The 144179-nt window shown below is 39.6% G+C and overlaps 2 protein-coding genes, 1 non-coding gene and 1 pseudogene across 5 annotated transcripts in view; all 4 read left to right on the top strand.

Annotated features, from left to right (window-relative positions):
- The window catches only part of LOC133801889 (L10-interacting MYB domain-containing protein-like), a 5139-nt gene extending 2308 nt beyond the window's left edge, over positions 1 to 2831 (top strand). For 2 of the 3 annotated variants that reach the window (XM_062240101.1, XM_062240102.1), the window contains 2 exons: positions 103 to 438; positions 526 to 1244. In XM_062240101.1, coding sequence (XP_062096085.1) covers positions 112 to 438; positions 526 to 1101 — 903 coding nt within the window. In that variant the 5' untranslated portion in view covers positions 103 to 111 and the 3' untranslated portion in view covers positions 1102 to 1244. Of the gene's footprint in view, positions 1 to 102; positions 439 to 525; positions 1245 to 1293; positions 1802 to 1920; positions 2153 to 2245 lie in introns of those variants that run through there. The other variant, XM_062240100.1, reaches the window with a different exon arrangement.
- An 832-nt stretch (positions 2832 to 3663) lies between these two features.
- LOC133801887 (L-type lectin-domain containing receptor kinase VII.1-like) lies at positions 3664 to 6188 on the top strand. Its single transcript, XM_062240099.1, has one exon. The coding sequence runs from the start codon at positions 3792 to 3794 to the stop codon at positions 5874 to 5876; it is 2085 nt and encodes a 694-aa protein (XP_062096083.1). The 5' UTR covers positions 3664 to 3791; the 3' UTR covers positions 5877 to 6188.
- Positions 6189 to 33820: 27632 nt separating this feature from the next.
- LOC133799952 (putative pentatricopeptide repeat-containing protein At1g56570) lies at positions 33821 to 91375 on the top strand (annotated as a pseudogene).
- Positions 60338 to 60444, top strand: LOC133802930 (small nucleolar RNA R71). The gene has a single exon (XR_009877673.1). It is a non-coding gene; the product is annotated as a small nucleolar RNA R71 (small nucleolar RNA).
- Positions 91376 to 144179: the final 52804 nt, after the last annotated feature.

The following is a 144179-nucleotide window of genomic DNA, read 5'->3' as shown; positions in this document are numbered from 1 at the left end:
AAGCCAATAGGAAATAAATAGGATTTATTGAATATAATATTTGTGTTTAGTGTCTTATATTGGCTATGCTCTAAGATAATTTATGGTATGGAATATTGCTAGATTTGAAATATGGCCATTGAGATCACAGATGTTGATGATGCATGTTTATGGGGACCAACTGTAGAGAAGATTTTCATCGATATCATGGTTGATGAAGTGAATAAAGGAAATATGGCAAGTGGTCAATTTGGCTCAAAAACATGGGCGAAAATTCTTGAGGAGTTGCAAATTAAAAGTAAGCGGAAATACTTAATTAAACAAATTAAGCAAAAGTTCAATAGGTTGCGCACTAAGTATCGCGAGTTTGCTGAGTTGTTGAAACAAACTGGATTTGGATGGGATCGTGAAACCAATACTGTGGTTGCTTCTGAGGAAATATGGCAGAATTATCTAAGGGTAAGAACAAACTAAGTCTATTATTTATATAAAAAATTAGTTTTGAATCAAATTAAGTGATGAAACTAGTTTTCTTTTTTATTTTAGGCACACCCAAAGGCAACACAATATCGCAAGAAAGGATGTGATCATTTTGTATTGTTGGAACTAATTTTTAGTAAGTCAACTGCCACTGGTCAGTTCCATCGTTCTGCTGCTTCAGGTCCGCCCAACACTGATGATGAAAAGGAAATGGAGAATGAATTTGATCGCATAGACGTCCATGATATTGATGAGAATGATTCTACTAGTTGCTCTCGGCTTGTTGATGATGTTTTTAAACGTTCAACAAAAAATTCAACAACTACAAGTACAGAGCGAAGAGCTAAGAGACAAAGATCACAACAAATGAGTGATGCAATTGTTGCATGGACTGAGGTAGCTAAAGTAAGAGCAGAGGCCACTTTAGCTAAAGCTGAAAAATACAAGAGTACAACCGAAGGAGGAGGAAGCCAAAATCATGAGTTTTCTCTCACAAATTGTATGCAAATCCTCGAAGGAATGGAAGAAGTCAGTGATGATGCCTACATGAAAGTTGTTGAGAAATTTAAGGATCCAGATTGGAGAGAGATTTTTATTAATATGTCTACTATTAGAAAGAGAGCTTGGTTAGATAGGCTTTGACTATACTGTGATATGGATAGGCTTTGACTATACTGTGATATGTTTGACTGTGTAGGCTTTGAGTTTTACTTTATGTGTGCTTGACATTATTATAGTATGTTATGCTAAGATAATCTAGTGGAGACTTTGTTATTGGTTTCAAATACGTATTGTTTTTTTCTAAGTTTATTATGCATGTCAAATAATTTGCAGGATTCAGAGTAATCAAATGGATGATTCTAGTTCATCTTCTACAGATAGTGATTTTGATGATTTTTCAGATTTTTTGATGCTAAACTTTTTAAGTGATTACAATGAAAAGTTTATCGAGAAAATCCCTCAAAGAACATCTTCTTTATGTGGAGAAGATTTTGTGAGAGAGTTATTAGGTGGTCATGAGAGAACATGCTATGAATTATTGCGAATGGATAAAAATGTATTCATCGAGCTATGTACCTGTTTAAAACAAAAGGAATACATTAAGGACACACGAGAGATTAAAGTTGAAGAAGCAGTTGCTATTTTCCTTATAATTGTTGGTCAAAATGTGGGAATGAGACTTATAGCTGACCGATTTCAACATTCGCTTGAAACTATTGATAGGCACTTCCATTTAACATTAAAGGCAATATGTAAATTAGGACAGGATATCATTCGACCAACTCAATCTCCGGTACCTTCTCATATTGTCAACTCCTCAAAATACTACCCATGGTTTCAGGTACTTAATATACATCCAATGTATTATAACTTTATATATAAATTATATTTTCACATATTTTTAGTTTATATTTTTCTTCGATAAATGTTTATAATGGTTTTGGATTTTTGTACTATCAGAATTGCATTGGTGCCATTGATGGCACACATGTGAGTGCATTTGTCCCTACAGATAAGCAAGTCAGTTACAGAGGCCGAAAAAACGTGGTAACACAAAATGTCTTGTGTGCTTGCAACTTTGAAATGTTCTTTACTTTTGTATCTGCTGGTTGGGAGGGTACCGCAAATGATTCCAGAGTGTTTATAGATGCAATTACGCAACCTAAATATAAGTTTCCATTGCCTAAAGAAGGTATTGAAAGCCTAGGATTGAATTATTATTTTATAATTTATGTGATGGTGCATATAGAAAACTAATTTTTTTTTGACATGTTTTATTATGTAGGTGAATACTATGTTTTGGATTCTGGATTTCCATGCACAAAAGGTTTTCTCCCACCATATCGTGGTGAAAGATATCATTTGCAAGAATACAATAATGGACGCAATCGACCACGTGGTATGAAAGAACTATTCAATTATAGGCATTCTTCTCTTAGGAATGTCATTGAACGGTGCTTTGGTGTACTAAAAGCACGTTTTCCTATATTGAAGATGATGCCACCTTACAAATTGAGTAGACAACCTTTGATAGTTATTGCTTGCTGCACTCTTCATAATTTTATTCGTCAACGCACACAGTATGATCATATGTTTAGAGAATGGGAAGAGAAAGAACTTGAGGGTGAAGACAACTTAGAGGAAGCTAACACTAGTGTGTCAAGATGTGAAGTCAATTTATCTGATGAATCTGCTGTAGCAATGGCAAGATGTCGAGATCGTATTGCTCAAGCTCTGTGGACAGCTTATAATAATATAAATTAGTCAACTATATTTTATTACTATAAAATAATTTTAGTATTCAAATTGTGTTTATGGGGACATATTGTAGATTAATGGTGATTTTCTATATACTTTAGATTAAATAATTTATTTAAAATTTAAAATTTCTCACATTTTTTTAAGCATTATAATATTTTATTGATATTTTACTTGTAAAAATTATTTAGATATTTTTTAGATTATATATTTTTTCAAACAATATGATATATTGTTAATTTATATGAAAATTAGCAATATTATAACTAAGTTAGATTAAATATGTATGTGACATATTGCATTTTTATTAAAAAAAATCATAATAATAAGTATTAAAACAATTATTGTAAAAAAAATATGTTTTCTAAAAACTGCTTGTTTTTTTATCATCCAAACATGTTTTTGGTTTTTTGGTTTTTGAAAACTGTTTTTAGAAAACAATAGCCAAACACCATTATATTTTGAAAACTACAAAAACTGTTTTCTATTCTCATTTTTGAAAACACAATTTTGAAAACAGAAAACATAAAACAATGCCAAACACCCTCTTTGATTTGGTATTATTTTCTGTTTTTTGTTTTTAAAATTATGTTTTCATATATGAGAATAGAAAATTATTTACGTAGTTTTCAAAAGAAAATATGTTTGGTTTATATTTTCTAAAAACAATTTTTTAATTAAGGTGTGCTACAATTCCTTGTGTCTTAAAATTATCGTGTGACAAAATGATACACGAATAGTTGACATTATCTCAAGCTATTTATGTAGAAAGAATTTTAAAGGCCACTATTATTTGAGGTGTGACCCTACCACATCTTAAATATATTTATATTTTTTAAAAAATAAAGTAATAATGCATTTTGAGTATTTGAGTTTGACCGAACTTAGTTTTCAACATTTATTATCTTCTTCTTCTTCTTCTTCTCACCTTCTCTCTCCCTCTCTCTCTCCTTCATTTTTTTCACACCTAAACTTTCCCCTGTTTGATTCATTGATTTAACATGACATGAAACCATCTTCATCTTCGTCATCATCTTCTTCTTCTTCTTCATCTTAATTTGTCTGTACCAGCCATGGAAACACCATCCTCAAAGCTTATTTCTTTCCTTCTCATACTGCTGACCCTTCTTCTACCTCTTCCCTCAGCTCTGGCTCTGGACTTCGTCTTCAATGGCTTCAACGAATCAAGCAAACTTCTTCTCTTTGGAAACGCCACCGTCGATTCCCGCATTCTAACGCTTACAAACGATACCCACTTCTCCATCGGCAGAGCCCTCTTTCACTTAAAGGTCCCCACCAAACGACCCAACTCCTCTTTCGTCCTCCCTTTCTCCACCTCCTTCATCTTCACCATGGCTCCTTATAAGAACGTTCTTCCCGGGCACGGCTTGGTTTTCATCTTCGTCCCCTCTACTGGCCTCGACGGCGCCGTCGCGGTTCAGCACCTGGGTTTCCTAAACCGCACCAACGAAGGTAGTGTCGATAACCACGTGTTTGGGGTCGAGTTCGACGTGTTTAAGAACGAGGAATTCAATGACATAAACGACAACCACGTTGGGATCGATGTAAACGCGCTTAAATCCAAGAAAGACCACGAAGCTGGGTACTGGCCAGACGACAGTGATGGTAGGAATGAAACGCTTTTCAAGACACTGAATCTCAATAGTGGAGAAAATTACCAAGTTTGGATTGATTATAATGATTCTTTGATTAGTGTTAGTATGGTTCTAGCTGGGATGAAGAGGCCTAGATTTTCTCTGTTAAACTTTACGTACAATCTCTCTGAGGTTTTTGAGGATGAAATGTATATTGGGTTCACAAGCTCAACTGGGCAGTTAGTACAGAGCCATAAGATTCTAGCTTGGAGTTTTAGCAACACCAACTTTTCGTTGGGCGAGAGTTTAATCACCACGAGTTTGCCTTCTTTCGTTCTTCCAAAAGATCCTATTTTTAAGTCAAAAGGTTTCATTTTGGGAATCACTGCGGGGGGTTTCTTGGCAATTGTTGTTTTTGCTGTGTTGGCCATGTGTTTGATAAAAAAACAGAGACGAAGAGCGAGGGAAAGAGCAGAAATGGAGGACTGGGAATTGGAATACTGGCCACACAGAATCACATACCATGAAATAGAGAACGCAACGAAGGGATTCGATGAAGCTAATGTGATTGGAATAGGAGGGAACGGGAAAGTGTACAAGGGTATTCTTTCACCAGGAAAAGTAGAAGTGGCTGTAAAACGCATGTCTCATGAGAACGACGGGCTGAGAGAGTTCTTGGCTGAAGTTTCAAGCCTTGGAAGGTTGAAACACAGAAACTTAGTGGGGTTGAGAGGTTGGTGCAAGAGAGAGAGGGGAGTGTTCATGTTGGTTTATGATTACATGGAGAATGGAAGCTTAGACAAGAGGGTATTCGAGGGTGATGATGAGAGCAAGTTGTTGGGTTGCGAGGACAGAATCAGAATACTTAAAGACGTAGCTTCAGGAGTATTGTACTTGCATGAAGGTTGGGAATCCAAAGTTCTACACAGGGACATAAAGGCCAGCAATGTGTTACTAGACAAGGAAATGAATGGAAGGTTAGGTGACTTTGGTTTAGCCAGGATGCATGGACATGGTCAGGTGCCTAGCACCACCCGTGTGGTTGGGACAGTAGGGTACATGGCTCCGGAAGTGGTCAAGAACGGTCGAGCTTCGACCCAAACAGATGTGTTCTGTTTTGGGGTCTTGATTTTGGAGGTGATGTGTGGGAGGAGACCTATAGAGGATGGGAAAGTAGCCTTAGTGGAGTGGGTTTGGAACATGATGGCCCAAGGGGAACTATGGACTTGTCTTGATGAGAGGTTAAGGGCAAAAGGTGAGTTTGACCAAGAAGAAGTGGAGAGAGTGTTGCAATTGGGATTGCTATGTGCTTATCCGGAACCAACTTCCAGACCTACTATGAGAGATGTTGTGAAATTGTTAGAGGGAAAAAATGAGGTCAACGATGCTGAAACAGAAGATATGGATGCGTATTTGATCAAGAAGATGCAAAAGGGTGAGTTTTGGAATGAGTTTCCACAGAGTTTTGGAATTGGTTCACACCCCACTTTTGAAGATATGAAGGACTCCTTGTCTTATTCAATGTCTCTGTCTTGGTCCAATACCATAGCGGATGGTAGGTGAATCTCCACTATGAATATATGTCCCAAATTTTGATTGTATATTCACTGTCAGGACAGGAATGCTTGCATATGGAAAAAGACTACCATTTATTAGTGTAAAAAAAACATATGATATAGTCCAAAAACAGAGAAGAGATTTTGCCCTCCCTCCCTCCTATTCCTTCACATTAGGTCTCTGAGAAGAGCACTATTTGTTTTTTCTTTCTTAAATCTCGTAGTAGATTTGAAATGTATTGTGTACATATAAATATATTTTATCATACTTTTACTCATATAATATCAATATAGAGAGAATGATATTTAGTTGTGGTTACATCATGTGATTGCTCATATTCAGTAAAGTTTCTTCAATTATAAGAGATATTTTATAGCCATGATTTGCAATGAGCATATATACCATATATTTTGCTTTATTCTTTCTTTCCTTATGTTGAGATGGCTATTTACTCTTCTTGATGCAACTTTATCATCATGGGAATCATCATGTCCTTGTCCAAAACCAGAACAAACCATATTTTCTACTACCTTTGGAACTTAATGATGATGCTTCAAAAAAGGTTGTTTATAGGTCAAGAATAACTGAACCAAAACATGTCTTGTATAGATTCATAATCTAATATAATGAAGAAACTCAAAAGAGAATAGAAACTCAAGAAAGAATTGATATTGAATAAGCTCTCGTAAGAATAACAAGAGTAAACGATTGTATTTATAAGCATAGAAGTAACAAAGGGGTTGTTACAACTGCAATATAACAGACTCAGCAAACTAACTAAAAGCGCTGCTGCTACTACTAGAAGGTTTCTCAACAAATATCATGAAAATACAAGTACATATAAATACGTAAGTGCTAGTGGTCAAGTATGCAATCCAAATCTAGAATGTGGGCACATTATTTTTAAGGTAAAGACGTGAAAGAGCTAACCAGGTTGTTGAATATTGGCGTTGTAATCATGCTTGTGTACCTAAAACACCATCAACAATGTCATGATTCCTTAATTGTAAACAATAATAAACCCACGTTGTTTTGGATTGGATGGTATTGTGTGGGGCCTGAAAGTAAAATGCATAATATAATTAATGGTCTCATGGTTTTGCTTAACTTTAATCTATAGAATTGGTTTAGCTTTAACGTGTTTTAGACAGAAAAAAGTGGTACCCACTAGACTACCTACCCAGTACCCATCTTTGTAAAAAAATGAGAAAGAAATGCTCTAATAGGTTGCATGTGGAACCCCCTACACTCTTTGTTTTCATTCTATAATATATAAATTTGCATAAATTCTCCTCAAATTTTCGATTTCATTTTAAAGGAACCCCCCATGTTGTTATGAGTTATGGATGAAAGCATAAGTCAATGACAAAAGAAAAATTATAAATAATTAACCAAATCGATTCAAAAACAAAAATTGACAGATGACAATCCAGCACCAATGATTTTCTAGTTATATATTATGTTTGAGATTTAAAATTTGCTTGGTTTCATTCCTTTTGTTTTACCCAAAGTCAGTAGTCAATTTAATTGTTTAAAGAACCAATAAATAAATAAAATCTCTCGGAGTTCTTCCACCTCCAAAGTCATATAAAAAAGTTTACTTTACGACCAAACTTTCACTTTGACCTCTCAAGTTCAAAATTTGACATATTTTTGTCCAATAACAAAAAACTACTGTGTGAGCAGAGTTGTTTACAACGGAAGGAAAATTTCATGTTATATGCATGATAACATAGTGAAACTTTTTAATTTTCTAACATAAGTTACTATCCCAAATATATGATAATTTCAATTTTTTGGATAAAAATACCCCTAACATTCAAACACCACTTTTCTCTCTCAGTCCGAACTCTTTATCTCTCTAACTTCTCTCATTCTCTTACTCTCTCGCTCTCTCTCTCTCTCTCTCATTCTAATCTTGTAGATCTTGAAAAAATACCAAAATTAAAAAAAAAAAAAAAAAAAAACGTCATCTGAAACAGACATTTCAGTGAAAAAATATGAACCTCCAAAGTTTTCGTCGAATTTCAGTGTAGAGCATCGGAAAAACATCACTTTGGCCAAAAATCAAGTTTTCATGATTGCATCGCAACAACATCGAAACACCATCGGTTTTGCATCGAAAAACCATCGATTTTGCATCTAAATTGCATCGAAAAATCATCATTTTGGCAAAAAAAATAAGTTTTAATGATTGCATCGCAAGAGCATCGAAACATCATCGATTTTGAATCGAAACATCATTGATTTTGCATCGAAATAGCATCGTTTTGCCCAAAAATTAAGTCTCATGATTGTATCGCAAGAGCATTGAATAGGCATCGTTTTGGCCAAAAATCAAGTTTTCATGATTGCATCGAAACACCATCGATTTTTGCATCATGGTGTTTCTATGCCCTTGCCATGCAATCATGAAAATTTGGTTTTTTTTTTGGCTAAAACGATGCTTTTTCGATGCAAATTAATGGTGTTTCAATGCTCTTGCGATGGAATCATGAAACTTGATTTTTGGTCAAAACGATATTTTTTCGATGCAATTTCGATGCAAAATCGATGGTGTTTCGATGCTTTTGCGATGCAATCATGAAAACTTATTTTTGGCCAAAACGATACTTTTTCGATGCAAAATCGATACAATTTCGATGCAAAAATTGATGGTGTTTCGATGCTCTTGCGATGCAATCATGAAAACTTATTTTTTGGCCAAGCCAAACGATGCTTTTTTGATGCAAAATCGATGCAATTTCGAAATCGATGATGTTTCGATACAAAATCAATGGTGTTTCGATGCTCTTGCGATGCAATTATGAAAACTTATTTTTTTGGCCAAAATGATGCTTTTTCGATGCAATTTCGTTGCAAAATCGATGGTGTTTCGATGTTGTTGCGATGCAATCATGGAAACTTGATTTTTGGCCAAAACGATGCTTTTTCGATGCTCTGCACTGAAATTTGACGAAAACTTTGGAGGTTAATATTTTTTTCACTCAAATGTCTGTTTGAGATGATTTTTTTAAAATTTTGGTATTTTTTCGAGATCTACAAGATTAGAATGAGAGAGAGAGAGTGAGAGAGTGATGCAATGAGAGATGTTAGAGAGAGAGAGAGTTCAGACTAAGAGAGAAATGGTGTTTGAATGTTAGGGGTATTTTTGTCCAAAAAATTGAAATTGTCATATATTTGGGATAGTTACTTATTGTAAATCCGAAATTTGGCATATTTTATAGAAATATCTTTTTATTAAAAGATCAATTGTTTGTTTCCCTTTATTGTGTTTTTCGGAATTAAACTTTCCCTTTCTTGTGATTTGTGGATTATTTACATTTCTTATTTAACTTTATTTGATTATAAAAGGAAATAATATCTTGCAAATATTCAGTACTTACTCAAAATCATTACTGGAATATTTGACATTATATTTTCGTGCAGCTCAAGAATTGAAATTCAGGAAACTGAATCTTTAATGTCATAAATTGTTCTTTCTATTTTGAGCATGTTTTTGATCCGACACATGTCTAAGCTGTTCCCACCAAAATCGTATCTGTCAGATCAGCATCTTCTAAAAAGGAAATTCTTCATCAATCAAGAATATCTTCAATTATTCTTGCCTTTATTAGGAGATTCTTTCTCAGCCTTTATGAGCACGAAAAATGACTCTATAAATAGGTCTCTAAAGGTAGTGAGAAAAGTGAACTCTTAGGTGCATAATTTGTGAGTGTATTGTAATATTTGTAAGAGTTCCTTATTTGTATTCAAGATCATTGTATTCACGTGATCTTGTAGAAATATGAGAGTTTAGTTTATGTGGTGAGTTTAGACCACGTTCATGAGTGAATACACATTGTAATTTGAACACAACTTTTATAAGTCTTCGAGAGAGGATTTTTACAAGCCTTGCGTCGGGAGGATGCAAGCACTCACTGACCATTGAAGGGAGTTCAAGTGGTTGAGCGTTTCAATCAAGATCAGATTAGTGAAGAGAAGTATAACAAAGTTGCGGCAAATCTCAAGAGGGAGTATTGTTTTGTTTAAGTCAATATTGTGTACTTGTGATTCTTTATTAATTGGTTTTATTCTATGGGCGTGGCCCCAAGGAGTAGGTTATCCGAAAGGGTTTCTGAACCTTGTAAAAATTCGTTGTGTTCTTTATTGTTTTGCACTGTCTTTTTATTGTGTTCAGTTTCTGTCGTGACAAGTTCGGATTCGGTCACAACAGAACTGCAATCTGTTTAAACAGTTAATTACCATTCCGCACTTTAATTAATTCACATGGTTTAATTAATTTGGTAATTACTACAAATGTAATTTCAATTGGTATGAAAGCGGGTCACTCATTTATGAGTGTGATCTTGGTTTATTCTGTTTGTTCTTCTTCTTCATGCAATGTCTTTTTTCACAAAAGGAGGCTCCATAACTCGCCCCCCTTTACTCAACGATTCGAACTATCCATATTGGAAAGTTAGAATGAGAGCCTTCATCAAATCTCAAGATGAAAAGGCTTGGAGAGCTGTTTTAAGTGGTTGGAATCCTCCAGCAGAAAGCGATGATGTAACTAAGGTAAAATCTGAACTAGACTGGACTGATGCTGAAGATAAACTGTTCAGTTACAATAATAAAGCATTACATGCTATTTTTAATGGTGTTGGTGAAGGTTGCATTAAATTGATTTCTTCGTGTGTTTCGGCCAAAGATGCTTGGAAAATCCTTCAAACTCAATTTGAAGGAACTGCTGATGTCAAGCGTTCTAGGCTTGTTATGCTCACAACAAAATTTGAAAATTTGAAAATGAATAAAAATGAAACCCTCACTGAATTTTATGAGAAATTATCAGATATTGCTAACGAATATATTTGCTCTTGGTGAAAAACTTAAAGAGAATGTTTTGGTTCAAAAAATTGTTAGAGTTCTCCCTGACAGGTTTCAGACGAAGCTAACTGCAATTGAAGAAGCAAAAGATTTGGACAAAATAAAAGTAGAAGAATTTATGGGTTTACTCCGAACTTTTGAACTAAACCAACAAATTAGACAAAAGGTAAGACAGAAGAAGTCAAGGAGAAATCTATTGCCTTGAAATCTTCTAAAGAAAAGAAGGAAAGTTTGGATGATGAGATGGCTCTATTGACAAAAAATTTCCAAAAATACATAAAGAAATTGGGAAACAAAAAGGCCATATCCAAAAACCCAAAAGGTAATTTTTTAAAACCCCTTGAGACTAATAAAAAGGGTATTCAATGCAGAGAATGTGAAGGATTTGGACACATTCAATCTGAGTGTGCAAATACCTTAAAGAAAAAGAAAGTCATGACAGCCACCTGGAGTGATCAAGACTCTGAACAAAGTGATGTGGAGGAAAATAGTGTTGCCTTAACCTCTGTTCACAAAGGTATGGTTTTTTCTTCAGTTGATTACAAGGATGTGTTATGCCTTAATAATTCTGTTCAGAATAATGAGAATTCTGACATTGATTCTGATGATTCTGATTTAGATGAGGAGTCATTGAAAGAGTCTTATAAAATAATGTATGATCAATGGCTGAAAGTGTGCTCTGAGAATCGTCTAATGGCTAGCAATAATAAAAAATTTGTTGAAAAAATTGAAGAACTTGAGATGATTATTGCTTCCAAAAATGATGAAATTAATTCTTTGAGTAAAGAAATTGATCTTTTGCAAAAAGGTGTTAAAATGCTTAATCCTAGATCTGGAATATTGGATGATATTCTTTCTGCAGGAAAAAAGGTTGGTGACTATAGTGGATTAGGATCTAATGGATTTGAATCCTCAAGAAAAACGGTTTTTGTAAAATCTATGATTTATCCGACTATTGTGCCAACTAACCATTTTGCAGGAACAAGTCACTCTGCCGAGACAAGTTGTCATCTGTTCCAACAGGTCTACAACCAAAGAAAATTTCTTCAGGAAGAAACATTGGACAATTTGTACCATTTTGTCATTTTTGTGGGATGAAAGGACACATAAGACCTAAGTGTTTTTCTCTGTTAAATTTGTTTAAAAAGAATTTTGTTAAACACTTTGGTAGTATGAATCAATTCTTGACCAAAAGAAATTCAAAATAAAAAACAATATGGGTCAAGAAAGTTAACTCCCTTTGCTTGGCTACCTTTACCTGTCATAAAATGCATGCATCTAGTTCATGATACTTTGATAGCGGTTGTTCAAGACATATGACAGGTAATGCCAACATACTTACCAACTTCAAATCCTTGAAGTGTGGAGTAGTATCATTTGGGGATGGAATGACAGGAAATATTTTAGGTAAACGTACTCTAAACATTGAAGGGTTACCGAAACTGAAAAATGTGCTTCTTGTGGATGGGCTGAAGGCCAACTTAATTAGCATAAGTCAAATTTGTGACCAAGGTTTTCTTGTTAATTTTTCGCATGATGAGTGTAATGTTATAAATCAAAGTGGTAATATTGTTCTCAAAGGTTCTCGTTCTTTGGATAATTGTTACACACTCACTCAAAAATTCACATGTCATGCATCTTCATCAAGTTTTAATATTACTGACTTGTGGCATGAAAAACTTGGACATGTAAATTTCAAAAACTTGAAAAAGATTGCTAATGCAGGTCTCATCCGTGGTATACCCAAGTTGGGTAAAGAATCGCTTGGTAAGTGTGACTCATGTCAATTGGGAAAACAGTTGAAAATTTCCCATAAAGCATTGTTTGACATTAATACTTCAAATGTGTTAGAAGTATTTCATATGGATCTCATGGGTCCTATACAAGTTGAAAGTATTAACGGTAAGAGATACATTCTTGTATGTGTGGATGATTTTTCTAGATTTACTTGGGTAGATTTCTTAAAAGAAAAATCAGATACATTTGAAGCTTTTCAAACACTATGTACAAGACTTAGAGTTGAAAAAAATTGTAACATTGGAAAGATTATAAGAATACGAAGTGATCATGGTAAGGAGTTTGAAAATTCTGTTAATGATGAATATTGTAAATCTTTTGGAATTTTACATGAATTTTCTACTCCCAAAACCCTTGAACAAAATGGGGTAGTGGACCGGAAACATCGTACTTTGTAGGAAATGGGCAAAGTTATGATAAATAGCAAAAAACTCACAAAGAAATTGTGGGCTGAAGCAATTAATACAGCTTGTTACACAATTAATCGTGTTTTTCTGCGTCTAGGTACAAATAAAACTCCTTATGAAATCTGGAAAGGTAGAAAACCCAATGTCAATTATTTTCATGTATTTGGGTGTCTGTGTTATATTCTTAGAGATCGTGAGAATTTGGGCAAATTTGATGCGAAAAGCGATGTGAGAGTTTTTCTTGGATATTCCACTAATAGTAGGGCTTATCGTGTTTATAACATGAGAACCCAAACTATTATGGAATCAGCTAATGTGGTTGTAGATGATTTCAAAGATTTTTCTGAGTACTCCCGTGAGGAGGAAATTGACAGGCTCATTGAAGTTCAACATCATAAAGAAATGGCAGATTTGACAGAACAACCTTCAGAGGCGACAATAGCCACTGCTGATGTATAAAATGCTAATTCTGTCGACACAACAACTGAACAAACAGAGAAAAAAATCCAGTTATTTCCTCTGACTCCGTTAAAAAAGAACCATCAACTAGAGTAAAAAAGAATCACCCCTCTGATCTTATTTTGGGAAATCTTGAAGAGAGTATGGTCACTCGAAAGAGGTATGTAAATTTGGTTCAATTTGTTTGTTTTACTTCTACTTTGGGACCAAAAAATGTGAAGGAAGCCTTAAATGATGAATCATGGATCAATGCTATGCAAGAAGAGCTAGATCAATTCACAAGGAATGAGGTATGGATTCTTGTCCCTAAACCGAGTCATACTAATGTTATAGGTACAAAGTGGATATTTAAAAATAAAACTAATGAATTTGGGACCATAATAAGAAATAAAGCTAGAATAGTTGCACAAGGGTACATTCAAGTTTAAGTAATTGATTTTGATGAGACATTTGCCCTTGTTGCAAGACTTGAATCCATAAGATTATTACTAGCTATTTCATATGTTCTTGGTTTTAAATTGTTCCAAATGGATGTAAAATCCGCCTTTTTAAATGGTTTTTTGAATGAAGAAGCTTATGTGGAACAACCCAAAGGGTTTGAGGATCCTTACAATCCTAATCATGTTTTTAAATTGCAAAAAGCTTTGTATGGGCTGAAACAAGCCCCACGGGCTTGGTATGAGAGACTAACTCATTTTTTGGTCTCAAAGGGGTACAAGAGAAGGGGAGTAGACAAAACACTTTTTTATCAAAAATGTTGATGAAAATATTATGATAGCACAAATCTATGTTGATGATATAGTGTTTGGTTCTACTAATGGTTCTCTAATGCAGGAATTTGTGAAACAAATGCAGGGAGAGTTTGAGATGAGCATAGTAGGATAACTCAATTTTTTCTTAGGACTTCAAGTGAAGCAATCAGATGAGGGAATTTTCATTTCATAAAGCAAGTATGCAAGAAGTCTAGTGAAAAGATTTGGACTCGATGCATCTAAACCTGCTAAAACTTCAATGGGTACTACAGTCAAATTATCTAAAGATGAAAATGGGAAGAAAGTTGATCCAACTCCTTATAGAAGTATGATTGGGAGTCTCCTATACTTAACTGCAAGTCGCTCGACATCAGTTACAGTGTTGGAGTGTGCGCTTGTTTCCAAGGGAACCCCATGGAGTCTCATGTGACTGCTGTAAAAAGAATTATTCGTTACATCAACAATACTCTTGATTTAGGCATTTGGTACTCCAAAGAAACAAATTCTAACCTTGTGTGTTATAGTGATGTAGATTGGGCAGGAAACACTGATGATCGCAAAAGCACAAGTGGTGGTTGTTTTTACTTAGGAAACAATTTGGTCTCCTGGCATAGTAAAAAATAAAACTCCATCTCCTTGTCAACAGCCGAGGCTGAGTACATAGCTGCTGGAAGCTGTTGTACTCAACTTTTGTGGATGAAACAAATGTTGGCAGACTATGGGTTTGATTTTAAAACTTTAACCATTTTTTGTGATAATACAAGTGCGATTAATATCTCCAAAAATCCTGTTCAGTACTCTTGCACCAAACATATTGACATTCGTCATCATTTTATTAGAGAACTTGTTGAAAACAAAACATTAATTTTAGAATATGTTGAGACTAACAAACAAATTGCAGATATTTTTACTAAAGCTTTAGACATGGTTAGATTTGATTCCCTCAGGAAGTCCTTGGGGGTTTTTTTTATTTGAAATTGCCAATAAATTGATTATCTTGCCTTGCATATGTGTTTGTGTAAATCTCTTCTCCTGTTTGGAAGAAATTTGATGAGCATAGTTTTTGTATTTTAGAAAATGATCATTATAAGTCCTATACTTTGTTTGGAATAAAAAACCATATTTGAAAAATTATAGACCATCCAATTTATATTTGATCAAATCATTATGTTTGTTTGAGCATTCCTTAATCCAGTTTCTTTTTCAGGCTCCATTTTGGAAAAGAGCTATCTATATTGATGTGTGAAAGCCGACACTGAGTAAGTTGGTACTAGGTAATTAGCAATTATATTGGAGGATACTCTACCAGTGTAAATGGCTACCATCATTATAAGAGTTATAGCCTCCATTATGGTTACAATTAGAAAAAGGCTACAATCGCCAAATATGGGCAATGACCCTAGCTTTAAAAGGCCAAAAAGAAACGAAAAATTGATTACACATGCACACACACATGCCTGTTGACTAGACTGTGTAAGATGGTTGTAAGACTCATACATATAATGAATTGATTCAAATATGTTTTGTGATTGGTATATTTTTCGAATTATGGTCACTTAGTATTTAAATTATAACTCATTTCTCTAATTTGTGAAAAATATGGTTATCTTGTTTCTTTTGAACAGGACTTGGCATTTACATGGACACATATGGTATGACAATTTACACTCTATTTTCAGCAATTTTATAATAAAATAATAGAAAAAATTGGTAAAATAAAATATGTTTTGAACCGTGTACTTAACAAAAAAAAAAGGGTTTGAAAAATTAATTGATGCAATTTATTTGTTTTATGTCAATATATTCTAAAGTATTCAAAAAATTTCCAATTTTGAGGTGTGAATGAATTTGTTTTAAAAAGGAGATATTTTGGCATTTATCACATAAAATCCGGTTACCCATTTTTGAACTTGCCTCATTTGTGCACCGAATACTCTATATATTTGGATTCACTTTGGTTGTTTCATACTCAGTGTTTTCTTGTTTGTCTCTCTCACGTATAACCAAAGTGTTTAGGGTTTTTTCTTTGTGTGTTTCACTTGTTTCATTCTTAGCGGCCATGAAGACTCGAGGCCGTGGTTCATCTTCCAAATCTGTGAAGTCTTAGCAGGAGACAGTTCCTAAGTTAGTTCCCACTGCCACTCCTCCCGTCCCAGCATCAATCCCTGCTGTCTCGCCTTCTACAGGCCGTCGACCTAAAACCACAGCAAGAAAGAAGGTTCTTGCTCTTTCGGGTCCTATAGGATCTACTGTTCTCGGAGGTTCAAGTAAAGGAGTTACATTTCCCAACTTGGATGCTGAGCCAATCCTAGCCTTGGCGGTTCCACTCGCCTCTTCTGAAGGTCAAATAAAAAGCCAAACCGGCCTTGCTACAAGTCATTCCCAATCAATCTCCACTGAAGTTGTGTCTGATCCATCTGATCATGACTCTGAATTGTTGTTATCTCCTGATGTGTTGACCCCCAAGGCAAAGGGCAAACGCAAGACCAAAGCTGCTGGAGCAAAGAAAGGCAAGAAGGCCAAAGTGGCTCCAAAAAAAGGTACCAGCTCCATCTCTGATTCATCTCCTTTATCCCAATTTAAATTGAAGGAAAAAATCAATCCTCCTCCTTGCACCTCATGGGAGGATGTTTCTCTTGAAACAGAAGACTCTCAGCCTGAGTTGGACCCTTCCTTGACCGAGCCAAATCCTGATGTTCCTCTTGATGATTTGGCGAAGGAGACTGAATCTAAAAAAGACCCATCAGAAGCCTCTCCTGTTGCATCTGACCCAAAAGGCACCACACCATTGGAATTTCCCGAATTGTCTCCCAAACTCCCTAAACAAAAAGGTGCTCCTGTCCGTACCTCAGGTTCTTTCAAAGCTCATTCTCTTACTTTCTGCTTTAATGATAATGAGAAGAACATGCAATTTTATGAGCATCTTCACTTTATTAGTGAGCGTAATTTCTTTTTTGCTCCTCATCGTGCTTTTGGGGTCTTACTTACTTTAGAGGAAAAGGGTTGGTTGCGATCTTTGTCTGGGTTTGTGCCTCGAGTTGTTAAAGAATTTTATGGAAATTTAAATGATGAGTTGTTAGACCAGTCTTCTTTTATGTTTCATAAAGTGTATGTTAGGGGACATTGGTATAAGTTTGGTCCTTCTGAAATTGCTAAAGCCCTCAATCTTGTTCCTGTTGAGATTGATGATTCTATTGAGTTTGCAAAGGATCAAGTGTTGTCTGAGTTGGTTGGTCAAGCTATGGTGTTCCTGTTGAGATTGATGATTCTATTGAACCTCTCTATGAGTCTCGGATCTCACTCATTATTATGGTGCTCTTTTCAAATTTGCAATGTTTAATTGGATGCCTACCACTCATTCCTCTACCATCACTCAAGACATGGCTTTTCTATTGTTCAAAATTGGGACTGGAGTCACAATTGATCTTGTTGCTGTTATTTTTGATCAAATCATGTCCTTGAGTGGTGCCAAACGCAAGGGTCAACACTTGATGTTTTCACAAGTCATTTACAAAATTTTGGACTCTCAGCGTCCTTTGAAGAAGTCTCATGAGACCTTGACTTCTCCTTTGGTTGGTCCTACCTACACTGTCAAAGATGACCATGCTCCATCCACAGCTCGAAAGGTCAAAGGTATTAATCTGGCTGGTTCTGGTTCTGGCAATATTGTGACTGACAGTCATGTTGTCTCGACTGATCTCGCTTCTTTCCAGACAGGAATTACAAGTCTTTCTGACCGGTTCACTCTCATGGAGGATACTCAGCGCCAAATTCTTGCTTCGTTGGCCATTATCAATGCATCCTCCACTCCTGCTCCATGACGGTTACCGTTCCTTTCGATTTATTTTTGTTTGCATGTAAAAGAACACTAGCTGTGTCTTTCTTTTGGTTTCGTTTCCTTTGTTCTTTGGCATTTTCTTAGACAATGAGGGGGAGAGAGAGTAACTCTATTTTTGGTACTTTGCTTATGTTGTTTGACATACTGTTTCTCATTGGTTTTTGTTAACTACTTTATCTTGTGCTTTGGTTATTTTTGGCAGGGGGAGTCATTTTGTGACTTACTTTTGTTTTGCAGGGATCTTTTAAAAATAGATATGCTTAGTCTATAAAATTGCCAAAGGGGGAGATTGTAAATCCTAAAATTGGCATATTTTATAGAAATATCTTTTTATTAAAAGATCAATTGTTTGTTTCCCTTTATTGTGTTTTTCGGAATTAAAATTTCCCTTTCTTGTGATTTGTGGATTATTTACATTCCTTATTTAACTTTATTTGATTATAAAGGGAAGTAATATCTTGCTGTTATCCCCATTTCCTGCATGGACTCGGGGCCTTCGTCCAGGCCCATTGTCAGGGGCTGTGTAAGTATGCGGGCCCGGCCCAAGGCCTCTTCGTACGGAAAGGTCGGAGAGAAGGGGTATGGGCCGAGGGTGCATGTCTGGGCCCATTTGAGGGGTCTGGCATGGCCCTCCGGGTTCCGTCCTTCGGGACGGTCATCTGAGAGACAGGCAGATCGTTTGAACCCCCACGACATACGCATCCTGGTCCCGGACCCTGGTACGGTTTGGGCCTGAGGTAAATGAAGAGGGACAAAGGTAAACGGACCCGGATCACCTCATCCCCGGTTGGAGGGGTCAACGTCTAGGACCCTGAAGCCGCCCCACTCCGTGTGGGCATTGTCCCCACTTTTCACCTGCAGAAAAGGCCACCTTGGGATTGCACGCCGTTGTTTCATGTCTGCGTTGGCAAGTACTCTGACTGGTCTTGTCTCCTGAATCTGCCTCGTAACTCGAAGTGTCCAGACCAAAAGCACCATTTTGTCGGGTGAGATATAGCTCTTGAGTCAACTTATTGGGCCTTAGCTGGTCTAGAATTCATGTATGTTGTATCTTTTGTATTGGGCTTCCACTAGAAAGGCCAAGAATATCCGTATCTCTGATGGGCCCAGGTCGTACTCGGCCCATACCCAGTGTTCCCATAAGCCTATAACTATAGGCTACATAACACTCTAAAAGGGGTCTCTCTTCAACTAAGATACAGTAACTCTGTCAAAATACAGAGAGAAACTCCATTGTAAAAGGTTTTTCAAGCTCTAATGCTACAGACTCGTGGACTAAGGCTAGTTAACGCCCCAACCACGTAAAAACCCCGTGTTAATCTTCAGCTTTCATTACAATTATCCTTAAATAATATTTATTAATATAGTTACCGAAAATCTCGGATAACAGTTTGGTGCTTTCATTGAGAGCTGAAGGAAGCTAGTGCTAACATTAGGCCTTTACTACAATGGTGAACACACGACACACCACCTTCGACCCTAGAAATCTAGAGCAGGGCAACAGAGACCCGCTGCCTTCACAGCATATCCCTCAGGATCTACCCGAGAATGCGCCTCCTCAAACATCTCACCACGGTGAGTCACAAGACTACGAGGGTGGGACAAAATACGAAGAGGAGAACGGAGAGGAATATTATGAAGAGGAAAATGAGGGGGAGTACCACGATGAAGCAGCAGATCCCGAGACCCCCTGAAGGAGAGCCCGACCAGCAAGACTTGGAGGTGACCAGACTAAGGTAGCAAGTCCTGGATCAGGAAGCCAGGATCGCTGAGCAAGCGGAGGCACATCGACGGATGCAAGAGTCTCTCCAAGCCCTGCAGGCACTCATAGCCGCGCAAGGTCCGGCAGCCAATCCCGCAACTGGCCCACTTCCAGAAGCGCAGCAGCCTGCTCCACAAGAGCGAGCCGGGGTCCCCGAAGGAGCCAGCCCGGCCCCTCCCCTGGAGCCTTTTCCTGAGCTAGCTCCAGGAAACCCGGGCAGGGAGAGAAAGAAAGCCGGTGGAAAGACCCAAGAAAAGACCACCCCCATCGCAAAAGCTGGGACCCATTCCCAGCCGCTCCCTAGGAAAGAGAAGGTGCGCCCCATCCTAGGACGAGGCCACGCGATCGATCCGCAGGGGACGCAGCCGCGGAACGTACAATCCCGGCACGCCCCAGGGTGAGACGGGCGGGAAAGATCTTTGCACCCAAGTGCCTCGGTTAACAAGAACCATCGGGAACGGCCTCACCGCGAGGAACGTCATGCCCTCAGTTCAGGGGACGACACTTCCCGGATAGACTTACGCGATGGACTGAACGCTCGGAAGGAGCGGGCCTGCAAGGAAAAGATCCTTCCCCGCGATGGCGACCTCAGGAACAACATCAATGACAGGAGGAACGAGAGAATCCCCCTGGAGGATGGCACGGCCAGGCAGCTCACGGAGCAGATGGCCACATTGAAAAAGGTCACGGATCGCCTGGTCCGCAAGCAAGAAGGCGCGGACACCGACTCCGACGAAGAGGATAAAGAGCCCTGCGCAAGGCATAACCTGGATGCCATACTCCCCAAGGGGTTCAAGATGCCAAGCCTCACTGCCTATACTGGAAACACCGACCCCAGGGACCATCTGTCCCGATACAACCGACTCATGACAGTGGCCCATGTCAGCAACGACGACAAGTGCCTCTGCTTCTTGATCACTTTGGGCGGTCCCGCCGAAGAGTGGTCGAAGAGACTTAAGCCGGGGTCCATCCAATCCTGGTCCGGGCTGCAGTCAGCATTTCGAAAGCAGTTCGTGGCCGCCATGAGGATGGATATGCAGATCAGGGCTCTTGCAAATATTAAGCAACTCCCCACGGAGACACTGAGGGCCTACATCCAGCGCTTTACTGAAGAAGCCTCCAAGATGAAAGTCGACGACGGACAGTGCCTGGTGGCACTGCAATCCGGAATCCAGGCCGGGTCCCCCCTTTGGGATGACATGCAGCGTAGCAAGGCCGCTACCCTGGAAGAGTTCATCAGGAGGGCCTAAGGATTCATCAACTGGGAGGAAGCCCAGATCCAGGCCTTCCGGTGGCCCCCAGCTTCGCATCCCGTCCCCCAGAAGTTCCTGGGATATGCGGGACAGTTCCCGGCGCAGTCCTACACCGCACCCACCATTGCCCCAGGACCGGCCGTCGTGCCCGGAGTCAGTTACACCCCTATGGTGTACGGCCCTGCCACTTCGGGATACGCCCCGGCCCAATCCACCCACTTCTCCGGTTATGGTATCGCGCCGGCAGGACACAGCATGGCCCTTGTCGGGGCCCAGCAGTCATAGACAGGAGTGACTGAGGCGAGCGTGAATCCCTCCCGGGGGAAGCGATCGGGCAAAGGCCAGAACCGGCCCGAGCCGGTCAAGAAGGGGAAGAGGGGCTACGAGTCCCAATATTCAGAATACACCAACCTGGTGGAAACCAGGGAGAACATCTATCTGGCAACAGAAAGGACGGTTCACTATCGGAAGCCTAGCCCCATGTTCAAAGGAGGAAGGAATCCAAAAGACACCAGCAAAAGGTGGGCCTATCACAAGGATGTGGGGCACACCACCGATGAATGCGAGCAGCTCAAGGATGAGATTGAAAATCTCATCAAGCTGGGGCACCTCCAGCAGTGGGTAAGGATGCCCGTGGGAGTCCCGGGCCTGTCAGCAAGCCCCGGACAGCCCGCGGTCCCGGGAACGACTCGGGCGTACCCCACCAAGGGAGGGTATGTGCAGGGACCCCCGGCACAGGCCCCTCAGGGGGCCCCCGTCGCGCAGGTTCCCGGCCCCGGAATGCCTTACCCCTCCGGGGCAGCACCCCCTCGAGTTGACGGACATGTGGCCACCATCTCGGGCGGACCTCACTTGGGAGGGCCATCCAGGAATGACCAAAAGCGCTACCTAAGCGAGCTAGACCATGATCAGGAGGTGTGTGCCTTGTCCAGTCTCCGGCTCAGCGCCCTAAGTTGATGGACCTCCCCATCACCTTCACGGAGGACGACACCCGCAATGGCCACTTTTTGCACCACGACCCGCTGGTCATAGATGCTCAAATCGCCAATAAGTTGGTGTCCCGCGTGTTAGTGGACGACGGGAGCTTCGTCAACCTGTTGTTCAAGCCCGCCTTCACCGCCATTGGTTTGACTGAAGCGTATCTAGCATCGTGCCTGACCTAGATTTACAGCTTCAACGGAGATGCACTTCTCCCCATGGGAAAGATCCAGCTGCCGGTTACGCTGGGGAGTGAATTGCAGCACTCGTTCAAGTTCTGCACCTTTGTAGTGGTGGACTGCCCCACCGCTTACAACGTCATCTTTGGCCGGCCCGCATTGGTCGAGTTTGGAGCCATCACCTCCATCCGCCATCTTTGCATGAAGTTCCCATGCGACAACGGAGGGGTAGGGACTGTCCGGGGAGACCAGAAGAGCGCCCGAAAGTGCTACCATGTGTCGGCCTGGCCCATATACATGATCCGGGAAGAGCCCGTTGAGGACTTCGTCGAACCAATTCCCCTCCCGCCTGCTGAGAGGCTGGTCCAGGATGAGGATGACCTGGACCCACGGATAGGGGACAACCGCGTCCTAGAACCAATGGACGAGATAGAAGAGGTGCGCATCAGCGAAACCGATCCGACCCGGATCATCCAAGTCGGGAAAAGTCTGCTGGCAGACGTTCGGGCCGCCATCATCGCCCAAGTTAAGGGAAACCAGGATATCCTGGCCTGGTCCCACTCAGACATGACTGGGATCGACCACAATATCATTTTCCACGCGTTAAGTATTGACCCAAACGCGACCCTGGTTCGCCAGAAACGCAGGCCTTTGGGGACAGAGAGGGCTGAGGCCCTTAAGCTGGAGGTTGGGAAGCTGTCTTCCATCAACTTCATACGCAAGGCTGTGTACCCCGTGTGCCTGGCCAATCCCGTCTTGGTGCCGAAACCGAATGGGACGTGGAGAACGTGCATCGACTTCACGGACCTCAACAAAGTCTGTCTAAAAGACTGTTTCCCGCTCCCCCGGATCGACCAAATGGTGGATGCTACGTCCGGATACGAGATCTTGAGCTTCATGGACGCTTACTCCGACTACAATCAGATCTCTATGCACGTGGCAGATCAGGAGCACACCAGTTTCCAAACCGACAAGGGAATCTACTGCTACATAGTCATGCCTTTCAGACTGAAGAATGCCGGAGCAACTTATCAAAGGCTCGTCAATCGAATGTTTTGGGCCCAGTTAGGGAGAAACATGGAGGTATGCATCGATGATATGCTGGTCAAGTCCAAGACGTCCCGGAACCATTCGGATGACCTGGCGGAGGCTTTCGCAGTCATTCAGAAGTACGGGATGAAGCTGAATCCCAAAAAGTGCACTTTCGGCATGGCCTCCGGGAAGTTCCTGGGCTTCATAGTGAGTTTCCGGGGAATAGAATCCAATCCAGATAAGATCAAGGCACTGATTGACATGGCTTCTCCCCGGAAGCACAAGGATGTGCAAAGCATGACGGGGCGAATAGCCGCCTTGAGCCGCTTCGTCTCCAAAGCCACGGACAAGTGCGTCCCGTTCTTCAACGTCCTTCGGGGAAGCCAGCGTTTCGAATGGTCACCCGAATGCGAAGAGGCCTTTCGTAAGCTGAAAGAGCACTTGGGCCAAGTCCCAATCCTGGAAAAACCGGTAGAGGGGGAGCCCCTGTATCTATACCTGGCCGTGACTGAGCACGCGATCAGCGCCGCGTTGGTACGAGAGGAAGAAAGGGCACAGCTCCCGGTATACTATGTAAGCAAGCGATTCCTGGACGCTGAGTCTCGGTACCCATTGATCGAAAAGCTGACTTTCTACCTGCTGATGGCATCCCGAAAGCTTCAACCTTACTTTCAGGCCCACGCCATAAAGGTCCTAACCAACCATCCCCTGTGGCAGGTGTTACAGAAGCCCGAGTCATCGGGAAGACTCCTGAAGTGGGCCATGGAGTTGAGCCAATTCGATATATCCTACGTCCCTAGGGCGTCCATCAAGGGACAAGCCCTGGCCAATTTCATCATTGAGTGTTCCGGGGTGCCTCCGGAAGATAATATTCCTGAAGCCCCCGCGGCGCCCGTATGGAAAGTCTTCGTAGACGGAGCCTTGAATGAGAACGGGGCCGGGGCCGGGATCATCTTGGTATCACCTCAGGGGCACCAATTACAAAATGCCCTCCGTTTCTAGTTCAAGGCGTCAAATAACGAAGCGGAGCATGAAGCTGTCCTAGCCGGCCTGCGCTTGGCCCAGGAGGTAGGGGCAGCGAACCTGGAAATTTACAGCGATTCCCAGCTAGTTGTTAGACAAATCTCGGGGGAATATCAGGCTAAAGGCGAGAGAATGGCAGCCTACGTGACTCAAACGAGGGAAATGCTACAGGCATTCGCAGCACATTCCATCTGCCAGATCCCATGGGAGCAAAATGTCTTCACGGATACACTAGCAAAGCTGGCCACCGACGCCGAGGTCGAGCTGGCCGGACTAGACCCCCGTCAACCATCTCCCCGCCCTGAGCATCAGGGCCCCCGCCATCCACACCGTCGATCACACCATTTCCTGGATGGGACCACTCATCCGCTACCTGTCTACCGAGGAAGTTCCAAATGACCGGGCCGCAGCCAGGAAACTCTAGTACCAAGTCCACCGATACGTCATGATGGATGGAAAACTATACTACCGGGGTTTATCCATGCCTTACCTCAGTTGTGTGTCCGGGACTGAGCTGAGCGCCATCATGCATGAGGTGCATGAAAGATTTTGTGGAGATCACACTGCCGGGCCCAGCCTGTCCAAGAAGATCCTGCGCCAAGGATACTTCTGGCCAACCATGAAGAAAGACTGTATTGACTATGTCTGCAAGTGCGAACAGTGCCAGAGGTATGCGAAGGTCCCACGGGCCCCCCGGCAGAGATAACCTTGATGAATAACCCCTGGCCCTTCGCAGTGTGGGGGATCGATCTCGTCGGATCTCTCCCGATCGGGAAAGGAGGGGTAAAGTATGACATCGTGGCTGTGGACTATTACACGAAGTGGGTTGAGGCGGAGCCCATGAACACAATCACTTCCAAAAAGGCCTTAGATTTCGTCATCAATAACATAGTGTGTCGGTATGGCCTCCCCTACAAAATCGTGTCCGACAACGGGAAGCAGTTCGACAGCGCCCACTTCATGGATTTTTGCGAAAGGCACGGTATAGTGAAGAGCTTCTCCGCCGTGAACAAAATCCTAAAGGGGACGCTAAAGAAAAAACTCCAGGCCTGTAAGAGCAAATGGCCCGAGGAACTACCCCACGTAATATGGGCTTACCGGACGACCGAGAGGACGTCAACCGGACACACCCCCTACTCTATGGTCTATGGATGCGAAGCCGTCATCCCAATCAAAATGACTGTCCCATCCCACCGACGTGACACGTATGATCCTGCCCAGAACCACGCCTTACTCCAAGAATCACTAGATCTCATCGAAGAGATCTGGGAAGAGTCGCAGGTGCAGCTGAAGATGTACCAAGGCAAGATCACGCGGCACTTCAACTCCAAAGTCAAGAGCTGTAAGTTTGGATACGGCGACTTAGTCTTGCGAAGAGTCTTCCCTGCTACTCAATTTCCGGGAGCGGGGGTTCTGGGCCCAAATTGGGAGGGGCCATATGAGATCCAACACGAGGTGTGCCCCGGAACATACCGCTTAAAGCGACTCGATGGCTCGGAAGTCCCGCGAGCCTGGAATGCGGAGCACCTCCATAAATACTATCAGTAGTCAGAGAGCGTTTCCTAGTTTAATATTTTCGTTGTAAACAATGTACGCCTCAGGGCGAACCTTTTTCAAACAATGAAAATGGCGTGTGCAAAACGTCATAAAGAAATATTGCGAAACTATGCTAATCTTTCTCAAGTGACCCCAGACCTGTCTCCGCTCACTTGCGGGGGGTATCCCGAGTATAAGCAAACACCTGGCGGGGCGCAAGCTTAGGCTAGCCCCGGCTCGCACCACCAAGGTCCGGATGATGCAAACCCCACGGTCCACCTCGGATGAACGATGTCCGGGGGTATAAAATAAAGAGGACCGAGCCGGAGGCCGGTCCCACCCCGGACGAACGACGTCCGGGGGTATAAAACAAAGGACCAAGCCCAAGGCCGGTCCATCCCGGATGAACAATGTCCGGGGGTATAAAATAAAGAGGACCAAGCCGGAGGCCGGTCCCACCCCGGATGAACGACGTCCGGGGGTATAAAACAAAGGACCGAGCCCAAGGCCGGTCCACCCCGGACGAACGATCTCCGGGGGTATAAAATAAAGAGGACCGAGCCGGAGGCTATTCCCACCCCGGACAAACGACGTCCGGGTGTATAAAACAAAGGACCGAGCCCAAGGCCGGTCCACCCCGGACGAACGATGTCCGGGGGTATAAAATAAAGAGGACCGAGCCGGAGGCTGGTCCCACCCCGGACGAACGACGTCCGGGGGTATAAAACAAAGGACCGAGCCCAAGGTCGGTCCACCCCGGACGAACGATGTCCGGGGGTATAAAATAAAGAGGACTGAGCCGGAGGTCGGTCCCACCCCGGACGAACGACGTCCGGGGGTATAAAACAAAGGACCGAGCCCAAGGCCGGTCCACCCCGGACGAACGATGTTCGGGGTTATAAAATAAAGAGGACCGAGCCGGAGGTCGGTCCCACCCCGGACGAACGACGTCTGAGGGTATAAAACAAAGGACCGAGCCCAAGGCCAGTCCACCCCGGACGAACGATGTCCGGGGGTATAAAACAAAGAGGACCGAGCCGGAGGCCGGTCCCACCCCGGATGAACGGCGTCCGGGGATATAAAACAAAGAGGACCGAGCCCAAGGCCAGTCCCACCCCGGATGAACGATGTCCGGGGGTATAAAATAAGGAGGACCGAGCCGGAGGCCGGTCCCACCTCGGACGAACGGCGTTCAGGGGTATAAAACACAAGACCGAGCCCAAGGCTCGTCCATTCCGGACAATTGATGCCCGGGAGATAGAAGCATCCGGTTTGCCCCAGGGCAAAGCCATGGCCTAAAGCTGATAAAAGGAGAACAAAGCTCCAAGTTAAACTAAGCCCCGATGGCCCTGGACTTGGAGCCAGGATTAAAAACTTGGTGAGTTAAGTCTTTGAGTCTAGTCCAGGCCGTTGGAACCGGAACTAAAACCTCACAATCAATTAAACCCAGCAACAAAATGAAATTTCTACTCGGAGCAGCAAAAGGAAGCCTACATAAAATCCAGAGAAGGTAGCAGTGTTTTAAACTTAATTACAAGCCAAAAATAATAATAAAATTACAAGGCCGGGATTGGGGTCTACAACTCGTCCGCCCGGAGGTCCGCATCCTCCTTCTCCTTGGCCTCGAACTCGGCCCGCTTCAACTCCGGATCAGGGAAGACAAGGAGGTTCATACTCTTGTCCTTGTACCAGGCCATGTAGATGGCCTCGTCAAAAGTGGCATCCAGCAGGCCCTTGGCCTCCTCCTTTTCGTGGCGGGTTGTTTTGTGCGCCGCCTTCTCCTGAAGGAGAGAGTCGCCCAGTTCGCAGACCCAGACCTTCAAGGCCTGGATCTCCTCCTTATCCAAGACGGACTGAGCCACGGCCGTCTCCAAAAGTGTCGCCCGTTCATCGGCCTCCCTTGATTTCTGGGACAACTCTTCTTCCAACCCGGTCTTGGCGCGGTCGAACTCGTCGCACTCTGTCTGGGTATGGGCTACCTCCCAGCCAAGGGCCTCCTTGGCGGCCTCCCTCTGATTCACGACCGCCTCCAACTCCAGCTTAGCCGTCCCCATCTTCATGGCCAGCTCGGCCACCAGATCGGCACACCGATGGGACAACAGGTCAACTTGGAGCAAAGAAAAGTTAGAAAATAAAATCCTCATCAACAAGTAAGAGAAGGAATGTAAGAAAAGTAAAAGTTACCGCGGTGGCCTGGTGGCAGAGAGCCTGGGAGATGAACAGTACATCCGGGTTGGCTATCGTGGCGTACCTCTTGAGCTGGAGGTTGGACATGGTGTTCCCAACCTGGTCTAGCAAGTCAGCCGCCAGGGGGGCCATGTCCTGTCCGAGTTTAGGGCGGAAGCCCGCTTCGGCGGCTGGCCGATCCACGATCGACTGAGGAGCACTGAACTCGGCAGGACGCTCCGCAAATTCAACCTGACGACGGATCGTCAGGGCCCTGTAAGTTTCATCCCTCCAGCCGCGACCGTTCTCCCAGGTCCGGTTAATCAGCGGGGACTGCTCGTCTCGCAAGGCGGACTCCCCTTCCTCGAGAAGAGTCAGGCGTATGGGGAGAACGGGCAGGGCAGGGATTTCCTTCGCGGCCAGCCGACCCTCCCCATGTGACTCGTTAGCCGAGCTAGCTCGCCTCGTCCGGGGCCTCTTTCCAGTATTGCCCTCTACGGCGCCAGCGTCCGGGCCCCTCTTCCCCGAGCTCCGGCTGACCGCTGCGCCCGCCTCCAAGTCAATCACGGGGGGCTGGGCGGAGGCGGAGATTGTAGTAGGCTCCACGGCCTGGAGGGGGACCGTGGCCAGGACTCCCTCACCGGGACAGGGCTCCGTCCCGGACAGCTCCTTGGTAAGATTGGGCTCTGGGCTCGTCACCTCGTTTTTCTTCCTGGCCGCCCTGTCCTTGATGAGCCGCCTCATTTCGATAGCAGGGGTTGACATATCGGAATCCCCTGCAAAAGTACAGAAAAGGGAGTTAGGACGATGAACCAATCAGACAAAAACACGCAAATCAAAGTTAGAAATGACCCAGGACGAACCCTCATCTATGCCCCAGGCGTGACTTAATTCCTTTAAAGCAAATGAATGGACCCAATCCTCTATGTCGTCCGGGTTCAGGAAGCCCCCGTACTGGAGGAACCCGGATAAGAACATTAGGACCTCCAAGCCTATGGGGACGGGAATTGAAGGTCTCATCTCCCCATCAGCGCTAAACGCGGGGCCCGGGGGTACTAGCCTATCCCTAGCTAAGTCCCCGACTCGAGGAGCATAAGTTACGATTAAAGGGGAGTTACCTCGCCCCGATACACTAGCCCCGGGAGTCCCAATGTTTGGTAGGGCATCTTCGAAGAGCTCCTCCAGCTCCTCCGAGGTGGCCGCCTCTGTCGGGGCCTGGTCCTTCTTGCGCCGAGCCGCGTCGGCTTGCACCGAGCCGCGTCGGCTTGCACCACTCTTTCCATACTGGCAATGTGATCCAGGGCCAACTGTTCCCGGATGTCGATGTTCTTCTTGCAGGGGATGCCCCGAAGGTTCGGGATAACAATGGTCTGGGTAGCCGCGAGCATCCTGACTAGTCGGAGATTTTCGTTCGTGACGTAGCCACCCACGTCCAGATCCTCCGTGCTCAACTCGGAATAAAACCTCCTCCTTTCCAAGATGAACTCGGTAAGGGGAGTTTGAGCGAAAGGCCCTGCCACTCGGAAGATTTGATAAGGGACGACTAAAAAGGATAAGGAATAAAAGAGAGGACCAGGAAAATACTTACCCACTCACTGGAAGTCCAGCAGCAGTGTGGGGTTCTTGTCCACGAGGAACCCAGACGTCAGGAACCAGTAATGCTTGACGTCCGGGGGATGCCTCCAGGAGCAGGTAGGAGCGGGGTAGCCACTCCGTGGCTTCAGTCTATAATAGCCATCCAGAGTCTTGTCCTTGACGTTGACCTGCGGCTCCAGCTTGTAGAAGTACAGGATCTCCGCAGGGGTGGGCTCTGCGACCTCCTTCGCGATGCAAAACACCTGCCATCCAGCAGTAGCCAATACGCTTGAGGCAGAAGCTGGAACGATGCAATTCCCACGTACGTGAAGAACCGCACGAAATAGTCGTGAAGCAGGAGCGTAGCTCCCGCACTTATGTGACCGGCGCTCCAGGCCCCGAATCCTTCCACGGACGTATGCACCCGCTCCTCGATCCTGGCCATGCGGTTGTGAAAGAGTCCAGGAGTTGATTCGATGCCCAGACACTGCTCTAGGAGCAGCATCATCCAGTAGTTCTGGAACAGGTTAGGCGTCACGTCCATTTCCCACCTGTTGCCCTTGGGCGTCCGGGATCCAGAAAACAACGACAGGGGCCCTATTGACCTCTTCTTCAGAATGGAGCGTAACGCCCGTTACCATAGCTGATGATCTGGGAAGAAAGAAAGAAAGCCAAGCAGTCAGTACCTAAACCCAAGAAAGTCAGTCAAGGTACGGGGGGTCTCCTAAGGACTGCTTGTAGCCCTTTCGGACCAGGTCCAGGACTCCGAAGAGCCATGGGACCCTGATCGAGAAAGAAGGAGACTACTAAGACCCGCCCTCTGTCCGGGAAGCATCTGGATATAGAGCAACCCGAACAAGGCGGCCTTCCTAACAACTCCTAAACATAAAGCCTAAATGCACGCATTAAAAGAACATCATAAGTTCATAAAGTTGTCAAGAGAGTCAGGAGGACTTACTGCGAGTTGTCGGCTGTAGAAGATGGTGGTTGTCCGACTGTAAGGACGGCAGAACCTCGTTCTTGAAGTGGTGTAGCCGGTTTAGCAGTTCATCGACATGATAGACTCGAGATGCGTCTTCAGGTAGAAGGGCAGAAGTTGGGGTTCTGGGGAACAGGCGGCGGCGCAGAGTCAACAGATGGTGATATATGCCGTCGGCGATGTCGGACATGCAAGGCTCGAGTAATGCTTATCGGTTCTTGAACTGGTTCGAAGGTGTAAAAGTGCCAAATTGGATTTCGTGGGGTATTTATAATGGCCCCAAGTCCTGGCCCCCGATCCAACGGACATGTGTCTCTTCATCGGATGGTCAGGAGTCGCGCAGGGACATTTATGAGTCCTTTCAGGTTGGATCCTCGCCATCTCAGATCTAACGGCCCAGAAGGGGCAGATGCCAAAGGTCGCCCCATCCTACGGTCCACCTCATCCCAAGGACATTAATGATGGACCCCCGTGCGGATGGGATGCTTCGTGACGTGCGCTGACACACTAGCCTAGGCCTAGTGACCCTTGGGAGGGCTAGGCGACCTTTCAAGACCTGTGCAGCAATCGCCTGGTGACACGTGTATCCTTGCCACGAAGCGGGACAAAGGTAAACGTCCCCAGATATTGGTAAACGGTCCGGGCCAAACATACGACCAGTACCACGGCCCGCTGACACGGACCCGCGATCCCGGGCAGGAACTGGGGAGGCGACCATGCTAGCGTCCTGGGAACGATGCAACCCTCCTCCTGGCAGGCCTAGGCGAAGGCTTGGGGGGTAAATGTTATCCCCATTTCCTTCATGGACTCGGGGCCTTCGTCCAGGCCCATTGTCAGGGGTTGTGTAAGCATGCGGGCCCGGCCCAAGGCCTCTTGGTACGGAAATGTCCGAGAGGAGGGGTATGGGCCGAGGGTGCATGCCTGGGCCCATTTGAGGGGTCCGGCATGGTCCTCCGGGACGGTCATTTGGGAGACGGGCAGATCGTTAGAACCCCCACGACATACGCGTCCTGGTCCCGGACCCTGGTATGGTCCGGGCCTGAGGTAAATTAAGAGGGACAAAGGTAAACGGACCCGGATCACCTCATCCCCGGTTGGAGGGGTCAAGCGTCCAGGACCCTGAAGCCGCCCCACTCCGCGTGGGCGTTGTCCCCACTTTTCTCCTGCAGAAAAGGCCACCTCAGGATTGCACGCCGTTGTTTCAGGTCTACGCTGCCAAGTACTCTGACTGGTCTTGTCTCCTGAATCTACCTCGTAACTCGAAGAGTCCAGACCAAAAGCACCATTTTTTTGGGCGAGATATAACTCTTGAGTCAACTTATTAGGCCTTAGCTGGTCTGGAATTCATGTATATTGTATCTTTTGTATTGGGCTTCCACTAGAAAGGCCAAGAATATCCGTATCTCTAATGGGCCCGGGTCGTACTCGGCCCAGACCCAGTGTTCCCATAAGCCTATAAGTACAGGCTACAGAACACTGTAAAAGGGGTCTCTCTTCAACTAAGATACAGTAACTCTGTCAAAATACATAGAGAAACTCCATTGTAAAAGGTTTTTCAAGCTCTAATACTACAGACTCGTGGACTAAGGCTAGTTAACGCCCCAACCACGTAAAAACCCTGTGTTAATCTTCAGCTTTCATTACAATTATCCTTAAATAATATTTATTAATATAGTTACCAAAAATCTCGGTTAACACTTGCAAATATTTAGTACTTACTCAAAATCATTACTGGAATATTTGACATTATATTTTCACGCAGCTCAAGAATTGAAATTCAGGAAACTGAATCTTTAATGTCATTAATTGTTCTTTCTATTTTGAGCATGGTTTTGATCCGACACAGGTCTGAGCTGTCCCCACCAAAATTGTATCTGTTGGATCAGCATCTTCTAAAAAAGGCAATTCTTCATCAATCAAGAATATCTTCAATTATTCTTGCCTTTATTAGGAGATTCTTTCTCAGCCTTTATGAGCACGAAAAATGACTCTATAAATAGGGCTCTAAAGGCAGTGAGAAAAGTGAACTCTTAGGTGCATAATTTGTGAGTGTATTGTAATATTTGTGAGAGTTCCTTATTTGTATTCAAGATCATTGTATTCACGTGATCTTGTAGAAATATGAGAGTTTAGTTTATGTGGTGAGTTTATACCACGTTCATGAGTGAATACACATTGTAATTTGAACACAACTTTTGTAAGTCTTCGGTAGAGGATTTTTACAAGCCTTGTGTCGGGAGGATGCAAGCGCTCGCTGACCATTGAAGGGAGTTCAAGTGGTTGAGCATTTCAATCAAGATCAGATTAGTGAAGAGAAGTACAACAAAGTTGTGGCAAATCTCAAGAGGGAGTCTTGTTTTGTTTAAGTCAATATTTTGTACTTGTGATTCTTTATTAATTGGTTTTATTCTCTGGGCGTGGCCCCAAGGAGTAGGTTATCCGAAAGGGTTTCTGAACCTTGTAAAAATTTGTTGTGTTCTTTATTGTTTTGCACTGTCTTTTTATTGTGTTCAGTTTCTGTCGTGAAAAGTTCAGATTCGGTCCCGACAGAACTGCAATCTGTTTAAAAAGTTAATTACCATTCCGCACTTTAATTAATTCACATGGTTTAATTAATTTGGTAATTACTAAAACCGGAATTTCTCTTATGTTGGCATATTAAAATATTTCACTAAGTTATCATGCATATAACATGAAATTCCACTGAGGGGATTGTTGTTTGGTTTTCCATAATTTCAATTTTGATTCTTCTTTTGTGTCGAATCATATTTTGTGTTTGAAGCTATTCCTTTTTAAGCCACCTTCAAAATTATGTTTTTGGAGCTATGCATATCATCTACAATGTTTTTTTTTAAATATCAACTACAATGTGTTGTTGTTATCCTAAATCAATGTCATTTTTCTTACATTTTTAGAATTAATGTCGTTTTAGCAATTGCTGTCGTTTTCAGAATCGTTGTTGTTTTTCTAATATTTGTCATTTCTTGCAATAATTATCGTTTTAAGAAATCAATGTCATCTTTTGCAATCATTATTGTTTTTGAGAATTAATGTCACTATTTTTCAACGTTGTCATTTTAAGGAATTAATTTCGTTATGATTAATTAGTGTTGTTTTTTTGAAATTGTTGTCGTTTTCCATAATTTTTGTCGTATCTGTTTTTTATTTTTTTTCCTGGGTCGTAGAGTCACCTCAACATTGTTTTCGTTGAAAAAGCTTCCAAAGTCAATCTTGATGCAACCATTTTGTCGCTCACCAAGTTCTCTCTCTTGACCTTGAAGCAACCTTAACCTCAAAGCCTCAATTGGTTTTGAGCAAAAAAAAAGAAAAAAGAAAACGATTATGGTTATGGCCTCTCCTCCCAATATCATTCAACTCTATGCAACTCTTGTCGAACTCACCTTCTCCACCAACAACCTCTGAAGCCTCAAAAGAATCCATGCTCAGACCTTGACGCTTGGAATTTCAACTAACGACTTTATTCGAACAAAAATCGTAGCTTCATATGCTTGTTGTGCCCAATTGCTCCAAGCAAACCTTCTTTTCTCTTTTGCCACTCGCCAGCCCATCTTCCTCTTCAATACTCTCATCAGAGCACACTCCTCTGCCAATTTTTTTTCCCAATCACTCCATTTATTTCACCGAATGCTTCTTGCCCACCAACCCATTGACCACCACACTCTGCCTCTAATCCTCAAATCTTGTGCTACTCCATCAACCTTGAGTCTCGGTCAATAAGTTCATGGAGATATTTTGGTCAATGGATTTGCCCCTGTTGAGTGAGTTTGTTAAATCCGTTAGGATTCTTTTTAGAGGTTGTTAGTGTATACCCGAGATTTATGGGGTTTTTTGTTAAAACTTAGTTGTACTCATCTCCTGTATTACATTGTCTATAAATAATACTCAGCTCACCTCTTTGATCTTTAAATAAGTGAGATTTCATTCGATACAAAGTTCAATATTTTTATTTGGTACCAGAGCTACTGACGATCAACAATGGCTTATCCTACTTCATCTTCCACAACTCCGACCACTGATGTCGGTGGTTCTTTTGCTGCTACACGCCTAGTGGCACCAGTAAAAAAAACACATGGGAGATCGATTAAAAACCAACCTATAAACATTCATAGGTCGGTTCAGAACCGACCTCCCATGAAGTGACTTACGATGTCAAAACATGGTAGGTCGATTGGCGGTAACCAACCTATGGTGTAGCACATAGTAGGTCGGTTCGATAACCGACCTATCGTGTCACACACGGTAGGTCAGTTATCGAACCGACATAAGGTGTAACACACGGTAGGTCGGTTATAACCGACCTATGGTTTATTGTATTACAAGTGGGTTGTACAACTGACTTGTGGTGCTATTATTTTTATTTTTATATATATGTATATATATTATATGCATATTTATCCAAAAAAATCATGTTTTTATACAAAACGTCCATAACATTGTTAATTACAAATATGACTAAATTTGAACTAATCGTCCAAAATAATGAGTCATATGGTCACTATTAAAATTGAGCACCAAATAGAATAAAAATAATATCAAAATTACTAAAGTCACAAATAAAAAAATACACTTAATATAACCAATATATATCAATAAATTTACAATCTTTAGATCTGTAAAAAATCAAACTCAGATCTGTATAAATTTACAATATATAAATATGTAATATATACATACAAATATAGAAAACTCAAATCTATATAAATTTTTATATATAATACATTGTACAAATATACAAAACTTATATTAAAAGATCGATGACCATAATAAATACCCAAACTCCAGCCATAAGAAGCAGAGCAACACACTTCATGACCACAACATGCATTCCCATAAACACCACAAATGTCAACACCATTCTTAGTTGTGCCATTGACAACTCCTATACCTAAGAAGTCAGAAGAATTCATGATCAATACACAAAAGAGTAATATTATCACTTAAATTTCATAAAGATCTAAACCCAAGCATTTAGTGGCTATATATGCATCCTCAATGACAAGGACTTAGGCGTATTCTTTCCCAATATATGCTCCTTTGTGATTAATATTTGTGTTGGTAATGGGATAGTTTTGTAATGAAAAATTATGGCTACTAACTAGGATGTTTTAGAATGAAGGACCATTCATGTTAAATTATATATATATATACACACACAATTGTATGGTATGTGCAACTGAATTTATTTCAAAATGCCACAAATGTCCATCATATTCTTACATCCACAATATTTGTTCTTCACATCCAAGTATGACATAGGTATGACCCAACGCACTTTAGGCAATTGTAAAGAAATTTGAACACAAAAAATCATGAGAAATACAAAAAGACAACACTAATAAGATCTAAGATTAAGGGATTAAAAAAATGTCCCTCTTTATGTTTGTAAGAAAGGTCCAAACACAAAATAGTACCAAGTAAAAATTGAGTATATCATCATTTTTGCTTCTTCCTCACCATAATAGAGAAGACTTTTTTTATTAATTTAAGAAACCAAGATCATAGTTTATTTAAGGTAATATGGTTGTCCAATAACATATACAACAAGAGTTCAAATAGAGTAGCCCCATGTCTTTAACAAAGGTCGAATTGTATAGATAATGTAAAGGACATTATCTCGTGTCATGTAAATATCCACAATATACAAAAACAATGATCAAACATGACCAACAAAATAGGTACCAATCCCAAATCTCAATTCTAATAATAACAAGGCTTCAATTTATAATCTTTTCCAAAGTTGCAACTTTATACTATCTAACCACACAAGTAAAGGCAAAAAAGAAACAGTGAAACAAAAATCCTAGTTTGATTTTCATGTATTCTTTTTGTAGCATACATACATATATATATAGTATAGTACTCTTCTATTTGATCCAATTCAAGTGTATTGACGAATCAAACTAAATCAACTACAAATACATGTTTAAACAAAGCAAAAAGCTTGTCAATTACAAGAATAAATAAGAAATAGCACCCATACATACATGTATAAAAGGATAAAGCAAAAAAAAAAAAAATCTAATCCCATAAAGCAAATCTGTTTAAGGAATGATATTGAGAATGAGTGAGACTTACTGACTTAGCTATTTGACAAATCAAATGTAAATAACGAGGTGTTATTCACTCTGCTAACCAAAATCAAGCACCAAATTTTAAATCATATTCCCCATTGCACATAATATTCTCAATCAAACAAAAGCAATCTAAAAACGAATACAAGTCCGAAGCAAGAAACCAACATTCACATTTAGATTATATAAATATAAAAAGAAACAATAGAGAATTAAAAGAAATATACACATAACCACTAATCCAAAAAATAGCAAAGAATGAAATAAATATATATGTGAGGGTTTTTGATGGTGAACTTCAATAACCCACTAACCCGATATGCAGTATGTGGCTTTTTGAAACTCAATAGCCGAATTGAAAGGGTATTCAAATATGCGAAAACATTTCAAAAACAAATATTTGGATATGTGATTTGTTGATTGTTCATAAAATCCCAAAAAGAATGAAAAATAAAAATAAAAATAATTACATATTGTGGAAAAGGTATTCAGAAATACTGAATGGGGCATTCGAGTTGTCTTTAAGTCGCGTCCTCACTGAAGATGAAGAGTCACCACAATTGCTAGCTCCCAAATCCATCACCAGTCACTTCTCCCGTCATCATCACATTTGAGAAAGAGAGAAGTTAGCAGAGTGTGGTAGTTGGGTGTGGGTTTTGGGAGATTGGTGTTAGGGTTCAGAGAGTATTAGGGAAGATGTGAAAGTATATGAGCCCAAAATTTAATTTTGGCGCTTAAAGGTTTGTTGTACAACGTGAAATTTTTGTCGCTTTTTGTTTTTTAAGAAAGCATAACACATTTTCAACATTTTTAATAAGCATAAAAATTTATTTTTATTCATTTATTTATTAAAATAAAAAATATCTAATGTAAAATAATATTTTTTAAAAATACAATTTAATGTAAATATTAATAAATTATAAAAGTACACTTTTATTTTACACACAAATAAATTATATATATTTATTATTAAAATAATTTTATTTGAAACAATTATTAAAATAATTTATATATGTTAAAATATATAATTAAGTAAATAGCATGACAGGTCGGTTGTACAACTGACTTACTAAGTAGCATGGGAGGTCGGTTGTACAACCGACCTACCATGTCATTTAGAAAATTAATATTGAAAATAGAGATATAATTTTCTTAAGCTTTTTTTTATTATTCGAATTGTAAATGTTAAATTTATATACATTTTATTAAATTCTTTTCATTTTTATTAAATTTAAACACAATATATATTTTTTAAACAATTTTTTATTCATATATTTATCAAACTTAAAAAAATTACAATGTAATATTATATTTTAAAAATAATACAATATAAGGTAATTAATAAATAAAAATTAGTATAATTTAAAAAAAAACATATCAAAAAAATAGCATGGTAGGTCGGTTTATAAAACGACCTACTAAGTAGCATGGTAGGTCGGTTCTACAACCGGCCTACTAAGTTGCATAATAGGTCGGTTCTACAACCGACCTACCATGTCATTTAGAAAATTAATGTTGAAATATAGATCTTAAATTGCGAGCTTGACCAGACAAGCTCGGAGAATGCTTGAGAACGAAACGAGCTCGATACTAAAACTCCGATTGAGAGTCCGAATGTGTATTCTACGAGAAAAAGGAGGAGAGTGGATAAATTTTTTGAAAATCCTGAAATATCAGGGAAAAAGGGTGGCGTTTATTCAGAAATGGTAATCTTGGGTATCGTGCATTCTTTAAAACCAAGATTTTGTACCCGATATCTTGGTGTGCAAGATATGTCTTTTAAATTTTGAAACCCAGAAAAAAGAGACCTTGTTCTACATCAAAATCAGATTTGGACCAGTGACTCAAACCTAGCATGGAGACCTAAACGTGAAAGCCCGTCGGTCAAAAGTTTCCTAGCGTGACAAACTAAGAAAATAAACTAGTGCATTCTCAGAAATAAAAGAACAACACAGACAGAAACCGGCATGAAGGAAAATAAAAAGATCATCGGATACTTACACAATGACGGCAATTGCAGAGAAATCGTTGATTGAAGGAGAGGCTGCAGGTATGACCTTACGGTCTCGAACAAACTGGTGGTCCTTTGTTTCTTCGGCAGGGAGAACATGGACAAGCAAAAAAAAAAAAACTCTCTGAGATGACCTCTGGTCTCTTTTTTTTCTTCTTCTGATGAGTGTAAAATAAGAGGAAGACGATGACTGGGGTCTTATATATAGATGGCAAAAAAGGATTAATTTGGGCCATTGGCCAGAATCCTTATAAAATCCAACGGACAGGGATTGATGACATGATGGCACCAAAAAGGTGGCAGGAAAACGATCGTGCGCGGATTTCCAAGGTACTCGAGTACCTTGGATGAGCAATACCCAGCTGACACATGTCCATTCTCAAGTGTGTGACAGTGCGGTTCCCGAAGAAAGTAGTTCAAAAGTTTCCTTCTCATAGGATTCGAACACATACTTTTGAGGGGGCAAAATGTTACACCCAGATTTCGAGCCTTAAGAATTGTGATCTCGAAAGCTGGATTCGTTAGGAATGGGCTCGTAATACCTGGAACACGTGCCCACAACCTAGGCACCTGACCTACAAGCAGCGAGCAGCCTCGAAGATGGTAGCCTCAAAACCATTACAAGCTCGAAAGACAGATATCAAGGCACTTCTGTTCTCAGATGGCCTCGGATTAGGGGCTCCGAGCCTGACATAAGTATGAGCTCGGAGTAGCGTGATCTCCAGGAGATGTCATAAGCTCGAAAGTCAGTAAGAGACCTGGGTGGGAACAACATTGGCGATATAAGATAATAACTTTGAATATCTTAGTGAATCATCAATAAGAGACGCGGTCTACATTGATTGCTATAAATCCCCTATAATCAAGGAATATTAATTGTTCAATTAGACGCCCCCTGATCTTCAGGGGACGTTTCCTTGCATATAGGATTGTGGGCATTTAATGCCATTAAATTTATTTGCATATACAGAATAACTTCCCGAAATATGTGGGATAGTATTATGAAATCTTCTCTATAAATAGAGAGGTCATGCACCATTGTAAATGACTGAAATTTTGTGATCTTGAGAGAAAACTCTGGAGAATTGACTCTTGAAGAATTTTCAGAGATCATCTTAAGTTTAATAACAAAGACTTGTGGACTAGGCAAAGTTAACTGCTGAACCACGTAAAAAATCTCATTTGTGTTATCATATTTTTCTTGGCCATAACCAATTATTGTTTTCGTGCTCTTATTTCATTGTTGACGAAAAACGGCATCAACAATTAGTTTTTCTTAAGTTTTTTTTATCATTCGAATTGTAAATATTATATACATTTTATTAAATTCTTTTTATTTTTATTAACTATAAACATAAAATATATATTTTTTAAACTTAAAAAAATTACAATGTATTTTTTTTAAAGGATTACAATGTAATATTATATTTTTTAAAAAACAACACAAGGTAATTAATAAATAATAATTAATGTACTTAAAAAAAACATATCAAGAAAATAGTATGGTAGGTCGGTTTATAAAAATGACCTGCTAAGTAGCATGGTAGGTCGGTTCTACAACGGACCTACCATGTCATTTAGAAAATTAATATTGAAATATAAATCTAATTAATTTTTCTTAAGTTTTTTTCCAAATTGTAAATAATATGATATACATTTTATTAATTTCTTCTCATTTTTATTAAATATAAACATAATATATATTTTAAGCTTATTTTTATTCATATATTTATTAAACTTTAAAAAATTACAATGTATTATTTTTTTTGAAAGGATTACAATGTAATATTATATTTTAAGAAAATACAATATAAGGTAATTAATAAATAATATAATTAGTATACTTTAAAAAAAACATATCAAGAAAATAACATGATAGATCGGTTTTATAAACTGACCTACTAAGTAGCATGGTAGGTCGGTTTTATAAACTGACCTACTAAGTAGCATGGTAGGTCGGTTCTACAACTTACCTACTAAGTTGCATAATAGGTCTGTTCTACAACCGACCTACCATGTCATTTAGAAAATTAATGTTGAAATATAGATCTTATTAATTTTTCTTAAGTTTTTTTATTATTCGAATTGTAAATATTATATACATTTTATTAAATTCTTTTCATTTTTGTTAAATATAAACATAAAATATATATTTTTTAAACTTATTTTTATTCATATAGTTATTAAACATAAAAAAACTTCAATGTATTATATTTTTTTTGAAAGGATTTCAATATAATATTATATTTTTTAAAATAATACAATACAAGGTAATTAATAAATAATAATTAGTATATTTAAAAAAAAAACATATCAAGAAAATAACATGGTAGGCCTGTTTATAAAACCGACCTACTAAGTTGCACGATAGGTCGGTTAGAACCGACTAACCAACCTACCATGTCATTTATAAAGTTAATATAAAATATAAGTCTAATTAATTTTTCTTAAGTTTTTTTTTTCGAATTGTAAATAATATTATATACATTTTATTTAATTTTTTCTTTTAATTAGATATAAACATAATATATATATTAAACTTATTTTTATTCATATATTTATTAAACTTAAACAAATTACAATGTATTATTTTTTTAAAACTATTGATAAGGTAATAATAAATAATTAATATACTTTAAAAAATACTATAAAGTAAATAGCTTGGTAGGTTGGTTCTATGTATACCGATCTACCATGCTTATCTTTGACTCACATGGAAGGTCGGTTCTATGTACACCAACCTAGCATGTCTTTGACAAGCATGGTAGATCGGTTTGCGGGGAAACGACCTACCTTGTATGCATGGTATGTTAGTTCCTTAAAAACCAACCTGCCGTGCTTCTCTTTGACTAACATGATAGGTCGGTTCCCTGAGTACTGACTTATGAACATATGTTAAGTCAGTTTATGCAGATTCGACCTACCATGATTGATGTTTGATGTCCAGATTGTAGAAGTGTGAATTCGCCCTTTACTTCTTCTCTGAGCTCTGTGATCTCCATCAAACTCGATCGAACCAACTACATTGTGTGGCGCTCTCAAGTTGTTCTGACGATCCATGGATATGATCTAGAAGGATACATCTTCGGAATCAAGCCACCACCAGTCAAGACTGTCAAGATCACAGATGAGAAAGGCCAAATGCAGACGATCGAGAATCCGGAGTATTCATTGTGGATCTGAGAAGACCAATTGCTACTAAGCTGGCTCCGTTCATCTTTGTCTCCTGCGATCCTGTCACAAGTGGCACGATGATAGTCGAGCAATGCGATCTAGTTGGCACTGGAACGATTGTTCTCCTCTCGATCCAAGATGCACATAATGCAGCTGAAAACTCATATTCAAACATTTAAGAAAGGCGCGATGACAATTTCGGAATACGTTACTCAAATGGAAAGTGTCTCTGACACTCTTGCTCTTGCTGGCCACAACGTCTCTGAAGATGATCTCATTATGCATCTTCTCCAAGGATTACCTATAGAGTATTATGCTACTATATCCAGCATACTCACCCAAACTACTGGAGCATTTAACCTCCAAGAGGTTCAGTCTCTTCTGCTAAGTCAGGAAACCCGACTGTAAATTTGGTCTGCTGCTCAAACTTTGCAGATCACCAATCACACTGCCAATCTTGCTCAGATGAATCGACGATCCAGAGGAGGCTTCAACAACAACAAAGATCGTGGTTTTGGATGAGGCTATGGCGATCGCTTTCCCAACCGTGGTCGAGGATCTACTTCAGGAAACTCGAAGTTGATCTATCAAATATGCTCCAAGGCAGGTCACACTGCTGTGGTTTACTGGTATCACAGCGAAGATGACAATCAGGAGGAGGCACCTGTGCAAACTCACGTCTGACAATAATGTTTTTGTGGAATTTCACTCCACAAATTGTTATGTGAAGGATCGAACAACATGAACTCTACTTCTGGAAGGAAAGCTTGAAGATGGATTGTACAAACTCTACCAACGAGTAAAGTCCGAAACCAAGTTTTGTATCACAAACATTTGTATTCAGCTTGTTCACATGTTTCCAACCAAGTCAACCAGTAAAGTCCCAAACCAAGTCTTTGTATCATAGACATTTGTATTCAGCTTGTTCACATGTTTCCAACCAAGTCAAAACCAATTGTAACAAACACAGTTCAATATATTTTACATCTGTCAAAACCAACTCTACTACTTGGCATAGACGCCTAGGCCATCCTAGTGCTAAGGTTTTGAGTCTATTGTCTTCTCAGTTGAGTGGATGTATCACTAATAAAGTCAATAATAGTGAATTATGCTCCTCTTGTCAATTAGGCAAAAGCCATGTATTTCCATTTCCTTTATCCCAAAATAATAGCACCCAACCTTTACAGTTGGTATATTCTGACTTTTAAGGTCCATCCCCCACTCCTTCCAATGAGGGTTTTAAATATTATGTGTAATTTTTAGATGACTGTTCAAGATATACATGTATTTATTCCCTTACAACCAAGCCTGAAGCTTTATCCATGTTTAAAGTCTTTAAGCTGCGTGTGGAAATTTTTTTTGGTGTCCCCATTAGAGCATTCCAAAGTGACTGGGGGGGTGAGTTTTGACCTTTTACATATTTCTTAGCTGACCATGGTATTCAGTTTAGAAAATCGTGCCCTTGTATACACCAATAAAATGGTAGAGTGAAGAGAAAGCATAGACATATTGTGGAGGCAAGCCTAACTTTGTTGGCACAAGATTCTATGCCATTAAACTTTTGGTGGGAAGCTTTCCAAGCAGCAATCTATGTTATCAATAGACTACCTACACCGGTTCTCAAGGGTCACTGTCCCTTTTCTAAACTGTTCAAGAGACAACCTAACTATAGGTTTCTTAAAGTGTTTGCCACAGCTAGTTATCCACACCTTAGACCAAATAATAGATATAAGTTAGATTTTCGGTCTTCCCTTTGCTTGTTTATTGGTTATGTCAATGATCATAAGGGGTATAAGTGCTTGCATCCATTTGGTTGTGTCTATATCACAAAAAATTTTGTTTTTGATGAAAACACCTTTCCTTATAGCTTGTTATTTCCCTCCACTCATTCTTAAGCTAAGCCATATAATACACCTACCAATCCTACCATAAAATTCACCACTCAAAAAAAAATGATCAGCTACCAGACCACCAACTAGTGTACAATCTATCTCAGCTGGACTAGAAGTAACTCCACCACAACCAAGGACAACCTCTACTTCTTCTATCTGTGATGCTACTAAATAATTATTAGCTTCTACAAGCTCTATTCATGTTGACACAACAACTTCTGAACAACATCTAGAGGTCCAACAAGAGACTAACAGTAGTAAAAATGTCGTGATGCCTACTGCCTCTATTTCTACAGCTTTTCCTCTGCATTATCGACCTGCTACAACCTCTACTCACCAAATGCAAACCAAAATCCAAACTGGCATTGCCAAACCAAAGACCTTTATGACTACTAAGCACCCTCTCAGTGTGGAACCTGGTCCAATTGAGCCACACTCAGTCCAAGAAGCTATTCAGGGTCCCATTTGGTTGCAAGCTATGCAAACTGAGTATGATGCTCTCATGACAAATCAAACTTAGTGCCTGTTGGTAATAAATGGGTTTTCAAAACCAAATTCAATTCGGATGGCACTATTCAAAAGCACAAGGTTCATTAAGTTGCCAAAGGGATTCATCAAACTCCAGGGGTGGAATTTTATGAGACGTATAGTCCAGTAATCAAACCAGCCACTATTCGAATTGTTCTTACAGCTGCAGTTCACTTTGGCTGGGATATCAAGCAACTTGATGTCAATAACACATTTCTCGATGGTTTTTTTAAAAGAAACAATCTACATGTATCAATCTCAAGGTTTCATTAGTGCTACACACCCTCACTATGTTTGCAAATTGAACAAAAGCACTATATGGGCTTAAACAAGTGTCGTGTGCTTGGTTTGATAGGCTGCGGTAATCACTGTTAGCATGGGGTTTCATAAATTCAAAGTCTGATGTCTCCCTCTTCATCTATCACCATCAATCTCAGCTCTTGTACTTGTGAATTTATGTTGATGATCTCCTAGTTACAAAAACAAGCTCTGCTTTGATTCAGAAGCTAGTGGATGACTTAAATGGCAGACTTTCATTGAAGCAACTGAAGTACGTTTCTGATCTCCGCAACTGAGTCAAAATGACTGGTGCCAAAGGGTGCTCTACTACAACGACTCCAAGATAGACCCTGTCTCGGAGTGAGGGGAATTATTGAAGGAACTAGCAGTGTATCGGAGTACCATTGAAGCCTTGCAGTACTTGACTATTACTCGTCTGGATATAGCTTACATTGTGTCTAAGCTGAGTCAATTTTTGCAAGCACCTAATGTGACTCATTGGCAGGCGTGTAAAAGGGTCCTAAGGTATCTCAAACATACCATAACATATGGTATTAGCTTCAGACCTAGTTCCACTTAGACACTCATGCTACAGGGCTTTACAGATGCCGATTGGGCAAGCTGTCCAGACGACCGCAAGTCAACAGGAGCTTACTGCATGTTTTTGGGCTCCTTTTTAGTGTCTTGGAGCTAAAAAAAAGCAGCATGTTATTGCACGATCAAGCACCGAGTCTGAGTACCGAGCTTTGGAAAATGCAGCAGTTAAAGTGTCCTGGCTTAGAGCCTTGTTGAGAGAAATGCACATAACATTACAACAGCCTCCTGTGATTTGGTGTGACAACATTGGGACTACCTCGTTAGCTGCCAATCCTATTTATCATGCTTAAACTAAGCACATTGAAATAGATGTGCACTTCGTGAGAGATATGGTGCTCCAAAAAGAAGTGGATATTCGTTATTGTTGACGCTGTTTTTTCGTCAACTTAAATTTGAAGAGCACTACACAAAGATTCAGAAAAGAAGAAAAGAACAGTAGGATTTTTACGTGGTTCAGCAGTTAAAATTTTCCTAGTCCACGAGTCAATATTATTGATTCGTAATACCCTTTCAAAGCTTTCTTAGAGCAATTCAACAGAGTATTCTCAATACAAGATTGTGCATGTCTACAAATGAAAAATACTAGGCTATTTATAGACCTTGTTGACCCAGATTTTGGTCAACTGACATGGAGTCAGAATATGCTTGATATGAATGAATGTGTAGAGAAGAACGCAATGACAAAAAGGAATAACAACACGATGTTTTTATAGTGGTTCGGCCCCAGGATCTGGTAATAACCTACGTCCACTTAGATTGTTATTGATATAAGAATCAAAGGAGTGATCAAAGAATAAGGGTTCAATGAGTTTCACTAACCTCTGAAGAACAATACAATATCACTAGGAGAATTACTCTAGTCTCAAATGATTCAAAAGCCAAAAGTCCCTTCCTTGAGCTATCTTTTGCTATTTATAGGCTCAAGGGGGATTACAAAAGATTGTTACAGATATTCTTTCCTGAATAATCGGATACTCAGGAGATTGTGTGAGTTAAATTCGGGATTTACAAAGATCTTCTCAGTAATGTTGCTTTGTATGCAGAAGCATCGACCAGACTGGTCGTAGGTAAAATTGGGTTGCTTACTGCTTCTAATGCGTCGTCTGGTCGATACCCTAGCAGAGCTCTTCCAGGTGTCAGCCACGTGTCCAGGGATCACTTGCCACGTCATCAATGCTAATTTTTTGGATAACATTTTCCCCCCAAGTTTATTTATCACGAGCAATAAATAAACTTTTGAGCGAACGACTCTTCAGTAACCCCGCCTTTCGTGTCAGAACCCTTCGTGTGTTCTTGGAAAAAGTGACCTACTTCTGTCTAATCATGACCTTTCGGTTCCCCAGTAATAATTCGACGGCCATTCTGCTTCACCATATTTCGAAAAAGGGAAATTGATGATTACACCTTTTTAATGCCACAGACAAACTTATATAATACCTTCGAAATCTTCCTTTTCTTTTTACGCACGCCATTGTCTTCACAAGAAACCCTAAAAACCAGAGTTTTAAACTTCTCCAAAGACCGTTCTTATGCATTTTCAAGACTCAGCTCGAGAGTTCCTTGATCTCCGAAGACCCTTTTTCCATCTCCACGATCATTTTCTTGGTAAGTTTTCGACTTCTCATGCTTCAAATTTTCATGATGCATGCCTCTATATGTTGACTGTTTGAGTTCATCTATTTCTGGTTTGAGACGCTTGTGAGTGGAATGTTTTGTAGGCAAAAAAAAAGGGTCACGAGTTAGTTTAATAATCAGGATCATACTTTTAGGACGTAAAATCGAAGTAAAAATTCGATCTTTAGGCTAGTTGGAAAATAGATTTTTCCCGCCCTAAGGGGAGTTGAAAAAAGCTTTCTTGAAAAACTTTTTACTTTCACCCTTTGATCCGTCTTTCAAACTGTTCGTGCGGAAAACTTAGCTTTTTGTTAGAATGCTGTTGTATAAAAGCTTGGCTTTTATACTCGACCAGCGTTATTCTAAAAAGCCTTTAAAAATTCTTTATCCTCACCTCCCCATTCTTCTGTTTGCAGACATTGATGCCAAATTTGTGGGGAGGTGAACGGCCCATCGACGACGATCTTCTCGCCCAGTTGCTCGAAGGCGAAGAACAACCGGTCGACCGAGTCCACGAGATTCCCTTCTCATGATCCTCTACCAGACCTCGTCCTTCTCCTCCTCAAATGGCCCGTTCCAAATCCGTAGGCAAGAAAAGACCTGAGTCTGAAAACAGTCCAAACCTTCCTACCCAGCCTAATTCGCAGGCTAGGGCTCCCTCGACCAGCGGTCGAGACAATCCTGTTCCTGACCCTAACATCCAAGTTAGAGCCCGCCCTCGGCATCAGAATTTGCCTGATGTCGAGTGGTATATTTCCCCGACCAGCGTGGTGACCCTTTAGATGGTTGCTAATTATTTTAGGAAGTATCCCCTCACAGGGGTCACCATCAAACTTCCTGCCACAGACCAAAGGGCTAACCTTCCCGGAGGTATATACAGCGCCTGGTCTCAGTATCACATAGAGGCGGGGGCTTTCCTCCCTCTACATCCTTTTTATCAGGGGGTGGCTAATTATTTCGATGTCGCCCCCTTTCAAATTACTCCAAACGGATAAAGAATCCTGGCTGCACTCTATATCTTGTACAAACTTAAAAAATGGCCAGAACCTACTCCCCACGAGGTCAATTATCTTTTCGACCTAAAATCCAACCCGCAACAATATGGAACGGGTTTCTTCCACTTCTGTCACCAGGAGACAAACCGGGCATTCCTGAGTGACACTACGCACATATCTAACGTGGGGCAGTATAGTAAGGAGTACTTCCTTACTCAGGACATAACCAGCAATAACCTGGCCTTCGCTCGAGGAGGTAAGTACCGTCTTTGACTGGTCGATACTTTTAATCAAGGAGTTTCCTTTCATTTTTCTCAAACTGCACTTTGTCTTTCAGGCCCATGGTTACGTCCGACCCCAACACCAGACATGGTGTTGAGGTCCAATAGACTGGCCAGGATGACAGACGCAGAAAAAAGCGTCAAGTCCTTGGTTACCGATGAAAACTTGAGGCTGTTTGGCCTCCTGGCTCCTCGCCATGAAACAAGAGGGTCTGTGGTAGACGATGCCACTGCCGAGGGGGTTCCTGAGCAGCAACCTCTCGCGTCCTCTCCTCGAAGGAGGCCAACGGGGGTTACAATCAGGGAGCCCACGGGCAATCCTTCCGCAGAAAGGCCTTCTGCTCCCCAAGGTAAGGGGAAACAAAAGGCCAAAGAGCCAGTTGTGGACCTGGGGAATCCTCTGATGAAAATGGTAAAGTTATTTTGCTTTTAAGTAGCTTGCCAATTCCCTGTCATTTGTTTGATGGGGAGGGAAACTTTACATATACTCCAAATTTAGGGCCAGACTTCTTCATGCCAGATAATGAGTGTGTGACTAATAGAGTCAATAGTATACCGACCAGTAGTTGTAGCTCGGGTACTAACTTTGTGACCTTCTTTTTCGTTTTGATAGAGAGTCTTCATCTGCATTTATCTTTACCCTTTGCATGTTTTTACTTGTGTGCAGATATGGCCACTCCCAATGTCTTCGACTTATACCAGGCTGAGGAGGAAGAGGAAGTTCCTCAGCTTAGGAGGAAGTCGTCACGGAGACAAACTGGCGAGACGAGCCAGGGTCCTGCAAAAAAGAGTCGAACAGAAGACCCTCCTAGAGACGTGTCTGCTGGGCAAACTTCTGCCCATCCTCTGGCCCCTGCTGAGAAGGAGACTCCCCCTGCTCCAATGAACCCTCCTCCGGCTGCGCCCAGAAGGGAACAAGACAAACGGGAGGAAACTCTTGGGGCCAAACTCTCGAGCCGTGCCATACGAGCAGCCAAATACCGCATTGCGTACATCGGGAAAAACGACCGTGTCAAGGATGCAATGGTTGAGGCAGAAAATATGACGGTCGACCTAATCCTGAACAGGACCTTGAATGAAATAGCTAGCGTAAGTACTTCTTTAATCTTTTTGGCTTCAGTCTTTTAGTCCTTGCCACAGGTTCTAACTTTTATCCTCTGTCCTCAGGCTTTGCTGTTTGCCACCACTGCTCGCACCCGTACCCAAGCCACCATCGAGCAGGCTAGGGTAAAGGCAATTGAGAGGTATCAGGTGAAAGCAGCTGAGGATCTTTCGGCTGCAGAGGCCAGGCATACTAAGGAGTTGGAGGCGATAGTTCAACAAAGGGATGCTGCGGTGACCAAGTCGTCGGAGGCTGAAGCTACAAAGGCGGCTGCGGTACAGTCGAGGCAGGAGTATCAAGATGCCAGCCGAACCCATCTTCGCGAAGTCAGGAGATTGGAAGAGGTGCTTAAGCCCAAAGACGAGGCCATCGCCACTCTTGAGGGCAAAGTAAAGCAGCTGGAGCTCGACAATTCCAAAAATCTAGAAAGGTATAAGAGGACGACGCTCCGATGTTTCTACAACTTCTGGAAACACAATCAGGGAGCCGACTTCAGCTATCTTTCAGAGGATGTCAGGGCTGCCGAGCTGGCTCGCTGCACTACCCAACTGGCTGAAGAGGAGGCAAGAGCGAGGATCCCTGCTTCCCCAAGCATCGCTAGCGTAGAGGAAGAAGGGGCTGCTAAGGATGCTGTCACCCAGAATGCTGCTAAGGACCCTCCTACTCCCAATGCCTCTTAAGCTTTTTCATTTATTTTTTCTTTTGACTACATGACCCACGGGTCGTGATGTAAGGACAATATTTTCATTTTAAACTTTGCTGCACGGTCAGTAAATCTTTTTCTTTTACTTGAATAATTACATCCAAGCAGTGATGCTTGCGGTGTAAAAGATTGCATGATGCTATAACATTTTCATTTATTATAACATTTGTCCGTATGACCGAACTTAGCATAGTACTTTTGCATGATTTAACAAAATATAAATTTTGAAAAATACTCTAAGTACCTCAGCATGCTTTCACTCATTTTTTTCATGTGTTTACATACCTCACGGTATGCTTTGCTATCGATGTGCCTTATATGCCCCCCAAGTGATCGAGGAGCTTTAGGCCCTTGGTTACTTGCCTTGACCACGACCTGTTCGAACATTTCTGCTCGGGTAAAAAATAATACTTGTAATACAGCAAAACAACACATGTAATGAACAAATACTTGTAAATATAAATTCACAAAGGTTGGCAAGAATGACTGGCTGCGCACAGTCCCTTATAATCTCGTATTAAAAATGGACTAAACATGTCTTTACGAGTGATTCTGAAATACAATCTTACATATACGAGTGATTAGCCATATAGCGTGGCTAACCCTCTTTGCTAAACTTGTAAAAAGAAAAATTAATACAAGCCAGTCCTTTAAGAAGAACTGTTTACTAATAATACTTGCGCAGGTGTTCTCCATTCCAATAACGCAGAACGAGATCTCCGTTTAAGCGTGCAAGTTTGTAGGTGCCCGGATGAAGGACTTCTTCAATTTGGTAAGGTCCTTCCCAATTACGTCCGAGCACTCTAGCAGTAGGGTCGCGGGTATTTAAGAAAAATCGTCGTAGCACCAAGTCGCCGACGTTAAATTTTCTTTCTTTAACTTTGGAGTTAAAGTACCGGGCGACTTTTTGTTGGTATGCAGCAACTCGGAGTTGGGCCTTCTCCCGTATTTCGTCAATCGAGTCTAGGGATTCCATCATCAGTTGGCTGTTCTGGTCCTGGTCGTATGTTAGACGTTAATGTGAGGGGGGATCTAATTCGACAGGTGTAGCGATATTTTTGCTATGCAAGTGCACACAGTCGCAAACTCGTAATAAAATGGTAAAACCAAGTATCGTCCTCAAGGACTGAGTTATCAATTACCAGTCAATTAATTTCTTGTTCTATTTGATAAATTGAAATTCTTGATTTTTATAAATTGCAGAAACAATAATTGAAAATTGAATAGAATAACAACTAATGGAAAAACTTTTAATTTAATCACTGAGAAACAATTAGGATATTCAATCTCATCAACTATCCTCCCTATTATTCCCTAATGCAAAGTGTGAATTCTTCTTCTTTTGACCTAATTCAATTAACAAGTCGATAAAGCAGCCTATAATCATACTATGAATTATAAACTCAACCTAGATGACAATTTCCTATATTTCTATGGTAAATTGAACCACGCAGGTAGCATTAATCTCAATCAACTTAATAACAGTTACACAATTAATTCAGATACTTTCGTTCTAAATTAGAATTATGTCCAATATAACCACAGCAGAATTAAATCTCACTTCTCAGATTTTGACTTAAAAACATATGTAAATGACTAAAGATGGCCAATCAATAATCAATTTAAAAGAACAGATTATATGGAATTGAAGAAGATTAAAGAAGAAGAACATTAAAATTGCATTAGTTCATAACAGGGATTCAAGTGATTCAATTAAACATCCTAAACAGAAAATTAGTTCATAATCATAATGCTAATCACAACAAAAATTAAAGATAACATCAGGAAGAAGAAGAAAAACATGTAAAAATACTCTAGGTCTTCAGCCTTCAAAACCAGCATTATCCACAATCCGTACGTGTCTTCTTTCTTCTTTTTCGCCAAGTTAAAACCTAAGGTTTCAAATTTTAAAGAGGCGGGCCGCGGCTTTACATACACTATGCCGCGGCCCGTGTCCAAATTCCTGGGCAAAAAGCCCTTTCCATGCCACGGCCCTCTGAAGCCATGCCGCGGCCCGCATCAACGAGTTCTGGGCAAAATGCCCATCTATGCCGCGGCTCTCTATAGCTATGCCGCGGCCCGAGGATGTCCTAAAAAACAATGCTTCTGTTTCTCCCCCTAGCCGTGGCTCCACTTTGCTCATGCCGTGGCTCTTAAGGAATTTCTCAATTCTTCAAGTTTTCATCCCAAAATTTCACCAACACTTCCAAATTGTGTTGAGAACCATTCTTTATCAAAATATGATGAAAAACTTGATTATTTCTTCCCTTTCTTTGGCATTTTCTTCCACATGCTCAATTCTTCCTGATATTCACAAAGACAAACAAACAAAGCATAAACCCGCACTAAATGAAAGAAAAACGAAATAAAAGACTACTAAAAACATCACCAAAACATAACAAAAACTAGACTCAACAAACTCCCCCAAACTTAACCTTTACTCGCCCTCGAGTAAAGACCAAGTTAAACTAACAAAAAGAAACAAACATAAACGAACAAGCTAAACCATCATTACCATCTACACTGCTTTGCCAAAACTCATGAAATCTCAATTGCAATATTTATAACCAGAATTTCAGCTCAATTGCCTTAAAGTCCAATTTGTATAGTTCAATTAGGGAAATCAATAATATATCATGAAAATGACTAAAACACTTGGATTCTATCATATATGCTCAACTCATTCCAGACAATTCCACAAACCAACTCTACAATATGCTTGCATTACTTGACCTTCTCCACTAATGTCAACAACACGTGTTTCGAAATCAAAAGGACTTTCACAGGTTATAACGTTAGGCTTAGGCAAGGGTAGATAAAATTGTCATTTAGGCTCAATCATTACCATAAGCATAAAAACCTTGAAACCAGCCAAATTTCTCTTCACCACACCAAAAATCACCATTTTATTCAATTAGAGAGAGAGATTACAACACTTTCATCATTTTCTTATTTTTTTTTTATTTTTTTTTAAATATCACACTCCCCCAAACTTAAGATTTTCTATATCTACATAATCAAGGAGTGTGACAAAGTGATTCTTTTTTTTTTTTTTCAAAGACTTCTCTCTCTCTTCTTTTTGTACAATCATACTACATTCCAATCATACCAAATCCGTACTATTCTTCATTCTTCTTTCCCACAAATTATATGCTTATGATAACAAAGGAAAAGGAAAACAAAAATAATGAAGTTAGGAAATTTAGGCTCAAATAGTATAATCAAGAACAAAAACCAAGTTTAAGGCTCAAAAAGGGTAACAAAGGATGATTAAATCAAGGTTGGCTTGAAAGGCACAATCGATCCAATAAAATTGCCTAAATCACTTTTCTAAACACATGTCATCAATGATTTCGCCTCAAAGGCCAAATAATGCAAGTTCTATCAAAGTCAAATTATCATTCCACCAACCCTAGTCAAACTCATATAATAAAATCCAAAATGTTGCATTTTCAAAACATATTAAAAATTTCCCACAAAACTTTTAGATTAAACTCTAAAACAATTGAACCAAGCACACAGTTGAATTCAATTTCCTTTTCACGAGCAAAGACAAAGCAACAACAGACAAGAATGATGGCTTAACAGTTACACTGAACAACACAGAAAATAACACAACAAACTAAACACTAAACTAAACAACGCACAAAACAAAACAAAACAAAATAATCTCTCCCACAAACTTAAAATGCACATTGTCCCCAATGTGATAAAGAAAAGAACAAGGAAAGAGAACTTACCTGATGCCACATCAGTATGGCGGAGGAGGTGGTAGAGGTGGCCACTGGTATGGAGTGTACTGGGGCGGAGGAGTGAAATAATTCTCATCAGCGGAGCTCATAGTCCACCTCGTCACTAACGCATTCAACTCCTCAATGTGAACTCGCCCGTACTCATTTTGTTGCACCATGAAGTCATTATAGTGCTGATTTTGCGCATGATTCGATTGGATTAAGTATTGATTTTGCTGAATAAGGTAATCCAATCGGTCATGCGTACGCTGCGTATGCTCATCAATCGGTCCACCAATTGCCAAATTCGAAGGTGGGTTATTGGGGCCTGGTTCATCTACTTCCTCCTCCTCAGCTTGATCGATGTCCACTGTGTCATCAGCCCGACTGCGCTTATTTTGCTGGCTAAAGGCAGGCGGCGTAAGAGAGGCCGAAGGGAATGCCGTAAACAAAGTCTGATTGATTGCCCCCATTGGCCTCCGGACTAGATCGCTGTTGTAGACTGGTACCTCATAAGTGTTGCATAGGGTCGAGAGGAAGGTACCATGGGCAACACCAGCTGTAGTATTGAATCTGCTGATGTTGCGAATGCTATAACGAATAATGCGACCCACATCAACTTTCATTTGAGTCATGATAGCATACACCAACAAACAGCGCTCTCTATCAATAGAAGACAGATGAGAAGTCGGTAGTAAACGTGCACTCACAAAATAAACCCACGCCTTCGCAATTGGGTTTAGCTGCCACCTGCACAACTCTTTGGGCTTCCCATTATGATAATTGAAACGTGCCCCTTCCATACTCAAAACGGCAGCCACAATGTCATAGTCTAGCTCCTCAAAGTGGGCCAACTGCCAATGTTCATCCTCTTGTGCAGACAATGAGGGAAGGCCCAATAATTGGTTAAATGCATAAGAGGTTGTAGGCACCAGTTTACCCCTGATAAAATTGTTCTGTTCTGCATCTTGAAATGAGAAATTGGCAAAAAATTCATATAACTGAGAGCAGTTGGCTGAGCCCACATGAGTAGAGTCACAAAGGAAACCCCACTTACGGCGCACTATCTCAGCTTTGATAATGTCATAACCAGGGTTTTGTACAGTAGTGGCCTCATTAAGCTCAAACCCCCTTTCCTTTACCACCGATCTCTTATAAATCTTTTTAAATAAATCAGCTGCGTCCTTATTGACAAATAAATTTGTGTCATAATCAGCTGGGGCAGGTGGTGTTGGTGGTGGTTGAGTGCGCGATGAGGAGGCTTTCTTTGAGGTGGTTCCTCTAGGGGGATTTCTCTTCGGACCCATAGTGTCTTTCAAAACAAGAACAAACTACTCCCAAATAGGTTTTCAAGACCTTGAGTACAATTTTCCTTAGGTGTCACTCCCCCAAAACTTATGATTAACACAATCAACAGCACAGACACTAATTCCCAGATAAACAATCGACCAACCCCTTAAACGTCTCACAAGAAAAGCACAGAGCAAACCAAAATACCACAATGCAAACTATTCTCCAATCAAAAGCACTAGAATAGGTAAGATGCACTTACTTGAATGGCACAAAAGTTCTTCTTTTTGTCTCCTTGGCTGATGGAAGTCTCAAGAGATAGAGAGAAAAAGATGTTTTGGGTAGGAGAATAGTTTCTGAAAGTGATATTGAGTGAGAATGTGGCCAAATTAGGGCTTTTTATCCCAAATTTCGGACTCGGGCCGCGGCATTACTTTGACCATGCCGCGGCCCGCATAAAATTTCCAGGGTATAATGCCGCGGCCCTCTGATACCTATGCCGCGGCCCGCCTCGATTTTCTGGGAAAACTGGGGTTCAATGCCGCGGCCCTCCTGATCCATGCCGCGGCTCGCCCCTATACTTAAAAAATCCATGGGCCTCTGGAACCCCCAATGCCGCGGCATCATATGGCAATGCCGCGGCCCTTAAGGATTTCCTATTTTTTTGATTTTAAATTTTTTTTTTTTGATTTTTCACGTTTTTCACGATGCTAAAAGTCCAAAAATAAACCAAATATCCATTGTTTACAAATACAAAAGTAAAATAAATAACAAGTAAAACATAGGGTGCCTCCTACAAGCGCTGTCGTTAACGTCATTTAGCCGGACGCTGAACCCCTCTTCAGAGAGGCTTCAGAAGGAGGAGAGACTTCGCTTGATCAAAACTACCACCCAAGTATGGCTTCAATCTCTGACCATTGACTTTAAAGGAATCACCGGAGTTGCCCCGAAATTCTACAGAACCATATGGAAAAACTTGAACAATAGTAAATGGCCCTGACCATCTTGACTTCAATTTGCCAGGAAACAGTCGCAGTCTTGAATTGAACAGAAGTACCTGCTGCCCTGGTTGGAACTCTTTTCTGATTAAACTCTTGTCATGCCAAGCCTTTGTTCTTTCTTTATAAATCTTGGCGTTCTCATAAGCCTCATTTCTGAACTCGTCAAGTTCATTCAGTTGCAACAGCCTTCGTTCACTAGCGGCACTCCAATCAAAATTCAACTTTTTCATAGCCCTGAATGCCCTATGTTCCAATTCAACTGGTAGATGACATGCTTTACCAAACACCAACATGTAAGGAGACATGCCTATTGGTGTTTTGAATGCAGTTCTGTAAGCCCAAATCGCATCATCTAACTTTTTCGACCAATTTTTCCTTGAACTGTCAACGGTCTTCTCAAGGATGCTTTTTATTTCTCTGTTTGAAACTTCAGCTTGCCCATTTGATTGAGGATGGTAAGGCAAAGATTTTCGGTGATAAACTCCATAACGAGCCAACAATGCATCCAGTTGCTTATTCACAAAGTGTTTCCCTTCATCGCTAATCAGAGCTCGGGGAGTGCCAAATCTAGTAAAAATATGTTTATGCAGAAAATTAAGCACAGTTTTACCGTCATTGGCTCTAGTTGCTGCAGCCTCTACTCATTTGGATACATAATCCACTGCCAATAAAATATACTCATTGTTGTAAGATGGTGGAAAAGGCCCCATGAAATCGATGCCCCATACATCAAACAATTCCACCTCAAGAATCCCCTGTAAAGGCATTTCATTTCTCCTTGAGATATTACCAGTTCGCTGACACCTATCACAGGCTTTTACAAAAACATTGGCATCCTTGAATAATGAAGGCCAATAGAAACCACTTTGTAATACCTTGGCCGCTGTTCTTGATGCTCCAAAGTGCCCTCCACATTGTTGAGTATGACAGTGATTAAGAATGGACTGCATCTCTTCTTCAGGAACACACCTTCTGATAATCTGATCAACACAGTGCCTATAGAGAATAGGTTCCTCCCAATAGTAGTGTTTCACCTCAGAAAAGAATTTCTTTAATTGCTGCTTTGACATTTCAGGAGGCACAATTTTTGCAACCAAGAAGTTCACTATGTCTGCAAACCAAGGGACAGCTAAAGTCTCACTTACCCTAAACAACTGCTCATCAGGAAAGTGATCATTGATTTGCACTGCTTTCTTATTTTCAGTCTCCTCCAACTCAAGTCTAGAGAGATGATCCGCCACCACATTCTCGCTGCCCTTCTTGTCACGAATCTCCAAGTCAAATTCTTGAAGCAAAAGAATCCATCTAATCAGGCGGGGCTTGGCATCTTTCTTTGCCATCAAATATTTAATGGCAGAGTGATCAGTGTAGACAATCACTTTGTTACCAATAAGATATGGTCGGAATTTATCACAAGCAAACACAATAGCTAGCAACTCTTTTTCTGTAGTGCCATAATTCAGCTGAGCATCATTTAGAGTCTGACTAGCATAGTAAATAGACCTGAATACCTTGTCAATCCGCTGTCCCAGAACTGCCCCCACTGCATAATCACTGGCATCACACATCAACTCAAAAGGAAATTCCCAATTCGGAGCTATCACAATTGGAGCAGAAATAAGCTTTTCTTTCAAGAAATTGATCGCCCTCAAACATTCGTCATTAAAATCAAAGACAACTCCATTCATAAGCAGATTCGAGAGAGGCTTGGAAACCTTTGAGAAATCTTTGATGAATCTTCGATAGAACCCAGCGTGACCAAGAAAACTTCTAACTCCTTTGACTGAAACTGGTGGAGGCAGCTTTTCAATGGTAGAAATTTTTGCTCTATCTACCTCAATTCCCTCACTTGAAATTTTATGGCCAAGAACAATCCCCTCTTTCACCATAAAATGGCATTTCTCCCAATTCAACACCAGATTTTCCATCTCACAACGACGCAACACGTTCTCCAAGTGACCCAAACAGAGGTCGAATGATGAGCCAAAAACAGAGAAATCATCCATGAATATCTCAATACACAGGTCTACCATGTCTGAAAATATGGCCATCATGCACCATTGAAATGTTGCAGGGGCATTGCATAGTCCAAATGGCATTCTCCTGAAAGAAAATGTGCCATAAGGACATGTAAATGTTGTTTTCTCTTGATCCTCTGGTGCAATAGCGATCTGATGATACCCAGAATACCCATCCAAGAAACAGTAGTAGCTATGGCCTGCCAATCTGTCAAGCATCTGATCAAGGAAGGTCAAAGGAAAATGATCCTTCCTTGTGGCCTTATTGAGCTTGCGGTAGTCTATACAAATCCGCCACCCCGTTACAGTTCTGGTTGGAATGAGTTCATTGTTCTCATTTTTCACCACTGTCATTCCACCCTTCTTAGGTACCACTTGCACAGGGCTCACCCATGCACTATCAGAGATTGGGTAAATTACCCCAACATCCAACCATTTAAGAATTTCCTCCAACACTACTTCCTTCATAGCTGGATTGAGTCTTCTTTGGGCCTCTATGGATGGCTTGCTATTCTCCTCCAACAAAATTTTATGCATCACTGTCGATGGGCTGATTCCTCTAATATCTGCCAAAGTCCACCCAATGGCCAATTTATGCTCCCTTAGAACCCTCAACAGTTTCTCCAATTCTACCTTTGACAGGTCAGCTGACACAATGACAGGTAAAGTTTCATTCTCTCCCAGATAAGCATAGCGCAAGTGATCTGGAAGGACCTTTAATTCCAACTGCGGTGGTTGCTGAATGGAGGTTAGCGGTTTATCAGTCACATCTGCTAGTTCTTGAAACTTCTTCCAATATGGTAAGAATGAGTTGATCCAGTTTACACATTCTCTGATCTCAGCATCATCATCATCATCGCCCTCATCACCCAATAATACTGCCTCTAAGGCATCACTGCTCACCCTTCTCTTGGAGATTGCCTTTTCTATCACATCCACACTAAAGCAACTGTCACTAGCCACCGGATACTTCATAGACTTGAAGACATTAAAGACCACCTCATCTCCTTGAACTCTAAGCTTAAGCTCTCCTTTGTGAACATCAATAAGAGCTTGGCCTGTGGCTAGAAATGGCCTACCGAGAATAATCGGGACATCTGTGTCCTCCTCCATGTCCAGAACAATAAAGTCAGCTGGAAATATGAACTTATCCACCTTCACAAGAACATCCTCAATAATACCTCGTGGATGTGTTAACGATCGGTCTGCGAGCTGTAAAGTGACAGTTGTTGGTTTTGCCTCCCCCAAACCAAGTCTTTTAAACACAGATAAGGGCATCAGATTGATACTTGCCCCCATATCACATAAGGCGTGCTTACATTCAAACTTGCCAATGGTGCAAGGTATAGTGAAACTCCCCGGATCTCTCAGCTTTTGGGGTAGCTTCCTTTGTAAAATCGCACTGCACTCTTCAGTGAGTGCTACAGTCTCATAGTCCTCCATTCTCCTTTTCTTTGACAGAATCTCCTTCATGAACTTAACATAACTGGGCATCTGCTCCAAGGCCTCAGCAAAAGGAATGTTTATGTGCAGCTTTTTAAACACCTCAAGAAACTTAGAAAACTGTTTATCAAGTGTAGTCTTTCTAAGCCTCTGAGGGTATGGAACTCTAACTGGCTGTTCAATAACAACTGGCGGACTCTGTTCTGACTATTGACGGTCTTCAGTAACCCTTTCTGAACCGGACTGTTCACCCATCTCTTTATTCTGAACCACTGCCTGTAGAGGTCTAGGATGCTCAGTTTGCTTCCCACTCCTCAGAGTATTTGCCTGAACTTGCTCCTTGGGGTTGACTTCAGTGTTACTAGGCAAGTTTCCCTGGGGTCTGTTATTGAGCATATTGGCCAACTGCCCAACCTGTGTCTCAAGGTTTCGAATAGAGGATCTGGTCTCAGTCATAAATTGAGTCTGAGTATTAGTAAGAGTCAACAAGGCAGCTTGCAGTTCATTAGGCCTCTCAGGTTGAGGCATTGATTGTTGAGGCCTAAGCTGATGTGATGATGAAGCTTGATTCATAGGTGGCTGAGGCATGTTATTTTGAAATTGGCCCTGAAACTGAGGTTGTTGGCCTTGATTATTCTTCCACGAAAAATTGGGATGATTTTGCCACCCAGGATTGTAGTTGTTGGAGAATGGATTATTGAGCGGCCTTTGAAAGTTTCCCATCTCTTGAACTTGAGCATGATCCATTGGGGTGTTATTATTCATACAGATAGGGCACTGATCGACAGAATGAGCACCACCACACATTTCACACCTCACTGCCATCTGAACCGTATTAGCAGATACACTGCTCTGTTGTAACTGCTTTGTCAGAGAGGCTACTTGCGCTGTTAGAGCAGTGATTGCATCCAGCTCATGCACCCCTGCTACCTTCCTAACTCCTGATGATCTTTCCTCAGACCATTGATGATTGTTTGTGGCCATGTCCTCTAGTAGCTCATAAGCACCAGTTGCGCTCTTGCTCATAAAAGTGCCACCTGCTGCAGCATCAATAATGGTTCTGGTTGTAGGACATAATCCATTGTAGAAATTCTGTACTAGCATCCACTGTTCAATGCCATGATGAGGACATCTTCTCAGGAGTTCCTTAAACTGTTCCCAAGCTTCATACAGTGACTCTCTGTCATTCTGGCAAAAGTTATTTATCTCTCCCCTCAATTTAGTAGCTTTGGACGGAGGGAAGAATTTAGACAAAAATTTCTGAGCTAGATCCTGCCAGGTGACAATAGAATTTGGCTGCAGAGAGTTCAGCCAACTTTTAGCTCTGTCCCTTAGAGAAAATGGGAAGAGCCTAAGCTTGATTGCGTCATCACTCACCCCATTATATTTGAAGGTTCCACACAACTCCAGAAAGTTGGACAAATGGGTGTGAGGATCTTCAGAGGGCAACCCATTGAATTGCACAGAGGACTGCACCATTTGTAAAATAGCAGGCTTGATTTCGAAGTTGTTGGCCTCTACAACTGGTGGGCATATACTATTTTGTACTCCTGTCAGAGTGGGTAGCACATAATCTCTCAGGCTCCTCTCAGCATTGGTCTGAGCCTGAACCCCTTGTACAACTCCTGGATTTAGAACATTCCTGCCATCCCTGTCATTCTGGGCCATCTTCACAGAATTCTGGCCCTCTCTCTTGTTCTTTCTGATTTGATTGCAAGACTTTTCAATCTCGGGATTGAGAGGAACAAGTGTGTCTTTTCCTTTTCTGCCACGCATATACCAAAATTCACCTGAGATAGACAAATTAAGCAACTAAACAGATTAGAAATAAGAGAAATTAAAATCAAATTAGAATAAAAATTAATTAGACTGATATTGATAATTATTTTCAGTCCCCGGCAACGGCGCCAAAAACTTGTTGCGATATTTTTGCTATGCAAGTGCACACAGTCGCAAACTCGTAATAAAATGGTAAAACCAAGTATCATCCTCAAGGACTGAGTTATCAATTACTAGTCAATTAATTTCTTGTTCTATTTGATAAATTGAAATTCTTGATTTTTATAAATTGCAGAAACAATAATTGAAAATTGAATAGAATAACAACTAATGGAAAAACTTTTAATTTAATCACTGAGAAACAATTAGGATATTCAATCTCATCAACTATCCTCCCTATTATTCCCTAATGCAAAGTGTGAATTCTTCTTCTTTTGACCTAATCCAATTAACAAGTCGATAAAGCAGCCTATAATCATACTATGAATTATAAACTCAACCTAGATGACAATTTCCTATATTTCTATGGTAAATTGAACCACGCATGTAGCATTAATCTCAATCAACTTAATAACAGTTACACAATTAATTCAGATACTTTTGTTTTAAATTAGAATTATGTCCAATATAACCACAGCAGAATTAAATCTCACTTCTCAGATTTTGACTTAAAAACATATGTAAATGACTAAAGATGGCCAATCAATAATCAATTTAAAAGAACAGATTATATGGAATTGAAGAAGATTAAAGAAGAAGAACAATAAAATTGCATTAGTTCATAACAGGGATTCAAGTGATTCAATCAAACATCCTAAACAGAAAATTAGTTCATAATCATAATGCTAATCACAACAAAAATTAAAGATAACATCAGGAAGAAGAAGAAAAACATGTAAAAATACTCTAGGTCTTCAGCCTTCAAAACCAGCATTATCCACAATCCGTACGTGTCTTCTTTCTTCTTTTTCGCCAAGTTAAAACCTAAGGTTTCAAATTTTAAAGAGGCGGGCCGCGGCTCTACATACACTATGCTGCGGCCCGTGTCCAAATTCCTGGGCAAAAAGCCCTTTCCATGCCGCGGCCCTCTGAAGCCATGCCGTGGCCCGCATCAACGAGTTCTGGGCAAAATGCCCATCTATGCCGCGGCTCTCTATAGCTATGCCGCGACCCGAGGATGTCCTCAAAAACAATGCTTCTGTTTCTCCCCCTAGCCGCGGTTCCACTTTGCTCATGCCGTGGCTCTTAAGGAATTTCTCAATTCTTCAAGTTTTCATCCCAAAATTTCACCAACACTTCCAAATTGTGTTGAGAACCATTCTTTATCAAAATATGATGAAAAACTTGATTATTTCTTCCCTTTCTTTGGAATTTTCTTCCACATGCTAAATTCTTCCTGATATTCACAAAGACAAACAAACAAAGCATAAACCCGCACTAAATGAAAGAAAAACGAAATAAAAGACTACTAAAAACATCACCAAAACATAACAAAAACTAGACTCAACAACAGGCAACATTGCCTCATATCCATAGGCTAAGGAAAATGGGGTATGTCCTGTCGCTGTTCGGTGAGACGTTCTATACGACTAGAGGACTTTAGGCAATTTCTCTGGCCACGCTCCCTTAGCTTCTTCAAGCCTCTTCTTCAGGGTGTCTTTAAGGGTTTTATTCACGGCTTCGATCTGCCCATTCGCCTGGGGGTGTGCAACTGAAGAAAAGCTTTTAACGACTCCATGTATTTCGCAGAAATCGGTGAATAAATCGCTGTCAAATTGGGTTCCATTGTCTGAAACTATCTTTCTAGGCAAACCATATCGACAGACAATGTTCTTAATAACGAAATCAAGGACTTTCTTGGTCGTGATGGTAGGGAGCGGCTCAGCTTCGGCCCATTTGGTGAAGTAATCGACTGCTACGACTGCGTACTTTACTCCGCCTTTCCCTGTAGGTAGGGATCCAATCAAATCTATCCCCCATACTGCAAAAGGCCACGAACTTTGCATTTGTTTTAATTCGTTTGGAGCTGCTCGTGGAATCTTGGAGAATCTTTGAAATTTATCGCATCTTCGTACAAACTCCATCGAATCCTCATTCATAGTTGGCCAGAAGTAGCCTTGCCTTAGAATCTTCTTTGCCAAACTCTGCCCCCCAGCGTGATCCCTGTAGAAGCCTTCATGTACCTCTTTCATGAGTTCCTTAGCTTTTTCTGGTGTAACGCATCTGAGTAGTGGTATTGAATATCCTCTTCGATACATAACACCATCGACTAGTATGTACCTAGCGGCTCGCCTTTGTAGAGTTCTGGCTTTGTTTCTATCTGTTGGTAGAGTACCATTTGTCAAATACTCCAAATAAGGTGCCATCCATGTATCTTCCATTCGAATCTCCATACTGGATTCGGCCGCTTGTATGCTTGGCTTACTTAGTCTTTCTACTGGCACAATGTTCAAATTGTCAGCATCCTTCGCGCTTGCGAGTTTGGCTAAGGCATTTGCATTTGAATTCTGATCTCGCAGAATTTGCTGGAGGGTGTATTTAGTGAACTGGGCTAGTAGGTCTTTTGTTTTATTTAAGTAGGCCACCATTTTTAAGCCTTGCGCTTGATATTCTCCTAAGACCTAATTCACCACCAGCTGTGAATCACTGTAGATATCAAGCGTTTTTATGCTTATATCCTATGCCATTCTCAATCCAGTGAGGAGTGCTTCATACTCAGCTTCGTTATTCGACGCGGTGAAGTCAAACCTGATAGCACAGTGAAATCGATGCCCTTCCGGCGTTATCAATATCACTCCCGCTCCAGCGTGGGATTCGTTGGACGACCCATCTGTGAATAACTTCCACGAAGGAGCTTTGTCTTGAGGCTCAGGCGCTTTAGGCTGTTCGCACTGTTCGCTGTCTGGGAGTTCGGTGAACTCTGTAATAAGGTCGGCCAAAACTTGTCCCTTGACTGCTGCTCACGGTAAATAGGTTATGTTGAACTGCCCTAATTTGACTGCCCATTTCAATAATCGCCTAGCCGCCTCTGGTTTTTGGAGGACTTGCCGAAGGGGCTGGTCAGTTAGAATTGTAATAGGATGGGCTTGAAAGTAAGGGCGTAGCTTCCTAGAGGCCAGGATTAAGCAATATGCTAACCTCTCGATTGGCGGATATCTCAATTCTGCCCCGATCAGTCTCTTGCTGACATAGTAGACTGCTTTCTGTACGCCTTCTTCCTCTCGCACTAGTACCATGCTAGCAGCAACTTCAGTAATCGCCAGGTAAACAAACAAAGTTTCTCCTTCGATTGGCTTTGATAAGATGGGAGGTTGTGCCATATGGGCTTTCAAGGCTTGGAACGCTTGTTCGCAGTCTATCGTCCATTCAAACTTCTTATTTCCTCTGAGTAGGTTGAAAAAAGGGACGCACTTGTCTGTTGATTTTGAAATAAATCTGCTTAGGGCTGCGATTCTCCCAATTAAACTTTGTACATCTTTGATCCTTTCTGGCGATTTCATGTCGATCAGGGCTTTTATCTTGTCAGGGTTGGCCTCGATTCCTCTTGAATTTACAATAAACCCCAAAAACTTCCCTGATCCAACTCCGAAGGAACATTTGAGGGGATTTAACTTCATCTGGTATTTGTTTAATACATCAAAGCACTCTTGTAAGTCCCTCACATGTCCTTCTGCCTTGTTAGACTTCACCAGCATGTCGTCCACGTATACCTCCATGTTTACTCCGATTTGCTCCTTAAACATGTGGTTGACTAGCCGCTGGTAAGTCGCACCTGCATTTTTCAGCCCGAAGGGCATTACTTTGTAACAGTATAAGCCCGTATCGGTCCAAAAGCTGGTGTGATCCTCGTCAGGGGGATGCATGCTAATCTGGTTGTAGCCTGAATATGCATCCATGAATGAGAGGATCTCGTGCCCTGCAGTTGCATCGACCAGCTGGTCGATCCTTGGGAGTAGGAAGCAGTCTTTTGGGCAGGCTTTATTGAGGTCTGTAAAATCCACGCAGGTTCGCCACTTGCCGTTAGGCTTGGGAACCAGCACTGGATTGGAGACCCACGATGGATAAAATGCCACCCTGATGAACCCATTCTCCTTTAGTCTTTCGACTTCTTCTTTTAAGGCTCTCGATCTATCCTTACCGAGCAACCTTCTCTTTTATTGCACGGGTGGAAAGGTCTTGTCTATATTCAGAACATGGCTGATTACTGCAGGATCTATCCCAGCCATGTCTTTATGCGACCAGGCGAAAACCTCCTGGTTCTTTCGCAAAAATTCCACCAATGCGTGCTTCGTGGTAGGCTCTAAGTTTTTCCCAACCTTTACGACTCTGGTCGGGTCTCTTTGTCGAGTTGGACCTCCTCCAGGTCCTCGACGGGTCCAATGTTTTCTTCAAAATCCCCAAAGCGAGGATCTAAGTCTCTATCCTCACTTTGGGCAACACCCTATTTGGTGACTTCATCACCGGATGGGGCTTGTGTATCTACTGCCATCTGCAACCTATCTGAGGTAGTGCTCTTCGACGTTCCATTTTTTGCCTTTGTGATTGAGGCGTTGTAGCACTCCCTGGCTTCCCTCTGGTTCCCCAACACGCATCCTACCCCCGCGTCTGTTGGGAACTTCATGGCCAAGTGCCACATAGAGATGACAGCCCGTAGATCAACCAATATAGGCCTTCCAATAACGGCATTGTACGCCGAAGGACAATCGACCACTACAAAAGTGGCGAGTAATGTCCTTGTTGCAGGCGCTGTACCTGTCGTTACTGGCAGTTTGATCAATCTGGCGGGGGCGAGTCCTTCTCCAGAGAAGCCGTATATCGTTTGGTTGCAGGGCTCCAAGTTCTTAATAGACAATTTCATGCGTTCCAGTGTTGATTTATACATGATATTCACTAAACTTCCTGTATCGAACAGTACCCTCTTCACCATCACGTTGGCCATCTAGATGTCCATGACCAGCGGATCGGTATGTGGGAACTGGACGTGTTGGGCATCGACATCAGAGAAGGTTATCTCACCTTCCCCTGACCGAGCCTTTTTTGGTGCACGGTCCTCCACAGTCATCATCTCGATGTCCTGGTCGTGGCGCAGAGTCCGAGCATATCGTTCCCTGGCCTTTCCGCTATTTCTCGCGAGGTGTGGGCCTCCACAGATGGTTAAGAGTGTGCCAGTCACGGGGGCAGGCTGTAAGGGTGGCGAGCGCTGGCGCGTGGGCGCTTGCTCGTTGCTACCCGGAGCTTCTCGTTGGGAATTTCCCGAGGCCCGTACGTATCTTCTCAAGTGTCCTTGTCTAATAAGGAAATCGATCTTGTCTTTTAATTGGTTGCATTCATTGGTGTCATGTCCGTAGTCGTTATGATAACGACAGAACTTGGTAGTGTCTCTTTTCAAAATATCCTTTCGAATGGGGCCAGGTTTTTTATAAGGCACACTAGAACTTGTGGCTTGATAAACCTCTCCCCAAGACTTGACGAGGGCAGTGTAGTTAGTGAACCGAGGTTCATAACGATTACCCTTGATTCGTTTATTGTCGGAGGTGGAAGGCTCGTTATACGGCCGTTTTCAACCATTCTTGCCATTGCCGTTGCCTTTGCTGTTGCCATTAGGCTTGGAACCATTGGCGGCTTTGGAAGCCTTCTTATCCTTGCTTGAGGGCTTTCCATCATCAGCAATGGCTTCTTCGAGCTTGATGTAGCGATCAGCCCGGTCAAAAAATTCTTGGGTAGTTCTCACTCCTTCCTTTCGGAGACTTTTCCAGAGGGGAGAACGACGTTTAACCCCTGCGGTAATGGCCATCATTTTGCCTTCGTCCCCCATCGTTTTTTCTCCAACCGTCGCTCGCATAAAGCGCTGGATGTAGTCCTTTACTGACTCTCCATCCTGCTGGCGAATCTCAACCAGCTAGTTTGCTTCGGTCGGATGCACACGACCTGCATAGAACTGTCCGTAAAACTCCCTTACGAACATCTCCTAGGAAACTATGCTTGCGGGAGGAAACTTAAAAAACCATTCCTGCGCGGCTTCAGAAAGTGTTGCAGGGAAGATCCTGCACCGAGCGTCTTCGGACACTTTCTGAATGTCCATTTGGATTTCAAACTTGTTGACATGAGACACTGGGTCTCCATACCCGTCAAAGTTTGGAAGTGTAGGCATTTTGAACTTGCTTGGAGTTTCGGCATTAGCTATCCTCTGTACGAAAGGAGTGCCTTTCCTCCTATCGTGGTCGATATAAGATGTCCTTCCCCCGACCAACTGTTGCACTGCTTGGTTGAGGGCATCTATCTGGGCCTGTACAGCGGCAGGAATCGCTGTGGCCTCTGTTGCTGGTGGGTCGTTCTCGCCATGCCGCTCGCGGCGATCGTTGAGTATGTCACACAAATCTTCGTTTCTTCTCCGCTGCTCGCTACCCCCGAGTCGGTTGAAGACATTATTTTGTTTGGGCTACCCCCCAGCATCCCATCTATTGGGTTGGTCATCTTGAGGTACATGGCTCCTGCCTTTACCTCTTTCTTCATTCCTTCGACCAGCATTTCCCTTGCCTGAATCAGCCTCATTATATCCATGCCCATCCCTGAACCTCGACTGGCTATGGTGGGATCGACTGTTCCCTCGATTTCCATCCCTGGCTGAAACGTCTCGCATGTTAGAGGGTGGCCTGCGCTGGTCGTGGTGTCCTTGTGCATTATCCTGCCGTGGGGGACCTCGGACTGCAGAGCCTAACTCTGAGTCCCTCCTGTTACCAGGGGGATACTGACCTCTGTTCGGTAGGTTTGGCTCATCGCCTCTACGGCGTCTAGGACTACGAGGCTGATGCTCGGCCCTATTCTGCCTCTGTTGCGGGGGATTGCCGCGACCAGCTTGGGATGGTGGCTGCGCCTTAGGGTCCAGCGGGACATCGTCATGGGGCGCTTGAGGCTGCTCGAACCTTTGTGGACTCGAAGGCTGGATCGGTGGGCTTGGATTAGGACCCCTCTGGGGTGGCCCATTGACAGGTTGGTCAGGTTGCGAAACAGGTGCGGCCTGATTCCTTGCCAGCTACAAGGCTGCCTCGAGGGCTGCCATGGCGTCGCTCTGGCGGCAGTCCATCTCTGCCTGCCTTTCGCTTAGTTCCGCGCGTTGTCGTTCAATCTCCTGCTGCTGCCGCGCCACAACTCCGGCAGCAGTCTCTTGACTGGCTTTTAGACTAGCCAGCTCCTCCTGCAACACCCCCAGGGTACTCTTCAGGTTGCATCATCCATTTCTTCCTCCTGAAAGTCAGATGTGGCTCATCCTCTGCCACGCTTGCAGGGGGAGGAGGAGGTGGATTTGATGGCGCAGCAGCGGTCGCCTGTCCAGCTTTCCTTCCAGTTTTTGCCATTAGTTTTCTCAGCAATGATAAATCAAGCTCTCAATGAAAGCACCAGAATGTTGACCCAGATTTTGGTCAACTGACACGGAGTCAGAATATGCTTGATATGAATAAATGTGTAGAGAAGAACGTAATGACAAAAAGGAATAACAACACGATGTTTTTATAGTGGTTCGGCCCTAGGATCTGGTAATAACCTACGTCCACTTAGATTGTTATTGATATAAGAATCAAAGGAGTGATCAAAGAACAAGGGTTCAATGAGTTTCACTAACCTCTGAAGAACAATACAATATCACTAGGAGAATTACTCTAGTCTCAAATGATTCAAAAGCCAAAAGTCCCTTCCTTGAGCTATCTTTTGCTATTTATAGGCTCAAGGGGGATTACAAAAGATTGTTACAGATATTCTTTCCTGAATAATCAGATACTCAGGAGATTGTGTGAGTTAAATTCGGGATTTACAAAGATCTTCTCAGTAATGTTGCTTTGTATGCGGAACCATCGACCAGACTGGTCGTAGGTAAAACTGGGCTGCTTACTGCTTCTAATGTGTCTTCTGGTCGATACCCTAGCAGAGCTCTTCCAGGTGTCAGCCACGTGTCCAGGGATCACTTGCCACGTCATCAATGCTAATTTTTTGGATAACAGACCTAGTTGGGAGAATATCTTCCCTTAATTCAGGGAAGTTACAACCAATTATTCAAATTTGAAATAAATATAAATAAATTTATTAAATACTTAACATCCCATGATAATTGGGATTTAATTATCAGATAAAAACAAATCCCTAAAGAATAGGGATCTCCTAACAGTTGTTGTATGCAAAATGCGTTGCTGACCTCGAATACAAGGACAACACGCTTTTGAGATCGACATAAATTCTAGCTTATTATTTCGGTCAGCCTCCTCCTCAACTCAATTGTTGGAGACCAATGCCCTTGAGCCTGAAAATAAGGCTTGAATAATACTCATATGCCTCGGAGAAGATTCTTTCTTTCGGGCTTGAAACCTAAGCTCGAGCCTTTATTCTTGTGCTAGATTGCTGACAGGTCAGGGATCATGCATATTAATACAAGTGTTCAACCACTGTTTGTTATTTTCAAGCTTACACTTTACGAGCCTACATTTCAAGGCTTATTTATTCATCCTTGCAATTTTGGTGTAACATTTTGCCCCCTCAAAAGTGTTGGCTCGGATCCTCTAAGAAGGAAACTTTTGAGCTCCACCTTTCAAAAAATGTGCCACCTACCACACTCGAGTGGGGAGACGCATCACTTGGGGATTGCACACCAGGAGTGTAGTGTCCCGAATTTGCTCATAAGGCTTAGGGTCGTGATTAGCGTGCCTGTAGGGAAATAATTTATTTATTATGTTAATATGTGTATTTGATGAGTATGTGATTAGAAATGCATGTTTAGGTAAATTAAATATGCATGTGGGCCCCTTTTGGCCGTTAGGGGCATGTTTGTAATTTTAGCCTGTTGAGAACATAAATGTGATATTTGTGTATATTGTGATTGATACCACGTGTGAGTGGTGATATATTTGTGATGAACGATCTGAGACAGTCCTAGGGAGCGGTTTGGGTAGAAAGTCACAACGGGGTCAAATGCCCAGCTCGGGAGGAGCCTGGGGGTATTTTGGGGATATAATATGTGTTCGGGAATTATCGAGTAACGGGTAGTAGTTCGGAAATCATTTGGACATGTTGGGATTAAATGGGGATTTATAGGAATACTCGGGGACTTAACAAGATTTGGTAAATGACTAAATTGTCCTTGGATTACTTAAGGGTTGAAGATAAGTGTAAGGGACTGTTTGGTCATTTGGTAGGAGTATTACTTAGCTTAGAGAAGCCTTGGGAAACCATTGGAACAAAACAGAAGACTCTTTCTTCATCTCTCGGTTTCTTCCTCTCTCTTTGGATGCTTGAAGACTGAGACAATTCTAAAGGAGTTTAGGCCAAAAGTTCAAGAATTCAAGGCTAGAGTTTGGAAGGCTAGCAACTTGGAACTTTGGGAACTAATTCAAAGACTTAGTTAAGTTCAAGGGTAAGCTTTTTAACTCAATTCTTTTTGTTGAGTTCTGCTGGAAGTGATATGCATGTGAGCTGAATTGTGAATTACTCTTGGTTATTTGGAGAAGTCTTGGGGTTGTTTATGAAATGATTAGGATGTTAAGCTTATGGGGACAAGGATTCTGGGTATAGGTCTTGAATTGGGTTGATTTAAGAGGGTTTAGACTTGAGGAAAATGCAGGAAAAATGGAGGTTTTCTGGGTTTGGAGGTTCGAGCCGCGGCCCAAGGCTGGGAATGCCGCGGCCCGTGTGTGCGTGAAGGCCTGGGAAGGCCTCTGTTCTTGAGGCGCACCACGACCCTAGGAAGGGTATGTTGCGGCCCATGTCTCCTTGCAGGGAGGCATTTTGCCTCTGTTTTGGGGCATGTCGTGCCCCTTAAAGGGCTGGGCCGCGACCCTAATTCAAAGTAGTGGCTGTTTGGAGAATTTTTTATTGGGAACCCAGAAGTTAAGGCTCGGGATGGATTTTATCACCGAGATTGATAGAATCCAAGGTCCTGGAGACTAGAATTGTATCCCAAAGATATTTATTGGATAAAATCTTAATGGAGGGCTATTGTGAATGTGTTGTGACTAGGTTTTCAGCGAGGCTCGGGTTAGAGGACTGTGCTCAGGATTTCGGTGCTCTGGGAGCTTGGGACATAGATAAGAAAACTGTTGTACTCGTAGAGCAGGGTGTGGCCCTATAGTTTGTATTGCAGGGCACGACCCTATGTGATTTGATAGCACGGCGTAGCCATATTGTTTATGTTTTGTATTTGTTTAAGTATTTGTTGATTATATGCTATGTGTTGCATATTTGCGAATGAACGGTGAAGGCTGGGAATGGCGAAGGCTGAGAACGGTAGGAAGCCGAGTACGGCAAGGGGTCGGGAACAACGTTAAACACGTGGAGTGCAAAGTCGAGTACGACAAGGGGCCAGGAACGATATTGAACACGCAGAGTGGAGGCCGTTAGGGCGAGACCCTTCTCAGGATGCTGAAGTCATCCTCATTGTGAAGATCATGAACCCAGGGTCTGGTAAATCGCCTAGGACGGCGTGGCCGCTATGTGTTTAGCATGTTGGTTGTTTTGTTATATGCTGCTGATAGATATGAATATGTAGATTTTTTTATGTTGAGTTTTCTTGCTGGGCTTTGGCTCATGGGTGCTCTATGGTGCAGGTAAGGGCAAGGGAAAGGTCGACCAACCATGAGTACGGAGAGTGTGATGCAACATGTACATGTTCGACCTACCTGGCTGCCATGGCCAGGGGTATTTTTGGGAAATGTTATGTATTAAGCTAAATTTTGTCACCTAGTCGACCTGAAATGTATTTTGAGTTGTAAATATTTTCTAAACAGTATTTTGGGATCCCAACTGTAAAACTTTATGAGATTTCAATGGATATCATATGTTTTATACTAAATGACTGGTAACAGATTTTAACACAGTTTAGCTACACTTTTAACCTAAAATCTCGATTAGCTAGTGATTAGCACGTTTTAAACTCACTTAGTAATGACTCTTAGGAAGTAAGGCATTACAACTTGGTATCAGAGCGAGCCAAGGTATATGGTTCCTGGAGATTGACTGAACATGTTTGCTCGCTACCAGTGACAAGCTCGACTTAGGGTTGGTTGGTAATGATTGAATTTCATGCTTGATTGAGTGTTTAAGTGCCCTGTTTCCCTGATTATTTTATATAGAGCATGATGAGTGTGTTGACATATGCATGATGCTAGGGCATGGCCCCCTTGATTGTGGTATGTTATTAGTGTTTTGTGGACTATTGTTTATGGTTGGTTGATATGAATTGGGAGGTGGTTTTGGATGTTGTTATCTTGCCTGATGAGCGGCGTCATTGATTGCAGGCATATTGTTGAGATGCCTCGATGATCAATGAGACTCTGCAGCAATAGGGTCGAGGATGACAACCAGGGTCAGGACCCCCCACCTGCCCCACCAAATTGGCAACAGTTATTTGCCAAAATGGAAGCTAGACTACACCGAATAGAAGAAGAACTTTGGCAGTTGAGGCAACGGGCCCCTCCTCAGGGCATTGGGTTGCAGGTTCAATAGGTTGTGGCGCCAGTGCCAGTTCAGCCTGTTATGGAGAATAGGTGGGAACCTTTGTATGAGAGGTTTAGGAAGCAACATCCTCCCACCTTCGAGGGTGGACCAGACCCACTACGGCTAGAGCAGTGGATGAATATGATTTCTTCCATCCTGGATTTCATGAGGGTGGAAGGGAATGAGAGGGTAGCTTGTGCCAGCTACATGTATAGAGAGGATGCCCGCATCTGGTGGGATGGGGTGACTTAGAGAAGAAATGTTGCAATTATGACCTGGAAAGAGTTCATAAATATTTTCAATGAGAAGTATTACAGCATTGCAGTCCAAGCTACGAAGGATGATGAGTTTACCAACTTGACCCAGAACCGGATGATAGTTACTGAGTATGCCTTGAGGTTTGATCGGTTGGCGAAGTTCGCGCTAGATTTGGTACCGACTGATGCGGCACGAAGGGATCAGTTTGTGCGGAGATTGAATGTCATGATCGCCCATGATATAAAGATAACTTTGGATCTAGGGACTACTACGTATGCTTAGGTAGTAGACAAGGCCCTTACAGCTGAGGGGGCCGAGGATTAGATATGGAGGGAGGGCGCTGCTAGGCACGATGTTAGGAGGATGGTGCCTCCTTTTACCAGATCCAGTCGGGGTAGTGGCCCCAGTGAGCAGAAGAGAAAGGCCCCATACTCTTTTGTTCGTCCTAGCTTGGATAGGAGGGCCCGGGGTGTTTTCAGTGGCCGTTAGGGCGGGGATGACAACTAGAGGAGTTTCCCAGTGTGTCCTCGATACAGACGACAACATCAGGGAAAGTGCAAGATCAGGGCCTGCTTTATTTGTGGTAGTATCAACCATTTGAAGAAGGACTGCCCACAAGACAGAAAAGAGGAGCCGAAACAGAGCGACAGTCTCACTCCTGCCAGAGTATTCACCTTGACCTAGATTGAGGCTGAGGCTAGCCCCTCGGTCATGACAAGTCAGAATTCTAGTGCTGGTTCTTCTTTTACTACATTGATTGATTCAGGGGATACTCATTCATTTGTGTCTGCTAGAGTGATACATCAGCTGTGTGACTTAGTGATTGGAATGCTAGGGGATTTCAGACTTTGTTGCTGACTGGGGAACTGGTAGTCTCTAAGAGATGGGTTAGAGCATTGCCAATAGAGATAGACAGTAGAGAGTTGTATGTTGATCTGATTGAGTTAGCAATGGATAACTTCAATACGATCCTAGGGATGGATTGGTTATCGAAGTATGAAGCGACGATTGACTGCATGCGCATGATGGTCACTTTTGAACCAGAAGTGGAGGTGCCCTTTGTATTTGTAGGGACAGTTAGCGGACCACGAGTACCTATGATTTCAACAACGATGGCTAGAGACCTGATGCAGGAAGGTTGCATAGGATTCCTAGCAAACATTGTGGATACATCTAGAGATGTGGCGGTTGGGCTGAGTGAGACTAGATTGGTATGTGAGTTTCCAGATTTGTTTCCCGCAGACTTGCCAGCATTGCCACCACAGTGGGAGATCGAGTTCATTATAGAGTTGGCATCAGGGGAAGAACCAATGTCTAGGACACCTTATAGAATGGCTCTGACAGAGTTGAAGGAACTGAAGATTCAGTTGCAGGAGTTACTGGATTTGGTGTTCATCAGACCAAGTTTCTCGCCATGGGGTGCTCCAGTTTTGTTCGTCAAGAAGAATGATGGATCTCTTAGGATGTGTATTGACTACAAGGAGCTGAACAAGTTGACCATTAAGAATAAGTATCCATTACCCAGGATCGACGACTTGTTTGATAAGCTACAGGGGAAGACAGTGTTCTCTAAGATTAACCTTCGGTCAGGCTACCACCAGTTAAGGATTAAAGAGGAGGACATACCAAAGACCGCTTTCCACACGAGGTATGGACACTATGAATTCCTGGTTATGTCATTTGGATTAACCAATGCCCCAGCAACATTTATGGATTTGATGAATATGGTATTTAAGGACTATTTGGACAAGTTTGTGATTGTGTTTATTGATGACATATTGGTGTACTCTCAGTCAGAGACAGAGCATGAGCAACATTTGCGCTTGGTGTTACAACGGTTGATATAGCATAGGTTATATGCTAAGTTCATCAAGTGCGACTTTTGGCTACCGCAAGTGACATTTCTGGGCCTTATTGTAAGTAAGGAGGGGATTCTGGTTGACCCAAGAAAGATTGAGGCGATTAGAGATTGGCCTAGACCGAGTAGTGTACAGAAATAGGAGCTTTCTAGGATTGGCATGGTATGATTGGCAGTTCATTGAGGGGTTCTCCAGGATAGCCACATCGTTGACTGAATTGACACGAAAGAAGACTAAGTATGTGTGGACAGATAGGTGTGAGAAAAGTGGCGACTAATCACCGCTCCAGTATATAGTCTGTCGTTAGACAATGAGAAGTTTGTGGTTTATTGTGATGCTTCCAGACAAGGTTTAGGATGTGTACTGATGCAAGCTAGAAAGGTGATAGCCTACACATCGATACAGTTAAAGGAGTATGAGCAGAGATATCCCACGGATGATCTAGAATTGGCAGCGGTGGTATTTGCACTTAAGGTTTGGAGACATTACTGGTATGGCGAGAAGTGTGAAATATATACCGACCATAAGAGTTTGAAGTACTTCTTTACCCAGAAGGATCTGAATATGCGCCAGAGATGGTGGATGGAATTGGTAAAGGATTACGATTGTGATATTTTATACCATCCTGGGAAGGCCAATGTAGTGCTTGACGCACTGAGTCGGAAGGGCCCAAGACAGTTGTTCAGTTCGAGGCATATATCTGATAAGTTAACTGAGGAGATGATTAGAGTGGGTATAGAGTTGGTGGTTGGTTGGTTTGCCAACATCACTCTTCAGTCTACACTCTTTGAGAGGATCAAGGAGGCATAGGGGGAGGATCCCCAGTTGAGAGGGCACAAAAAGAGTGTCTTAGCCGGAGCGGCTAGAGACTTCTTTATTTCAGAGATGGGACTACTAAAGTACAAGGGTCGAATTTGTGTTCTGATGGATTCTGATATCCAGCGAGACATCTTGGATGAATCTTATACCACACCCTATTCTTTACATCTTGGTACGATGAATATATACCAAGATTTGAGAGCCTTGTATTGGTGGTCGGGAACGAAGAGGGACGTGGTGGACTATGTGGCTAAGTGTTTAAGTTGTTAGTAGGTAAAGGCTGAACATTAGAGGCCGGCAGGGTTATTGCAGCCTCTAGGGATTCCAAAGTGGAAGTTGGAGGATATCACCATGGACTTCGTGGTTGGTTTTCCGAAGACTGTGGGACAACATGATTCAGTGTGGGTGATTGTTGATAGGTATACCAAGTCCGCCCACTTTTTACTTGTCAGGACAACTTATACTGTGGAGCAGTATGCTGAGTTGTATGTGAAGGAAATTGTATGAATTCATGGGGCTCCGAGGTCGATAGTATCCGATAGGGACCCCACCTTCACCTCCAAGTTTTGGGAGAGCATGCAGAAGCTATGGGCACGCAGTTACGATTTAGTACCGCTTATCATCCTCAGATGGATGGACAGTCTGAGAAGATGATTCAGATATTGGAAGTATGCTACGAGCCTGTGTGCTGGATTTTGGGAGATCTTGGAGTAAGTATCTCCCTTTGATTGAGTTTTCGTACAAAAACAATTATCAGGCGACTATCGGAGTGGCTCTGTATGAGATGTTATATGGGAGGAAGTTCAGATCACCTATCCATTGGGATGAGACAGGTGAAAGAAGGTATCTTGGTCCTGAGGTTGTTCAGAGGACCAATGAAGCAATTGAAAATATTAGAGCTCGAATGCTTGTCTCCCAGAGTCGCCAGAAGAGTTACTCAGACTTGAGATGCAGGAGTGTAGAGTTTCAAGTAAGTGACCATGTGTTTCTCAGAGTTTCTCCCTTGAGAGCAGCGAAACAGTTTGGTGTTCGGGGCAAGCTGAGCCCTAGGTTTGTTGGCCCCTTTGAGATTCTAGAACGGGTTGGAGAGGTAGCTTATAGATTGGCGATGCCTCTAGCACTATCAGGGGTTCATAATGTGTTTCATGTAACCATTCTCCGAAAGTATGTATCAGATTCTACACATGTACTGAGTTATGAGAACTTGGAGCTGGACCAGGATTTGTCATATGAAGAGAAGCTGGTTCAGGTTCTCGACCGGAAGGATAAAGTCTTACGGAGCAAGACCATCGCCTTGGTGAAAGTGTAGTGGAGAAAAAGCAAGGTAGAAGAGGCGACGTGGGAACTTGAGTCAGACATGCGAGATCAGTTTCCCAAGTTATTCATGTAATTTCGAGGACAAAATTTCTGTAAGGAGGGGATAGTTATAGCGTCCCAAATTTGCAAACAAGGCTTAGGGCCTTGATTAGCGTGCTTGGAGGGCAATAATTGATTTATTATGTTAATATGTGAATTTGATGAGTATGCGATAAGAAATGCATGTTTAGGTGAGTTAAATATGCACGTGGGCCCCTTTTGGCCGTTAGGAGCATGTTTGTAATTTTAGCCCGTTGAGGGAATAAATGTGATATTTGTGTATATTGTGATTGATACCACGTGTGAGTGGTGATATATTTGTGATGCACGATCTAAGAGAGCCCTAGGGAGCGGTTTAGCTAGAAAGTCACAACAAGGTCAAATGCCCGACTCAGGAGGATCCTAGGGGTATTTTGGGGATATAATATGTGTTCGGGAATTATGAGTAATAGGTAGTAGTTTGGAAATCATTTGGACATGTTGGGATTAAATGGGGATTTATAGGAATACTCAAGGACTTAACGAGATTTGGTAAATGACTAAATTGTCCTTGGATTACTTAAGGGTTGAGGATAAGTGTAAGGGGTAGTTTGGTCATTTGGCAGGGGTATTACTTAGCTTAGAGAAGCCTTGGGAAACCACTGGAACAAAACATAAGACTCCTTCTTCATCTCTCGGTTTCTTTCTCTCTCTTTGGATGCCTGAAGGCTGAGAGAATTCTAAAGGAGTTTAGGCTAGAAGTTCAGGAATTCAAGGCTAGAGTTTGGAAGGCTAGCAACTTGGAACTTTGGGAACTAATTCAGAGACTTAGTTAAGTTCAAGGGTAATCTTTTTAACTTAATTATTTCTGTTGAATTCTGCTGGAAGTGATATGCATGTGAGCTGAATTGTGAACTACTCTTGGTTATTTGGAGAAGTCTTGGGGTTGTTTATGAAATGATTAGGATGTTAAGCTTATGGGGACAAGGATTTTGGGTATAGGCCTTGAATTGGGTTGATTTAAGAGGGTTTAGACTTGAGGAAAATGCAGGAAAAATGGAGGTTTTCTGGGTTTGGAGGTTCGAGCCACGGCCCAAGGCTGGGAATGCTACGGCCCGTATGTACGTGAAGGCCTCAGAAGGCCTCTGTTCTTGAGGTGAGCCGCGGCCCTAGGAAGGGTATGTTGTGGCCCGTATCTCCTTGCAGGGAGGCATTTTTCCTCTGTTTTGGGGCATGCCGTGGCCCTTAAGGGGTTGGGTCGCGACCCTAATTCAAAGTAGTGGCTATATGGAGGGTTTTTTCTTGGGAACCCAAAAGTTAAGACTCAGGATGGATTTATCACCCGGATTGATATAATCCAAGCTCCCAGAGACTAGAATATATCCCAAAGATATTTATTGGAATAGAGCTTAATGGATGGCTATTGTGAATGCGTTGTGACTAGGTTTTCAGCGAGGCTCGGGTTAGAGGACTGTGCTCGAGATTTCGGTGCTCAGAAAGCTTGGGACACAGGTAAGAGAACTGTTGTACCTGTAGAGCAGGGCGTGGCCCTATAGTTTGTATCCCAGGGCACAACCCTATGTGATTGAATTACAGGGCATAGCCTTATTGTTTATGTTTTGTATTTGTTTAAGTATTTGTTGATTATATGCTATGTGTTGCATATTTGCGAATGAACAGCGTAGGCCAGGAACGGGGAAGGCCGAGAACAGCAGGAAGCCGAGTACAGCAAGGGGCCAGGAACGGTTTTAAGCACGCAAAGTAAAAAGCTAAGTACGACAAGGGGCAGGGAATGGTGTTAAGCATGCGGAGTGCAAGCCGTTAGAGTGAGACCCTTCTCAGGATGCTGAAGTCATCCTCACGGTGAAGACAGCGAACCCAGGGCCTGGTAAAGCACCTGGGACGGCATGGCCGCTATGTGTTTAGCCTGTTGGCTATTTTGTTATATGATGCTGATAGATATGCATATGTTTATTGTTTTATGTTGAGTTTTCTTGTTGGGCTTTGGCTCACGAGTGCTCTATGGTGCAGATAAGGGCAAGGGAAAGGTCGACCAGCCATGAGTACAGAGAGCGTGAAGCGACGTGTACATGTTCGGCCTACCTGGCTGCTACGACCTGGGGTATTTTTGGGAAATGTGATGTATTAACCTGAATTTTGTTGTCTAGTCAACCTGAAATGTATTTTGAGTTGTAAATATTTTCTAAACAGTATTTTGGGATCTCAACTGTAAAACTTTATGAGATTTCAATGAATATCATATGTTTTATACTAAATGACTGGTAACAGATTTTAACATAAGTTAGCTACACTTTTAACCTAAAACCTCGATTAGTGAGTGATTAGCACGTTTTAAAATCACTTAGTAACGGCTCTAAGGAAGTAGGGTGTTACAAGGAGTACTCAAATACTCTGTTTCTCTACACACGTCCTTTCATATTACCCTTTTTTCCGCCAATGTTAGAATTAAACCCTATCCATCAGATCATCTTTCAACCCAAACCAAGGGCCCAGATCCACTCAACCTTTCCCATTCCTTTTTGACGTATGTATAAATCCTCTCTTCTTCTCCATTAATCACTTTTACCTTTCTAAAAATTATACACTAGAGAAAACTAGAGCAAAAAATTTATCTTTTCCTTCGTATGTTCTCAAAGCCCAAAAAGAAAATCAATCTTTCAACCTTCGGTTTAGTGAGATTGTTTCCGCTGCCTCTCCTACAATCGACGATATCATCGTATCCTCAATCCAATTTGCATAAGTTCTCTGATCTTCCTCTGGTATTTTTTTTTGTATTTCATATGTTCGTGAGGATGCCTCTGGATTTTACCAAGTTTTTATTGCTCCTCTCTTGCATTAGGCAAGTTTTCTGATTTGATTAGTTTTGGCATGCTTACATCATGGTTTAGACCAAAAAATTTCGGATACGAATATGTAAAAATAGAGTTTTTCTTGTTATTGGGTTTTTCGGGCATAGGTTTCGTGTAGATTAAGAAATAGGGTTTTGGTTTAGGGTTTTAATGCACAAATCCTAAAAAACATCGCCTTTTCGGGATACACATTTGAGTCAATCTCGCTTTTTCCAGCCTTCAGGCTCATTTAGGGTAATCTCGTTATCTCGAGATTTTAAGCTCGAGTTATCAAAATTTTAACCCCTTCCTCTTATTGTTTTTTATATAATGGGCCCTCACCTTTTGCTTCCTTGATAGATGTCACAGTACCCTGAGAATCAGTGGGGGCCTAGGTTTGGTATCCCTTACCACCCATCAACTCCCAGTCCTGAATCGCCTTTCACCCAAAACCAGTAATTGATCCGTGAACACAAAGAATGGTGCAAGCAGGAGGATATAGGAGCCCACTTTCAGCGTCAAATCGACAAAGTAGAAGAGAGAAAAAGAAGGAGACTCTGAGTGGAAGCCTATCTCAATCCAGACCCTGAGATCAGGCTTATTCCACTAGACCCCAAACTCAAGGTTACTCTAGCCTTTTCATCGGGTGAGCTCGTATTTAGTCTAATGGAGGGTCAATCTAACAAACCAATTAAAGCTCCCAAACCCCTTTCTATCCCGGTCTCGGAGATTTCTTTCTTCGAGGTCGAACACTATCAGAGTTCCATAACATCGACTCGACAAATTTCCCAGCTCCTCCCTTGTCACGGGTTGAAGTTCTCTCAAAAGTTAGTCTGTTGCCCTGCCTACTCGGATGAGAGGAGCTGCTCTGCACCTAGGGAAGACAACCCAGATAGAAAGGTTAAGCTCGCGGCTTGGAGCCGTGAGCACTTACGAGCTGGGGCCTTACTGCCCCTAAAGGACTACTTCTGGAGCTTTCTTGACTATGTCGGCATAGCTCCATTCCAATTCCATACGAACACGTACAGGGTTCTGTTTGCGCTGAAATCGCTATACCAGAAGATGAAGTGGGAGGAGCCCATAGCACACGAGATCTTGTATCTCTTTTGCCTCAAAAGCAACCCTTCCCGATCTTATGGCGGGGATGGGTTCTACTATCTGTCCAGCTACCCGAAAGAGAAGCGACTGTTCAAGGACATTCCAAGCCACCCTCCGAACTTCAGGACCACCTTCTTTAGGAAAGACGGTCTTACTCCTTCTCGATTCTACTCCTTTCAGAGAATTCGTAAGTTCCTCGTAGTTTTTGGCTAAATTCTCTTTTAATTTGCGAGCCCAGCTGACTTACTTAAATATTTTATATAGCCACTTACCATCATCCTCAGCCTACAGATGCCATGAGGGAACATAGGGAAACCATCCTTAATCTCCCCCTAGGGTCAAAGATCCCTCTCTTACACGAGGACAAGCTTCGGCTGTGCAACCTTCTAGATGAAGGCGTGACCACTGACAACTCTGGAAATCGCAAGTATGCGAGATGGGAGGACGTGTCTGTGCCTACCAACAAGCTCCCTGTGAGAGGAAAACACACGGGTCAAAGCTCCCGAGCCCATAGACCTCGCCCCTTCGAACCCTCAAGCTCGGGAAATGAGGCATAGGATGAGGCCTCAACGAGCTCGTCAAGAGGTAAAGTTGTGCTCGATTCATCCATGTGGTCTCCTTCATTACTTAAGCATGATTTTGACGTAATGATCCTCTTCGAGGACCCTAAGGATAACTTCTTAGCATGGTTGAGGGTAGACCTTAGAGTCCGTAGGTTGACAGTTGGCTAGGTAAATACCAAACCATGTATAGCCTAAATTAGGTTTGGGATGGGGGTAGCAGTGCAATACGACACATAAGATTATAGGGACCTATCGTGGATGTCCCCCACCTTTAGGGAGGGGGCTCCCATAACCTCATTAGAAGACAAGGGAATTTCTTGGTCCCCAAGTTCGAGCTCTAGTGAGTCTTCTTGTTAGGTTCTTGACACTTAGTCATTTTTACTTGTACAAATGTGCATGAATTTTTTATTTCTCGGCTTGATTAATCTTCCTTATGCTTTTCAGGTGACATGGAGTCAAACCTGGACAGCGTTTTGGGACAGCCCCCTAAACCTCGAGGTACTAAACAAGGTTGTGTAACCTCGAAGAAAGGGACCGCCTCGAAGTCGACCAAGATCGCTGAGTGATCCTCTCCTTTGATGCTTGCCTCATTCGATCCCAAAGCCCAAGCTCCGGAATCTACGGTCGTGGTTTCAGACAGTGCCCTCACGTCCTCAATAGTTGCCACCATCGGACCCCTGGAGGTTATGCCACCTCCCCAACCTGCTGGAGACAAAGGCACACAAGTCGTGCCTTCTTCAGATCTCAGGCCTACGGGTGCCCCAACGGTGGTCTGCAAGTTTGTGGCATCATCCGACGTATGAGAGTACACTTTGGAGAATGTGGCAGGAACCCTAGGAGCCGACCTGTGCTCGGATATGCTATCTCGGCCAGACCAGGCTTGTAGTGGCCTCGACTCCAATGTATGGCAATTTTTGAGAGGAGAAAATCCCACACGCCTCACTGACCAAACAATGGAGCTCTTGGTTTTGGTAAGTCTAGTTTCGTTGTCTTCTATTTTCTGTGGTCACCTGTTTATCCTCTAACCCTTATAGGCATCACTTTTTTTTTGTTCTAGACTTTTCTTGGTGTCCTTCGCCAAAGTTCAGTGTTCTCCTCAAAGATGGCGACAGCAAAAACCTTGGTTTACGAAGCAAACCAGGCTTGCATCCAAGCAAGGATGGCCCGAAGGAGGCCAAGGAAGCTTAGGTCAAAGCTGAGGAGGCCTGAGCCAAGACCGAGGAAGCCGTCAAGCTTCTCAAAGTTAAGCTTGACTCCTCCGAGGCTACTGCCAATAGCCTGAAGGTGGAACTCGACACCAAGACAGCAGACTTCGACGCTACTAGGGTCGAGATTGATCGTCTGAAGGCAAAAAAAAGTGCTGCCAAGGTTGAGGCTGAATGCCTGAAGGAAGAGAAGGATTCTGCCATCAAAACTTGAAGACGAGAAGAAGCACCTCACCGAGGAGTTCAAGACCAAGAAGGATTGGGCTACAGACCAAGCTATGTATATGATATGGTCTCTGAACCCCGACATTGACACTTCATTCCTTCAAGATAAAGAAAAGGAGTTTATATCCAAATGGAAGGCTCGGTTGGCCGAAGAGGAGGTCACAACCACAACCCAGGATGGTGAGAATGGGGAGGACAAAGGTGAGGAGGCCAAGTTTGGTTCATATGACCAACACTGAACAATTCCAAATAAAGTTGCGTTCCTTAGAATTTTTGTAATTATATTTTTTGTGCCCTTGGGGCAAAGAAAAATTTACAGCTTGAGTCTGAGCTATTTTAATTATCTTATGACTGTTTATATTTTAATAGTAGTTTTATGCTTTAAACTTTCTAGCTTGAAAACCTTTATGAACATCGTCTACCTTTAGCTTTTTGCCTTAATATTATACATCATATTTCTGGATCGAAATATTTTGAGCAAGTTATTATTAAGGACCTGCTTTTATACTTGTTTATTCTTACAAATATACGTTGGGTTTAAGTTCGAATTTCAATACATTCATGCACAGTTTATTCGAAATGCCCATGTTCGACTTTGTTATTGTCAAAGTCAAACTTTACTTTTATCACGTATTTAAAAAAAATACTCAAATGGTATGTAACCTCGTTAGTCTAGTTATATTTTGTTTTTCCAGTTACTTATCCTCACCCTCAAATATGACCTCAAGGTTGCGAGGTCGAAACTCATTTGCAAAAATTTCCAGCCCTAGTTTTGTCTTATGTTTTTTAGTTGGTTTATCTAGAATTCCAACTTTTTAGTATGTTGACTAGGTTTTGCTTGTTTGTTCTAGACTTGTTTAGTTCGCGTGTTTGGTTAATGTTCCAGAGTCATGTTTTCTTCATGTTGGGTTAGTAATCCAAACATTGCTATTAGATTCAATTTTTATTTATATTTAATTTTTTGAGCCTCTGGTATGATTGTATACCACTTATGCCCCCTTAATACCCTATGATTGCGATCTTAGGTTATTGAATTCCGAGCGCTTGCAAAAAAGTAAAACAATAAAAATTCAACATTTGAATGAAATTCAGTACTTTATTAACAAAAAGCTAAAATCAAATACACGATTGGTTAAAACGAATAAACATCATTCTTATATTATTGATAATAGGGACATGGATGTTCACCATTCCAAGCTCGCGGAACCAATCCTCCATTCAGCCTCGCTAGTTTATAAGCTCCATGTTGAACAATGGACTTGATCTGATAGGGTCCCTCCCAATTAGGCCCAAGCACCCCAGCAGATGGGTCTTATGTAGCCAGAAACACGGGCCTTAACACCAATTCTCCCAATCTGAATTTCCTATCTCAGACCCTTTTGTTAAAATATCTCGTAGCCCTTTACTGGTGCGCAATATTTTTCGGCTGGGCTTCGTCTTGTCTTTCTTCGATAAGGTCCAAACTTTCTTCGAGCTGGGATTGGTTCGAGGCTTGATCATATGCATCGTGCCTTATAGTTGGGATTTCGACCTCGATCGGAAACATGGCCTCGCATCCATAAGCCAGGGAGAAGGGGTATGCCCCGTCGAGGTTCTCGTCGTTGTTCTATATGCCCACAGGACTTGAGGTAGCTCCTCCAGCCATCTCCCCTTAGCTTCTTCTACCCTTTTCTTCATAGAACTCTTTAGAGTCTTATTTACTGCTTTGACCTGGCCATTTGCCTGGGGATGGGCCACGAAGGAAAAGCTTTTAACTATCCCATTTTTTTTCACAGAAGTGTGTGAACAAATCATTGTCAAGTTGGGTCCCATTATCTAACACAATCTTCCTAGGAATCCCGTATCTAAAAATGATGTTCTTTACTACGAAATCTAGGACTTTCTTTGAGGTGATAGTTGCTAGGGGTTCAGCTTTAGTCCACTTTGTAAAATAGTCGACAATGACTACAACGTATTTTACTCCACCTTTCCACTTTGTAAAATAGTCGACAACGACTACAACATATTTTACTCCACCTTTTCCAGTTGGCAAGGAGCCTATGAGGTCTATTCCCCATATCACGAATGGCCATGGGGAGCTCATAATGGTAAGCTCGGTGGGTGGAGCTCATGGTATCGACGCAAATCGTTGACACTTCTCACAACACTTGACGTACTCGAATGAGTCTGCCTTGACTGTAGGCCAGAAATATCCTTGCCTAATAACCTTTTTTAATAAGCTATGCCCCTCGGTGTGGTCTCTACAAAATCCTTCATGGATTTCTTCTAAAATCTTCTTTGCCTCGGGGGGAGTTACACACCGAAGTAGTGGCATGGAGTATCCCCTTTTGTATAATTTTCCTTCCAAGATGGTGTACCTTGGTATTTTGTACATAAGCTTTCTAGCCTCATTCCGGTCTGCTAGGAGACCCTCGGTTTCGAGGTAGTCAACTATCGGGGTCATCAAGGTGGGTTGCAAGTCGATCATGTTTACATCTTCTTCCTCAGGCTCGGTTATGCTCGGGACTGGTAGGAATTCTACTGGAACCACGTTGAGTGTGTCAGCTTTGTTTGTCGTGGTGAGCCTGGCCAATGCATCTGCATTCGAATTTTATTCTCGGGGAACTTGTTCTAGAGCATAGAACTCAAACTCCTCAAATGTTTCCTTAACTTTCTCTAGGTAGGCTGCCATTTTTATGCCACGAGCCTGATATTCACCCAGAATCTGGTTAACGACCAATTCAGAGTCACTGTAGCAGTGGATGGCCTTTGCTATGAGCTTGGCGGTTATCTGAAGACCTGCTAACAATGCCTCATATTCAGCCTCGTTATTCGATGCCTCAAAGCCAAACCTTAGTGCCGAATGGAAGCAGTTTCCCGCCGGGGTGATTAAAATAATTCTTGGCCCGACCCATTTTCATTAGAGGACCCATTGACGTAAAGTCTCCACAGCTCGCGGGCTGAGGTTATGACTTCCTCGTTGGAGATCCCTGTACATTCGACAATGAAGTCTAACAAGGATTGTACTTTGATCATTGTTCTAGGATGAGAGGTGATCTCAAACTGTCCGAGCTTGACAACCCACTTCAACAATCTCTCGGATGCTTCGGGCTTAGATAATACTTGCCTTAACGGCTGATTAGTTTACACATGGATAGGATGTGCTTGGAAATTGGGTCGAAGCTTTCGAGAAGCCTGCATTAGGCTCAAAGACACTTTCTCCATTAATGGCCATCTCGATTCTGCCTACAGTAACCTTTTGCTGACGTAGTATACGAGTTTTTGTACTTTCTTATCCTCTCGAACAAGTTTTGTACTAATCGCATGCTCGGTTGTGGCGAGGTATAAGTATAAGAATTCCCCTGTGATTGGTTTAGACAAGATTTTTGGCTCGGTGAGGTGTTTCTTAAGGTTCTGGAACACGAGTTTACACTTGTCCGACCATTCAAACTTCTTACCCCCTCTTAGAAGATTAAAGAATGGAAGACACTGATCTGTAGATTTTGAGATAAACCTACTTAATTAAGGTCGCCATTCGTCCAATTAGGCTTTGAACATATTTATATTTTTGAGGTAAGGGCATGTCAATTAACGCTTTATTATTGTCGGGATTAGCCTCTATACCCTGAGCATTCACTATAAATTCAAGAAACTTTCTTGAGGATACTCCGAATGAGCATTTTTGTGGGTTGAGTCTTATATTGTATTTTCGGAGCACTGTGAAACATTCAGCGAGATCGTCCACATAAACTTCCATGTTATTCCCTATCTGCAAACATCCTATTCACCAATCATTGGTATGTGGCTCCTGCATTCTTGAGCTCGAAAGGCATTACATTGTAGCAGTACAAACCCTTATCAGTCACGAAGCTCGTATGTTCTTGGTCGGGTGCATGCATGGCTATCTGGTTATATCCAGAATAAGCATCCATGAATGACATGATGTCGTGTCCGGCAATGGCATCTACAAGTTGGTTGATTCGAGTCAAGGGAAAAAAATCCTTGGGGCATGCCTTGATGTGGTTCGAATAATCGATGCACGTTCGTCACTTGCCATTGGGCTTCAGAACCAGCATAGGATTGGCTATCCAATCAAGGTAGAAAGCATCTTGGATAAACAGATTTGCCTTTAGCATTTCGACCTCCTCTTTCAGGGCTTTCTTCCTATCGTCGTCTAGGGGCCTCCTTTTTTGATGCTTCGGAGGGAAGCTCTTATCTATGTTGAGTGCATGGCTCATGATACTCGGATTGATCCCTACCATATTCAAATGTGACCATGCAAACACATCCTGGTTTTCTCTCAAAAAGCAAGTTAATTGCTATTTTGCGTTTTCGGAAAGATTGTTCCCTATTTTTACCACCCTCATGGTATCATTCTGATCGAGATTCACTTCTTCAAGCTCCTCCATTGGTTCAAGATCGACCCTTTCTTCAACTCTAGGGTCTATCTCTTCTTCTATTTTGAAGATAGATCCGTTCATCTCCTGAATAACTACAAGTGCATGTGCGCTTATTTGGTTCTTTCCTCTCATGGAAATGCTATAGCATTCTCATGCGGCGAGCTGGTCTACCTTCAGTTTCCTGATGCCACTAGACGTTGGGAATTTGATGGCCATATGCCTAATCAATGACACTGCCCCCAACCCAATCAGGGCTGGTCTCCCGAGCAGTACGTTGTAGGCCGACGGGGTGTCCACCACTATGAACTCCATCATCTTGGTCACCAAGACTGGACAGTCTCCCAACGTTACAGTGAGCTCGATGGATCCCGTGCTGGCAATCCCTTATCCTAAAAATCCATACAACGTTGTTGCACAGGCTTTCAAATCTCAAAGTGAGAGTCCCATCTTTTCTAGAGTGGCCTTAAAAAGGATATTGACTGAGCTCCCATTATCTATCAAGACTCTGTGCACCCTTTTGTTGGCAAGCTGTAGTGTGATGATCAGAGGGTCGTTATGGGGAAACTGAACATGCGAAGCATCTTCTTCTGTAAAAGTGACCATGAGATTCAACCCTTTGTTGCTTTAGAGCTCGTGGTTCAGGCTCGTAGGGAGAATTGTCTCCAGTTTTGAGCTTGTTCACATATCTTTTCTGGGCATTTCTGCCTGATATAGCAAAGTGTGGTCCTCCAGAGATGGTTACCACATCCTCCCCATCTATTGAGGGAGGTCGATCATCCTCCCTTGCTCGGAAGGTGTTATTCTATTGGGCAGGTTGCACAGAAGCTTCCCTCTGTCCATACGACGCTTGATTGGTATTTTGGTTTCTTATATACTGTTTCAAATATCCTATCGAGATTAGGCCTTTGATCTTGTCTTTTAGTTGTCGACACTCATCAGTGGTATGTCTGATGTCCCTGTGGAACTGCAGTACTTGTTGGTGTCTCTCTTTGCCTTTTGATTTCGCATTGGGTCAGGTCGCCTAACGAGACCTGATTCTCATTTGCGAGGAAGATATTTTCCCGAGTTTCAATGAGCTCGGTGTAAACCGTATAAATGGAGAAATACTTGTCTCCCTTCTTCTTTTACCCCCCCCCCCCGGTTTGCCTTTGAGTTATTCCCTTCATTTTTCTTCCTTTTTGAAAGGCTATCTTCTGAGGGTCGAAACGTTGATGGGGTAGCCGAGGTCGAGGCTGAGTTGACATTCATCGCTGTAGTTATAATGGGCTAATGGGCCAGTTTTAATGCTAACCTCGCCTCCTCTACATTGACAAATCTCTGAGCCCTTTTGTTGAACTCGATTATTGTTCTTATCAGTTTTCTTTGCATATCATCCCAAATAGGACTTCCTAGCAAAATACCACCTTCAACGCCCATAAGATGACCATTGTCATCAACATTTCGGGCTCGCGCCACCTCTATGTTAAACCTCGCCAGGTAACTTTTTAATGATTCTCCCGACTGTTGTCTGGCATTGGTCAAGGTCGAGGCCTCGGGCCTGACGCCTACCATGGCTTTGAATTGTTTTTTAAATTCCTTTGCCAATTGATCCCAAGATGATATCGAATGTCTTATGAATTTTTTAAACTATTTTTTTGCTGGTCTTACCAAAGTAGTTGGAATAACATGCACCTGAGCTCATAGCCAATGTTGTTGGCTTGCATGATGGTATTAAATGTGCTCAGGTGGCTGTGCGGGTCTGAGTTCCCATCGAATGGAGCTACATGGGGTATCTTGAACCCTTGAGGGAATGGTGTGTTTGAAATATGTGGAGCGGAAGGCTCGAGCTCCTCATCGGAGTCGTCGACCTTGTCTTTGTTCCTTTCATCTTGAAGGAGTCTGAACGCTCTTTTAAGCTGATTAATTCTCTCCTGAACCAAGTCCACTAGAGGCTGACCTTGTGCTTGGGGTAGTAAATTATTGTTTATAAAAACTCCAGCTCCCTGTCCCGGCATAGGGTTATATTGGTTCCCATATGCTGGCTGCACATATTCTTTTCGACTGTTCAAATGATTGCATAAATCGAGGTTTGAGGGATCGGCTTGCCCCCGGTTTTGGATTAGATGATCTCGAAGATCAGGATTATTTCCATAATTCCCAGTATTCCTAGGTTTAGTATTATATACTCTTATAGACCTAGTGAGGTCTAAGCTCCCACTCATAAAATTGACGTTTCGATCTGGTTGAGGGGCTCGATGGTTGCGAGGCGGATCTTCCATCGACCCTCTTGCTCCAGTTGTTTGCGATCTTGACATGTGGCTCCTTGCTGGATGGCTGGCCCTATGTCCACAGATTGCCTCTCGCTCGCCTCCATGTCCAGGCCGAGTTCAACAGTTCCTATCTCGGCTGCCGCTTTGAGATGGCCTTTGTGGTGCATGCTCCCATGGCCGGTTCTTATTAGGAGCTGGCTGGGGTACCTCTCGAAGTGGTGAGGGGTGTCTTATAGGAGACACTGGATGCCTTATAGGAGATGGTGGTGGCCTCCCATTGTTGGGTCTGGAAGGTCCAGAATTGGCCCGGACTGGTTCCAGGTTATTTAAGACAAATTCTGGGTTAGGTGGTCCCCTGGAGTCTGATGATGCACTCCCCTCTTCTTGGTCATGATCTATCATTGGTTGTTTCCCAGGCCTCCGGGGATAATTCTCAGTGTGAGGGTTTTGCTCCTCAGGTATTTGGGGCAATGGTCGCCCACCAGCTCCTGGGTTGTTCGCGACGACCATTGGCAATGCAGGAGGTTTCTGATTAAAAAATCCAAAGATTTGCTTAATGCTCTCAATTAAAGCACCAAACTGTTGACACCATTTTTTTGTCAACTTAAATTTGAAGAAGAAAAAGAACAGTAGGATTTTTACGTAGTTCAGCAGTTAAAATATGCCAAGTCCATGAGTCAATATTATTGATTCGTAATACTCTCTCAAAGCTTTCTCAAAGAAATTCAACAGATTATTCCCAGTACAAGATTGTGCATGTCTACAAATGAAAAAATCCAGGCTATTTATAGACCTGGTTGGGAGAATATATTCCCTTGATTCAGGGAAGTTACAACCAATTATTCAAATTTGAAATAAATGTAAATAAATTTATTAAATAAATAATATCTCATGATAATTGAGATTTAATTATCAGATAACAACGAATCCCTAAAGAATAGGGATCTCCTAACAACTGTTGTATGCAAAATGTGTTGCTTACCTTGAATGCAAGGTCAACGCGCTTTCGAGATCGACATAAATTCGAGCTTGTTATTTCGGTCAACCTCCTCCTCAACTCAATCGTCAGAGACCAATGCCCTCGAGCCTGAAACTAAGGCCCAAATAATACTCATATGTCTCAGAGAAGATTCTTTCTTTCGAGCTTGAAACCTAAGCTCGAGCCTTTAATCTTGTGCTACATTTCGAGACTCATTTATTCATCCTCAAAATTTGGGTGTAATAGTTATGTACCAACACAAGAGAAACTTGCTGAAGTACTTACAAAGGGACATAGTGTGGACATATTCTTTAAATTTAGAGACAAGCTCAAGGTTGCAAACTCTCTTTTTCGCTTGAGGGGGAATGTTGAGTGAGTTTGTTTAAGCCGTTAGGATTCTGTTTATAGGTTGTTAGTGTATACTCGAGATTTATAGGGTTTTTTGTTAGAACTTAGTTGTACTCAGCTGCTGTATTACATGATCTATAAATAATACTCAACTCACCTCTTTGATCTTTAGATTAGTGATCATTCATTCAATACAAAGTTTAGTATTCATATTTCCCCAGACATGGCCAACTCCAATGCGTTGATCACAATGTATGCCAAGTGTGGTAATTTGGTTGGGGCTCATAACGCGTTTGATGAAATGCATAAAAGGAATGAGATTTCTTGGTCTGCACTGATGGCAGGATACAGGATGCATGGGATTTTTAGTGAGGTGTTTGGGTTGTTTGATACGAAGGTGGAAACCGGCAAGAGGCCAGATAGAGTGACTTTTACGATTGTTCTCGTGACCTGTAGTCATAGAGGGTTGATAGCGAAAGGGAAAGAGTATTTCGATATGATGGAAAAGAAGTTTGGGATAAAACTTGTGTTGGAGCATTATACTTGTATGGTGTACATGTTAGGAGGGCGGGACGGGTGAAATAAGCGGAGGAGTTGGTTTTGGAAATGAAAATGGAGTCGGACGAAGATTTGTGGAATGTGTTATTGGATGCTTGTAGGATCCATCTGAAGGTGGAGGTGGTGGAGGATCATCTTTGTCGAAGGGCCATGAGAGCAGCAGCTGCATAAGTGATATTGGATGGAACTACTTCTACCTACCATTGGTCATTAGACTCATATATTACCTTTTGGTTAGAGCTTTAAAGGAGAAAATTTGCCTTCTAAAGTCACTTTAAAAGTGACTTTTTGGCTTCAGAAAATGGTTTGCTTTGAATCCTTCTAAGGTCAAATTATGGTCTTTACAGTAGTAATTGAAAATAAGGAATGTTGATGAGAGATGGCGTCTATGATTTTTGTATGAGTTCATGTGAGTAGGGCTATTCTTTTTCATTACTGAAACAAAAATAAAAGACAAGACAGAGATTATTCTATAGTTGAATGAAAAAGACATCTTTTTATTATTAATTGAACCATGGAACAATAATGAGTCGCAACATGTCAAACAGAGTTGCAAAATAACCAATTCAATGATTAATTTGAAACTAAGTTTTATATATTGCTGGTTTCAAAATGCCATTTCCTCAATTGGTTACTTCATAAAATCATAAATCAATATCACCACAAAGAAGAAATCATCATCCCCACTCAAATGATCCAAAACAAAGCATAAATGGTAATAATATTCAAGTATATATTAATTATTCAGGAATGTCCCATTGTAACTTCATAGGCATTTTAAACAGAAGAAAAGATCAATCACATCAGACTAGCTACCTCTAAAATGTATAACAAATTAAATCAACACAAAATAAATAAATAAATAAAACTTTAATAGGGTGCAGTGCATTATTGTTTGATTAATATATACCATTAAATAGTGGCCTGCATAAGTGAAGTGTTTTAGAGCCATCAAACCGAACTAAAACGTTAGCTTCATAGTAACGATGCCATGCTCCTGAGACTGTGATTGTCAGATAATAATTCCTATAACATCCTGGATAACACATATTTGTTAGAATATTTATTTAAATGGTATATAAAATAAATTTGTTACAATTAATTGATTTAATAGATCAAAGTCAATAATTTATTTATTGACAAAATATTCTAATTAATGGTCAACATTATTTGTTACCCGATTTTGCATATCCCAACTGATTGAGAGAATATCTCAATCTGTGGCAGAGACTCAGATAGTAGGTCTCACTCTATAAATATAGAGTATCGGTCCCCAAGCTCACCGCTCCTTCTGACTTTCAGTAACTCCATCTAAAAGAGTTTGTGAGAGCTTGGAAGCCCGAGTACTCGTTCTAATTCTTTTCTTTTTCTTTTGTAGATCTAAAGCTTTTAGATCGAGGTTCACCAAATCAATGGCTAGAGGTATACAATTTCGATCATCTATTTGTATATGTTCAATCTATATATTAATTCTGCCTATATGTATATGATTGTTCATATGCATACATTTCATTTAATCTAACATTTGGTATCAGAGCTTTCTTATCTCTGCCATGGTAATTTTGTCTGCATTTGCTTTATATATGCCTTTATATTCTAATTCATACACACACACACACACATATATATATATTCACCTTGTGTATATTTTTATTTTCCTTGTTGATTCATTTATTATTTTGGTGTATGGTTTCTTTTGTTTTTTGATCCTAATTTCATTAGAAATATATTAAGCTTTATATTTCTTTTCATTTGGGATAAATTGAACAACGTTTCTTATCTGTTCATCCACGTAAATGGCCATAAGTTTTCTTTGATATTAAAGTTCGGTTTCTATTTGTTTTTAAAGCAATAAAATTCCATGAATCTCTTTAGACACTGTTTTAGATCAAATATGGGTGAAAATCTATGAGTTTGGATGTAAAAATTGTTGTTTTCCATCGAGTTTTTTTCGTTCGGACCCATTTATGGCCGATTTTATTTTATTTATGAAATTCAAGCCCAAATTTTGTTGTTTTTTTTATGCAAAATAATCCCATGAATCTCTTAATATAAGGTTTTCTAATTGATCTGGGCTTTAAAATCTTGAAAATCGACGTCAAAATTGGGTTTTCAAGTTGGGTTTTGAATAGGGTTCGTACGACCTGCACATAGAAACCTGCTCGATTTCGACCTGGCTGGAGGAAGAAGACAGGGGAAACGATATGTCATTTCCCCCTTGCTGCAGATTAACGACCTGTCATTTGACGGGTCACACGACAACAATAAGGGGAAATGGCAGATTTAAAATTTTTTAAGAAAAATTCCGAAAATTACTTTTTTGATATATTTTTGGAATTTTATTATTTTCTTGATTTTAATACTTATTTAGACAATAAATATCATTTTTAATTTTTTGCCAATTTAATTAAAACATATAATTTTAGTATATTATATATTTGGAAATTAATTAAAATGTGCAATTACTTGATTTTGGTGTATTTATTGTATGATTATTTTATTTTATTCATGCAATATTAAATAATTGTGCTATTTTACGAATGTAATTACTTTTTGTTTTACAATTAAGTTTGTGCAATTATTTTATTAATTCACCAAATCAATAAATGATTTTATTGTCTTATTTAGCATGGATATTTTCTGCCAAGCATATATATGGAATTATTGTATTTATTTTCATACACATAGTTAATTATGCTAATTGTATGATTATTTTGTTATTATTCATGCAAATTTATTCTAAGTATAATTATCTTTAATTTTATATGTATGACTTTATAATTTTAAATACGTTGTATATTCCACAATTTTGCTAAATATATTTAGATTATATTCAAACATTAAGATAGGTTGAATAATATTTAGCACATTAATATTCATAATTTATTCATAAAATATTCATAAAACATTTAGGGTGAATAAAATTATGAATAATTCATAAACAATTTTGTGGTTGACATAACAACGCATGAAAATGAGACAAATGCTCAATCTAGAACGGTTTATAATGATCTTCGGACGACCACACTAGGAGCACTACTCTTTGTGATTGCCTATTATGTTATAACGAATTTGTTCTTAGGTCTTCCTAGAGCCTAAAACATAATGTCTAGTGAACCGTTTAATTTTAAATAATTAGGGAGTAGCCATAGCATCTTTAATTATATAAAATTATATATTAATTTGAAAGGATCACATAATGGACATAAATTGTGATTGATTATATAGATATAATAATTTTACCCCACAGGGATTTTATTATATTTATATAATTAATTAGGATAATATATTAAATTAATTTTCTTAATTTACCCATAGGAGTTATAAAAATTAATTTAATAGTTTTATCATAAAGTTTATGGTCAGAAATACTTTATTTCTTTCATAGATGATTACTCACGCTACATGTATATCTACTTACTTCATAACAAAAGTGAAGCGTTAGATGTCCTTAAGATATTTAAAGCTGAAGTAGAGAAACAATGCAACAAGCAAATTAAGATAGTGAGATCAGAAAGGGGTGGAGAATATTATGGTAGATACACTGAAGATGGACAAGCACCTGACCCTTTTGTAAAGTTTCTTCAAGAAAATAGGATTGTTGCCCAATAAACCATGCCCAATACACCCGAGAAAAATGGTGTTGTAGAAAGGAGAAACCGAACATTGATGGACATGTTGCGGAGTATGCTTAGTAGCAACCCTAAAATTCCTAAATCCTTGTGGACTGAAGCTCTAAAGACATCCGTGTACATATTAAATCGAGTTCCAACCAAGGCAGTCTCCAAAACTCCTTTTGAATTATGGAAAGGTTGGAAACCGAATTTGCAACATGTACGTATTTGGGGATGCTCATATGAAGTTATGGTATACAATCCACAAGAAAAGAAACTGGACCCAAGGACCATAAGTTGATATTTATTGGATACGCTGAAAGGTCTAAAGGTTACAAGTTTTATTGTCCATCTCATAGCACTAGGACTATGGAATCAAGGAATGCAAAATTTCTTGAAAATGCCTTGATTAGTGGGAGTGATCAATCCAAGGACTTAGGTTCTGAGAAAGATCCTTCAGAACCCTCCACCTCAAGAGCAAGATTGATTGTGGTTGATAACACCCCTGCAGTCCAAATGGATGTTGAACCACCACAACCAATTGTTGAAGATCCACAAGTCAATGATGAAGTTCAAATGGATCAAGTTATTCAAGAGTTGCCTATAATTGTTGAACAACAAGCTGAACCACCTGCTCCCCAAGAGCCTGCTGGTGTAGCCTTAAGAAGATCCACTAAGACAACAAAATCAGTGATACCTAGTGACTACATTGTGTATTTGCAAGAATCTGACTACAATATTGGAGCCGAAAATGATTTAGAAACATTTTCACAAGATATGAATAACAAAGAATCAGAACTGTGGTACAATGCCATGAATGAAGAAAAGAATTCTATGAAGAGCAACAGAGTTTGGGATCTTGTTGAGTTGCCTAATGGGGCGAGGGCTATTGGGTGTAAATGGGTCTTCAAAACAACGAAAGACTCATTAGGCAACATTGAGAGACACAAAGCGAGACTCGTTGCTAAGGGATTCACTCAAAAAGAAGGAATTGACTACATGGAGACCTTTTCTCCAGTATCTAAGAAAGATTCCCTCAGAGTTATCCTGGCAGTAGTTGCTCATTTCGATTTAGAGTAGCAGCAGGTGGATGTGAAAACTGCTTTCCTAAATGGTGACCTAGAGGAGGAGGTATACATGAAACAACCAGAAGGATTCTCCTCTAGTGATGGTGAGCATTTGGTGTCACTACAGGAAAAAATGCTTTTAATAACACCAAAAATGTGTTATCAAAACATACCATAACACTTTTTGATGTGTTAAGACCAACTATGTTATCGTAGGTCAGGGTACTTTACATAACACTTTATCATTGTTATACAGATATGTTATTATACTTCAACGATAACACACTTTCTATGTTATTTTAATAAATAGATAAGTGTTTAATTATATAATTTATAGTCGATTATATAACACATTTCAATACTTATAAATTTGTGTTATACTACACTTTAGTATAACACATTATTTTTGTTATATAATGAAGTTTGCATAACAAAATTCTTTACATAAAAAATGTTATTGTAATAGATATTATAACACAATTTTCGTATTATTTTAATATTTAGATAAGTTTAAATTCTCATTATATATTCATTTATATAACACTAATTTATTCTATTATATTTTAATTTTTTTTATATAATTAAAATTATCTTTCTAATATATACTAGCATCATCAAATGAACTTGATTTTCAAATAACAAAAAGTAAAAACACTCACCATTGTATTAACAATCCACAAATTAGTTTAAAACATTCAACACTGTCACCAACAACAAAATGTTCTTTAAGTATTCAAGTAGTCTTAAATATTCAACATATTGAAAAGTTACTACTTTCAGTACAAAATATTCTACAGCTGCCCAACACAAAGCCTTCAAAAGTAAGTATCCTTTTCTCCTCCAATTGTGGAGAAAGAGACATTTTTCTCCTGCAATAGCAGATAAAAGGTAAGGTATATGCTTAAAAAAAATTAAATAATATGAATCAAATAATAAAATTGTTTACAATATAAGACCTAAGCAAGCAATACCAGGTGAACATACTTCAAAATTCAAAATACTGCTTTCACACAGTGAATAGATACATATTATAGTAAACAAACATTAACATTTTCAGGTTAAAGGGGCCTCAATTTCACCCTAAAGACATCTCTGGTTCAGGTGCTTAATTACTGAGACAGCATGTTAAAAGTTTGGGAGATTTGAGTTACGAAAGCATTTAGAATGATACTATTATTTCTAGGGTAGATCCATCAAATGTCATATCTCATTTAAAGGAGAGGTGTAATAGAATATGGAGCTCAAACAAGTACTAAACTCTAGACCTTAAGTTATTTGGGCACTAACAAGTAATTACAATACAGTGATACATATTCGTAGTCAACTACGCTGATATAGTACAGTGTAGTGTTTACAAACGTACAGAAATTATTGTAGAATCCTCAACCCAATGCAAAGAAATAAAGAAACTTACACACATTCTGTTGGCCAAGTTCCTTCAAATAGGGATGATAAGAGGCGAATAAGTTCCACAGTCCTGAAGGGAAATTCACCTTCTAGGTTACAAAGAAGACACCGAATAGGACCATCAACAAAACTTTCTCTGTCCCAAAACTGACTTGAAAAAATTAAAGCAATAAATCCAATAAAAAACTACGAAGGAAAAGAAAAATGTCAACTTTAATAGAACCACCAATAAAAAATCAACAAAATAATCAATAAATGACCCTGAAAGACAATCATTATGCAGCCAAACCTCCCCCCAATAAACTTTGCAAAGAATATCCAATATCAAATTAAGGGTACTGTCTTCCAGCTGCAACATAGAGAAAACATAAAATATTAATATAAATAAAATAAACAACCTGAGGTCATTCAAGATACTTAATCTAATTACCTGAATATTGATCTCATAAGATGCAATAAATGCTTAAATAAAAGTTCTCAATACACTTCGATAACCAGCAACAGGACCCTAAGGAAACAAACAAATTGAAAAAAGATCACGGACTTGAAACTAATAAAGTGAGGGAAAAAAAAGAATTTGCATATTAGGTAACTAACATAGTTCAACTTATTACATAGGAACCTAGATAAACTAAAATAACTTACATCTGAATCATTTAATAAGTCACTCTCGAGGATCTCAAGAAAAAATCTCAAAGATGCAACTTCAAAAGCTTGACGAACATAGCTAATATGATCAATCTCCGGCATATACAACATTAATTAAATACTGTAATAGTACAGTGCAGGGGGGAAAAGAAAAAGCCAAACTGAAATGCAGACCATTAGAACATTGTTTTCTTCTTTTCCCGGAAGTGATGAAATCAGACAAAGAAACATTGCCCATGTTAGAATTAGTGGGCCTGCTTCCTTAGTTTCAAAAGCATTAAAACTTGACACTATTGCATCCATCTCTTGGACATCAATTAAAGAAAAATGAGAATAAACCTGCCTGAAGAATAGTGCAAGTGTTTTACAATAATAAGAAAACAAGAAGAATTAGTCTGACCCTTCTGTTACATAGAGGATGATATTGAAAGTGATTGAACCCTTTAATAACCTGCCAAGAACACCAACGAAACGAACTAGAAAAAGGAACAAACACAAACAAGAAATAATACCAGAAACAGAAACAAATCACAAACTTTAATGAATGATAGAAACAATGGTCAAAATAACACCACAATATACATAGTTCAGTGGAATTGGCCTACATGAGTTTTCACTATGATCAATCTAGAATAATTACAAGGCTTTAGTACAAAGAGAAAAGTTCTCAGTTTTAGCTTTCTTTGAACAAGCTTCTCACAAGAACTCCAACCTCTATAACTCACTGAACTCTCTCTTTCTCTCTTCTTTTTCTCTTAGTGCTCTCTAAATCTGTGTACATAAATAATGATGCAAGGTTCACTTATATACGTGCACCAAAATATGGATATTTTGATTAACAAACAATCATTTTTTCACAGAATAGCTGCAGCTGTGAAATTTGATTTTTTTTTGCATGAACTCAAAAAATGTAACCAGTCCAGGACAGAGAAAAAAGAGCTAAATTGAGTGTAATGGGATGAGACAAAAACACACTAAAACAAAAACTAATGAGAAAAAACACTTGCCCAAAAAGAAGCAACTCAAACCATATTTTAAACAACTCAAATATTAAGAAACAAAAACTGGGAATAAGAAACTATTATGCAGGCACCAAATTACTTCAAAAACATAAAGCATGCATAAAGTACAACATAGTATTACTGTCTCATGAGCAGTCTCCTGAAAGAATCCATCAAAATAACTTATAGGGGCAAAGGATATAGAAAAACTGTTGACAACATAGTATTACTGTCTCTAATTCTCTACTCATACAGTAATAAGAAAGGAAAAAGAAAACCTTTTGGATAGCTAAATTATTTCATCAGTGATGTTACATATGATTATATTTAAAAAAATTGATATTTTTTCTAATGGGGAAAAAAGAAATGAGACATTTCTAACGTGAGGAATATATTTGATGACTGTCATAAAGACTTGGATTGAGCTGAAAACGGAAAGAATCAGTTCCAAGTCAGAAAGTGAATCAATAATATATTTCATAGCAAATGGAATTTAGAAACCTAAAGCTAATTATGATAAAGTGATTAAGCCAATAAATCGAAGCAGAAAAATGCTTTTATCATCTAGCTTTTCAATGTTTTTTAATCGAACTGATTGTTTGAAACTCAAAATTCAGAACAAAAGAAAAGGAAAGGTAACTAAAGAATGAATCTTACTTAAAAATGTTAATCAACCAAAGCCAGCAGCTAAAAATACAAAGCCATCATCACCAACAAAAGGTAAAATTCAAAAATAGCAATGCATAACAACATAATTACCACACCAAGACAATAAGGCTCCTCAATCAAGAAGAAGAATCTTACTTCATAGATTGTAATTTGTACTATGGATCAAAATTGAAAACAGCAGCTAAAAAAATCTTCTTTTTTTTCCAAATAAATTTCATTAAAGTTACAGTTGAGAACTCTAAGTATTGATTTAATTCTGCATAAGACTCCCCATTTCGTATATCACAGTCAACATGACTAGAGTGCAAATATTTAATCAAATGTACTCTGTACTTTTCACACTTGTGTTTATTTAGACATCACATGAACAAAGACAACCAGAAATTTATAGAACATACCAGCAACATGAAAATAATGGGTTCAGCGAGGTTTTCTTGCTTTTCAAGTTTTTCAAGTTTCAAGACACGAATGTACAATTCCTCTTGTATCAACTAAACTCCTTAAAGCTTTCTAATGCAATGAAATTCCAGCCAACAAACTAAACTACCAATTCCCAAGATCAAGTTACTAACAATTGATTAAGACATAAAGTGATGCAACAACTACAATATATTTTATCTTTTTCATTCTTGCTAAAATAAAATTTTATTTTTGACCAAGGAAAACAAGCTCCAAAAATTCAAGAACAACCAAAATAGAAGTAGAAACTCTTCACTTAGGTAAAATAAAAAAAAAATTAAAGGAGAAACTATATAATGAGAAGTAAAATCATGTTAATTTCAAGGAGAAACTATACATGACCCTGAAATTTTCATAGTATTAAAACAAAAGTGACCTTCCAATTTGAAATTCAAGTTATAAATGCTAACCCAAATGCTGAAAAACAAAATCATATTTACAAATTAAAAAAATAAGGCTTGCTCTCTAATAAAAAACCAGTTCTATTCATACTAGTCTCAAGAATTACATGCTATAAAGTCTATTGTTTACTTGGTAAATTATTTTATTTTGAAAAATAGACCAATCATAAACTAAGCAAAGTGATAGAAGTCAAAGATAAATTAAAGCATAGTATTTACATCAAGTAATATTTGATAGAAATTGTTCTTTTGTGCTGTTCAGATCAGAAAGCTAATAGCCCAAAAGATAGCATTGTGTTAAACCATCAAAAAACACAAAAGAGAAACAATAAGCTAAGAGATGAACAAAGAGAAAATTCCACTACCAAACAGAGTATCCGCTATCCCTGAATTCCAAGACCACTAACAAGAGAGGTACAAAACTAAAATTAGCTTATAGGAAAAAAAACAAAAATAGAATAGAGCTTCTTCTATTTTTGTAAGAAATTAGTAGATTGAAGCAAACAAGGTTCAAAAATAGATCCCCACTTTTTAATTATCTTTCATTCCAATACAAAATAGCAAATCAAACTCATAGACACGCTTCAACCATTATCAAATATAACCATTATAAATAAGTAAGCAATCCAATTCACCAACATGCATTACAGTAGTCATTATGTATAGTAAGTACGCATGTGACACCATTAATATGTTTACCATAAAAACTCTAGTATGCTTTAAAATAAGTTCTACAAGAAAATAATATAATATCAAGATCCTTAAATGAAACTAGAAGGTAACACAAAGACAAATGAAGTGAACCAGCAACAAATTTTCAGTAGTCCATATAATATATTCAAGAACTTCATTCTCTGCATTTCATGAAATCACCACAAGCATTTAAAGCATTGGCTCCCAAGTAAATAAGTTTGACAATTATATTCACCCATAGGTTAACAAAATATATTTCCCCAAAGATACCACTCAAAAAAATAAAAATAAAATAATCCTTTATCATAAAAGAATGTAAAGAAGAAAGAAGGAGAAAAGTTAGTTCATATAATTCTCTTTAAAGACTTATTACAAACAGATTCAGGGTTTAATCTAATATTTTGTATCCATTCATGATAAGCACCCAATTAATGAATAAACTACATTTATACAAAGCAAAAAGAAAAAGGAAAAAGACTCACATCTGGAACAGCAATCTGAGCATCAGAGTTCTCAATCAGTGGGGCATTAGATGAAAAGCTTCGATTTCCAGCGCTGACAATTAATTGTGGCTGCTCAGAATTCGAACCTGTCACTGACATTTTCTCTTTTTCTCAACTTTACTTGCACTTACAAGACTAGAACTGTCAGAAGGAAATGAAAACTAATCAAAACTCCATTTTTATGTGATAGAAATTGTTGACCCTTGTTTTGGTCAACTGACACGGAGTCAAAATGCTTGATGTGGACAGATATGTTGGAATGAATATAATGACAAAAACAGTAAAGCACACAAGAATTTATAGTGGTTCGGCCCCAAAAACTGGTAATAACCTATGTCCACTTGAGCTATTATTGACATGAGATCTCAAAGGAGTGATCAAAGAACTTGGGTTCTCCAAGTTTCACAGACCTGAGAGAGATAAACAATACAATCGTTAATCTAATAGCCAAAAAAAAGTCCCTTCCTTGAGCTATCTTTTTCTATTTATAGGCTCAAGGAGGATTACATGAATTTTTTACAGATATTCTCTCCTAATTAATCGGATAATCAGGAATCATAGGAGATAATCTTGGGATTCACTTTGATTCACCCAAGATCATATTGAAATATGCGGAGTGTACGACCATGCTGGTCGTAAGAAAAACTCAACCGCCGTGCCTGTAATGTCTTACTGGTTGATACTCTAACAGAACTCTGCCAGGTGTCAGCCACGTGTTCAGAAATCGCCTGCCACATCATCCGTGCCTGTTTTTTGGATAACATTTGGGTCGAAGAGTTGTTTCCTTAAAGTTTATTTATTGTTGGTCGATATAAATAAACTTGGGGGGCAAATGTTATCCAAAAAACAGGCATGGATGACGTGGCATGCGATTTCTGAACACGTGGCTGACACCTGGCAGAGTTCTGTTAGAGTATCGACCAGTAAGACATTACAGGCGCGGTGGTTGAGTTTTTCTTACAACCAGCATGGTCGTACACTCCGCATATTTCAATATGATCTTGGGTGAATCAAAGTGAATCCCAAGATTATCTCCTATGATTCCTGATTATCCGATTAATTAGGAGAGAATATCTGTAACAAATTCATGTAATCCTCCTTGACCCTATAAATAGAAAAAGATAGCTCAAGGAAGGGACTTTCTTTTGGCTATTAGAGTAACGATTGTACTGTTTATCTCTCTCAGATCTGTGAAACTCGGAGAACCCTAGCTCTTTGATCACTCCTTTGAGATCTCATGTTAATAATAGCTCAAGTGGACGTAGGTTATTACCAGTTTCTGGGGCCGAACCACTATAAATTCTTGTGTGCTTTACTGTTTTTGTCATTATATTCATTCCAACATATCTGTCCACATCAAGCATTTTGACTCCGTGTCAGTTGACCAAAACAAGGGTCAACAGAAATTACAATGCAAGAATTAATAAGAAAGAAAAAAAAACTTCAAAAATCATGACTTTTGAGTTAAAACGATAAGGACATATCAACGTATAATAAATATATATGTATATATATGTGTGATTTTCCTCTATTATGTGCTTAAAACCCAGATAACAAGAAAACTAAAATTAAATTTGGGCATTTTTTTTCATTCAAAGCAATGGCTTAATACCCAGATAAGAAAAACCAATAAATTCCAAAAAAAGACTTTCTTCCACCGTATTCTGGACAGCCAAGCGTATATATATATATATAGATATTGTATATACATGACAAAAGTAACGTGGAAAAAATTGAAAAATAATTCATGCCAGTAAATACAAAGATTAAAATGAGGTTTTAATTCAGGGAAAAGACATGAACAAGTCTTGATAGAACTAGCTACATGCCATGGCCAGAACCACTATTACCTCCTCAAAACACCCAAAGACATACATGAAGCTAAAATCACAACTTTGATTTTGAACTTGGAAACTTTCCCCAAATCTACGATCCCAAGCCAAAATCAAGAGTCTCAACCTTAGTTCCAGTTCTATAGTACCTTGCAAACCAGTTCCCATCCACAATAACAACACCAAAATTTGAAATTAGTCAAAAGCTCAAATTTCCTGAAGAACACCAAGCTTGAAGAGGAACTCTAAAACAGAGTATCTTAGCTCTCTAAATAAGAAATCTAAGGTCTGCTTGGGATGATTGGAGATGTAAGTTTGCTATAGGAGAAGTAATAGAAGAAACCTAAACAAGTTTGCTTAGGAGAAGTAGTCCTAGATTTCATTTTCAAATGGAACAACCAAAGTAAACATTCAATAATGAGGAACCACAATATCAAGGAAACATAGCTCTATAATTAAAATGAATACGTAAGAAACTTAGAACTAAATAAAAGTTCATAACCAAAACCATTCTTCAAACACAGAAAACTTAAATATAAAAGTTCATGGTCATGGGAACAACATTTTTTTGGGATGGTTTTAATGGGCATAAGTAGTTTTCATATCTCTTCAGCTATATGAAGACGTATGCTCACTGGATATCGTCAGGTAAGCATGGGAGGGATTTTTTTTTCTTTCAGTTAGAGTACTAAGTTGGTAGTTTGTCTATAAAAGTTCAGCTTCTTTATTTAATGGATTTGTATCCATATATATTTTGAGTAGAGAAAAATCTTAGAGGTTTATGTGCATTTCATCTTGTAATGTTTCTCCATTGTGAACTTCTGAACTAATTTGATTTGATAAAATTTTACAGTCTTTTCTGTGCCTAGAGGTTTCTAGAATCCTATTTGTAATGGTATGTCAACCTTAGGATACACCAAATTAGCAAGTGCGGTCAAACTTCATACAAGTAATTTGGAATATTTTCAGATGATCCCTTTATGTATCTGATTTGGTTTTTGTAGCAGTGGAATTAGGAGGATATTAGAGATTAGATAGTTGCATAAATTCTCGAGTTTAATATGTTTTAGGCTTCCTTTCTATTGTCTCGATAGGCAGTTATCTTGCCTTGGATCCATTCATTCAAATAAGTGCATTATTATGCATTTACATTTTTACAGTAACAGAGGTGATAGTCATTGAACGTTTTTTGAAATTTATCTCTTGTTTCCACAATTTGAATACCTTTTTCCTTTGTTTGTGTGTGTGTACATGGGTGGTATCCAAAATCAAAATACCAAGGATTACCAACAAAAAAAAAAAACCATCAATGCAAGAATTTATTTAACATAAAATTGTATAGCTATTAGTCAGATAAATTCAGAATACTGGAAGTGTACTTAATAGAACATGGAAATTAAAAAAGGGTGCAACCCACCCCAGACCAGCAGTAAGAAATAGTTTACTTTTTCCATGTGAAATATATATGTTCTGAACAGTAAAATACAATCTGAATTTTCTGTATATATTCTTGCTAACCTGGGTTCCCATTCTGAACTTATACGACTCTCATCTGTCCAAGCTCTCATGGTGGTTGTGCTTAAGTATTCTGCAACCAAGAAAAGCTTCCTAATTTGTATTAGTGCTTTATTAATTTCCAATAAAATGATAAAATATCTATCTCTATTCAGATCACTAGTAAAAGAAAAATAAACAAGATTTAAGCATTGTGAACCAAAACTACAAATTGTCAACACACCTGATGAATTGGGGTACATCAAGCTTGTGCAAATTGGGCAATCAACTTGTGAATAAGCTCTAGTTTTCCCACCAAAAACAGGGGTTTTCTTTGCAACTCTGCTACATCATTATCTGGAATTGTATTTAGTGGAGCTCAATACACATAAAGCCTATTAAAACAAAGTGATGAAAATCATGAAAGTTAAAGAAACATTGGCATTAATTGAATGTGATGAATATCTTGATTTTGGAGATGGAAAGCAAGATGCAGGTTTCAAAAGTAAACAAAATCAACAAACTTGAAGAGCAAATACCTCACTCAATGAAACTACAGAGTATATGGAATAGCCTATATATGACATAAGACATAAATTTAACTTGAATTTAATTGCATATAGCCTACACCCAAGACTTAATTGCTTTGATTTCATTAATAAACATCATGTCTTACAAATAAATTTATGCAAATATATAAATAATGAAGAAAAAAACAATATATCACACACATAATAAACAACACAAATCTACTGAGTCATTCGCTATTGAGGCATTCATTCAAACACCCTGATTGCATAAACTATAATCTATATATAATGTATAAATTGTTCATTAGTTCATAGCATTGAGAAATGGTTATAAACTCAGATTTGTTCTTACAATCGATGGCCCTTTATAACGTTATTTATCATAGATCTATGGCTCAAACCAAAAGTAAATTGAATTTTCAGAAATCTCAGCCAATATATAAATATATATATATAAATTGAGTTCTATTGGAAATGGAAAGTTTAGAAATCTCAGCCAATTTTCTATCATCATCCAAAAATAGAAAACTCATAACTAAGACAAAAACATAGGCAAATGCTAAATCTATATTATATACAAAATTTGAGTTCTAAAGGAAAAGAATTTGGAAAAGAAGCTTATTTACTTACTTGAAATGAACAAAAACTTCTAAGCTTTCTTCTTCAACTTCTGGGGCCAAGGCTAAGCTTGGGTGCCAGCCATGGACTTCATTTGAATGTGATTATGGTCAAGTGGAGTAGCAGTGGCCAAGGCCTCATACAAACCCAATCTCCTAACCCCAACGCTGTTCGAAACCAGAGCATAAGTCACAATGAGTATCACAAAAACAACAAGTGAAAGAGAAAGAGATATGGATTGAGGAGCTACACATTGTACACCTTTAAAAAGAATAATAAATAAACCAAAACCTGTGTTTGCCAAACTTAGCTTTTCAATAATGTTATTTTTTTTATGCATTTTTGTGGTCAAAACAAAAAGTAGAGAATGGTCAAAAAATTGAACTGGACAAACATCAAGAGTGATATAATTACTATGATTATTGTTATTATTATTTATTCAGATCTTCATCAGTTGGCTTTAGGATCCAACAACTAATATATGATTTTTAATAGTTCTGTCAAATTGAATGGTTTATGAAATCTTAAATACAAATTACACTAAGTAAAATGAAGTAGCTACTTGATGAAATTTTTGTAATGATTTGCAGAAATTACAAGCAAGCAATTCAAATATACCTGAACAAAAATTAGCTTAGAGAGGTGGGACTTTCCTTCAGCTACTCTTTGATACCCTAAAATTCAAATTCAAATAAAAAAAAACTTACATTAGAACCAAAGTCGGGTCTAATGAGGTAGAACAACAGAGATTAAATCAGACAGTAAACTGAAATGAAAATTGAATTGAATCGAAATAGGAGATGAAACTCACTAGATTCAACGACCATGCAGTAGGAGAAATCAGAACCGTCCGTTCCAGTAGGCCTTCCATATGTGGATTTTCTCTGCTGCATCTTTTCTTCTTCTTTTTCTCGGATATGGACAAAGGGCTTTAGCTTAAAAAACTTGCAAAATTTTGGACAGATCCCTAAATTATTATTAAGAAATTTTAAATTACTTCACTATGATCATATAACATAGTTCAAGGAAATGAGGGATAGCGATGAATCACAAACAAAATGTCGTAAGGAAAATGAAAAGAACCTTTCATCGTCTCCTCAACGGTGTAAGCTTGGTGGTGGCCCACGAATGGAAGTCGCACTGGGTCGAAGGCACGCAGAGGTGGGCTCGCACCCGGGGTCACTTGGTTCGGGGGTTGGGTTCACGGGTGCCTGAGATTTGGAGCTTTGCTCGGAGAAAAACGGTTGTGAGGATGGTGGTTAGGTGGTCGGATCTGAGGATGATGGTGGTTACGGGAGTGCGGCTAGGGCGAAGGGAAGAGAGAGATGAGAAGGAGAAGGGGAAAAAAGGTATCGAGTAGGTTGGTTTTGTTTTTATATTTTATTTCTATTACTTTACCACTTTTCACCTAGTATATATTATAATACATTTTCCAAAAACTTATAATTATGTGTTGTGGAAAGTAGTTTTTGGTGTAGTGTGTGCAAGCTTAAGAAGTCCATCTATGGTTTAAAACAAGTGTCCTGCCAATGTTATTTAAAATTCCATGATGTCATCTCTTCTTTTGGATTTGAAGAGAATGTCATGGATCAATGTATATACCAAAAGGTCAGTGGGAGTAAGATTTGTTTTCTTGTTTTATATGTGGATGATATTCTTCTTGCAACCAATGATAACGACATGCTACATGAGGTGAAGCAATTTCTCTTAAAGAACTTTGAGATGAAGGATATGGGTGATGCGTCTTATGTCATTGGCATTAAGATCCATCTAGATAGATTCAAAGGTATCTTAGGTCTATCTCAAGATCCTACATTAACAAAGTTTTAGAGAGATTTCAGATGAAAGATTGTTCACCAAGTGTTGCTCCTATCGTTAAGGGTGATAAATTAAATTTGAGCCAGTGTCCAAAGAATGATTTTGAAAAGGAAGAAATGGAGAACATCCCATATGCTTCTGCTATTGGAAGCTTGATGCATGCTCAGATGTGCACAAGACCCGACATTACCTTTGCTGTCGGAATGCTAGGAAGATTTCAAAGCAACCCGGGGTTAGACCACCAGAAAGCTGCAAAGAAAGTTATGAGGTATCTTCAGGGTACTAAGGATTACAAACTCATGTTCAGACGAACCAACAACCTGGAAGTAGTTGGCTACTCAGATTCAAAATTTGCTGGTTGTACTGATTCACGTAAATCAACCTCTGGTTACGTGTTTATGTTTGTCGATGGAGCTATATCATGGAGGAGTAACAAACAGACCTTGACTGCTACTTCTACTATGGAAGCCGAGTTCGTTTCGTGTTTTGAGGCTACATCGCATGGTGTATTGCTAAAGAGTTTCATTTCAGGCCTTAGAGTTGTAGATTCCATATCTAGGCCATTGAGAATGTTCTACGAAAATTCAGCTGTTGTATTCATGGCTAAGAACAACAAGAGTGGTAGTCGAAGCAAGCACATCAACATCAAGTACTTAGCCGTAAGAGAACGTGTTAAAGAAAATAAAGTGGTCATTCAACACATTAGCACCGAATTGATGATTGCTGATCCTATGACGAAAGGCTTGCCACCTCATAAATTCAAGGATCATGTAGTGAACATGGGAATTGGTTCTCTTATGTAAATTTACTGTACAAACTGAAGTTATTATCAATGAAACTCTCATTTTGATGTTTTCACATATTTATGCGCATTTTAATTTTATTTTAGGAAACATTATCTTCATAGGACCGTTTATTCATTTAAGTACATAGCCACATAAATTACATTGTTATATAATAAATATATTGTAATACATGGAAGATAATACTCGTCATAAAAAGAGTTTCTATCGCCATGATTCATGTGTTTATTATCTAACAGGGATAATCGTCGGGCTTAAGTAATACATTAATTTAAATGCTGACCAAGTGGGAGAATGTTAGAATATTTATTTAAATGGTATATAAAATCATTTTTTTACAATTAATTGATTTAATATATCAAAGTCAATATTTCATTTATTGAAAAAATATTCTAATTAATGGTCAACATTATTTTTTACCCGATTTTGCATATCAAAACTAATTGAGAGAATATCACAATATGTGGCAGAGACTCTGTAACGACCCAAAATCACTAATATGGCTTAAGGGCCTTGATTAGTGTGCCGGGAGGGCATAATTGGTTTATGTGTGAATTTATTAAATTAATGTGTGATTATATGATAAACATGTTATATGGCTATGTGAATATAAATGTGGCTATATGTTATATCTGTGAGAACCACATTATTATGTGGGACAGTCTGCAGCGTACGACTCGAGGCGATCCTAGGGAGCTAGTTAGCGGGAAGTCACAACATGGCTTAATGTTTGACTTGGGGCAAGTCAAGGGGTAATTCGGGTATTAGATGATTATTTGGGTTATCGGGTTATGGAAATAAATATATGGAGATATATTTGAGGTTAGGAAGCCTAGGTGGGAATATTGGGGAATTTTAATATTTTGACCTCGGGGACGTTTTCGGTACCCTGAGCCTCGGGATTGATTTAATTAGCTAAGATTAGACTAAGTAAATAGAAAGCAGTAGAACAAAAGAAGGAAACCGACCCATTTTTACTTCTCTCTTCCTTCTATTTCCTCTTTCAAGAAAGCTATAGAAGTCTAAGGAGAATCAGTTGGAATTTTGTGTTTTGAGTTGAGTTTGTGAGGGATTAGCTTGGTTCTAACTAAGGGACACTCAACCAGGATCAAGGTAAGAACTGAATATCATTCTTGAGCATTAGAAATCTGAGTTTTGGCTGAGTATTAAAAGTGTTTATGATTTTGATGTTAAGGATTGAATTAAAGCTGAGAAGCTTGGATTTTAGCTTAGGAATCTGTTAAGGAAGTGGTTCGTCAAAGAAGGTAAGCTTCAATTTGTAGTTTAAAGCTTAAATTCTCGATTTGCATGACTGGTTTTTGAGTTCTTTAGTTGCTGGGTTTCAGAAATGAAAATGGGATCTTAATGAGTTTTTAAGCTGGATTTCTGTTGGATTATGCTGTTAGAATCATGTTAAAAGTCTTGTGATTAATGGGTTTTGGAATTAGGGTGCTTTGGGGTGGTTTTGAATAAGGTTAGATGTTAGGAATGGTGGATTTTCTGGGCACGAAGGGTTGGGCTGCGGCTCTGTTCTAGAGCGCTGCGGCCCTGCGAAGTAAGGAAGAGCCAAGGAGGCTCTGTAGTGGGGAAGTGCCGCGGCACTACAAGGCAGGGCCGCAGCGCGTGTCTACCATCAGAGAGGCCTAGCCTCTGTTTTAGGGGCGGGCTGCGGCTAGGTTTCAAGGGCCGTGGCCCTTAGGGGCATCTTTGATCTTTTGGAGGTTTTACGAGCGGGAACCTAACCTAGGGTGCTTGGGGTCGATTCCACCACTGTGTTTGGTGGAATTCGATGTCCCAAAGGCTAGGACTCCATCCATAAATATTAACGCGATTATTAATGGAACTCCCTATCTTGGTTATGACTAGGTATTAAGCTAGGGCTCGGGAAGCGGATCGTGCTCAAGAGGCACGCTCGTAATCAGTGAACTTGGAAATTAAAGGTAAGAAAACTGCACTCGGTTGTGGAATTATAATGGGACTAAGGGTTCCCTATTTTGTATGCTTTGTAAAGGATGGTATTATGCCATGTAAACAGTAAACTAATGGCCTAAGAGTGCCAAAGTTTACACTAGCGCATACGGCGCAACTCGGCCACTGGTAGCTGAGGACAGCTTGTTATGCACTAAGCCCGGTTTAAGCGGGCCGGAGTCAGTGGGGTAAACAGAGGGTGCAACCTTAAGTGTCGACCCTGACTATTATATTATTTGTTTGCTATTATTGTTTGGTGGATTGTTATGCTGAATAGTTGGGTGATGATTAGCTGACTCTTTAGTTGAATCTCCATGCTTTGTTAATATTGTGGTATCTTAAGTGTATGAACGTGCTTAAAGGGTTATCCAAATATTATTATTTCTTGTTATGTAATATAATATGTTTTCTTGCTAGGCCTTGGCTCACAGGTGCTATGTGGTGCAGGTAATGGCAAGGGCAAGCTTGATCAGCCCTGATTGGAGAGCTCTGAGAGCAGAATGTACATGAACAGCTGCTCAGCCGCCACAGTTGAGAGTGAAACAGGAACAGGAGAACCAAAAACAACTGTTTTGCCTTAGAGTGGCTAACGATTGTTCAAACTTTTGAAATTTTGTAAACTGACTTTTGAACGCTGTTCCTTTTTTTGATCCCATGTGTAAAAATGCTTAATTTTTATGAAATGTATCTTTTTGAGACCAAACTCTTTTAACCCTAGCACATTAATGGTTTCAGTGGCACGTTTTTAAGTAAATGACTTGATTAGCAAGTCCTACACCTTTAAAAGTACACAGTGTAGCGGTCTTGGCTATCCAGGGCTTTACAACTTGGTATCAGAGCGTCCTAGGTTTAAGGGTTCCTGAAGATCGGCTGGACATGCACATTCACTGCTAGAGACAAGCTCGATTCACAGTTTGGTAAGGTGTATATGTGCATATATGCTTGTATGTTTGGAACGAATTATGAATGCTGTTATTTATTGGATTAATAGGAAGTATGAGATGCTGATAGGGCTTGGCCCTTGACTGCTGTATGAAAATATTAAGGCATGCTTATTAGCATCGTTGTGCATGTAAATGAATATTTGGATGATTAACTGCATATTGTGTAAGGGTGAATGCTTTTATCTTAGCTGTTGTGTGGTAATGTTGGGGCATGCTTATTAGCAGCCGATGCATATGGATAAATGCCTATATTCTGATTTTTTTTTTGTGATTGGTTATATTTCTTTGGTGGATTTTGGAGAAGCTTTTACCGTGTCATCATGGTCTGATTGTCGAGTCGCTGATTGCAGATTGACTTAGATAGCTATGCGTCCAAGAAAATCTACGCCGCTAGCTGGCACTAGGTGAGGGACCGAGGGTGATGACCAGGGCCAGATTCCTCCGCCAATCCCTGAGAATTGGCAACAACTTACGACAGATATGCAAGCGCGATTGCAGAGTCAAGATGATTCACTTGTTGCGACAGCAGGCTCCATCAGGGAGTGATGCCCCTATTGTACCACCTGCAGTGGTACCAGTTGTACAGTCTGGGGAGGTTGGAAATAGGTGGGAGCCATTATATGAGCGGTTCAGGAAGCAGCAACCCCCAATATTTGAGGGAGGACCTGATCCACTAAAGGCCGAGCAATGGCTTACTATGATTACTACTATCCTGGATTTCATGAGGATAGAGGGACATTACAGAGTGGTCTGTGCCACGTATATGTCGAGAGAGGAAGCCCGCATCTGGTGGGAAGTAGCCTCACAAACCAGGGATGTTACTGCATTGAGTTGGGAAGGATTTAAAGACTTGTTTAGCCAGAAATACTATAATGTTGTCGTCAGGGCAGCAAAAGTTAATGAGTTCGCAGGATTGGTTCAGGGCAGCATGACAGTTACAGAATATGCCCCGAAATTTGACAGACTTGCAAAGTTTGCGCCAAACCTTGTGCCTACTGATGCAGCCAGGCAGGACAGGTTTATTCGGGGGCTTAATGCTATGATAGCCCAGGATGTTAGGATTACAACGGTACTTGGAGGAACAACTTATGCCCAGGTCATTGAGAAGGCTCTTACCAATGAGGAAGAGGAGAACAAAATTTGGAAGGAAAGTGCTGTGAGGTGCGAGGCTCGCTGGGTGGTGCCTCCTTATTTTTAGTAAGGTAGGGGCGAAGGCCCCAGTGATTTCAAGACAAATATCCTTGACATTTCGACCGCTGCTGGCCCTGATAGGAGGGGTCGGGGTGGTCAGGGCGGCCGTCAGGGTAGCAGTGAACCATGGAGGAGTTATCCGGAGTGCCCGAGGTTTAGAAGACGCCATCAGGGCGAATGTCGGGCCAATGCTTGCTATGTATGTGGAACGGTGGGGCACCTCAAGAAGGATTGCCCAACACTTAAGAGAGGGGAAGCAGGAAAGGTGGACAGCTTGACTCCAGCTCGAGTGTTCACCTTGACGCAGGCAAAAGCCGAGGCTAGTCCTTCAGTAGTGACAGGTCAGCTTTCTAGCGCTGGCTCTCCTTTTCTTGTATTGATTGATTCTGGTGCTACACATTCCTTTTTTTCTAGTAAAGTGATTGATAGACTGTGTAGATCTAGTGAGTATCGTACTGCGGGGTTTGGGACTTTATTGCCTACTGGGGAACTGGTAGTTTCTAGGAGGTGGATTAGAGCACTGCCAGTGATGGTTGATAGTATGGAGCTTTCAGTTGACTTGATTGAGCTAGATATGGAGGATTTCAATATGATTTTAGGGATGGATTGGTTTGTCAGATATGGGGCTACCATTGACTGTAGGAAGAAGATGGTTACTTTTGAGCCTGAGGGCGAGGATCCTTTTGTCTTTGTGGGTGCGGTGTGTGGACCCCGTGTACCCATGATTTATGCATTGAGAGCCAGAGATCTGTTACAGGGTGGATGTATAGGTTTTCTGGCTAGTGTGGTAGACACTACCAAGATGTTGCCAGAAGGGTTGGGAGAGACCAGGGTGGTTTGTGAGTTTTTGGATGTATTTCCCGAGGAGCTACCGGGATTGCCGCCACGCAGGGAGATTCAGTTTGTTATTGAGTTAGCACCGGGGACAGAACCAGTATCAAGAGCACCATATAGGATGGCACCAACAAAGTTGAAGGAACTGAAGATACATCTGCAAGAACTTCTGGATTTGGGATTCATCATACCTAGTTACTCACCATAAGGTGCTCCATTTTTGTTTGTTAAGAAGAAGGATGGGTTTGAGAATGTGTATACACTACAGAGAATTGAACAAGTTGACCATTAAGAATAAGTATCCCCTACCAAGGATTGATGACTTGTTTGATCAGCTACAGGGAAAGACGGTGTTCTCAAAGATTGATCTTCGATCTGGTTATCACCAGCTGAGGATCAAGGATGAGGACATACCGAAGACGGCCTTCCGAACGCAGTATGGGCACTACGAGTTTTTGGTCATGTCTTTTGGTTTGACCAACACCCCAGCAACTTTCATGGATCTAATGAATAGGGTGTTCAAGGATTTCTTGGATCAGTTCATCATTGTCTTCATTGACGACATCTTTGTATACTCTACTTTAGAGGCAGAGCACGAGCAACATCTTCGATAGGTTTTACAGAGGCTAAGGGAACACCAGTTATATGCTAAGTTTAAGAAATGTGAGTTTTGGTTGCCAAAGGTGACTTTCCTTGGGCATATAGTTGGTGCAGAAGGGATTAAGGTGGATCCGTCCAAGGTGGAAGCAGTGAGAGATTGGCCGAGACAAAGGAACGCCTCGGAGGTGGAGAGTTTTCTTGGGTTGGCAGGCTATTACAGGCGGTTTGTAGAGGGATTTTGAAGGATTTCTTCACCAATGACAGAGTTGACAAGGAAGAACCAGAAGTTCGTTTGGTCAGAGAAGTGTGAAAGTACTTTCTAAGAGTTGAAGCGACGACTTATTACTGCCCCTGTACTGAGTCTTCCTTCGGATGAAGGAAATTTCATGGTATATTGTGATGCATCGAGGTTGGGTTTAGGCTATGTGCTGATGCAGAATGAGAAAGTTATAGCTTATGCATCATGACAGCTGAAGGAGTATGAGCAGCGGTATCCTACCCATGACTTGGAACTGGCGGCAATGGTATTCATAATGAAGGTTTGGTGGCATTATCTGTATGGGGAAAAGTGTGAGATATACACTGACCATAAGAGTTTGACGTACTTCTTCACCCAGAAGGATCTGAATATGAGGCAAAGGCGTTGGCTGGAGTTAGTTAAAGACTATGATTGTGATATTCTGTATCACCCTGGGAAAGCCAATGTTGTAGTAGATACATTGAGCCAGAGGGGCTCAGGGCAGTTATTTAGCTCTATTTAGATCTCCAAAGAATTATCTGATGAGATGGCCAGGGCAGAGATAGAGCTAGTGATGGGCCAGTTGGCCAATATTACCTTGTAGTGAACCCTGCTAGAGCGGATCAAGGAGGGGAAGTTGGTAGATGTGTAGCTTCAGGAAGTTAGGCAGAACGTCTTAGCAGGGATAGCTAAGGATTATTCCATTTATGAGGCTGGTTTGCTTCGATATTAGGGGCGGATTTGTGTTCCGACAGATGAGGGGATCAGACGAGAGATACTAGATGAGTCTCACACTACGCCATACTCACTTCATTCGAGTACCACGAAGATGTATCAGGATCTACGGACATTATATTGGTGGCTTGGGATGAAGAAGGATGTGGTAGAGTATGTGGCCAGATGTTTGACATGTCAGTAGGTGAAGGCTGAGCATCAGCGGCTAGCAGGATTGCTCCAGCCTTTGGGTATTCCTGAGTGGAAGTGGGAAGATGTTATGATGGATTTTGGGGAGGTCTACCCAGGACGGTGGGACTTTGTGACTCAGTGTGGGTAATAGTGGACAGATACACCAAGTCTGCTCATTTTCTTCCAGTGAAGTCGACTTACACAGTGGAGCAGTATGCTGAGTTGTATGTGAGGGAGATAGTTCGTCTCCATGGGGTTCCAAAATCTATTGTGTCTGATCGAAACCCTATCTTTACCTCTAAGTTTTGGGGAGCTCTGCAGAGAGCCATGGGGACTCAGTTGAAATTTAGCACAACTTTTCATCCTCAGGCTGATGGACAATCTGAGAGGACGATTCAGGTGTTGGAGGACATGCTTAGGGAATGTTTGATTGATTTTGAGAGGTCTTGGAGTAAGTATCTTCTGTTGATTGAGTTCTTGTATAACAACAGTTACCTGTCCACGATTGGCATGGCTCCTTATGAGTTGCTATATGGAAGGAAATATAGGTCACTCATTCATTAGGACGAGATGGGTGAGAGAAAGTATTTGGGGCCATATATGATTCAGAAGACAAATGAGGCTATTGAGAAGATTCGAGCCATGATGCTCGCTTCGCAGAGTAGACAGAAAAGCTACGTTGATCCTAAGTGTAGAAACGTGGAGTTCCAGGTTGGGGACCACGTGTTTCTACGAGTTTTACCACTGCGAGGGGTGAAGAGATTCGGAGTAAAGGGCAAGCTAAGCCCTTGGTTTGTTGGACCATTCAAGATTTTAGAAAGGATTGGACGGGTGGCTTACAGGTTGTCCTTGCCACCGTTGTTGTCGGGAGTTCATGATGTTTTTCATGTCTCTATGTTGCGAAAGTATGCCTCAGATCCGACACATGTATTGAAGATTGAGGATTTAGAATTATAGACAGATTTTTCCTACGAGGAACGACCAGTTCAGATCTTGGACCGGAAGGATAAAGTTCTATGGAACAAGACGATTCTGTTAGTTAAAGTATTGTGGAGAAATAGCAAGGTCGAGGAAGCGACCTGGGAACTAGAGACGGTGATGCGGGATCAGTATCCCGAGTTATTCAGGTAAATTTCGAGGATGAAATTCTCAGTAGGAGGGGATAGTTGTAACGACCCAAAATCACTAATATGGCTTAAGGGCCTTGATTAATGTGCCGGGAGGGCATAATTGGTTTATGTGTGAATTTATTAAATTAACGTGTGATTATATGATAAACATGTTATATGGCTATGTGAATATAAATGTGGCTATATGTTATATCTGTGAGAACCACATTATTAGTGGGTAAGTCTGCAACGTGCGACTCGAGGCGATCCTAGGGAGCTAGTTAGCGGGAAGTCACAACATGGCTTAATGTTTGACTTGGGGCAAGTCAAGGGGTAATTCGAGTATTAGATGATTATTTGGGTTATCAGGTTATGGAAATAAATATATGGAGATATATTTGAGGTTAGGAAGCGTACGCTGGAATATTGGGGAATTTTACTATTTTGCCCTCGGGGACGTTTTCGGTACCCCGAGCCTCGGGATTGATTTAATTAGCTAAGATTAGACTAAGTAAACAGAAAGCAGTAGAACAAAAGAAGGAAACTAACCCATTTTTACTTCTCTCTTCCTTCTCTTTCCTCTCTCAAGAAAGCTATAGAAGCCTAAGGAGAATCAGCTGGAATTCTGTGTTTTGAGCTGAGTTTGTGAGGGATTAGCTTAGTTCTAACTAAGGGACACTCAACCAGGATCAAGGTAAGAATTGAATCTCATTCTTGAGCATTAGAACTCTGAGTTTTGGCTGAGTATTAAAAGTGTTTATGGTTTTGATGTTAAGGATTGAATTAAAGCTGAGAAGCTTGGATTTTAGCTCAGTAATCTGTTAAGGAAGTGGTTCATCAAAGAAGGTAAGCTTCAATTTATAGTTTAAAGCTTAAATTCTAGGTTTGCATGACTGGTTTTTGAGTTCTTTAGTTGCTGGGTTTCAGAAATGAAAATGGGATCTTAATGAGTTATTAAGCTGGATTTCTGTTGGATTATGCTGTTAGAATCATGTTAAAAGTCTTGTGATTAATGGTTTTTGGAATTAGGGTGCTTTGGGGTGGTTTTGAATAAGGTTAGGATGTTTGGAATGGTGGATTTTCTGGGCATGAAGGGTTGGGCCGCGACTCTGTTCTAGAGCGCTGCGGCCCTGCGAACCAAGGAAGAGCCAAGGAGGCTCTGCAGTGGGGAAGCGTCGCGACGCCAAAGGGCAGGGCCGCGGCGTGTGTCTGCCTTCAGAGAGGCTTAGCCTCTGTTTTAGGGGCGGGCCGCGACTAGGTTTCAAGGGCCACAGCCCTTAAGGGAATCTTTGATCTTTTGGAGGTTTTTAGAGCGGGAACCTAACCTAGGGTGCTCGGGGTCGATTCCACCACCATGTTTGGTGAAATTTGATGTCCCGGAGGCTAGGACTCCATCCAAAAATATTAACGTGATTATTAATGGTACTCCCTATCTTGGTTGTGACTAGGTATTAAGCTAGGGCTCGGGAAGCGGATCGTGCTCGAGAGGCGCGCTCGTAATCAATGAACTTGGAAATTAAAGGTAAGAAAATTGCACCCGGTTGTGGAATTATAATGGGATTCAGGGTTCCACATTTTTGTATGCTTTTTAAAGGATGGTATTATGCCATGTAAATAGTAAACCAACGACCTAAGAGTGCCGAAGTTTACACTAGCACATAGGGCGCGGCTCGGCCACTAGTAGCTGAGGACAGCTTGTTATGCACTGAGCTCGGTTTAAGCGGGCCGGAGTCAGTGGGGTAAACAGAGGATGCAACCTTAAGTGTCGACCGTGAGTATTATATGATTTGTTTGCTATTATTATTTGGTGGGTTGTTATGCTGAATAATTGGGTGATAATTAGTTGACTCTTTGGTTGAATCTCCATGCTTTGTGAATATTGTGGTATGTTAAGTGTATGAACGTGCTTAAAGGGTTATCCAAATATTATTATTTCTTGTTATGTAATATAATATGTTTTCTTGCTTGACCTTGGCTCACAGGTGCTACATGGTGCAGGTAAAGGCAAGGGCAAGCTTGATCAACCCTGATTGGAGAGCTCTGAGGGCAGAATGTACATGAACAACTGCTCAGCCGCCATGGTTGAACCAAAAACAACTGTTTTGCTTTAGAGTGGCTAAGGATTGTTTAAACTTTGTAAATTTTGTAAACTGAGTTTTGAACGTTGTTCCTTTTTAGGATCCCATGTGTAAAAATGCTTAATTTTTATGAAATGTATCTTTTTGAGACCAAACTCTTTTACCCCTAGCACATTAATGGTTTCAGTGGCACGTTTTTAAGTAAATGACTTGATTAGCAAGTCCTACACCTTTAAAAGTACACAGTGTTGCGGTCTTGGCTATCCAGGGCGTTACAGACTCTGATGGTAGGTCTCACTCTATAAATATAGAGTATCGGTCCCCAAGCTCACCGCTCATTCTGACTTTCAGTAACTCCATCTAAAAGAGTTTTTGAGAGCTTGGATGCTCGAGTACTCGTTCTAATTCTTTTCTTTTTCTTTTGTAGATCTAAAGATTTTAGATCGAGGTTCACCAAATCAATGGTTGGAGGTATACAATTTCGATCCTCTATTTGAATATACTCAATCTATATATTAATTCAGCCTACATGTATATGATTGTTCATATGCATACATTTCATTTAATCTAACAATATTCACTTTCACAATCCTTTGAAACTCAAGCCACTCACCCTGCATAAATCTCTGAATAAAGTTGACATATATATCTCTTAGTATAATAAGTGTGTACGTAAAGAAAATTTTAAGTTTTAACTATTTTTTTAACTTTAATAGAATATTACAAATATTTAATAATATTATTATATTAATAATAAAATATATAATCTTAATTTTTATTAAAAAAATATTATTTATATTTATAAAGAAAATGTAACTTAACTAAATATATATATATATTTATATTAAATAACAACAAACATTATAAATAGGTATCGTGTGTGTAAATAGTATGACTGTATAACTATATAAGAACTTAGAATAATATTTATATTCTATAAAAAATAAACAAACTTCTTCTCAAATTATAAAGGTATAATTTGAATAATATCATAAATGTTTTATATATTAAATAGTGGAGTTTATGATCTAAAATGTATATGTATATTTTTTTTTTAAATAATAAACAATCTTTAAGTTTAATTTTTCTTTTAATACGTAGATGCCATTCTTTTGTATATATATATAATATTATTTATTTATTTAAAATTTATATGACAATCATAAAAATTTAATAAATATATTTAATAATTTTTTTAAATAAAACTGAACAAATATGCATTACATATAACTTGCACCTAAATATATATATATATATATTTATTTATATACTTGTTATATATTAAAAGAAAGTTGCCAATTTTGCAACCTCTTGGGCTTTGGGCTTTGGGATCATCTACTAAAGATGGTTGGATCACACCACCCAATTATTGGAGTTCGGATAAGAATCTATATGAAGCCCCTAATTAACAAAGAGACAACAACTTCTTAGTTTAATGAATGAAACCACTTCAACAACAACTTATATAAAACCCGATTACTTATTTAAATTATCAGAAACAACTTTTCATATTATTTACAGAAATAAAACTAATTAATTCAAATGCTAATTTATTAATTTAAAAAAATAATATATTAATTAATTAATTTGTCTCAATTACATATTTGATTATGAAGAACAAATTTCTTCCAAATATATCATTTCCTTGATTTTTCCCGATTTCAACTCTTATCTTGAATTGTGTTGATAGAGCCATCTTGTGGACCTATAAATGTATAATTTTGAGCTTCAATAAATTTAGATTATTAATTAAAACACTTTAATATAATAACATTAATTTATTTATCTCAATATTATTTCACTAAAAATATGAGACTACACTCTTGTAATTATAGACATTTATTTATTGAGTATTTTTAAGTATAAAAAGCGGCAATCAATTTAATCATTACATACAATTCAATTCTCTTTTAATGGTTCATAATTAAATAGGAATTAATTACCATTTAACCTTTTTAATTATATCTTTTTTCCTTAAGTACTATTAACTCTACTAGTGAAGGTTAATTCATAAACTAATTAATGAATTTGAGCTCAATAACCTTTTAGTTCCAAAAGTCAACCCTTAAGAGAACCATTATTCAATTCATTTCGGAAATGTATAGATTTCATATTTGTATATTATGTCCCCAGCCATTTACATCAATGAGTTCCCAAATTTTTTTTTCAGCCTGATCATTTTGACAAACCATAACAAGTGAATCAAAGAACTCATATGACATAAACAAGAGTTCATAATAACTTCAGGATTAAGATTAATTTGTATATGATCATCTTATTGATATATTTAATTAATCCGTATAAAGTAAACGATTTTACTAAGTATTAATAACATAACGGGTCTCGTTCATATATAATCACTTTATATAAAGTACCTCCACTAAGATGTCCTGCTACATCAGTAATCCGGATCTAGATTACATGTATTCATAATAGTAGTGAATTGTACTTACAGTATTTAATCCAAAGATTTCATATAACTTTGTTTTACTGCGAACGATTTAAATTCGTCCCTTACAATCTTAATACTCTCGTACCAATACAAGATTGTAGTCACAATAACAAACTTAAGAATTTTATGATATTCATATAATATTATTCTATCAATAATAATAAAAAATCAATATATGCAAAAAATTCATTTCAATTATTTATTTCATAAAATATTATTCAATACATATGTTTTAAATGTCATTATTCCCAACAATTAATACACTAACAAATAAAAAATATCAAATTAATTTTTGTAAGTAACACGTATAATCATATTACCTACATTAACACATTAACAACGAAAATTCAAATCCTAATCTGAATTTTTTTTTGTTTAATAAATACTAAATAAAAATTAAAAACTAATAATATTAATTTTACTCAAAATCAAAATACATTATATATATCCAATAATATATACTTTATTTAATTTAACAATTTACATTAAAAAATACCTCTGTCCCCACTACAACCGCTGATGGTGGTGGTGCTTGTTGCCTACGAAGCTATTGGTGGTGTGGCTGATTAGAGAGAGAGAGAAAGAGAGAGAGAGACACAAAAATTTAATTCAAAATTAAAAAAATACCTACAACTGTTAGTGGTGGTGTGTTCATTCTCCTCATGGTCATTGTAGTAGCACTGTGTGTAACGACCCAGATTTTTAAGACTCGATAATGCGGAAATATAAATATTTTCATTAAACCAAATGTCTCAGAAATCTGTATATTTTTTTTTAAAAAAAGTCGTATAGTCATACTTAACATTTAATACAAACATATTTTATAAAGAGTAGAGTGAGCCTAGTTTATGAAGATAACACAACATTTCCAAATATAAAGCGGCTTCCCAAAAGGTTGGTCCACATGTACATTCGCAAGGTAGACTCCAGTGCTCACTGCTCTACCTTGCCCTTGTTCTTACCTACAACATGATACAACTAGGTAAGCGAAAATGATTAGTAAGTTCAACTTTAAAACAAAAGCATGCAAAGAATTAGGGTTCCGGATCCATCCTGACCCTACACAATTAATTTCAAGAACGCAAAAGCGTCTTGGCAAACTCATGGTCATGCCTGATAACCAATGACAAATTATTTCATATAAACAGATAAATTCCCGCACTTAGAAAATCCCAGAACAAGCAAATATAATATATCACAACTAATTCTTATCGACAAATAAATCTCTGCACTCAGAAAATCCCAGAGCAAGTAGATATAATATATCACAATATAATTCGAGACCAACGCTCGAAAATTCCAACAATTCAGGCGTATCACACCCTCCAACATAAATGCTAATCTGTAAGAGAGAACCGAGTCTCAACACTAAGATCTAGCCAACAAATATCCCCATCAAGGGTAACTATTGAGCTACCTAGGGCATCACTACTTATCCAAGAGTAAATCCCTCATAAGGGTAACCATCAAGTTACCTAGGGCATTACTACTTACCCAAGAGTGTAACCGAAGTTGCACGATTTTACAGAGACTTCTATGTTAATCAGTGGTGCTAGTGAGCAGTTGCCCCTAGGGTGTTCAGCCTCACTCAAACTTGCAACCCTAGTATCTCTAGGCACTCTCACTGAATGGCCAATATTCATTGCTACTATCCGGGAATAACTTATCACAGCACTTGCTCGGGTTCTAATCGTTCACTGATTAAGTAAGCATGAGGGCCCCTAGGTCCCATTCATTTTGGTGCCCTTAGGTTTAAACCAGCAGTCCACACCTATTGGCCACTCGTCGTGGTAATGAATCAAACATAAATAAAATCAAGCAGTGTGACGAGGATCAGCCGTCTAGAATATGACGGATATCTACCAGTCATATTTTCTGAATTAGTACCAACTAGACTAACATCTCTAAGTAAACTTTCTCCGACAGTGTATATATGTGCATGTGCCTCTATACTAACATACAATACAATAGTTGTTTCATGTTGCAGCCACACAATAGAAGTTGACTTACTTGGAGTCCTTTGCTCTTAGCAAGATTTCACCCTCCAGTATGAAGTCCAGTTATGCTTAGCCAATACTGCAATTATCTATACAGTATACTCGAATTAATTATGGCACTTCATAATTCATTATTAATATTTTGGGCAGGTTGGTTATTTTCAAAGTCATTAGTAAGGATTAAAGATCCTTATTTGGTTTTACACCCATTAAGGAAATTCATACAAAAATATTTGAGACTAAACCCTAAGTCTCGGGGAGACCTATCTTATGGTCTCGATACCTAGGCTCGGGTATCACAATACTATTTTCCCACGTCCGCTAATATTCTTATTCTTTAAAAGTATCGCTATTAACCCGTACTTTCAATAAGTCGGTTAAATATATAGAAGATTTTAGACGGTATTTTATCCAGAAAATACTAATTAAATTCCTTAATTATTTTTCAAGAAAATAATCTCTTAATTTTATTTTTATTTTTCTTAAGGTTTTAATCTCTAAAAAATGGTTTAAGGAAATAGCCTAGAAAAATAATTTACTTAATTATTTTCCTAAAAAAATATATGGTTTTAAACCCTTTATTAATTTATTAACTTATTAATAAATTAAATCTTTTATTTTTAGAAAGAATAAAAATTCTTTAATAAAATTACTTCTCACTAATCTCAAAGTGGTATTTTAGGTCAAAATATGATTTCAAGACTTACAAAGTTTTTATCTTGCAATAAGCACAAATGTACTTTTTACCTTAAGTTCCAAAGTCTCATTTTTACCCTGAGTGTGAAAACTTCATTTTTCGCATTTTTAACTACATACCTTGTTAGGTCATAATTTCCCAATTCCATTTTTGGTATGTCATTTAGGTCTTTGTAAAATCTTAGGTGAAAATGAGCATCTTGATTGGTGAAAATATTTTTCAAACTTGAGTTTTACCATCCACTTGCCTATTTACCCTAATATTTAAAAATGGGATTAAACTTAATTAATTGGTCTACCCAATATTTTTCCCTCACATGGCCGGCCCACCCTTATTTATATATGTGATTATATGTATATTTTATATATAAAGGTTAATAAATATTTCTTAAGAAGAAAAATCCAATTTGACTTCCAATAACCTTTTTCACTCTTACAAAGTTTTAAAAACAAAACTTAACACATAATAATTAAATTAAATATATCTCACATTTAATTTAATTAATCACACAATAAATTATAACCTAAGGTCCATTCATGGAATAAAATTCCCCAATTCGGTAAAATTAAGCATTTAACACAAAATGCCCTAAAATTTCCATTTTCCCTTAGGTTTATTATTTTTTACCAAACATTAATTTTTATGAGTGTATTTTATGCCAAAAATATATTTGCCATAGTTTTTCATTTTATTTTCTGAGATTTTTACCCGATCAGGGTTTTTGTGTCGGTCCACGACCAAAATTCTTATCTTGACTTTTAAACATAAAATTCATAATTTGGTTAGCAATAACTCATGGAAATAAATTTCAAACCAAACTAATATTATTTAAAATAATATTCTTAACTCGGGGAAAAATCCCAACCCGAAACGCAGGACGTTACAATGCCTACAATTTATAGAGGTTTCGTCCTCGAAACTTAAAATAAATGAGGATACATGTAATGACCCAAATTTCCTAATAAGGCTTAGGGCCTTGATTAGGGGGCCAGGATGGAAAATCTTGGAATTATATGATTATGTGATATTTATGTGTATCATTATATGAATATGTGAATAACATCATAATATGACTTGATGTGCATGTTTAGGTGTATGAAATATGCATGTGGGCTCATTTCTGTTTAATTGGGCACTTTTCATATTATGCCCATTTCAGGCATATTTGGCATATATGTGGCATGTGTGTGGTGCTTCATTATTATTTGGTTATGCTAGGGTTACTTAGCACGAGACGATCCTAGGAAACAAGCTAGTGGGAAAGTCACAACGAGATTTATACTTGACTCGAAGTGAGTCAAGGGATATTTAGCACATTACCAGGATATTGGGTAATGGGAATGATTATTTGATGATAAATTGGGAGTTAGTTAGATCAGGGGAAATTTTGGGAATTTTGACTATTTTACCCCCGAGGGCGTTTTCGGGACCCCGAGCATTAGGATTTTCTTGAGGTTACTTAAGCTTGAAGTAACCTGTTAAGAAATAAAAAGAACGTTCAGAACACTCTCTCTCCCTCAAAGTTCCATTTTTGACACCCGATCGCATTTTCGAAGGAAACTTGAGTTTTAGGACTTAGATTTAAGCAAGGATCGAGGCATAGTGATTCTAGGGAAGATTAGAAGCTTATTAGCTGGAGGATTTAGTTGGAAAATGACTCAATGAAAGGTAATCTGAGTTTTAAGTTCTAAGTTTTTGAGTTTTTAAGCTTTGATTGGATTATATGTTTTGATGAGTTTTTGGATGATTTGAGATTTGGGTTTTGATGGTTTTGGATAATTGCGATGTTTGAGAACTTTGATTTTGGGATTTGGAGATGTTTGGATAGGTTTTTGGAAGATTTTTAAATGATGAAAATGAGGTTTTCAGCTGGGTTTGTGGTTGGGCCACGACCCTGTTCTTGGGCGCTGTGGCCTAGGCTTGACAAAGAAGGTGAAGTTAGCTGATGGGCAGTTAGGGCCGTGGTGCAAGGTGGCGCGCCGCGGCACTAGGCACAGACAAAGATGGGTTCAGCCTCTATTTAGAGGCGGCTCGCAGCGTAGGTCTAGTGTGGGGTTGCGGCGCTAGAGGCCAGTTTTGCCCAGATTTGGTTTTTAGTCGTGGGAACTTAACTCTAAGGGCTTGGGATCGATCTTACTACTCAGTTGAGTAGGATTCGATGTCCTAGAGGCTTGGATTGGGTCTGGAAGTATTTATTTTCTCATTTTTGATGAGATTTTATATTATGGTTGTGTCTAGGTTATCGTTAGGGGCTTGGAAACAGGATCGTGCTTGTGGCTCGTTTATTAGTAGCCTGTGCTTGGACCAGAGGTAAGAAAACGACACCCAGTATGTGATACATGAGATACATGTGATTAGGGCATGACATGAATATTGAATATGGAATTGATCAGAGCTTGAGTCTCTGTAAATGTGCATGATCATCATTATGCTAGTGATTGTTAAGTAAGCATTCTGAATGCCCTACATTTGGATATTTGACATATGATATATGCCTGGTTGCATTGCTTACTTGTGTATGGCACTGACCCATGAGTCAGAAATCAGCACGAGTCGTATGGTATTGGCTTAAGAGTCAAGAATGACATTGATGTGTTCAACATAACCCGAAATGATTAGATCTTATCAACATAAGCATTGAATGAATCATTATGAGCATTAATGCTTGACCGACCTTAAGTTCGATGAAAACAAAATCGCTTGTCTAGTCTAAAGGCTTGTTACTTAGAGCCAGGGCCAAAAGGCTCAGGCGACTGTAACATCACATGGCTCAAGTTCGTGACTCCATAGTCACTTATCTAGTTTAAGTTCGTGACTCACTCATGAGTTACTTATCTGATTAGGGCTACAAGCCCCAGCATGATTACCAGAATCTTGAAGTGTTAGTCACTCATTTGATTAGAGTGCAAAGCCCAAGTTTGTGACTCCATAGTCACTCATTTGATTAGGGTGCAAAGCCCAAGTTTGTGACTCCATAGTCACTCATCTGGTTAGAACAATCATTTACTTGGTCTTGCTTGCATGCACAAATAGGGCTATTATTGCTAGGCATGTCTATTATGATTTAGTGACATGTTATTACTTGTTCATGACCATATTGAGTTTTCTTGCTGAGCTTCAGCTCATGGGTGCTATGTGGTGCAGGTAAAGGAAAAAGAAAGCTGGACCGTCCTTGAGTTGGAGAGCTTAGGTGACGATGTGTACATATGCGGCTGCTTGACCGCCACGGCCAAGGGTTTAAAGAGGAACCAGGCTTAAACCATATTTTGCCGCTTAGGTCGGCTGGTTGTAAATATTTTATTGTAATTAACCTTTAAATTATATTTTGGGATCCCAATGTATACAGTAAATGTTTTAGGGAAACATTGTATCTTAACCAAAATTTTTAACCCTAAACAATTAATCATACTTAGTTACACAATTATGGCCAAATGGCTCGATTAGCGAGTTTAGTATTGTTTTAAAATGCACACCGTAATGGTCCCTGGGTAGTAGGGCATTTCAATACATCTCCCTCTTCTTGTCTTCTGTATCACAGGTTGCCTCTTCAATGCCATGGTTACACCACCGCACCTTTACCAACGACACCGTCTTGTTCTTCAACAATTTTTCCTTTCGGTCTAGAATCATTACCGGCTTCTCCTCATAGACAAGTTGGGGATCAATACTCAGCTGCTCATAGCTGAGTACATGCGAGGGATCGCACATGTATTTTCTCAACAAGGATACATGAAACAGGTCATGCACTTTAGACAGGGCGGGCAGAAGAGCTAAACGATAAGCTACTTCCCCGATCCTCTCTATGATTTCGAAAGGTCCAATGTACCTTGGGTTAAGCTTTCCTTTCTTCCCGAATTGCATAGCCCCTTGTAGCAGAGCTACCTTCAGCAACACATTATCGCCAACCTCAAACACCAGGGGTGTCCTGCGTCAGTCAACATATTTGCATTGTCGATCAAACGAAGTTTGCAAGTGTTGCCTTTTCTGTCAGATGTCCTCGGTAATCTGATCAACCTCATCTGATCCAAGAAACTTTCTTTCACCGGTCTCGTGCCAATGAATTTGTGATCGACATTTCCTTTCGTACAAAGCCTCATACGGAGCCATCTTGATGGAATCATGATAGCTATTATTGTAATCGAACTCTATCAGTGGAAGCTTCTCATTCCATGACTCTTGAAAGTCGATCACACAAGCTCTTAGCATATCTTCCAGGGTCTGAATTGTTTGTTCACTTTGACCATCTGTTTGCGGGTGGAAAGAAGTGTTAAACTTCAGTTTAGTACCCAACCTCGTTTGGATTCTATCCCAGAATGTCAAGGTGAAACGTCTGTCGCGATCTGATATGATGGAGTTGGGTACACCATGCAGTCTCACTATTTTTGCAATGTAAATATCTGCTAACTTATGTGCCCCATAAGTTACCTTGATTGGCAAGAAATGAGCAGACTTTTTCAGCCTATCTACGATAAACCAAATGGCATTGTGACCCTTGGGAGTGGTTGGTAGACCTATGACAAAGTCCATAGTGACCATCTCCCACTTCCATTCCGAAATTCCTAAGGGTTGTAACAATCCGGTTGGTCGTTGATGCTCGACCTTTGTCTGCTGACAGGTCAAGCAGTGTGCCACATATTCTGCCGTCTCCTTTTCATCCCAGGTCACCAAAAGTACTTCTTCAAGTCTTGGTACATTTTCATGGTACCCGGATGCATGGCATAAGGAGCATTATATCCCTCGAAAAAGATTTGCTTCTTGATCTCGTCATCGTCCGGAACACATATTCTACCCTTGAACCCCAATACTCCATCTTCAGAGATATGGAATCCTGGTTGCCCCTTATCCCTCACTTCATACATCAGTCCTTGAACCCAAGGATCGACTAACTGCCCGCCTTTTATAACTTCCATAATGGTAGGCTCGATAGAGAGGTTAGCCAATTGACCGACTACTATCTCTAAATCCAAGGTAGCAAGGTCAGCTCGTAATTGCGGCAAAATCTCTTTATTGTCATCACGTAAGCACTTGGCTGTCGACTCAATGCATCTTCCACCTTGATTGCTTTTCTCGGGTGATACAGAATGTCATAGTCATAGTCGTTGAACAGCTTAAACCATCGACACTGTCTCATATTCAATTCCTTCTGAGTGAAGATATACTTCAGGCTTTTGTGATCAGTGTAGATGTTACAGTGTATCCCGTATAGGTAGTGCCTCCAAATTTTCAGTGTGAAAACCACTGCTGCCAGCTCCAGGTCATGAGTTGGATAGTTTTTCTCGTAATTCTTTAGCTGTCGAGGAGCATAAGAAATTACTTTTCCGTGCTGCATCAGCACTGCTCCCAGCCCTTGGCCTGAGGCATCGCTATAAATAGTATATCCCTTTGTGCTGTTAGGGATTGTCAGCACTGGGGCAGTCATCAATCTGGTTTTTAGCTCCTGAAAAATCTTCTCACACTTATCAGTCAATTCATACTTGATGTTTTTGCGAGTGAGGGAAGTCATTGGTGCAACTATTTTGGAAAATCCTTCCACTAATCGCCGGTAATATCCCGCTAACCCAAGAAAAATTCTAACTTCATGAGCATTTTTTGGAGGTTTCCACTGCTTAACCACTTCTACCTTGGCGGGATCTACCGAAATTCTGTCTCCCGACACTATGTGACGCAGAAAACTAACTTTCTCTTGCCAGAATTCGCACTTCGAAAACTTAGCGTAAAGCTTATCATCTCGTAGATGTTGGAGGACCAGTTCCAGATGCGTTGCATGCTCTTCCTAGGTTTTTGAGTATATTAGAATATCGTCAATGAATACGTCGATGAACTTATCCAAATACTCACAAAATATGCGATTCATGAGATCCATGAATGCTGCAGGCATAGTGGTTAGTCCAAAGGACATCACTAAGAACTCATAGTGACCGTAGCGCATATTGAAGGTCGTCTTTGGTATATCCGTCTCCTTAACCTTGAGCTGATGATATATTTGTCTCCTTAACCTTGAGCACATGTCTATTTTGGAAAAATGCTCCTTGTAGTTGAACGAAAATATTGTCAATCTTGGGCAATGGATATCAGTTCTTGATCGTTATTTTGTTCAGCTCCCGATAGTCAATACACATTCTCATCGAGCCGTCTTTCTTCTTCACGAATAAGATCGAGGCTCCCCACAGAGAATGGATTGACCTTATGAACTTATTGTCCAGTAACTCTTGCAGTTGCGATTGCAACTCCTTGAGTACAGCTGGCGCCATCCTGTAAGGAGTCTTTGAGACTGGCGTAGTTCTAGGAATTAGCTCTATCTCAAACATGATCTCTCAATCTGGTGGAATCCCTGGGAGATCTTCAGGAAATATGTCAGGAAACTTGCACACAATCGGTACATCAGAAGGTTGTTGACTCGTCTCTTTATCCTTACCAATATGTTTGCCAAAAAACTGATGCATCCGTCACTCAACATTTTTCTTGCCTTCATTGCAGAAATCATGGGGCACTTCTTTCCTCTTGACGTACCCTTGAACTTGATTGCTTCTTCTCCCACTGGGGTGAAGACCAGTTTTCCACGCTTGCAATTGATAATGGCTCCATATTTCGTTAACCAATCCATCCCAAATATGACATCGTATTCATGTAGGTCCAAGAATAATAGATCCATCGTCAGCTCACGACCTTCAACCCAAACTGGTATGGCTCTAACCCATGTCCGTACTAGCATCCTCTCCCGAAGGCAAGGATACCCCACATATAACAAGCATAGGCTCAGGCTTTCTATTTAATTTTTCCACAAAGGATGCAGATACAAAAGAATGCGATGCATCAATATCCATTAATGCATATGCCAACGTTTGGGCGATAGAGATCTGACCTGGCACCATATCCAATGGTCCAACTCCTTTGTCGCTTTGCGTAAGCGCATAAAATCGAGGCGGAGCCCCAATTTGTTTCTGCTAATCATTTCTGCTGCCCTTGGCTGACATTCAACACTCTTTAGCAAAGTGCCCTGTCTTTCCACAGTTATAACATACCCCACACTCGCCCCGATGGCATCAGTTACACTTGTTGCACAGTGGCCATTGTTCAAAATCATGTCTCGACTGTTTATTGGGACTAGCCATTGCCTGATTGGGAGGTCCCCCTTTTCTTTTGTTATTTCCCCCAAAAATCGGCCTTGAGCCTCTTGGATTGTTTGTTCGCCCTGAGTTCTGGCTGAACCTCGGGTTGAACTTTCCCTTTGGGCCATTTTGATTGGCTTGAAATTGTCTGGGGTTGTTGGGAGTGTACCTCATGTCTTCATTCTTCTATGGTTCTGGCCTGTCAGACATGACCCAAGACTCTTGGGAAAGAGCCCGTTCCACAGCTTTGGCATACGTCTACGGGCTAGTTCTACCAGTGTCTACACAGTTGGCCATGTCTCTGCATAGGCCCTTCATAAAACTCCAGGTCTCATTCTCTTCAATGTTCACCTAGTTCTTCACGAACTTAGATAGCTGATCGAATTTTCGAACGTAATCCTGCACACTCGACGTTCCCTACTTCAGATTAGTGAATTCATTCACTTTGTGCTCGATCACTGCCTTACTAAAGTACTTGCCATTGAACAAGATCAAGAACTCTAGCCATTCCATCTCGGCAACATTATGCCCTTTCTTGGCTGCATCCCACCAGATGCAAGCATCTTTTCTCAATATATAGGTCGCACAAACTACCTTCTCTCTCTCTCGGTAGTTCCAATGAAGTCGAAGATCCTTTCCAAAATACTGATCCATTCCTCTGCCATTGATGGGTCACTGCTCCCCTCGAGTATAGGTGCATTATGGTTGCTGAACCTTTCTGATATAGGTTTCGCTCGGGCAGCTCTTGGTGCTTCTACTGGTGGTATAGGTTGTTCAACGACAACCTGTGGGCCAAGGTTTCGTTCTTCATTTTTTTTAGGTGGTGTTTCGTTGTTCTTAGCATTATTGAGTGGCATGGGGAGTCTTCCCAAAAAGGGTATTGAACCTTTCATCTTGGAGGGCATCAGAGTCCTCCTGTCTCTTTTGCCATCTTTCAATTTGGGCTCTCTGCATCTCCACTAGCCTTTGTAGATTATTCATCTGATCTGCTATCTTGCGAACTCTAGCAGGTTGGTTTGGAGCTTTAGTGGCATGCGTGTTTTGAGCTTTAGCTGAGCTCTTGTCATTGCCATTTTTGTTTGATTTAAAATAAAAAAGCTCCTAAGCGTATAGGGATGAGAAGTTAATACCAACGCATATTACCTTTTCCCTTTCGGTAGCCACCACAAAGTCAAAGATCCTCTATCTGAGTTGCCAGATTTGGTTCCAACTGTACTCTTTGTCCTCGACCCTTTCCTCTGCCTCGGCCATGACCTACATCTTGGTCAATGAACGCTCTCTCGTCTGGGTCTGCTTAATTAACATCTTGACCTCCTCTAGCTTGAGTGTTAGGCACCTTCGCAAGTATTTATACCACAATGTATAGTAAGGAAGAATACTAACCTAGGAATAAATGAGCATACCAGTTTTGCTCATAACACAAGAAAGAAGAACCATAATGATTCGACTCAAAACAGGTAGTCATAATATTCAGGGATATAACCTAGCAATACAAAATGATCATGAAAGACCATCCCATAGGATTTTAGTTAGCAGGACAACAATCCAAAAAGAGAACCCTAACTACACGTCAGGTTTCTATATCTGCCTGCTACAACTACACCAAAGTCCTACAACCTAGTAGGTTTGCAAGGTCTTTACAAAAAGTATCAACATGACTCTCACAACATAACCTATTCTAGGCTATCCAGCTTTATGTTGGTATCCTCGTCCGAATTCTTAGGATCCTCCTCTGGCTCTACCGCCTTGCCTCGAGGTATGCTATCAACCACGGAGACAGGCCCATCCATGGCCCAAATGCTAGCTCGATCTGCATACGGAAGTCATCCCGCGTGTCACGAATTAGTTGCCAACATCTGTGATGTAACCATATCTATGTCGAGCCTCTCAGACAAGTGCTGGCATATCGCACTCTCCGTCGCTCGTGTGTATTGGCCCTATCATGGACTTCTGTGATGTAATGAGTCCATTGCCAAATGACACGCCGATGTTGTTGATTGTACTTGAAACATCACTGATTCTCATTGTTAAAGATCCTATATTAATCAATCTTAGTCATAGGGATCATGGGTAGGTTTCCTATCACAAGGTCATCTATCTCTGGTATATCGACCATAACCTACAATTTATAGAATTGAGGTAAATAAAAGATAGCAAAGGATACAGATATGAAAATATAGTACTTACAGTGAGTGTCGGTCTATCTTTGCCAAATGTACATGTGGGTTGTCTACAGAACCAACTCAACTCTAACTCTGATACCAAATGTAACGACCTGGATTTTTAAGACTCGATAATGCAGAAATATAAATGATTTCATTTAACCAAATGTCTCAAAAAATCGTATAAAAAAACTTTTTAAAAGTCGTATGACCATACTTAACATTTAATACAAACATATTTTATAAAGAGTAGAGTGAGCCTAGTTTATGAAAATAACACAACATTTCCAAAAATAAAACGGCTTCCCAAAAGGTCGGTCCACATGTACATTCGCAAGGTAGACTCCAACGCTCACTGCTCTGCCTTGCACTTGTTCTTACCTACAACAGGAAACAACTAGGTAAGCAAAAATGCTTAGTAAGTTCGACTTTAAAACAAAAGCATGCAGAGAATTAGGGTTCCAGATCCATTCAAACCCTACACGATCAATTTCAAGAACTCAAAAGCATCTTGGAAAACTTATGGTCATGCTTGATAACCAATGACAAATTATTTCATATAAATAGATAAATTCCTGCACTCAGAAAATCCCAGAACAAGCATATATATTATATCACAACTATTTCTTATCGACAAATAAATCCCTACACTTAGAAAATCCCAGAGCAAGTAGATATAATATATCACAATATAATTCGAGACCAACGCTCACCAATTCCAACAATTCGGGCGTATCACACCCTCCAGCATAAATGTTAATCTGAAAGAGAGAACCGAGTCTCAACACTAAGATCTAGCCAATAAATATCCCCATCAAGGGTAACTATCGAGCTACCTAGGGCATCGCTACTTATCCAAGAGTAAATCCCTCATAAAGGTAACCATCAAGTTACCTAGGGCATTACTACTTACCCAAGAGTGTAACCGAAGTTACACGGTTTTACAAAGACTTCTATGTTAATCAGTGGTGCTGGTGAGCAGTTGCCCCTAGGGTGTTCAGCCTCACTCAAACTTGGCAACCCCTAGTATCTCTAGGAACTCTCACTGAATGACCAATATTCATGGCTACTATCTGAGAATAACTTATCAGAGCACCTACCATATATGGTTGAACACCATAGTGTTTGAGAGTCTTGAGATTTTTCCATTGTTAAATTCAAAGCATAAAAGCCTTTAAATTCAAATACTATTATTTTCAATAATTATATAATGAAACAAAACCCTTATTAATTAATTAAATAATATAATATATATATATATATTAAAAAATTGATTTGGTATGTTATGTACGAAATCTATAAAGTTTTATAAAAAGTTTATATATATAATTATAATTATATTTAAAAAGTAATTAATTAATTGATAATTAAATCATTTATTCAAAATAACTAATTATAATTTGAACCTTGATTTAATAGTATTTATCAATTTGACACCAATTTTTCATAATTAATAAATTTGTTTAAATTTCTTTTTTTTTTTCTCTAAATTCCACATCTTAGTAAAATTGTCCAAAATTGACACAAAACAATTTTGACAATCTTAAGTGATAATTAAATTAATTATTTGAGACTATCTAGATGATTTAATCAAGGGAATTGTGGGGACCATGAACCCATGAATTCAAGTTCCAATAAGTTACTGTAAAATTATTATCGAATAATTTCACTACCTTATTAATTCCTTGTGACTCCACTAAAGATTCGGAATTGAACTCTTGAACTCATAGAACACTTTACACTTAAAGTAAATACGTTATCCATTGTTACAATCATAATTTCTCATTCAATCTTCTATAGATAATCTACAACTGAGATGGGTACAAATTACCGTTTTACCCCTCATTATATTTTATCATTAAATACCACTAATTTCGTTGTAAATGATATTTTCGTGAACTTTAATAACATAAATGAGTACTCAATCATTTAACGCGTTGAACCAATCTATAAGGTGATCATCATTTCACTTCTTAATCTATACGCTATAGATGTTCATATCTATGATTAACACTCCCACTCAATTATACTACCAACTCTCCAAGATGTAAGTATGGGCTAGTCCGTAGAGTAAGCTAGTAACGAACAAATTAAAGGACTTGAATAATACAATCAGTTAGAATACTAATCAATCAGAATTGAGATTGAATTGACCTATGGTAAACTTTATGACATGATTATATTAGATAATAATCGTATATTTACTTATCTATCTAAAGTCAATACCAGTCTAGTCTGATGTAACAAATACATATGATCTTATCTACTTTGCTAATATTCTGGAAAGAACATAACACTACAATGTGTAAGTAGATCATATCGTAGATTGGCAAGTCAGTGTAAATCCCGTGCTCTGACTAATCTTAGGACTTACTTATTTTGAACATATAATCATACTTATATTCCACTGTGATTACGTCACTATAAATATGATTAGCTATATGCTCAAGATTTAATAGAAGTATATATTAAACAAATAACCACGGAAATAAAACATGTGAGAAAAGTGATTGACCAAGTCAAAAAAGGTTTAATATTCTATTATTGATAATAAAACGAGATTACAAAGAAATTGGGTTTTAATTAGGGCATAAAACCCTAATAACCCTACTCATACCCTACCTTTTGCCATCCATTCCCTAGGGTATTCGAAGAATAATAATCACACTAATCAAGATTCAAGAGTGTTATTATTAATTTTAGTGTTCAAAATGCACAAATCGGCCTCGATCACCATCGATCTCACCCATATGTGGTAGTCTAAGGCATCCTGGACAGATTATTTACTATTCTGGGCCTGAACAACGGTCGGATCACCATCCAGGGTGTTCTAAGAATAATAATCGCACTAATAAAGAGTGTTCTTGTTGACTTTAGTATTGAAAATGCATAGATCGACCTCGATCGTCGATGATCAAACACCATTTGATTTTTTTCAAAAAAATTATTTTAAAAGTTTACAAGTAATGCAAAGAGAAAATTGAATTTTTTTTTTGAAAGAAGAGTTAAAAGAAACCCAAATATAATACTATTAAAACAAAGGTTAATTATTTTCTAAAAGTAAAATTAATTTTTATGACAAAATTTAAGTTGTCGAAGAGTAAAACAAAAGTTATATTTTTTCTCTAAAATTATTAACTTCTTGAAATAGAGAAATTTAATAAATTTTATTTTGTAGTTAAATAAGAGAAAAATAAAAAATTGTTAAAAAAGGTTAAAAAAATTAAAAATTCTAAAGTATTTGTGGCGAACAAGTCACCACAAATAACTTTTGAGTTTGCCGAAAATGTCCTGCTGAAAACTATATGTGAACATTTCCCTTCAAAATGGCTAACCAAATTTTTGGCCCCATTAGCAGTGACTATTTCGCAGCAAATTATAGTGGGGCAAAATAAACAATTTTGTCTACTTTGCATATAAGTGAATTTTTTTTATATACATGTACAATACATATATATATATATACGTAATTTGGATTTTGGTATAAAAATAAAAATTTTGATCAACCAATATTATTATATGTTGGTATAAAGTTGAACTATGAGACATTTCAAAATAAAAAAAAAAAAACCCTTACCTAATTTTGTTGTTTCTTCTTATTTAATGCTTCTTCTTTTTAAATATTTATAGAATCTATTAATTATATTTATTAAATTTGTATCATTGTACACAATGCACTTAGTGACTTTGTGGTATTTGCAAGAAAATATTAATCATAAGTTGTTATTATTAAAATAAATAAACTATATATATGGCTACCACTATAGTAATGATTAATAATCACTACCTATAGGTATTTTTAATACATAAATAAGCTGCAACTCTAATTTTTTTTACATGACGTTGTATAATGTAGTTATAGGGGACTTCCTACAAACTTTTAGGAAATTCTGAATAATTTAGGATGTCGAAACCAAGATTCAATTAGCTTGTTGCTCGCATGTTTGTTTAAATATTTATACACGCGTGCAATATGGTATTTAAATTCTGATTTCAACATCCTAATTTATCCGTAATTTCTTGAAAATTTGTGAGAGGTCTCCTGTAACTACATTATACACTGTCATGTAACACTACTACAAAAAAGGGAAATTGTGTCAGTCAAATGCGTCAGTCAACGCAGTTGACTGACGATGTTGACCAAAAATTAACATTTGTGATAGTTGGGCACTGCCACAAATGATGGGGCAATTGCGCCATTACATACACTGACTTTGTTTAATGGAGCCGTTTGCGTTAGTGGCTCACTGGCGCAAACTGGTCGTTAACAGCATCAGTGCCCCACTAACGCAAACGAGCCGTTACCGTCAGTGGGGCATTGACACAAACGGGCCTATTGCATAATAAAATTGCCCTTCATCCCCAACAGCCCCATTTTCCCTAAACTTTCAGAAACGGAAAACCAAGAAACTAGCAGCGCCATTTTCGACTTTTACTCTATTTGGTACGTTTTTATCCATTTTTTTTTTCAATTTTAATGTAAAAATAATGATTTATATATGTTTATGAAACTTATATACAGTTTTTTTTTGAATTTTGTGTATAGATTTTGTTGGTTTGAAGATTATTGTTTGAAAATCCATAAACTTTCTTGGTTTTTTGGGGTTTTCTACTTCAAGAACCCACATTGCTCAATTACCAAAAGTAAGTGCAATTTTATTAATTTTTTATGATTTAAATTTAATTTTTGTGTTTTTTTTTATAAATTGACATAATTTCGGATTTTTTTAATTTTTGGATAGTTTTATATTAATGATTATGTAATTGTTTTAGGTTTAAACTTTGCATTTTAATATTTTATTTTCTTAGAATTTTTTATTATAATTTATTTATTTTTTATTAACTTTTTTTTAAAATTTTAATTTAATTTCAAATTTACTTATGTAAATGAGTATATATATATATTAATGTAAATATTTTGTATAAATTTCATTTTATTAATTGATTAGTTTGATTATTATTAGTAAATTTTTGTTTATATTTTGTTAACTTTTTTAAATTTATTTTTAAATTTTGGGTTTAATTGGTTAAATATGTATATATTAAAATTGTTTTTTTTTTAAGTTATATTTTATTATTGATTTAGTTAGGATATTTATAGTCGATTTTTGTTTATGTGATTTGTTAACTTTTAAAAAAAAAAAAAAAATATTTCGGGTTTAAGTATATATCAGTACATATAACAAATTATTTGTTTTCTTTAAGAACTTTATTGTTTATTTAGTTACAATATAGTTTTAATATATTTTTCTTTATATTTTGTTAACTTTTTTTATTATTTTTTTGTTTATTGTTATATTTGAGTAGGTATTTTGTTGACAACTTTGTTGGTGAGATCAAGCTTTGGAGGATTTTATATTAGAGGTAATTTTTTAAACCTTAATGTATAATTAAGATATTGAACTTAGTGGAATGTACGAATTATAAAATAGTGGAGATAGGTTCTGGGACTGTGTGCTGCGGTGATATAATGATGTAATTATGCATGTGTTGATTGATTAATTGGTTTGTTCTATTTATGTGATGAATATAAGTTTATTTAAAATTTGGGAAATATGATAGAAATAGGGGAAATACTGCCCAATTTTTTGTAAGATTTAGTAATTTGAGAATTATGCATGTTTGATTGATTAATTGGTTTGTTGTATTTATGTGATGAATGTAGGTTTATTTAAATTTTGGAAAATATGATAGAAATATGAGAAATGCTGTCCAATTTTTTTTAAGATTTAGTAATTTGGGAATTATGCATGTTTGATTGATTAATTGGTTTGTTATATTTATGTGAACAATTTAGGTTTATTTAAATTTTGGGAAATATGATAGAAATAGGGGAAATGCTGCCCAATTTTTTTTAAGATTTAGTAATTTGAGAATTATGCATGTTTGATTGATTTGTTGGATATTTTTGTGTATACCATGTGCTGTATAAATGCACATTTTAAATTTGGGAAATGTGATAAAAATAGGGGAAATGCTGCCCATTTTTTTTGTTGGAAATATTGTTTCCTATATTTACTTGTCAATTAAGTAATCCACGAACTTAATTGTTAATGTTTGTTGCTTTGTTTGTTTGTTTTTTGTTGTTGTGTGAAGTTTGACAATGGATAGAGATTGGATGTCAACGGATAGGTTATCCATGAAATATAGGAATGGAGTTGAGTTTTTCTTGGATTTTTGTGCAAGAAATACTCAATCTCCTAATAGTATTCCTTGTCCATGTGTTAAGTGTGGTAGCGTTGTAAGGATGCCAATTTTTAAAATAAAAGACCACTTATTTAGGAATGGAATAGACAAAAGTTATAAAGTATGGTTTTTGCACGGAGAAAGAATGAAAGTCATTGATGAGGGACCATCTAAGAATAATAAGTATTTTGATGTGGATTACGAAGTTGATGATATTGCATAAATGATTGATGATGCACAATATGAATCGCATGTGGATCCAATTAAATTTCAGTCAATCTTAGAAGATGCTGAGAAACCTATTTTCCCTAATTGTACAAGGTTCACTAAATTATCAGCACTGCTTAGGTTGTATAACTTAAAAGCCAAACATGGGTGGAGTGATAAGGGAATGACAGAGTTGTTAACATTTTTAGGAGAATTATTACCCGAAGGTAATGAAATGCCGTCTTCATTTTATGAAGCAAAGAAGACATTGGTTTGTTAGGCATGCAATATGAAAAACTACATGCTTCTCCTAATGATTGCATCTTATATCGAAAGAGATTTGTTGATGCAATTGTATGTCCGACATGTGGCGAGTCTAGATGGAAAAAGAATAAAAAATTCAGATGCAGTTAGAAAAGGTGTCCCTGCAAAGGTTTTATGATATCTACCACCGATACCTCATTTGGTTAGGTTGTACCAAAATGATGATCATGCTAAAAAATTAATTTGGCATGCTAAAGATAGAGTAAAGGATGGCAAGCTAAGACATCCAGCTGACTCGCCAGCTTGGAAAACAATAGATATTAAATGGCTAGAATTTGCTAATGAATCGAGGAATATTCGTTTGGGTCTTTCTGCAGACGGAATTAATCCACACAATTCCCTTAGTAGTAAATACAGTTGTTGGCTTGTAATGTTAGTCATCTATAATCTACCGCCATGGTTGTGTATAAAGAGGAAGTTTACCATGTTGACCTTGTTGATATCTGGTCCTAAACAACCTGGAAATGATATTGATGTATACCTAGCTCTTTTAATTGATGATTTGAGCACATTGTAGTATGAGGGGGTTATTTCTTACGATGCTTATAAGAAAGAAAATTTTAATCTTAAAGCAGTGTTGTTGTGGACTATTAATGATTTTCCAGCCTTAGGTAATCTTTCTGGATTTATTGTGAAATGGTACAAGGCATGTCCCATTTGTGAAGAAGGGACTCATTCTGAATATTTAAAACATTCTAGAAAGATTTGTTATATGGGATACCAACTTATCCGAAAAACATAAATTTCAAATGCCAGATTTGTGACAGTGCCCCACTGACGTGAATGACACTCTGGTTTGCGTCATGGGCAATTGCATCACATATCAAACTGACGCAAAAACTCAATTGTGGCAGGTATAAACGGACACAAATGGCCTTTTTTGTTGTAGTGTAAAAAAAAGAGTTACAACTTATCCATATACCGAAATACTAAAAATAACTATCAGTGGTGATTAAAAACAATCACTACTTAAAATGTTTCCTATATATATATATACTAGGTGCAAGCAATTGCAATGCACATTTGCCTAGTTTTATCTTTTAAAAAAATATTAAATATATTTATTAAGTTTTTATGATTGTCATATAAATTTTAAATGAATAAACAATATTATATATATAATAATGACATTGTAGATGTGTTTTTCTGCAATTGATTACTTGGGCAGTGATGGGTGTCGTATACCGTATGAAATTTAAATATTTATTTTATCAATCACTTATACCAGCTACTTGTATATAGCGGTAAATTAGGGTCGAACCCACGAGAACTACGATCAAATTATTATTCAAAATAAGAACTAAACAGAAATTAAATAGGAGGTTTATTTTTAAAAACTAAAAACATAAAATAAAATGATGATAAAAGATTAAATAATTAAGGATAAAATGATATTAAAGAAATATCAAGAATTACTCTCCACCTTCGACAATCAATCTATCAACAATGACAAATAATATTCCCTATTCCTAATTAAACAATTAACCCCGCAGATAACACTTAAGCAGTCAATTATCCCAGTTTCCTTATTATAATTAATTAAAGCTAAGCGCTATTATTTAATTTTTTTTTACCAAGCAATAAACCCATTCAACATGCGATCTATTTAACCTAGTAAAAATATTACATTCTATCGAAACAAGTTAATCTAGGCAACAAATTCATTAAGCATAGAATTCATTTAACCTAGGTTCTATTTTTCATCACAATCAAGATACCTGTCACAATAACCTAATTGCAATTTATCACTCTACTTAGAATTCTAAACTATTAGGTGAATAGCAGTCCTAAAATGATAGTAGAATAATGCAAAACCCTAATTAGTTGGCCACCTAACAAGATCTCACAATATTCATAACATTAAATTAGAAAAATAGAAACAGTTTAATATAAGAGAATAAAATGAATAAAATTTATGATTTCATTCAAGATCTCATGTGTAGGGTCTTGAAATAACCCTCCACTACGAAGAGAACTACACCATAATCACATTCATATTCACCAACATAAATATTCAAGAAAATAAAGGATTTTTGAGAAGAAAGAAAAACTAGATTGAAGAATGTAGATGATGTAATACCCTGGTTACTCCAAGACCGTTACTGTGAACTTTAAATAGTGCTTAACCTGCTAAATGAGTCATTTGGTTATAAACGTGCATCTAGGTGTTATTAATAGCCCAGGGTGAAAAATTCTCGATCAAAAGGAAATGATATATTTTATTTAAAACATAAAACTATACATGGACCCATAAAAACGTTTACAAGTTATTTACAATCCAAAATGGTCATTACAATGTAAAAGTTACAACCCGCCGACCTAAGCGGCAAAAATAGGGTTAACCCCTAGTTCCTCTGAGAAACACCTTGGCAATGGTGGTCAAGCGGCCGCATATGTACACATCACCACCTAAGCTCTCCACTCAAGGCTGGGTGAGCTTTTCTTTCCCTTTACCTGCACCACATAGCACCCGTGAGCCAGGGCTCAGCAAGAAAACTCATTATTGCATGTATACAATATCAATTGATCTTGTAGCCCAAATCAAATAAAATCGAGATTCTAATAATCATGCTGGGGCATGTACACCTAATCAGATGGTATCGAGATTCTAATAATCATGTTGGGGCATGTAGCCCTAATCAGATAAGTGACTGATGAGTAAGTCACGAACTTAAACTAGATAAGTGACTATGGAGTCATGAAATTGAATCAGATAAGTGACTAATGAGTGAGACACGAACTTGGGCTCCACACCCTTAGCCATGTGACGATGCAGTCACCTGGGCCTTTTGGCCTTGGCTCTAAGTAACTAGCGTTTAGACTAGACAAGCGCTTTTGTTTTCATTTAACTTAAGGTCAGTCAAGCATTTCATGCTTATGACGATTAGATCTAATTTTTTCAGCTTGCATTAAACACGCTAATATCGTTCTTAACTCATAAGCCAATACCATACGACCAGTGCTCAGTATTACTGCCGAACTTGACTAATGAGTCACAACTTCACAATCAATACTGACACCATTTCTGATTCTGACTAATAAGTTAGTGCCACTCACAAGTAAGCAAGATTGCTAAGCATTTAATATGCAATCAATGTCCACATTTAGAGCATTCATCATGCGTCATCAATAACCATGCATGCCACATACTGGGTGCAGTTTTCTTACCTCTGGTTCGAGAGTGAAACAAGTTAAAAACGACCCTTGAGAATGATCGATCCTTTGATCCCTTAGCGGTCACCTAATCATAACCAAATATGGAACTCCATCAATAAAATAAATAGTAAAAGGTTCATGATCTAAAACCTCAGTCTCAGAATCTCGAATCATACTCACATAGTTAGTAGATTCGATCCCGAGCATTAGGAATTGAAACCCCGAGCCAAAAACCGTCAAAAGTACCCAAAAAGGTACCCTGGAAAACAGGGTACCACTACAGCGCTGCCCCCTGGCGCCATGGCGCTACAAGCAGGGCTTACATGCCTTGAACGGCGCTGTAGCGCCCTTCCTTGGGCGCTGTAGCGCCCTTCCTTGGGCGCTGTAGCGCTAGAACTAGGGTGACTCAGCCCTGGTTTTTCCCCTTCAACTTCTCCAATTTCGAATCTTCAAGAACTGATTCCAAACCTCAACCAAACTCACAAATGAACCTAAAAAAACATTCTCCAAGTCCTAGGCATCATAACCCAATTAAATTTTGCCAAAAACTTCAATGAATTCTCAACTATCCAATCCAAAAATCCCAACTAAAAATCAGTGAAAAACAGAGTAAAAACCAGAGTTTCCATGGCTAAGATCTTACCTCAAGCTCAAGATTAAACCCTCTTCAATGGTAGAACACAATCCTAGACCCTCAAGCCTTGATTCCCTAGCTTGAATCTTCAATTGGGGCTTCAAAAATTCATAGAAAGAAGAAGGAGAATGATGATCGTGAGGAGGAAGAAAGAGTCTCTATTTTTGCCTTAAACATCTACAGCTTTCCACCCTTAAGTCTATCCCATGGTCAAAAGAACAAAATGCCCCTAGGTCATTAAATCCCCTCTTAAGGCTAACAAGGGTAAAACCGTCCTTTCCCGCCTATCTCGTTAATTATAATTAACGTCCTCCAATTCCCGCTATTTCTAATATTCTCAAATGCTAATAAATCATATCCCATTACCCTTTAATTCCTCCTAGTGCACTAATCATAAAAATAATCCCAAGACTCACCCCGAGCCCCGAAATTAACCCTGTTATGACCAAACCGCTAACCAGTATTCAAACATCGTCTCATGCTGAATAGCTCGAACATATCTACATTATAATGATGCCTCATCAATAATTCACCAACATGCATGAAAATATAAAAATATGCCCTCAACAGGCCAAATTACCAAAATTCCCTTATAATATAAAAATGGACCCACGTGCATGCATTTA

The sequence above is a fragment of the Humulus lupulus genome, chromosome 9, assembly GCF_963169125.1.
Source record: "Humulus lupulus chromosome 9, drHumLupu1.1, whole genome shotgun sequence".
Lineage (NCBI taxonomy): Eukaryota > Viridiplantae > Streptophyta > Magnoliopsida > Rosales > Cannabaceae > Humulus > Humulus lupulus.
This window is presented reverse-complemented; position numbering and strand designations above follow the sequence as displayed.

What these genes read in the sequence shown, in the direction of transcription:
- LOC133801887 (XM_062240099.1), top strand. Translation starts at nt 3,792, where the DNA reads ATGGAAACACCATCCTCAAAGCTTATTTCTTTCCTTCTCATACTGCTG.